The 144,179-nt window shown below is 45.2% G+C and overlaps 2 protein-coding genes across 4 annotated transcripts in view; both read left to right on the top strand.

Moving 5' to 3' along the window:
• The window catches only part of ALPK3 (alpha kinase 3), a 105,019-nt gene extending 82,345 nt beyond the window's left edge, over nt 1-22,674 (top strand). For both annotated transcript variants that reach the window (XM_078773039.1, XM_078773038.1), the window contains exons 12-16: nt 2,007-2,095; nt 3,633-3,883; nt 10,588-10,636; nt 14,980-15,564; nt 21,109-22,674. In XM_078773039.1, the coding sequence (XP_078629165.1) occupies nt 2,007-2,095; nt 3,633-3,883; nt 10,588-10,636; nt 14,980-15,564; nt 21,109-21,196 (1,062 nt within the window). In that variant the 3' untranslated portion in view covers nt 21,197-22,674. The remainder of the gene's footprint in view (nt 1-2,006; nt 2,096-3,632; nt 3,884-10,587; nt 10,637-14,979; nt 15,565-21,108) is intronic.
• A 20,302-nt stretch (nt 22,675-42,976) lies between these two features.
• Nucleotides 42,977-142,722, top strand: LOC137421949 (FSD1-like protein). Of its 2 annotated transcripts, none has more exons than XM_078773050.1 (14): nt 42,977-43,195; nt 73,586-73,681; nt 73,915-74,046; nt 79,134-79,235; nt 88,451-88,473; nt 88,941-89,062; nt 89,220-89,429; nt 107,041-107,139; nt 128,506-128,677; nt 129,029-129,058; nt 132,570-132,673; nt 133,131-133,382; nt 140,815-140,903; nt 141,122-142,722. In XM_078773050.1, exons 2-14 carry the CDS (start codon nt 73,607-73,609, stop codon nt 141,230-141,232), a joined length of 1,521 nt encoding a protein of 506 aa, XP_078629176.1. In that variant the 5' UTR covers nt 42,977-43,195; nt 73,586-73,606; the 3' UTR covers nt 141,233-142,722. The 2 variants fall into 2 exon arrangements, with proteins under 2 accessions (XP_078629176.1, XP_078629175.1); XM_078773049.1 differs by lacking the exon at nt 42,977-43,195 and adding an exon at nt 62,469-62,719.
• Nucleotides 142,723-144,179: the final 1,457 nt, after the last annotated feature.

Below are 144,179 nucleotides of genomic sequence, written 5' to 3'. Positions count from 1 at the left end.
AGACATGTTTGGCGAAAACCAAAGACATAATTTGACCACAAGAACCTGATACCAACTGTAAAGCATGGTGGTGGAAATATTATGGTTTGGGGCAGCTCTGCTGCATCAGGGCCTGGGTAGCTCACCATCATAGAATCCACTATGAATTCTTCATTGTACCAGAGGGTGCTTGAGGATAATGTGAGGCCATCTGTCGGAAAGTTGAAGCTCAACCGCAGGTAGACCTTGCAACATGACAATGACCCTAAACATACCAGTAAATCCACCAAGGTATGGCTGAAAAGAAAGAAATGGAGGGTTCGGGAATGGCCAAGTCAAAGCCCGGATCTAAATCCCATCGAGATGTTGTGGGGGGATTTGAAACGAGCTGTGCATGCAAGAAACCCCTCAAACATCGCACAGCTGAAAGAATTCTGCATCGAGGAGTGGGCAAAAATTTCTCCCAGTCGATGTCAGAGACTGGTAGACAGTTATAAGAAACGCCTACTTGAGGTTGTTTCTGCCAAAGGGGGCAATACCACCTATTAGAGCCAAGGGTGTACTTACTTTTTCCACATGTGAAATTTGCATTTATGTTTATTTAAATTATACAATGGACTACAAAATGTAAATGTTTCATGATATTTGTTATATTATATCACCTTTATCTATCAATGTTGTTGAAATGAAGATCAAATAGCTGTCTGTTGAAATATGTTGAAAAAGTCAATACTTTACATGGGGTGTACTTACTTTTTCACGTGACTGTACCTCTGCCAGGCTGAACAGTTTACATTTTTTATCCCACCAATAGGCCACATCTGGATTCGGACCTTAACCAAAATCTAATCGCCTTGTTCTTGTCACCGAACCAACTAATCCACCTAGTTTTCTCATAATCCGTCCACATCTTTTTGAAATAGCATGCTATATATTGTTTTTGGAGCTATCTCTCAATGGTGAAGAATCCATTTTTTTTTTAAATCAAAAAATATCTCATATCCGAATCCATATTCAGATCTTCAACAAAATCGAATCTATTTGTCCTTGTCAGACACCCAACTGGTCCACCAAGTGTCGTCCAAATCCATCCATAATTTTTTTTTATATCATGCTGTATATCGTTTTTTGCCCTATATCTCAATGGTGTTGGCTTGGCGGTTAGGGTGCCGGCTTGGGATACCTAGGATCCTGGGTTCGAATCCCGGTCGATCGCTGAATTAACGCCAGGGTAGACGCAGCCTGTCATCCTTCCGAGGTCGGCAAATTTGAGTACCAGCTTGCTGGGATGAATGATCACGATGTGTACCCCGATTTAGAATAGGCACACCGTATCCCTGCGCATCGTAAGAGCGTGACCAAGGGTTGGCGTCAGGAAGGGCATCCGGCCATAAAAACATTGCCATCAACCAGGGAACCATGATTATCATGGGGCCCGCAAGGCTAACCCCCGCTCTAGCGGGGAAAATGGCCTTAAAACGATCATTCATTCATTCATTCAATTCTCAATGGTGAAGAATCAGTTTTAAAATGCTCAGATCCCAGATCCTCACCAAAGATCTAATCATTTCGTTTTTCTCACACACCCAACTTGTTCACCAAATTTCGTCAGAATCTGTCCACAACCTTTTGAGATATCCTGTTCACAGACAGATAGGCAAACGGGCAGACAAGGATGAAAACATAACCTCCGTCCATCTTCGCTGACGGGGGTAATTATATACAAGCTTGGATAAAGAAAGATCCATGGCAAATTTGAACCACATACTCATTTTGAGAAAAAAAAATTTGGACAATTTTGGTGTTAATGTAATCCGAGATATGAAAAAATTATATATATATATATATATATACAATTACCTTTAGAGTAAACGTCATACACACAGAATGAATTACTCTCCCCAGAATGCATTTCACCATTTAAATGCACACACGCCCACCATGTACAAATCTTGCACCATTGAAACACACACACAATGTCATTGGCTAATTCATCTGTTTTTCCTCCATTTTGTTTCTTACTCTAGGACTGTAAAGTTCAAAACACCGTGAGAGAGTACTGCAAACAGTTTTCAGTAGAAGCACGTGCAGCTGAAGGTTTTGGAGAGATCCCTGAGTGAGCACAAACATTTTGCAATGATCCTGTTTAAAATGGTGAGAGTTGGAATGTAACAGATTTCAAGCCACTCTAGATAGTTCGGAGGCAAGTGGAGTGAATCCATCTTGGCTATCCTGCCAGGCCTCATTTACCGTACATATAAAGGTTATTCGTTTGTGTTCCATTAACCAAACTAGTGGCTGTAACATGATGTAAACAAACAAAAGGGTTGGCCTTTTGGCATTCTTATCTGACGACTTAGAGCACGATGCTGGAATCTCCGCATCTTATCCTTTGTTGTTTTGCCTATTGTGATATTGTCATTGTAATTCGTGCAAATTTACATTGATTTTCTTATGTCCTTGTAATAAATTATAAAAGCATTACACACACCTACAGCTACAGACATGCGGATGCATAAACTCCTCCATGAGCCTTATATCACGACCAGTAGGGAAGAAGAAGAATCCCCATTAACCCCCATTACCGGTGCTGTCCTAATCCTGTTGGAATTTTGAAGAAATATTTTTGTGGGGGCCTGAAACACTTCCCTATAGCCACTAAAGAATTGGGTCTGGGATCATTTAATTTAATATTACCTTTTACATAGCTACAAAGGCTCAGACACCATAAAGCGATTTTTAAAAAATCCCCCAAAAATCTAACTTTTTTTTATTTATTTATTGTTTTTGCCCAAAACACTCCCCAGCACTCAATGATAAACCTCTGAAAGTTTGAGGAAGATCCGTTCAGCCATCTCTGAGAAAAATGGCAAGACAGACAGACACAAATGGCTCTCTTATATAGTAGATAAATAAATATACAAATATGATAACTTTAAAATCCACTCTAGAGAAAGGAGGAGGGTAAAGGAGGAATTAGGAAAAAGGGAAAGGATAGAGAGAAACCTTTTGGCCATTTTGCTTATGTAATATGTCGATGGCCACTTTTTAGACACATTTACTCTTGAAAATGAGGCTGTTACTTTCCTAAAGGCATTTTGCCATTAAAGTTAATCAAGTAAATTACAAGATGCAATGGCTAGAGCGACACACAAGGCTTCAAAGGAAACATTACTAGGATATTGGGCTGACTGGGTGACTTCTCGGTACACACACTCACCTCTAAGCTGTCCAGCCTGGGTTTGAATCCTGACCCAGCTATAAACTGTCATCCCGATGTTTCACAGGCAGGGTGATTCATCAATGTGTGGGCCCCGTCCCTCGGATGGATGTTAAACTGGGTGACACAACCTCCGGCATTAGTTGGTGGACTTTGAAGATCCCTACGCATCCTTTGCGAAGAGTAGTCGAACTATCGGGGTCACCTTGAATAAATCACTGCCCTAACCAGGAGAGGGCATTACATCATCGACATAGCCGCGCCCTCAGCCAATAATGCTACCCCGCATCATTGTGCTGTATACAAAAGAGGAAGATCACTCGGACATCGCTAATCAAAATCAAGAACTGTGCTTAGGCTGAAAAGTAAAGATGAATTGCCTTCATTGTAAAACATTTCATTCAAACACTAATGTTATTTTATTCCTCCACAGGGTGCAGCCGCTGTTTCTAATATTTCGACCAGCCAGCCATATCCCCTATGCTACGTTGGAAGCCGAAATGACTGGTCATGTGACATTCTACCCTGTCGAGAGTGGGCCACCTGCTAAAAATGTGAATGCTGAGAAAACATCTGTGGTGACGTCACAAGAGTCAGATGCTATTTTGCATGAGAAGTGCAATGCGTTTCGCCATTGGCTTTTGTTGCGAAGCAATGGAAATCTACTGTTGAGCAATGCTGAGGGTAAGTCCTCCTGTGGCTGTCATAAGTCAATGTTTCTGAAATGTTTTAGACCACATCCCCTTCCTTGATTTGATTTCCATTTAAAAAATGTCTGGAAAATTTGCCATTTGATGTCCGTCGTACTTGATGTCAAGAAAGAACACCCACCTCACCACCGCCCCCATATATATTGTTACGTTTATGGGGGGTAGGCAATGGAATATAGTAGTTCAGGTAGAATTATTGTATAGGTAGTGGGCTCTGACTGTCATGAAGAAGAAGAAGAACCCCCATGTACCATAGGTAGGGAATCCGTTCGACCAGATGTTGTGTAAGAGTGTCTTTGTCCCCATGACGAGGGGTGGGGTTATGTTAATTAGTTAGGGATTAAGGGTAATTAATTCCCTGTATGTAAAGTGCCTCTGTAATCTTTTCCTGTGTTCCTTATGACACACACCACAACAGCCATGCACGCTACACCTAAAATAAACATTAAATAAAACCAACCGGAACAGGACATTGAACAATAACACTGGCACCGCCACCTGCCACATCACAACATCAAGCAGGCAGGTTCGTGAGGCCATGCCCCGAAGAGCAGTGATTGGTCCAGTATTGTAGAGTGATGAGATGGGACTCGCTGATAGGGGCACGCACGGGGATCATTAGATGACGTCAGAGCCTTGAGAACAAAAGAATCGAGTCCCGACATTTTTGTTCTCTTGCGTGGGTACAGTCATTATGAGCAGATGCAGTTTATATGCTCTTGCACGAGGGACATTGAAAAGGAACAGTCGCATATTACTCTCTTGCGTTGGGACATTGGTGCCGTGCAGTCACAGTTATCCTCTTGGATCCTGGCTTTGGTGATGAGCGGCCGCGTGTGCATCTCTCTCGGCATCTGGATTTCATCGCTGGTGGTCATGTCCCGGCATTTTGTCTTCATGGTCCCTGGCTTTCATCGGTTCGAGTGACCGCTTTGTCCTTTCCTTGGCTTCTGGGTGCCGACTGGGCGTCATCTGGGTGCTGTGTGGAGCAGACGGCGAGTGGACGGGCACGGCCTGCTCACTTCGCGCTCGGCGGCTAGAGGAACGAACTGCGCGCCAAGGCCTGTCCCCGCGAACGGACTTCGCGCCAGGGCGTGCGTTTCCCGCGTAGGGACACGGGACCTTGGATGGCCCCGGACGGTCACGGACGCCAGGCGGAGTGCAGGCAAACGCACCTCACAAACACTACGCACTATTTTCACCTTCTCCACCCCTCCCCCCCCCCCCCCTGTATTGTATACGAGTCTGTGGGGAAGGTCCCTCGATTATGAATTTTAGCTTACCGTGCATTATTTTGTTACCGGAATTTTTCAATAAAGCCGGTATTTGTACATTTTAATTCCGTGTGGGTTTGCATTGATTAACAGGGTCGAAGATGTTCAGTGGGGTCCATGAAGGTAAGAGCTTTGCTACCCCCCGCTGCCCTCCCCAGCGCGTATAAAGAGGATCCGCAATCATTGACTGAGCGCCTCGGAGTGTTAAGCTCGCTCGGCTAATCCGACCCCAGGGGTGTTCACCCCGGGAACGCGACTATATATATATATATATATATATATATATATATATATATATATATATATATATATATATATATATATATATATATATATATATAACGTTTGGGCGTTTGGACATTCCGTTTCCGGTCCGGTCGTGAGAGGACGCTGGCGTCACTTGCTCGCCGCTTCTCTGACTGGACCATTGTCAGTATCTTGCTTTCCTGGTGGTCGTGGCGGATTTTTGGCCATTGAGTCTGCCCTCTGCACGGTCCCGGCTCTGCTCTGCTGCTCCTGGCTTCACCTGCTCGGCTCCTTCGCTGTTTCCTCGGGCTCACTCTCGTGGGTTGTGCCCATTGTTTGCAGCGGCGGTGGTGGCGGTTTGCCGCCGTGATCTTGATTAGCGGCGGCGGTCGTTTGCCGCTGCATTTGCCACTTTGCCTCCTCAACCTTGGCCTCGTGCTCGTCTCTTCGCTCCTGTCTGCCCTCTGCATGGTCCCGGCTCTGCTCCTGGCTTCACCTGCTCGGCTCCTTCGCTGTTTCCTCGGGCCCACTCCCGTGGGTTGTGACGATTGTTTCGCCTCCTCACCCTTGGCCTCGTGCTCGTCCCTTCGCTCCTGCTGGCATGGCTCTGCGGTACTCCGCCGCAAGGCTTCTCCTGCTTAAAACCCGCTCCACCCCATCATGCATCTCTGCAATCAAATCGAATGGACTCCTGCGTCGACCCAGGTACATTCACCGTGGCTCCGGTCGTAAGTTTGTTTATTTACAATCAGGTCACTCCATCCCCATCCTCTGGTCGGCTCAGCGCACTCCCACTCATCGTCCCAACACACCTGGTCACAACAACGCACAAAATCGCACCTCCTGTCTGCGAACCCTGGCCAAATCACCTGGATTCATACCCGCCGTACAAAACAACATCAAGCTCACCCTGTTCAATACCCGGTCCCTCAACAACAAATGCCTCATCCTGAACGACTACATCCTGGAAAATAAACTGGACTTTCTCTGTCTCACTGAGACCTGGCAACAACCACTGGACTACTACACGCTCAACCTCACCACACCCAATGGATATTCTTACATCAATAAACCACGCTCGGAGGGCCGAGGTGGTGGAATTGCCGTTATTCACCGACAAGACATCAAGACAAACCTCATCTCCATCTCATCTGCTCCATCATTTGAACACCTGGCTTTTAAACTCTCTGGTCACACACAGTCAGTCATGGCTGTTGTCTACCGCCCTCCCAAACCACACCCATCATTCCTGTCTGACTTCTCCTACTTTCTGACCCAGCTATGTTCCCTCTCCCCCTCAATCCTCCTCCTTGGTGATTTCAATATCCACATGGACTCCACTGACTCCACGCTAACCACTGACTTCACTGATTTACTCACCTGCTTTAACCTCACTCAACATGTCAACTTTCCTACCCATAACCGTGGTCACATTTTGGACCTTGTCTGCTCTACTGGACTAATTTTGCACCATCTCTCTGGCTCCGACCTCACTCTCTCTGACCACCTAGCCATCACTCTGACCATCAACATCCCCACCCCAGCACCAAGGCATTATCGCACTATCAACTTCCGTAAGCTAAACGCTCTTTCACCTACCTCATTCTCATCGACCCTCTCTGAAAAAATGTCCACTTCTCCCTTCGTTGACCTCCACACCCCTTCTGACCTCACTGACTACTACAACCACACTCTCTCCTCCTGCCTTGACCAACTTGCACCTATAAAAACCAAAACAGTTTCTTTCACCCATTCTGCTCCCTGGTTTACCCCTGAACTCCGCCTGATGAAAACTCGTGCTCGCCAACTTGAAAGACTCCGCAATAAAACAGGTCTCACAGTTCACTCCCAGGCCTACAAGGACCACATACAACACTATAAAGATGCCCTCTCCCACGCCCGCTCCGCCTACTACTCTCAAATTATCCACTCTGGCTCCGGAAACCCAAAAGCACTCTTCTCTACAATAAACAAACTCCTCAGCCCCCTGAACACCACCACCCAGTCATTCACAATAGACAACTGCATCTCCTTCCTTTCATTCTTCCAACGCAAAATTGAAAACATCTACAACAGCTTGACCACCGCCGCACCCGCTCCCCCTCAAACCACCTGCCCCCCCTTATCCTGCCATCCCCTGTCTCAATTCTCCCCAGTCTCCCCTACTGACCTCTCTGAACTCCTCATCGGAATGAAAACTGCCACCTGCACTCTTGATCCCATCCCCTCCAGCTTTGTCAAGGCCTCCCTTCCTGCTCTCTCTCCACTTATCATTGCAACAATAAACTCCTCCCTGTCTACGGGCATCGTCCCACCATCCCTCAAAATTGCTGCTGTTACCCCCATTCTGAAAAAACCTGGACTAAACCCTGAAACCCTAAATAACTTCAGACCCATCTCCAACCTACCCTTTCTGTCAAAGGTTTTGGAACGCGCTGTAGCCACTCAACTCAAACATCACCTCTCTGCCAATAACCTGTATGAAACATTCCAATCCGGATTCCGCTCCAACCACAGTACTGAAACTGCTCTCCTCAAAATCACCAACGACCTTCTCCTCTCCTCTGACGCTGGCAACCTCAACATTCTCATCCTCCTCGACCTCAGCGCCACCTTTGACACCATCGATCACACCATCCTCCTCACCCGACTTGAAACCACCTTTAACATTACCGGCACTGCCCTCTCTTGGATTAAATCATACCTCTCTGACAGACGTCAGTTCATCTCCATCAATAACTGCAAATCCCCCACTGCTCCCCTCCCCCAAGGTGTCCCCCAAGGTTCAGTTCTTGGCCCCCTCCTCTTCATCCTTTACCTGTCCCCCCTCGGTCACTTAATCCGCCGTCATGGTCTCCAATTCCACTGCTTCGCCGATGACATCCAGCTTTTCATCTCCACCAAGTCCATCTCCACCGCCACCCACTCTATCCTGACAAACTGCATCACTGAAATAAAATCCTGGCTTCAAATCAACTTCCTCAAACTTAACTGTGATAAATCTGAAATAATCATCATTGGCCCAAAAACGCTCACCAAGTCCACCCATAACTTTGCCCTCAACATCGACGGTTTCCCAGTATCCACCTCCCCTCACATCCAGAATCTTGGCATCATCTTTGACCAAACCCTCTCCTTCGACAAATAAACTAAACAGATCACAAAGACAGCCTTCTTTCACCTGAAAAACATCGCCCGTCTCCGTCCATCCCGCTCCTCCGTGGCTGCAGAAACCCTCATCCACGCCTTCATCACTTCCCGTCTGGACTACTGCAATAGCCTCCTTTATGGTTCACCCTCAACAATCACCAATAAACTCCAATACATTCAGAACTCCGCTGCCCGTCTACTCACCCATTCCCGGACCCGTGACCACATCACCCCCGTCCTTTACAAGCTTCACTGGCTCCCCATCTCCCAGAGAATCCAGTACAAAATCCTCCTCTTGACCTACAAAGCCCTCCATAACCTGGCCCCATCCTACCTGGCTGACCTCCTCTCCAGACACACTCCCACCCGCAACCTCCGCTCTGCTGGTACCAACCTCCTGACCCCCCCCCCCCCCCATCCGGACCAAATTTAGATCCTGGGGGGACAGGGCCTTCTCCATCGCTGCTCCCACCCTCTGGAACTCGCTACCTCACACCATCAGAGACTCCTCCTCACTCACCACATTCAAAACATCACTCAAGACCCACCTGTTCAACACTGCATTCAACATTTAACCCACAGCATCTAACCCCTGACTATCTCCTCTCCTTCTCCCTCCTTTGTGCTTTGAATATTTCCCTATTGATTCTGCTTTTTTTGCAATTGTTTTTATGTTTTGCTATGCATTATGTTTTGCACTCTGTCAAAGCGTCTTTGGGCTTCCTGAAAAGCGCTATATAAAATAAATGCATTATTATTATTATTATTATTATATATATATGTTTATATATGGCATCTAATATATAAAGCTCTTTTTAACCACTGACCGACTTGAGTGATATTAATGTTCGGTCCGGGAAAAATAACCGGGAACAATAACAGAACCATTGGACCGCCGTAAAGCGTCCGTAAATAAAAATTTACGTAAAACCCCATAAACGCATACCTATGTAAAAAAAACCAAAAAAAAAAACCCTCAAACAATATGCAGCATTTGGATAACAACACTAATGCAATAACAACACTAATGGTAATAGCATAATATTGATGTTATTACACAACAATATCTCCTCCCAAAGGTGTTTTGTGACTTGCGATATTGCCCCCTCCATGCCTCCACCCGACACCCTCACGGAAGTAAATTTTATTATCGGGAATTTAGAATGGTGAGGCACGTCCGATATTTTCAATGACCTGGTCTAACATAAGTAATAGTAATGCTGATTGACAATAATAAGGATAAATAACCTGACTCCCTCTGTTGCTCCCATAGTGAGCGAGTGTACTAATGAGTTGAAATTTGGTGGTTGTATTTGGGGTGGTGCCCGGGAAGGTTTTAAGCATTAAAAAAGTTTGATATGTACTGTGTAGCGCTACCTGGTGGTAGTGGGAGAGGCTCTTTCAAGGTTGCTGCAGAGAGAACTTTCAATTTTGCACAGTCAAGTTGCATAATACAAGTGCTTTACTGAGCCTGCAACAGGGAGGGGTATTACCCCCTCATAGGGAGTGGATGTTTCTCGTAACATTTAATTTTCAAATTATGAACTCGGTCTGTTTATGTTTTGCAACACTGACACATGTTAATTACTGTAAAGCCTGGTATTGGCTTAACGGTTAAGGTGGCTGGCTTAAGATCGATCTTAGGGTCTTTAGATTAAGCCCCTGTAATGACGTTGAATTAACACCAGGTGGGTTGACTCAGGTTGTCATCCTTCTGAGGTCGGCAAAATGAGTACCAGATGACTGGGAATAGGGGGCACTGCATCAGCGGCACAACCCAACCGTGCTTCCAGAAAATGATGCAACCAACAGCCACAGGCTGCATATGAAATAACAACATGACTGTAAAATATTTCACAACGCCATAAATGTTTATTATATCATCAGATATTCAGTGAGATTTGAAGTGCCTCAAATATAAACTGATTCTTGTACTTAACTCCTTCCTTCCTTTCTTTCTTTCTTTCTTTCTTCACCCTTTGTCTTTTTTACTCATTCATCACAACAGGAGTCGGATTGAAACTAACCAATCTGGAAGTTTCTGTGCAGTGTGCTGAGTAAGTTTTTGTTTCTTCTTTATTATCATTCTTGCTAAGTGATCATAGATTGAGGCTTCCATGTGTGGGAACTCCTCAAAGTTGAGCATAATGTGTTTCCATGGTGAAACAAGACTTAGTCACGTAAAAAAGTAAGTACACCCCATGTAAAGTTTTGACTTTTTCAACATATTTCAACATACAGCTATTTGATCTTTATTTCAACAATATTGATAGATAAAGGTGATATAATATAACAAATATCATGAAACATTTACATTTTGGAGTCCATTGTATAATTTAAATAAACATAAATGCAAATTTCGCATGTGGAAAAAGTAAGTACACCCTTGGCTCCAATAGGTGGTATTGCCCCCTTTGGCAGAAACAACCTCAAGGAGGCGTTTCTTATAACTGTCTACCAGTCTCCGACATCGACTGGGAGAAATTTCTGCACACTCCTCCATGCAGAATTCTTTCAGCTGAGCGATGTTTGAGGGGTTTCTTGCATGCACAGCTCGTTTCAAATCCCCCCACAACATCTCGATGGGATTTAGATCCGGGCTTTGACTTGGCCATTCCAGAACCCTCCATTTCTTTCTTTTCAGCCATTCCTTGGTGGATTTACTGGTATGTTTAGGGTCATTGTCATGTTGCAAGGTCCACCTTCGGTTGAGCTTCAACTTTCCGACAGATGGCCTCACATTATCCTCAAGCACCCTCTGGTACAATGAAGAATTCATAGTGGATTCTATGATGGTGAGCTGTCCAGGCCCTGATGCAGCAAAGCTGCCCCAAACCATAATATTTCAACCACCATGCTTTACAGTTGGTATGAGGTTCTTGTGGTCAAATGCTGTCTTTGGTTTTCGCCAAACATGTCTTCTGGTACTGTGGCCAAATAGCTCTACCTTTGACTCATCTGTCCAGAGAACATTGTTCCAGAAGTGCTGGTCTTTGCCTTTGGCAAACTTTGGCAAACTTTGGCAAACTTTGGCAAACTTTAGTCTTGCCCTGATGTTCTTTCTGGACATCAAAGGTTTCCTCCTGGCACACCTCCCATGTAGATCAAATTTGTGCAGCCTCTTTCTAATGGTAGACTCGTGCACTTTGACATCAACAGTGGCAAGAGCTACCTGTAGGTCCCGTGATGACATTCTGGGGTTCTTAGAGACTTCTTTCAGCATCTTGCGGTCTGCTCTCGGGCTGAACTTGCTGGGGCGGCCTGGCCTGAACAAGTTGGCAGTTGTTTGGAATCTTCTCCACTTGTAGATGATCTTCCGGACAGTCGAATGATTGATTTTAAATTGTTTGGAGATCTTTTTAAATCCCTTCCCAGACTCGTAGGCATCTATAACCTTCTTTCTAAAGGCCTCAGAGAGCTCTTTTGATCTAGGCATGGTGACGCCGCACACTTCAACAACAAAGAGCAAACCAAACTAAATGCCTGAGGTTTAAATAAGACAGGTTCCTCCAAGATCCTCTCTAACGATGTTCTAATCATTTGCACCTGAGCTGGTGCACCTCATTCTAATTTTAGGTATTTGAAGTAGTGATAAATGTCGGGGTGTACTTACTTTTTCCACATGCGAAATTTGCATTTATGTTTATTTAAATTATACAATGGACTACAAAATGTAAATGTTTCATGATATTTGTTATATTCTATCACCTTTATCTATCAATATTGTTGAAATGAAGATCAAATAGCTGTATGTTGAAATATGTTGAAAAAGTCAAAACTTTACATGGGGTGTACTTACTTTTTCGCATGACTGTATAATTGTTTTGCATTGTCGTTTTGCATCCATTATTTACATTTGTTCTCGTAGTTCTCCTGTCCCTTTTCAATTGAATTATTTAAGTTGCCCTGTATAAGATTGACCGTTGCGTAAGGTAAATTTAATTGTCGGGATTCAAAAGGCCTAACCACTTGGCCGATCTTATGATTGGCATCGCAGCAACTGGAGCATTTTGGATCATCGGAGCCATTACAACATATACTTCTTTTGTATGCAATGCAGCACATGCCCACAGATGGCATCGTTTCCTGTGGGTGCAGCTGTGCCGCTGATGCAGTGCCCGGCTGTAGGTTCGGGCAGGAATTTGGAATTTGCTCAGGGTGCTGGTAATAGCCGAGCTACTCATCACACAGCACACCATGGGATCTTTAACATCCACCAACTGATGCCAATAGAAGGGACACCAAGTTTAATGGCGCACACATTGATGCTTCTCCCTGCTTGCGAAAGAGCAGGATGATAGCTTCTCGCTGGGCCACAATTTGAATCAGGGTAAACAGCTCATAGGCCAGTGGGTACCCCTAGGGCCGAGGCTATCCTGCCAGCCCAGAGCCATTGCATACCCTTCCCTGAGCTAGTCAATTGCATCTCTTGGACTATGCCATCCACAACTAGCCAATGACAAAACCTTTCAATAATTACAACATTTCTAAAAGTGTTTGAGGTACATTATGCAGCCTAAACGAAACCTGAGGAGACTTGACTTGGGAAATCTCACAGGGTAGCTGGCACATAACCATCCACTGATCGATGATGTAAATCCATAGAGAGTGTCCTGGTAAAGTGCAAATGGCATCACCATCACATGACCCAATCTGTGGAAATTCTAGCTTCCATAACGCAACTAGTGAAACCCAATATACAGAGTATTTTCATTAAATCAACCTTTCTTCCTTGAACCACCTTTAGAGGCCATTTTTTTTCCTGCAGAGCAGGGGTTGGCCTTTTTGGGCACCGTAGTCCCCTTTTTGAAGCAATGTTTTATGGCTGGATGCCCTTCCTGCCGCCAACCCTGTTAGTCACCTCTTGCAACACACAGGGAATTACCAGTGAACTGGTACTCAATTTGCCGACCTCGGAAGGATGACAGGCTGACTCAACCCCCCTGGCGTTAATTCAGCGATCGACCGGGATTCGAACCCAGGATCCTAGGATCCCAAGCCGGCACCCTAGCCGCTAAGCCAACACCAGGCTTTCTTGGTCAACAGTAAATCCATTATTCATCATCTAAATCATACATACCTGATGATGGAATGTAAACTTGTATGAATTTTAACAATCAATGATAACTCAATATATTTTATTGCTGTATAACAAATATTTTGTTCCACTATGAGTAAATATATACAAGATAAAAGTGAAATTGTATACATTTTGGTTTGTTTGCATGTATATGCTTCAAAAAAAAAAAAACTACTGAACCAAATCCAACCAAATTTTGCATGTTGCCTATGGGTACCCCAAGTATAGTTTTTGTCTGGGTGGTATATATGGGGGAGGTGGTTCAGGTTGGGGGGGCGGGGGGGGAAGACCCCAATTCTCTCCATGTAATTGTGTACGTAGAGCGCCACCCTGTGGTAGCCAGTATTACAAATAATCTTATATAAAGCAAGCTTAAACAACTTTACAATATGCATTACGGTGATGTTGAAATCTTAGCGAGAATTATTCAAAATTTTCAAAATGTTTCATTTCAGTCATTTTAAGTAGAGGTTCAAACCATACATTTATACATTTTGGTTTGTTTGCATCTATATGCTTCAAATCTAAAAAAAAAAAAACTACTGAACCAAATCCAACCAAATTTTGCATATTGCCTATGGGTACCCCAAGTATAGTTTTTGTCTGGGTGGCATATATAGGGGAGGTGGTTCAGGTTGGGGGGGGGGGGGAAGACCCCAATTCTCTCCATGTAATTGTGTACGTATAGCGCCACCCTGTGGTAGCCAGTATTACAAATAATCTTATATAAAGAAAGCTTAAACAACTTTACAATATGCATTACGGTGATGTTGAAATCTTAGCGAGAATTATTCAAAATTTTCAAAATGTTTCATTTCAGTCATTTTAAGCAGAGGTTCAAACCAAAGGTTTTTTAAGCAGAGGTTCAAATCCCAAACTTTCACAGGAAGGGTGTGTGCCATCATTAAATGGGTATCCAATCTGCTGGCTTTAGTTGGTGCACTTTAAAGATCCTTCGCGAAGGGTAGGAGAGCTATCGCTGGCACCATGCCCAAATTCAAAATTCCTGCCATAACCTCAGTTGAACATCAGACCTGGGCTCGTGAAAGACTTGAACGAAGCTTCCCCCAGCCAACCCCACAAGAAGGTGGGAATAATTGTGGCTGCTAAAAAAGAAGTTGGCTGACAAATGTGATGTTAGCTGACTTCCAAGCAGATGGAAGATGACCTCAGGCAAATGATAGGGTGAATAGAACAGAATGTTTGTGAAGTAGAATATGCTGTCTCTTGATTAAAATCGTCAGCAAAGCGACGGGTAAAAATGCCTAGTAATTACATATTGGTATTTTTCCTATCCCTCCCTTTTTCCCACTTTTCAAGCTCTGGAACCGAATTAGGTTGTAAAGCGAACCCGCAAGCCATCTCTTCATTCCGAGCTAAACATGTCTGCAACCAATATTGCAAACTTCTACGACTGCCGTCCTTGGCACAGCAGATGTCTTCCAGCCCTCGGCTTGGTCACCGTACATTCTCTCTTGGTGCTCGTAGCCCTGGAACTGCTCGTAAGATTGCAAAGACCAGCCCACAACCACAAAGGAAGATGCAGAGTGTACATACGAGCCCACAACTACCACGCAAGGCCCAGGAATCAGGTAACAGTCTGCAACCACCATGCAAGACCCTGGAACCGAGTACAAGCCCACAAGCATCTCGCAAGGTTCATAGCCCAAGCATCAGCCCACAAGCATCTCGCAAGGTTCATAGCCCAAGCATCAGCCCACAAGCACCACGCAAATCTCAGAGTTTGAGTACCAGTCTGCAAGCACCACACAAGGCCCAGGGCTCAAGTATCAGTCCACAAGCACCACGCAAGACCCAGGGCTCAAGTATCAGCCCAAAAGTCCCACGCAAGATGATGAGCCCAAGTTCCAGCCCAAAACAGCCAAGACATACGTCTGCCAGCAGGTCAGTGTTGTGTCAATGAACTTCAATGTGTCAGCACTTCCAAAAATGTCCTATATATTTCTCATGGGATTTGTTGACATTTTCATCACATTCTCATTGGATTTCCTTTTACATGTATACAGCATAAGGTTTTGATGCAAGGGAGAAATTGCACTATATGCAGATTACAACATGAAACTCCATGCACAAAATACACTATATACTTTTACAAAGTAAAACTGACCAACTGAGATTCCATTTTAAAAGTTCAAAGCAATTGCATGCTCAATGTTGTACTTGTTACAAAAGAGCTTGAAGTACAGATCATAATCAGGATAATATAATAAGTATCACAGTAATTTGGGTTATCATGATCCACTGTAATTTTCCATAGTCATGACTGTATTTATCAATGTATGGGTTCTCGATATAGTTTATATATGGTAGTGCCCAAAAGAGATGGTGAAGTTTTGTTTTGAGTAGTTGTTTTGGAAGAAGAGTTATATAGCCCTTTATATTTACCTCCACCACCAAAGGTGGATGGAGGTTATGTTTTCACTCCTGTCTATCTGTCTGTCTGTCTGTCTGTGAAAAAGATACCTCAAAAAGTTGTGGCCTGATTCAAACGAAATTTTGCAGAGAGGTAGCGTATATGACAAGGACTAATCGATTAGATTTTGGTGAAGATCTGAAAATGGATTCGGATACGAAAATTATTTAAGTTTTAAGTGATTCTTCACCATTGAGTGATATGGCTAAAACCTATATCTAGCACGATATCTCAAAAATATATGGACGGATGTGGACGAAACTTGGTGGACAGGTTGGGTGTGTGATGAGGACAAATAGATTCGATTTTGGTGAAGATCCGGATCCGGATCAGGCTAGTAGAATCTTTTAAGTGATTCTTCACCATTGAGAGATCGGGCGAAAAGCGATAAATAATATGATATTTTTAAAAGGTTATGGACGTGTTATGACTAAACTTGGTGGACAAGTTGGTTAGGTGACAATAACAAGCCGATTAGATTTTGTTTCAGGTCCGAATCCAGATCCGGCCCATCAGTGGGATACATCGCGAAAGACACCAACAACAACAACAACAACAACAACATGCATTTTAAGGCCATTTTCCCTGCCAGAGCGGGGGTTAGCCTTGCGGTTCCCATGACAATCTTCTCCATTTTGCCCTATTTTCTGCATCTCTCCTTGTTAACCCCCTTGCCCGCATTTCTTCTTCCACCACCTTTAGCCAAGTCTTTCTCGGTCTTCCCTGTCCTCTACTTCCTTCTACATTCATTCCCATCACTCTTCTCAACCAGTCACTTTCATCCTTCTTCAACACATGACCAAACCATCTCAACCTGTTCCTCTTCACAGCATCAATCACAGGCTCTATTCCCATCATCTTTCGCAATTCATCATTTGTCTTCCTCTCTCTCAACGATACTCCGCACATCCATCGAACCATTCGCATTTCCACCCTTTCCAGCCTTCGTTGCTGCTCTACATTCATTACCCATGTACGTTCTACGTACCTGTTCATGGTACATGTACGCTCTGCGTTCATTACTCCCATAAATCATAACACGTCTCACACATGCAGTATACACCTTTCCCTTCAGCTTCAATGACACTCCCCTACTCGTCAGCACACCACTCAGTTCCCGAAAGTTCTTCCATGCACATCTCACTCGAGAAACCATTTCCGAGTCTGATCCACCTTCTCCATTCAGCATGTCTCCTAGGTAGCATGTCTCCTAGGCGACACAGCTGACTCCGCATGTGAAAAAGCTGAATGTCTCAACTCTGTGTATGCCTCAAAATTTTGTGTCCCAAATCCGTCTCTCTCTATACCCACCGTACCCAGTCGTACCCAGCTACTCCTGGACTCTGTGTCCTTCTCTCCTAACAAGGTGGAGAAGTTTCTGCCAATCGTCGACTCTGATTCTGCAACTGGACCAGACGGCATCAGCCCACGGGTCCTAAAATCCTGCTCTACTGCTCTTTCACACCCTCTCTCTGTTCTCTTCACTCTCTCTTTTGCTCAAGGTCATCTGCCATCAGTTTGGAAATCAGTAAACATTAGCGTTTTACACAAAAAGGTGCAAAAACAGATCCTTGCAACTACAGACCAATCAGCTTGCTCCCAATTATCAGCAAAGTCATGGAATCCATCATTGCTTCGGATGTGAAATATTTCCTCTTCTCCAATGGCTTGATCTCTGATCATCAATTTGATTCAGACCAGGTCACTCTACTCTGGACATGCTGCTTCTGCTGTCTCAACAATGGATGGAGGTCCTCAATGTCAAACAGGAAATTAGAGCTGTCTCCCTTGACATATCATGAGCCTTCGATACGGTCTGTTACCCCGCTCTGCTCACCAAACTCTCCTCCTATGGTATCCATGGAAATCTCCATGCATGGCTTGTGGACTTCCTCTCTGGTCGTAGTCAACGTGTGGACCTGAATGGATTTCTCTCATCTCCCCCTTCCTGTTCAGGCTGGAGTTCCCCAAGGTAGTGTTCTGGGCCCTGTGCTTTTTCTGGTCTTCATCAATGATCTCTCCGAATCTCTGGAAAATCCTCTCTATCTCTTTGCTGATGACTCCAGTCTCTGCCGGTCCATATCTCAAACCTCAGATCGGCAGGCCGCAGCCTTTTCACTCTCTGCAGACCTGGACAAAATCACCGACTGGTCAAACAAGTGGAATATGTCTTTCAATCCTGACAAATCTCACACTCTCACTACGTCTCTCTGAAAAGACCAACTGGACAACCCTCCCATCTACTTTCTCAACAATGCTCTCCAAGACGTTCTGTCACTCAAGCTATTGGGTCTCACAATCTGCCATGATCTTTCCTGGGAAAACCACATTTCCAAGCTGGCCTCCAAAGCCAGTCGCCGACTGGGCATCCTCCATCGTGCGAAGCCCTTCCTTGGCACACCTGAGCTCCTCACCATATAGAAGGCTTTCATTCCCAGCTCAATGGAATACTGCTCTCCCCTCTCGGCTGGTGCTCCTGCCTCACACCTAGCTCGTCTTCATGCTGTTGAAACCAAAGCTTGCAGAATCATTGGAATCTCCCGCGATGACGCTAACTCTGAGGGCCTTTCACTCACTCACTGCAGGCAGGTTAGTGGTCTTTCTGTCTTCTACCGACTCCTCTCTGGCCTAGCCCCCCCCCCCCCCCCAGCCCTCTGTGCTCCCGCAATGAAGCTAACTCTGAGGCCCTTTCTCTGGCCTTGTTCCCCCAGCCCTGTCTGTGCTCTGTTCCCCAAATACTCCGACAGGTCGCACAAGATCTGCCAGCAACCCTCTTCTGGTGAAACTGCCAAAATCAAGACTCTGCTCACCATCACTCTTTCATGCCTCTTTTCTCCCGGCTCTGGAACAAACTCCATCACTCTCTTCAATCCCACTCCTCCCTTCAGGTCTTTAAAACAGCTGTTCACCACCATCTCTTATCTTCCCCCATCCAAAATCTTGATCTTTTCTACCCCTGTTAATTCACCGCAGATCCACTATTCTGAAATACTGACTTCTTTTCTGGAAGTCCTAGCTGTGTCCATGTGGTTTTTACCTCCCCCACCTCCCCCCCCTCCTCATCCCCCCAATCCCTCTCCCTCCCACAGATCACCCGATGTTGCTGCTCTCAAATGTTGTACTTGTGTGCTTCCCCCTCTCTCCCCATCTTGTCTCCCACTCCCTTTATTATGTCTTATGTGTCTGTTTTTTTTTTTTGTCATTAATGTTAGCTCTTACACGAGCCTCGATCATGTATGCAAAATAAAAAAAATCTATGGGGGGGGTCAAAGTGGGTCCAGCTTTGGCAACCCAAAATTGGTATTTGCTTTGTTCTCTGAAACTACACACACAGTTTTGATGAAACTTGACCACAACCTTAATCACCCATGATGTACCAATGTTTGTTCAAGGCATTCGAAAAATTGGGGTCTTTTGGAGGTATAGAGGTTTGGGGGAGAGGTGGGAGTTGCCCCCCAAAATAGGTATTTTTTTGTTTGTTTAATCTTATTATTATGTTGGTATGATTCTACATGGTGCCCTATCTTCTAGCAACCATTGAAATTGGTTTAAAATACCTTTAGTCGATGCAGTATGCTGTTTTTTCTACCAGGTGAGCACCAGGGGTATTGCCCCTATGTTTTTACTTCCGATAGGTGCGCAAACCAACGACTCTGAGATGATAGGCATTGACAGCAGGTTAGTGAAAGACGTGCACAAAAACGTACCATGTCTGAATGTTGCGATATCCAGTCAATGGCGAATCCGCATATGGCAAATCCGCGAATGTCACAGTTAGAAAGTAGAAACCCTCACGTGATTTCCTCATTCCTTTAAACTCAATATCTCCATTTTCATTCCGAACATCATCACTCCAATCATACATTAATACTATAACAAAATAATGTGTTAAATCACGATTGTATTGAGATATTATCAAACCAGCTCATTGTTATCATCTGTTCACTTCCGCATTCGGGGGCAGGTTCATATCGAGGCCAATTTCAAAATTGTAATTTTATTGAGGAACTTATGAAACCTCCTACATTCCTTACAACATCCGCTGAGACCCCAAAACGTTCCACAGAAGGTTTGGCGGGGCTAGCCCCAAAACTGCGGAAGTAGTTTGGGAATGGACAGGCAGACAAACTGCGGAAGTAGTTTGGGAATGGACAGGGAGACACTCCTGTTTTATAATCTATCTATAATTCCAGTAATCTCTGTGTGTATGTATGTATGTATGTATGTATGTATGTATGTATGTATGTATGTATGTCTGTGACCGCTGTTTCTCGACAACCACGGGTCCGATATACTTTAAACTTGCCAGGTATATTGCTGGGGACCCGAGGATGTGCCTTTTCAAGGTTTCATATTAATCGGACAAGTAGTTACCGAGCTATGGCGATTTAGCCGTTCGCCGTTCGCTTTGGCGTTGCGAATGGACCAAACCATTTCATGTAAATAGAGGGGGGGGGTTCTGTGGTCGTTGCGAATGGACCAAACCATTTCATGTAAATAGAGGGGGGGGGGGATTGTCACTGTACTCGCAAGCCGTTCGCCGTTCGCTTTGGCGTTGCGAATGGACCAAAACATTTCATGAACCAAACCATTTCATGTAAATAGAGGGGGGGGATTGTCACCGTACTCGCACCCACGTACCCACGTACCCACGTACGGGCATTGCACCCACGTACGGGCATGCCCTAGTATAGATAACGCTGGCAATATAGCGCTGCAGAATTGCAGGCACTCCCAAACTGATAGATCTCTCTCTCGAAGGCTCAGTTGATATAATGAATCATAGATTGATGTTAGGTGAATGAATAAAGTAAATGGAGTGGTTATTTTTATAGCTGAACTATCAGCAACTAAGTAGTACTATTTAATAAATTTTAATGGTAAAAAAGGATGTATGAATATGTTGGGGGCATGCATGATTACGTCATGGTATGTTTTCATCACAATCTGACTTCCTGGTAGAAAACAGTTAGTCATGTAATACTTTTTCATTGTTTCTTTCTTGCTACCCCAAGTCCTTCCACAGGAAACAGGCTGTCTGCCCCATCAACCATGAGTGCTACAGGAATCACAGCTTTTGCTCAGAAGAAACCCAGCCCATAGCCACATCAACGCCTTGAAAATTACATCATGATCTACTGGATTCTACTGACTCAGTTTACGTCGGACTGACATACAATCTCGTAATGCGAGCTAGAAACCATGGAACTGTACGGGTTCTGACTTGCTGGTGATTTGCAGCCTTTTTGGGGATTCTGATGCACTTAATTTACTTGGTAATAATCGAAATCAAAACGCGATCGAAGCACCACGTCCTGGTTCAACGCAAACATAAACAGGCCGGAAATTGCCTCAATGTTAGTACTACAGAGTAGAATATGGGAGTGACAGCAAGCTCTCATAAGGAAATTTTGCTTTGTTCTCTGAAAGATTTAAACTGACCATGCATAATTGTTAAGTTAGTGAGCTGAGCTGTCCACTCTGAATCAACCTTTGAAGACACAATAGTAGAGTAGCTCTTTCGGAAGTCAACCTTTTGCTTGTCAAGTCATGTTGCAGTTATAATTCATTGCCTATGATTCCTTTCAACTGGATTAAAGTAATTACAAAATATCTAACTTATCCAAGGTCAACCACCTGATTTACTTTACCAACAAGATTGCATGTCCATCTCAGTTTGATGTACATGGACCAGTCAAGTCGATGGAATTGCTGGTCCTTTCCTGTTTGCAAAACTTGCATGGGTTTGTGTTTCATCATATTCTGAAGTTCGGTGCAATGAAATGCCAGAGCAAGATGCATCAAAACGGTGGAAGCGTGATCTTTGGAGATGCCATTCTTCCACCGTCCTGCAGTGCAATTATGTATCAGAATGCCATTAGTTCGGCCAAGTTTTATAAACATCCCCATCTATTGAGGCAAAATGGCCGCCGAGTTCCAATGCACAGAGTTGTGTGTTACTTTTCTGGCAATGCACATTTATTTCGACAGACTTTCCTCGAATCCTAGTTTTGAATCTGTTGAACATTTAAAATAAAAACCGTCAGAAGTCTGTGCAGTTTAAATGGAGAATTTAGATAAATTTACTGTTGAGGAGGTACATGGATTAACAGCAGGTTCTACCGCTAGAAGTGCCAATTAAGCCTTTTGAAAGTGAACCGGGCTATCCCACATCCAGGGCCAAATTGAGTTAAATGCACTAAAGTAAACTTTCAGGGTAAATACATCTTTGTTGTAAATGGCAAGCAATGCAGCCAGTACATGCTGCCCTTTATTCACACGGTTAAATTCACACGATTCTACGTCACATCTAGAATTTGTTGAGACGTAAAGTGGTTTTTGAAGGATCAAATATGGCCGGCCCATGTTCACTGATGATCAGGATGAAATGTTTCATTCACAAGCATATTTTTTTGGAGGACGATGCGGTATATTACAAAAATGTTTTCAGCTTTTGATCCCTTTTTCTTGTATCATGTGTGATAATCTTGTTTAGTTCTCAAGGGCTCGACCAAAGGTCACGTACACTTTGTTTCGATTCAAACAAACATTACATGAAAATAAAAAAAATGATGACTGTTTCACATGGTATTCTTTGTATACAAATGACTGTGATTTGTTGTTGGACTTAGTTGCATCAAAACGTGCTTTATAATTGTTCAAGTACATTGTAGATGTTGAAATGATTTGTTGTTCTTTAATGATATCAAAATACATAATAAATTTATTATAAACACTTGAGGAGCTCTTGACCTCAAGCACCTAATACATAGAGGACGGGTATTTCAGATATATCCAGAGATGGGACAGCACTTGGTAAATCTGACAAAGTAACTACATTCTAATGAAACAATAGCATTGTCCAACTCTTAACGACTAAAGGACAGACTGTATATTTTCCAGTCAGCCAAAAAGTTACTAAATAAGTTTAGGGTCCAAAAACCTGCCATTCATCCTCTCTCGGCATCATATTTCTACCTGGCAACGATGTTCTGCTGTTATTTAATAAACGAATACGTACCCATACGACAAGTTCTCAACCTCGGCAGGTTCACCAGAAAGGTGGACGAGAAAGTATATAATGACTGAACTTTTAAATAAATAAAAAATCGCTCCAAGTGAGCTGATGGTCATGTCTTGAGGACATATACCTGATTTTGGGGGCACACTCCTGGGAACACCCCTAATCCCCTGGGAGGCCCTGAACTACAAATCGAAGAATCTAAGACTGAGCAATCCTGCAGACTATCGAGTATAAGGGTTGTATCAGGTTTGAGAGCAATCGGTTGGTAAATAAGGGATGAGTAGGGATCCAAATTTCTAGGGGGTTACCCCCTCCCCCCTCTGGGAGCCCCCTTGATCCAAAATGGGAAAAATACGAAATTGAAACATCTAAGACCGAGTGATCCTGCGGACCATCGAGTAGAAGGGCTGTATCGAGTTTCAGAGCAATTGGTTGGTAAACAAGCATTCTGAGTATTGCGCTGCAATACATGTCCCCTACCAAAGTTCAAAGTGCCATAACTTTGTCAAAAATGATCGAATATGCAAATTTATGCACGGTTGATGCTGGTTTTCAAACTTTTTTTTTTTTTTTTTTTTTTGTATACAAGATCGAGGCTCGTGAAAGAGCTAACATTAATCACACAAAAAGACAAACCGACACACAAAACACAAAAAACAAGGGGAGCGGCAGACAAGATGGGGAGAGAGGGGGAAGGACACAAACACAACATTTGAGAGCAGGGACATCGGGAGGACTTGGGGGGAGGTGGGAGAGGAATAAAACATATGAACACTGCAAGGACTCTGGGGTGAATTACCGGGGGTAGAAAAGATCAAGGTTTTCGATGGGGGAAGATAAGAGATGGTGGTGAACAGCTGTTTTAAAGACCTGGAGGGAGGAGTGGGATTGAAGGGAGTGGGGGAGTTTGTTCCAGAGGCGGGAGAAAAGGGGTATGAAAGAGTGAAGGTGAGCAGAGAGCCTAGACTTTGGCAGTTTAACCATAAGAGGGTTGCAGGCAGATCTTGTGCGACCTGAAGGAATATTGGGGGGACAGAGCACAGAGAGAGCTGGGGGAGCAAGGCCGGATAGGAGTCGGTAGAAGACAGAAAGACCACCAACCTGCCTGCGGTGAGTGAGTGAAAGGCCCTCGGAGTTGACTACATCGCAGGAGATTCCAATGATTCTGAAAGCTTTGGCCTCAACAGCGTGAAGCCGAGCAAGGTGTGAGGCAGGAGCACCAGCCCAGAGGGGGGAACAGTATTCCATTGAGCTGCGGATGAAAGCCTTGTATGTGGTGAGGAGCTCAGGTGTGCCAAGGAAGGACTTCGCACGACGGAGGATGCCCAGTCGGCGACTGGCTTTGGAGGCCAGCTTGGAAATGTGGTTTTCCCAAGAAAGATCATGGCAGATAGTGAGACCCAAAAGCTTGAGCGACAGAACTTCTTGGAGAGGATTGTTGAGAAAGTAGATGGGAGGGTTGTCCAGTCGGTCCTTTCGGAGAGACATTGTAAGAGTGTGAGATTTGTCAGGATTGAAAGACATGTTCCACTTGTTTGACCAGTCTGTGATTTTGTCCAGGTCTGCAGAGAGTGAGGACGCTGCAGACTGCCGATCTGAGGGATGAGGAATGGAGCGGCAGATAGTGGAGTCATCAGCAAAGAGATAGAGAGGATTTTCCAGGGAGTCGGAGAGATCATTGATGAAGACCAGAAATAGCACAGGGCCCAGAACACTACCTTGGGGAACTCCAGCCAGAACAGGAAGGGAAGATGAGAGAAATCCATTCAGGGCCACACGTTGCCTACGACCAGAGAGGAAATCCGCAAGCCATGAGTGGAGATTTCCCTGAATACCATAGGAGGTGAGTTTGGTGAGCAGAGCTGGGTGCCAGACCGTATCGAAGGCACGTGATATGTCAAGTGAGACAGCTCTGATTTCCTGTTTGGCATTCAGGACCTCCATCCATTGTTGAGACAGCAGAAGCAACATGTCCAGAGTAGAATGACCTGGTCTGAATCCAAATTGATGATCAGAGATCAAGCCATTGGAGAAGAGGAAGGATTTGATATCTGAAGCAATGATGGATTCCATGACTTTGCTGATAATTGGGAGCAGGCTGATTGGTCTGTAGTTGCAAGGATCTGTTTTTGCACCTTTTTTGTGTAAAGCGGTAATGTTTGCTGATTTCCAAGATGCTGGCAGATGACCTTGAGCAAAAGAGAGGGTGAAAAGAACAGAGAGAGGGTGAGATAGAGCGGCAGAGCAGGATTTTAGGACCCGAGGGCTGATGCCATCTGGTCCAGTTGCAGAATCAGCGTCGAGGTTTGATAAAAACTTCTCCACCTTGTCAGGAGAGAAGGATACAGAGTCCAGGAGCAGTTGGGTTCGACTGGGAAAGGTGGGAACAGAGAGAGATGGGTTTGGGACACAAGATTTTGAGGCAAACACAGAGTTGAGGCATTCGGCTTTGTCACGTGCGGTGTCAACTGTGTAGCCATTTGAGGTAAGGGAGGGGATGGAGGGGGAACAAACACCAGAAACGGATTTGACCAGACGCCACCAGGATTTGGAGGAAGGAGACAGGTTTGAGAGTTCAATCTTGAGTGTGGAGAGATAGTGCTTCCTGGCACTCCTGAGGGTAGAAACACACTTGTTTCGAGCTTGGTGGAAGGAACTGAGATTGCCTTCAGTTGGATTTGCCTTCCAAGATGCAAAGGCAAGTTGTTTCAGGGCAACTGCCTCACCACAAGATTCAGTGTACCATGGACGGGAGGAAGGGTAAGACAACTGAAGACGAGATGGGATAAATCTGTGCATGAGAGAAAGCAGTTTGCTTTGGAAGAATTCCCAGGAAGAATTGATGTCAGAGGCATTAGAGATGGGAGACCAGTCCAGTTGATTGATGGCTGCTTGCAGACCGTGCCAGTCGGCCTGAGTGAAATGCCAGACTCGTCGACGCTGAGGAGGCTCTCTGAGAATGGCCAGAGAGATGTCCACTTTAACAAGCACATGATCAGAAGAACCGATTGGAGCAGAAGAAGAGCAGCAGACATTTGCAGGGAAGTTAGTCATAACCAAGTCCAGAAGAGAAGATACTCCATTGACTGAGATCCGGGTCGGGAAATTGACAGATTGTGTCAGTCCCAATGAATCGCAGAAGTCCTTTGCTGAGGTGCCATGGCTGGTGAGAGATGAACCCACACCCAGCCAGCTGGCATGATGACAGTTGAAGTCGCCACATATGAGGAAGAGAGAGTTTGGATGAGTTGATAGAAGTTGGTCCATGTTGTCCGACAGAGAAATGTAAATGGAGTCATCACTGTTTGGAGGACGGTACAGAACACATATGAACAAAAGGTGGGAGCGGAGAGGAAGCCGTAGCCAGAGGTACTCCTGTGGGTGGGGTGGAGAGAGGGCAGTGCAGGGAGAGTGAGGAAGAGAGTTTTTGATAAAGATAGCCACCCCACCACCAGGACGAGGCTCAGGTCTATCGTACCGGAGGAGGGAGTAACCAGGAAGAGATATTAAGGAATCAGAGACATCTTGAAGGAGGAAAGTTTCTGTTAAGCAGATCAAGTCTGGATTTTCAGAAGCAACCTGAATGGAGAGATCAATCAGGTTTGAGCGAAGGCCCCAGATGTTTGAGGTCCATACCATTAGTGAGGAGAGAGGGGGAGCATCGGGTGCAGGACAGGGGAGGGGAGGGGTAGGGTCAGATGAAGGGTGAGAGGGGGATGTAGGAAGAGCAGTTGATAGTGTGTCAGAGATTACAGAAGAGTTACAAGAAAGGGAAGGATGAGGAGGATGAAAGGTTTGATGGTGATGGAATGAGGCACAGTGAGAGTTTGTTTGAGGGGGGGCAGAGGAAAGTCGAAGGTTGGGGGAGGTGGAGGTATGACATAGAAGGGAGACGAAGTGGGGAGGAGGCAGCTTTGAGAAGGAGGTGGGAGGAGGGAGAATTTGGGATGGATGGTTGGGGGGGAGATTTGAAGGGGAGGGGCAAGGGGGGAGTTTAGAAAATGGATGATTAATGAAAGATGAACATATATAACAAATTGGGTTTGTTGTGATTTTCAAGTTAGCGATTCGTTTAAGAACGATGGAGGAGGGATGGAATAAATGAGAATTTAGAGCATGGAGTGATTTGGAATCAAAAGAGATTGAATATTTTTTTGAAATGGAATGAGTTGAAGAGGAAATTGAAAGGAGCCTTTTAAATAAGAAGAAAAACAGCGTGTTGTAATAAACCACTGAATAAAACACTGAAGGGGATAGTTGAAACATATTTAAACAGAACTGTGAAGAACAATCTTATATTGACAAAAATACCAATGGGGAGAGGAAGCCTAGAGCGACGACCACGAGTCACTTGAACAGGGCAAAAGGTGGAAGGCAAGGGGAAAATGGGGGCGGGGCGAGACAGCGCACGTGGGCAGAGGCAAAAGCACACGAGGAGAAAGGGAAATAAAAGTTTTTTTTTTGTTTGTTTTTTTTGTTTGTTTTTGGGGGGGGGTGTGGGGGTTACAACGTTAGACAAATAGTAGATGTTTGGTGAAGCTTGGTGGAGAGGGGGAAATCAAAAAAGCTAGCAAAACAGCGAAGGAAGGAACAACCTTCGACGGGGGAAGCCTTCGGCTGCAAGGCCTTGCTCGTGACGCGGCAAACAAACGATTAATATATGAAAGATAAACACCGAGAAACTTCCAAGGGGGACACTATAAGTTCACACACCGAACGATAAATACAGTTTCGACAAAATACAATTGTGAACAGACTTAACTTTGAAAAACGTGGAGACCGTGTGGACCGTCGAAAACCCCTGCCACCGTCTCCAAGATCTCGCGAGATCTCCAACTTGATCTGAGGTATGCTGAGACACATGTGTGTCACGCCTCGCCTCATTGATAAGCCCGCAAGATCGCTCCGTGGAGCAGCCTGCACGTATTGCACTGTGTGAATTATATAATTACCAACTCACGGTCTGAGGTACTAGCGATTCAAGAGATATCCATTTTAAAAAATATTTTCGTTTAATTAACGATATCTGCCAAACCACGTGCCCTATCGCATATTCCAAAAGGACATTTTAGTAGATTGACATGCTGAACAGATCTGTGAAGTTTCCCCTCGATTGGATCAAAAATGAGGGAGGGGCTCGGTTCTAAAGGTTCATGCTTTAAAACGTCATAACTCTGAAACCATGTGACGCATGACGGTATGCGATTCTGCCTGCAAAGTTTGGCCTCAATCTGTTCAGCCGTTGCAGAGAAAAAGGGGTTTTCGTGTTTTCATGAAAAACAATATGGCGGCCGAACCACGTGACCTGTGACGTCATAATTACCATTAAAATATTGTACAGACCGAGTCCGCCCTACGGTGAAAATTTGATCTCAATCGGTCCTATTATTGCAGAGAAAATGTTTTTTAAAGGAAATTAAAACTTAAAATGGCACTGAGTTAAGGACAATCAGAATTATCAGAATTCCCAAAGTTCAAAGTGCCATAACTTTGTCAAAAATGATCGAAACGTCTGTTTGTTTAGAAAACGTTTAGAAAAACGTTAAGAAAAACGTTTAGAAAAAACGTCCGGGAAACTGTTCTTTGCGTGATGGACTGACAGACTGACAGACTGACAGACTGAGACTGACGGCGTGCAAACCTATAGTCCCCTCCGGTGTATACCGGTAGGGGACTAATAAGGGACGAGTAGGGATCCAAAGTTTCAGAAACTAAGATAATGGCATTTGGTACCAAGGCCATGGGCATGGCAGAAACCTTTGGTATAGAAGACCAGATTTCTTGTTGAATTCAAAGTGATGCATGAAATCCACAATTGTTTTTGCAATTCTTCCTTCCCCACACTTGAGAACTGCTGAGCGATGGATATCGTCCTTTCTGGGAGCAAAAAAAGCTGTGCACAATGGAGTGTACTGAGGCGGCAACTGGAGGATGTGAAAACAGCATCACTGTGACGAACGAACTTTTGCATCAAGATCGAGTATTGCGATTTAATAATTTGCAACACCAAAAAAAACAACAGTGCAACACATTGTCACTGAGGATCTGATGGAAAGAAAAGTGAAAACACAATGTGTGCCACATGCCCACATGGAGGAGCTGGAACTGAACGGACCTTTCCATGTTAACAGTGTATTTGGTTTTTTTGTGGTTGGTAAAGATGCACTTTCTTGGGTAAAGATACACTTTCTTGGGTAAAGATGCACTTTCTTGGGGAAAGATGCACTTTCTTGGGTAAAGATGCACTTTCTTGGGTAAAGATGCACTTTCTTGGGGAAAGATGCACTTTCTTCGACAAAGATGCACTTTCTTGGATAAAGATGCACTTTCTTGGGTAAAGATGCACTTTCTTCGACAAAGATGCACTTTCTTGGATAAAGATGCACTTTCTTGGGTAAAGATGCACTTTCTTGGGGAAAGATGCATTTTCTTGGGTAAAGATGCACTTTCTTGGGGAAAGATGCACTTTCTTGGGTAAAGATGCACTTTCTTGGGTAAAGATGCACTTCATGGTAAAGATGCATTTTCTTGGGGAAATATGCACTTTCTTCGACAAAGATGCACTTTCTTGGGTAAAGATGCACTTTCTTGGGGAAAGATGCACTTTCTTCGACAAAGATGCACTTTCTTGGATAAAGATGCACTTTCTTGGGTAAAGATGCACTTTCTTCGACAAAGATGCACTTTCTTGGATAAAGATGCACTTTCTTGGGTAAAGATGCACTTTCTTGGGGAAAGATGCATTTTCTTGGGTAAAGATGCACTTTCTTGGGGAAAGATGCACTTTCTTCGACAAAGATGCACTTTCTTGGGTAAAGATGCACTTTCTTGGGTAAAGATGCATTTTCTTGGATAAAGATGCACTTTCTTGGGTAAAGATGCACTTTCTTGGGGAAAGATGCATTTTCTTGGGTAAAGATGCACTTTCTTGGGTAAAGATGCACTTTCTTGGGTAAAGATGCACTTTCTTGGGTAAAGATGCACTTTCTTCGACAAAGATGCACTTTCTTGGATAAAGATGCACTTTCTTGGGTAAAGATGCACTTTCTTGGGGAAAGATGCATTTTCTTGGGTAAAGATGCACTTTCTTGGGTAAAGATGCACTTTCTTGGGTAAAGATGCACTTTCTTGGGTAAAGATGCATTTTCTTGGGGAAAGATGCACTTTTTTTTTTCTTTTTTTTTTTGTATACAAGATCGAGGCTCGTGAAAGAGCGAACATTAATCACACAGAAAGACAAACAGACACACAAAACAAATAACATCGGGAGCGGTAGACAAGATGGGGAGAGAGGGGGAAGGACACAAACACAACATTTGAGAGCAGGGACCGAGAGACATGGAGACATCGAGAGAACTGTGGGAGGGAGAGGGCTTTGGGGGCATGGGAAGGGGGGGGGGGGGGTGAGAGAGGTATAAAACATATGGACACTGCCAAGACTTCCAGGAAAGAAGTTGGAATTTCAAACAAGGTGGATCTGGGGTGAATTAGTGGGGGTAGAAAAGATCAAGGTTTTGGATGGGGGAAGATAAGAGATGGTGGTGAACAGCTGTTTTGAAGACCTGGAGGGAGGAGTGTGATTGAAGTGAGTGTGGGAGTTTGTTCCAGAGGCGGGAGAAAAGAGGAATGAAAGAGTGAAGGTGAGCAGAGAGCCGAGATTTCGGCAGTTTAACCATCAGAGGGTGGCTGGCAGATCTTGTGCGACCTGTAGGAATATTTGGGGGACAGAGCACAGAGAGAGCTGGGGGAGCAAGGCCGGAGAGGAGTCGGTAGAAGACAGAAAGACCACCTACCTGCCTGCGGTGAGTGAGTGAAAGGCCCTCAGAGATAGCTTCATCGCGGGAGATTCCAATGATTCTGAAAGCTTTGGATTCAACAGCGTGAAGCCGAGCCAGGTGTGAGGCAGGAGCACCAGCCCATAGGGGAGAACAGAATTCCATTGAGCTGCGGATGAAAGCCTTGTATGTGGTGAGGAGCTCAGGTGTGCCTAGGAAGGACTTCGCACGACGGAGGATGCCCAGTCGGCGACTGGCTTTGGAGGCCAGCTTGGAAATGTTTCTTGGGTAAAGATGCACTTTCTTGGGTAAAGATTCACTTTATTGGGTAAAGATTCACTTTCTTGGGTAAAGATTCACTTTCTTGGGTAAAGATGCACTTTCTTGGGTAAAGATGCACTTTCTTTCCATTTCTTGGGTAAAGACGCACTTTCTTGGGTAAAGATACACTTTCTTAGGCAAAAATGCACTTTCTTGGAAAAAGATGCACTTTCTTGGGTAAAGATGCAATTTCTTGGGTAAAGATGCACTTTCTTGGGTAAAGATGCGCTTTCTTGGGTAAAGATGCACTTTCTTGGGTAAAGATGCGCTTTCTTGGGTAAAGATGCGCTTTCTTGGGTAAAGATGCGCTTTCTTGTGTAAAGATTCACTTTCTTGGGTAAAGATTCACTTTATTGGGTAAAGATTCACTTTCTTGGGTAAAGATTCACTTTCTTGGGTAAAGATGCACTTTCTTGGGTAAAGATGCACTTTCTTGGGTAAAGATTCACTTTCTTGGGTAAAGATGCACTTTCTTGGATAAAGATGCACTTTCTTGGGTAAAGATGCACTTTCTTCGACAAAGATGCACTTTCTTGGATAAAGATGCACTTTCTTGGGTAAAGATGCACTTTCTTGGGGAAAGATGCATTTTCTTGGGTAAAGATGCACTTTCTTGGGGAAAGATGCACTTTCTTGGGTAAAGATGCACTTTCTTGGGTAAAGATGCACTTTCTTGGGTAAAGATGCATTTTCTTGGGGAAAGATGCACTTTCTTGGGGAAAGATGCATTTTCTTGGGTAAAGATGCACTTTCTTGGGTAAAGATGCACTTTCTTGGGTAAAGATGCACTTTCTTAGACAAAGATGCACTTTCTTGGATAAAGATGCACTTTCTTGAGTAAAGATGCACTTTCTTGGGTAAAGATGCACTTTCTTGGGTAAAGATGCGCTTTCTTGGGTAAAGATTCACTTTCTTGGGTAAAGATTCACTTTCTTGGGTAAAGATTCACTTTATTGGGTAAAGATTCACTTTCTTGGGTAAAGATTCACTTTCTTGGGTAAAGATGCACTTTCTTGGGTAAAGATGCACTTTCTTGGGTAAAGATGCACTTTCTTGGGTAAAGATACACTTTCTTGGGTAAAGATGCACTTTCTTGGATAAAGATGCACTTTCTTGGGTAAAGATTCACTTTCTTGGGTAAAGATGCACTTTCTTGGGTAAAGATTCACTTTCTTGGGTAAAGATTCACTTTCTTGGGTAAAGATGCACTTTCTTGGGTAAAGATACACTTTCTTGGGTAAAGATGCACTTTCTTGGACAAATATGCACTTTCTTGGACAAAGATGCACTTTATTGGGTAAAGATGCACTTTCTTGGGTAAAGATGCACTTTCTTGGGTAAAGATGCACTTTCTTGGACAAAGATGCACTTTCTTGGACAAAGATGCACTTTCTTGGGTGGATGCACTTTCTTGGGTAAAGATGCACTTTCTTGGGTAAAGATGCACTTTCTTGGGTAAAGATGCACTTTCTTGGGTAAAGATGCACTTTCTTGGGTAAAGATGCACTTTCTTGGGTAAAGATGCACTTTCTTGGGTAAAGATGCACTTTCTTGGGTAAAGATGCACTTTCTTGGGTAAAGATGCACTTGCTTGGGTAAAGATGCACTTTCTTGGGTAAAGATGCACTTTCTTGGGTAAATATGCACTTTCTTGGGTGAAGATGCACTTTCTTGGGTAAAGATGCGCTTTCTTGGGTAAAGATTCACTTTCTTGGGTAAAGATTCACTTTCTTGGGTAAAGATGCACTTTCTTGGGTAAAGATGCACTTTCTTGGGTAAAGATGCACTTTCTTGGGTAAAGATGCACTTTCTTGGGTAAAGATGCACTTTCTTGGGTAAAGATGCATTTTCTTGGGTAAAGATGCACTTTCTTGGGTAAAGATGCACTTTCTTGGGTAAAGATGCACTTTCTTCGGTAAAGATGCACTTTCTTGGGTAAAGATGCACTTTCTTGGGTAAAGATGCACTTTCTTGGGTAAAGATGCACTTTCTTGGGTAAAGATGCACTTTCTTGGGTAAAGATGCACTTTCTTGGGTAAAGATGCACTTTCTTGGGTAAAGATGCACTTTCATGGGTAAAGATGCACTTTCTTGGGTAAAGACACACTTTCTTGGATAAAGATGCACTTTCTTCGGTAAAGATACACTTTCTTGTGTAACGATGCACTTTCTTGTGTAAAGATGCACTTTCTTGTGTGAAGATGCACTTTCTTGTGTAAAGATGCACTTTCTTGGGTAAAGATGCACTTTCTTGTGTAAAGATGCACTTTCTTGGGTAAAGATGCACTTTCTTGTGTAAGGATGCACTTTCTTGTGTAAAGATACACTTTCTTGTGTAAAGATGCACTTTCTTGTGTAAAGATGCACTTTCTTGTGTAAAGATGCACTTTCTTGGGTAAAGATGCACTTTCTTGGGTAAAGATGCACTTTCTTGGGTAAAGATGCATTTTCTTGGGTAAAGATGCACTTTCTTGTGTAAAGATGCACTTTCTTGGGTAAAGATGCACTTTCTTGTGTAAGGATGCACTTTCTTGGGTAAAGACGCACTTTCTTGGGTAAAGATGCACTTTCTTGGGTAAAGATGCACTTTCTTGGGTAAAGATGCACTTTATTGGGTAAAGATGCATTTTCTTGGGTAAAGATGCACTTTCTTGGGTAAAGATGCACTTTCTTGGGTAAAGATGCACTTTCTTGGGTAAAGATGCACTTTATTGGGTAAAGATGCATTTTCTTGGGTAAAGATGCACTTTCTTGGGTAAAGACGCACTTTCTGGGGTAAAGATGCACTTTCTTGGGTAAAGATGCACTTTCTTGGGTAAAGATGCACTTTATTGGGTAAAGATGCATTTTCTTGGGTAAAGATGCACTTTCTTGGGTAAAGATGCACTTTCTTGGGTAAAGATGCACTTTCTTGGGTAAAGATGCACTTTCTTGGGTAAAGATGCACTTTCTTGGGTAAAGATGCACTTTCTTGGGTAAAGATGCATTTCCTTGGGTAAAGATGCACTTTCTTGGGTAAAGATGCACTTTCTTGGGTAAAGATGCACTTTCTTGGGTAAAGATGCACTTTATTGGGTAAAGATGCATTTTCTTGGGTAAAGATGCACTTTCTTGGGTAAAGACGCACTTTCTTGGGTAAAGATGCACTTTCTTGGGTAAAGATGCACTTTCTTGGGTAAAGATGCACTTTATTGGGTAAAGATGCATTTTCTTGGGTAAAGATGCACTTTCTTGGGTAAAGATGCACTTTCTTGGGTAAAGATGCACTTTCTTGGGTAAAGATGCACTTTCTTGGGTAAAGATGCACTTTCTTGGGTAAAGATGCACTTTCTTGGGTAAAGATGCATTTCCTTGGGTAAAGATGCACTTTTTTGTGTGAAGATGCATTTTCTTGGGTAAATATGCACTTTCTTCGGTAAAGATGCATTTTCTTGGGTAAAGATTCACTTTCTTCGACAAAGATGCACTTTATTGGATAAAGATGCACTTTCTTGGGTAAAGATGCACTTTCTTCGACAAAGATGCACTTTCTTGGATAAAGATGCACTTTCTTGGGTAAAGATGCACTTTCTTGGGGAAAGATGCATTTTCTTGGGTAAAGATGCACTTTCTTGGGGAAAGATGCACTTTCTTGGGTAAAGATGCACTTTCTTGGGTAAAGATGCACTTTCTTGGGTAAAGATGCATTTTCTTGGGGAAAGATGCACTTTCTTGGGGAAAGATGCATTTTCTTGGGTAAAGATGCACTTTCTTGGGTAAAGACGCACTTTCTTGGGTAAAGATGCACTTTCTTAGACAAAGATGCACTTTCTTGGATAAAGATGCACTTTCTTGGGTAAAGATGCACTTTCTTGGGTAAAGATGCACTTTCTTGGGTAAAGATGCACTTTCTTGGGTAAAGATGCGCTTTCTTGGGTAAAGATTCACTTTCTTGGGTAAAGATTCACTTTATTGGGTAAAGATTCACTTTATTGGGTAAAGATTCACTTTCTTGGGTAAAGATTCACTTTCTTGGGTAAAGATGCACTTTCTTGGGTAAAGATGCACTTTCTTGGGTAAAGATACACTTTCTTGGGTAAAGATGCACTTTCTTGGATAAAGATGCACTTTCTTGGGTAAAGATTCACTTTCTTGGGTAAAGATGCACTTTCTTGGGTAAAGATTCACTTTCTTGGGTAAAGATTCACTTTCTTGGGTAAAGATGCACTTTCTTGGGTAAAGATACACTTTCTTGGGTAAAGATGCACTTTCTTGGACAAATATGCACTTTCTTGGACAAAGATGCACTTTATTGGGTAAAGATGCACTTTCTTGGGTAAAGATGCACTTTCTTGGGTAAAGATGCACTTTCTTGGACAAAGATGCACTTTCTTGGACAAAGATGCACTTTCTTGGGTGGATGCACTTTCTTGGGTAAAGATGCACTTTCTTGGGTAAAGATGCACTTTCTTGGGTAAAGATGCACTTTCTTGGGTAAAGATGCACTTTCTTGGGTAAAGATGCACTTTCTTGGGTAAAGATGCACTTTCTTGGGTAAAGATGCACTTTCTTGGGTAAAGATGCACTTGCTTGGGTAAAGATGCACTTTCTTGGGTAAAGATGCACTTTCTTGGGTAAATATGCACTTTCTTGGGTAAAGATGCACTTTCTTGGGTAAAGATGCGCTTTCTTGGGTAAAGATTCACTTTCTTGGGTAAAGATTCACTTTCTTGGGTAAAGATGCACTTTCTTGGGTAAAGATTCACTTTCTTGGGTAAAGATGCACTTTCTTGGGTAAAGATGCACTTTCTTGGGTAAAGATGCACTTTCTTGGGTAAAGATGCATTTTCTTGGGTAAAGATGCACTTTCTTGGGTAAAGATGCACTTTCTTGGGTAAAGATGCACTTTCTTGGGTAAAGATGCACTTTCTTCGGTAAAGATGCACTTTCTTGGGTAAAGATGCACTTTCTTGGGTAAAGATGCACTTTCTTCGGTAAAGATGCACTTTCTTGGGTAAAGATGCACTTTCTTGGGTAAAGATGCACTTTCTTGGGTAAAGATGCACTTTCATGGGTAAAGATGCACTTTCTTGGGTAAAGACACACTTTCTTGGATAAAGATGCACTTTCTTCGGTAAAGATACACTTTCTTGTGTAACGATGCACTTTCTTGTGTAAAGATGCACTTTCTTGTGTAAAGATGCACTTTCTTGTGTAAAGATGCACTTTCTTGGGTAAAGATGCACTTTCTTGTGTAAAGATGCACTTTCTTGGGTAAAGATGCACTTTCTTGGGTAAAGATGCACTTTCTTGTGTAAAGATGCACTTTCTTGTGTAAAGATACACTTTCTTGTGTAAAGATGCACTTTCTTGTGTAAAGATGCACTTTCTTGTGTAAAGATGCACTTTCTTGGGTAAAGATGCACTTTCTTGGGTAAAGATGCATTTTCTTGGTTAAGGATGCACTTTCTTGGGTAAAGACGCACTTTCTTGGGTAAAGATGCACTTTCTTGGGTAAAGACGCACTTTCTTGGGTAAAGATGCACTTTCTTGGGTAAAGATGCACTTTCTTGGGTAAAGATGCACTTTATTGGGTAAAGATGCATTTTCTTGGGTAAAGATGCACTTTCTTGGGTAAAGATGCATTTTCTTGGGTAAAGATGCACTTTCTTGGGTAAAGATGCACTTTCTTGGGTAAAGATGCACTTTCTTGGGTAAAGATGCACTTTCTTGGGTAAAGATGCATTTCCTTGGGTAAAGATGCACTTTCTTGGGTAAAGATGCATTTCCTTGGGTAAAGATGCACTTTCTTGGGTAAAGATGCACTTTTTTGTGTGAAGATGCATTTTCTTGGGTAAATATGCACTTTCTTCGGTAAAGATGCATTTTCTTGGGTAAAGATGCACTTTCTTAGTTAAAGATGCACTTTCTTGTGTAAAGATGCACTTTCTTGGGTAAAGATGCACTTTCTTTGGTCAAGAAGCACTTTCTTGTATTGCATCATTGCAGTGGAAGAACCCTGGTGCCACAACTACGTGCTTGAACTGAAATCTCAACCCATGAAATGGGTTCCTTCTCCTCCACATCTGATAAAGGCCAAATGCCAACAACAGAACAGCAAGATGTTTCATGACATTTTTCTTCCAACCACACTGGAACTTTGTTGAACTGGGATGTTCTATCAACATGGTGTACTCGTGAATGGAGCTGGACAGTATCTATCTTGTAAATAAAAGTCATTTTCTGTGTGCGTGTCTGTTTGTCTGTCTCTCTGTGTGTGTGAAGCACCACTCACACCCAAACTACTGAGTCAATTGCCACCAAACTTGACACAAATACCAAATTTTACCTCCTGTTGAGCATGGGCCACTTGTTTTTTATGACCATGGCTAATGATATCGCTAAATTAAATTCTACATTATATTGTGCTGGTTTGTAGGTGTGGCCTCGTCCTCACCCGTTACCGCCCCCCCCCCCCCCCCTCACCATATTTTACCATTTTGTGTTCCCTCTGTCAAGACCTTTTCATCCATTCAACAAAGCCTCCTGTCTGCAGACAATGGCTTCAATGCACCACCAATGTGTCCCAGCTGGCCCGCAAAAGTAGGGTTACCATATTTGAACTTTCAAAAAACAAACAAACAAGGAGTACACTCTGGAGTGTTCATGTATTCTTGGTGTGTATTCGTGAGGGACTTGGTCTGGCCCGTTTGTGCGAGACTTGGGCCGGGCACTTTCCTCTGGCCAAACCGACAGCTTCAATGGGTCTTGTGGGGATTATAAAAGTGTGGACAATGTGCGCACTCCCCCTTCTTCGGTTGATGTCTGCGGGTGTATGCCTTTATCTATAGATTGCTGCTGTGTGTGCTGCTGCTGGTTGTGAGGTATTTTGCTTCTGGTCTTGAGCAGTTCTGTGGTTGCTATGGGCTGCTGGTGCGGTTTCTGGCTCAGTTCCAGTGAGCCATGTAGAGAGGCCAATGAGGAGAGACCCACAACGAATCGCTGCGCACCCAAGGTACACTGTGAAGCAGCATCGCCGATCGTTGTGTTAAGGTGTAAATGCTAAGGCTGTCATGGTTTCAGGATGCATTGTTGTAATTTATTGATTTCATCGTGATCGTTGCTGATTGATGAATCGTCCTGCCTGTGAAACATCATATCAGTTTATGATGGTGTGAGTCGTCGCTTTGACAATTCTCTTCCCTTCTTTGGCATGCTCACTAAGCATTGTGCATCGTGTGATGGCTGTGTAGGTACAAATGGGTGGTGAGCAGGTGAGCTGGTGCCAATGAAGGGGAAAACCTGCACAGAGAAGGGATTAAGGTAATAGAGGTGTGTGCTGTCCCTCTCCCACTCTCTATTCCTATGACCATCGTTGTCTGCAAGTGCAGCAAAAGCAACGTGAAGTCTGTAGCACATAGGTGCAGCAGACTGGCTAGGTTGTCGGTATGATGACGGCTGCCCTTGATGTCCAAAGTGGACACCGTTGTCTGCAGATGCTGCGCAGTGATGCCTAAATTGGTGCCACCACTGACTTTCATGGGCACATTTATCCATGGTGCTACATGAGCTACAGGTGTGGTTTGATATCTGATTGTTCCTCTCTTGTCCTTGGCCTAAAGAGGCTTCCCCCACAAGGCAGTGGGTAACCGTTACCTTGGACAAGGGGCCCATACCAGGTACTGTCAGCTGGGGCCAGCCGAGCCCCGGAATCTCATAGGGCAGGGGGCATCACTTCCTGAGGTAGTGAAAAACAGCTTTATAGAAAAAATAGTTTTGTGGCGTTTGACTGATTTATTCATGACAGGACATTTTGGTAGACAACGTTGCAGGTATTGATGCCATGGTACATTATTTGTTCGTTTTTGTTCCCCCACTCACCTCACTTTGTTCATTATTTGTTCCCTCACTCTCTTCAATCCCACTCCACTCTCCAGGTCTTTAAAACAGCTGTTCACCACCATCTCTTATCTTCCCCCATCCAAAACCTTGATCTTTTCTACCCCCACTAATTTCACCCCAAATCCACTTTTTTTGAAATACCAACTTCTGTCCTGGAAGTCCTTGGTGTCCTTGTGATTTATACTTCTCCCCCCCCCCCCCCCTCTTCCCACGCCTCCTCCCCCCAAGCCCTCTCCCTCCCACACATCTCCCTGCTCTCAAATGTTGTGTTTGTGTGCTTCCCCTTCTCTCCCCATCTTGTCTTCCGCTCCCTCTTTTTATATATTTTGCTTGTCTGGTTGATTTGTTTGTGAAATAAATGTTAGCTCTTTCCACGAGCCTCGTTTCAGTATACAAAAAAAAAAAAATCTGGCTTCAACTTTTTGAGATATTGTGCTATATACTGTATTGTTTTTTGGCCCAATCACTCAATGGTGAAGAATCACATAAAACTTTTTTTGATCCAGATGCTGATTCGTATCTTCACCAAAAATCTAATCATTTCGTTTTTTCTCACACACCCACCTTGTCCACCAAATTTCGTCCGAATCCGTTCACAACTTTTTTGAGATATCCTGTTCACAAACAGACAGGTAGTAAGGGAAACATATGAAAATCTGTTAACTAAATTGTTACCAAAAAATTTCTTCACCAATATGTTTGTAAAGGTGTGTAATAACATGTGTTAAAATGTTGAAGGTCAACTCCCGTGGGAAACCCAGAAAAAAAGCTGTTGAATTCGGGTACCGAAAAATTATTTTCGAGAATTTTTATTTTTTAAAATCGGCCCTTAAGTAACTTATGAGGGGTCAAATAAGGGTTTTTCATGATTCTGAGTTGATTGTTAACATTTATATTTCACCACAGACACTCCTTTGTGGAAAAATAATTTCTAAATATATCTCATTTTCTACTTTGCAGGACATGGAGTCTAGCAATATGGATGAAGACGTTACTCCACCTGTGCTCAATTGCTTCATCTGTGCATGCTCGGATACACCAGCTGAAAGGCTCATACAGGCAACTCCAAAGGGATACTCAACTTTATTGAAACAAGCAGAAACTGTCGAAAATGTTACTGTTGTGGAACGTATGAAGGAGGCTCAAAAGGAAGGAAAACTGAGGTACCACCAGAAGTGTAAAAATGATCTGTACAACAACTTTGTTGCAACCACCAAGAAGTCAGCTCAAGCATCAAAGGCAGAGAAAGAGTCATCAAAGTTGAAGAGAAGACACACTACTTGAGTTCAGTTCATCAACTGGCTGCAGTTCTAGAAGATCACAGTCAGTTGACCTCCTGTATAAGGATGTATGCATTCTTTGCAACCAACCAGCCCAGCTCTACAAAAATAATCCAGCACAAGCTAGAAAGAAATACAGAGTGCCAGATAATTTGTCTGCAGATACACTGAAGGCAAGCTTGCTGAAGACAGCACGGAGTCGTGGGGATGACTGGGGCACTGAAGTCACTGGACACCTGGAAGGGATCAACGACTTGGTAGCAGAAGAAACACTGTACCGTTTGCGATGCAAACTTATGTTTGCGAGAGGTGACAGTTTGTCCAAGACTGATGAGGAAGGAAAAAGGAAGAGAGGACAGAGGAGTATTGATGAGGAGCGAGAGGCAGTTTTTATTGAATTCTGCGAATGGTTAGACTCAGAATTAGAGCATGGGGTAATGAACATGGACCAAGTCCATGAAAAGCTGCAGGAGTTTGATCAGTCACCAGAGAAGAGCCTTTCTTATTCAAAGCATTGGCTAAAGATAAAACTTCTAGAGAAATACGAAGACACCTTGTATTTCACAACACAGGAAAGAAGGGCAGATGTACTCTGTCTCAAAGATGGCACCGACAATATTCTGCGAGCGCATCATGCTAATCTTGACCATGGAGATGAGAAGACTCAGATCATAAAGACGGCACTCAAGTTCATATCCAATGATATTGCCTTGATTGATTTAGGTCCAAAGTCATACCCCACCACACACAGTATGACTGACATCGATAGTCAGCTGACACTTGTTCCTGCAAGCCTTCAGATGTTCTTGAGACCGATTGTCAAGACAGACGAAAGAGTTGCCGTTTGGGGGCAGAATTTTATTAAGGCCTGTCGACCTCGGTCTGGAGTATTGCCACACCAAATGGGGCTTGCCATACAACTTGATCATAGATTTGGGTCAAAATGGATGCTCAACAAGTTCCACCGGCTGGGATACACCGAGTCTTACACGGAGACACAAAACTACAAATACTGCTTCCTTAATAGTAGGAGTGGAGATGATGTTCCAGATACTTCTGGCACTCTTGACACCATTGTGGAGGAAACCGATGAACAGATCAATGATGAGGTTGCGGTTGATGCTGCGCTTGAGGATCAATCAGTGATGACAGCCAAAGTGCCAGCCAGTGAAAGTGAATTGTCAAGTAATGATCAGGTGGTCTTTATGGAGGTTGGGGAAACAAACAATGCAGTCACTCAGTTTGTTGGAGACAATATAGATTTAAACATTGTCTCTATTCACGGAAACACTCCCTTTCACTCAATGGGTTGGATCGAAGTCACCTCTCCGGCACCACCTTTGCCAGATCCACAGACAACAGCAGCTTTCCCCCGGGTGAAGTTGAAGGCACTCGACAAAGCTAAGATCCTGAGAGGAACTGAAGTAAAGATTATTCCATTTACGAACAGGAAACAGATAGGAACGAACGCGATCATGTTTCTCCCCCTCGCTGAGCTTTCCTCCTCCCTGGCTCATGAGCAGCCACTCCTCACTCCAGGTGACACACTCTGGGCAGTGGGGTGGGTGATCAAAGCCAACGATCCTGAGTTCCCACACTCCAACTGGAATGGCTGGATGAAGAGAATCCATGCTAATGATGCAAAGCAGAGCACACAGATCGAGTTCCTCCCAGTTATTGAAGGAGACTCTAATGACCTCAACACCATCTTCACCACTCTGAAAGAGTGCATACGGCGCGCTGGGGTCGCTATAGTGACCTTTGATCTTCCGATTTGGCTGAAGGCTGTGAATATAATAAAGCAGGCAAATCTGTTGTTGAGTCTGAAGAAGACATAGACAATGACTGTTGAAACTTCTGACATTGTGAATGAGAAATAACTCTTGAGTATTATATATGTATGTGAAATAAAAGCTACTTTGTGTGTAAATGTAAAAGTGAAAATATAAATGTTAACAATCAACTCAGAATCATGAAAAACCCTTATTTGACCCCTCATAAGTTACTTAAGGGCCGATTTAAAAAAATAAAAATTCTCGAAAATAATTTTTCGGTACCCGAATTCAACAGCTTTTTTTCTGGGTTTCCCACGGGAGTTGAACTTCAACATTTTAACACATGTTATTACACACCTTTACAAACATATTGGTGAAGAAATTTTTTGGTAACAATTTAGTTAACAGATTTGTGAAATATCTCATAAAATTCCCTTACTAAGGGGTGAAAACAACCTCCGTCCATCTTCGATGGCGGAGGTAATCACACATACATGTCTGATTATGTATGATGTATCATGTATGTAAAATAGTTTTGTAGCACTTACTTAACTGATGCATTACGCCAGGCCTTCTTGGCGGCCACTGTTGCGGGAATTGCTGTCTTGTGTACACATTACGGTTCGGGTTAGTGTTTTATTTGAAACATCATCCGATATGGATTTGGGCACGTTTGAAGCCTGATTGGCCAAGCTGTGCAGTTTAAGCTCCGCCCTTCCCCATTACCTGCGCTTGAGGGAGTGACGCGCCACTGCCCGAGCCAATGGGAGACAAGAGGCGGCTCCACCTCCTTACTTGATATAATATGAGTTCCACTTCCGTAATACAAGAAACTTCGACGCAGAAGGAGACCATCAAGTCCATTAAAGAATCTGCTATTATTACCAACGTTTCTATATTTTTTTTAAATGCTCAGCATCAAGCAACGAGGGAGCACGTGCTATTTTATTTTAAATTATTTGGTACGACTTGGCTGAGATTCGAACCTCCGCCGTCCCAGTCCCAGACTCAGAGCGGACGCTCGAACCGTTACATCACCGAAGCTGGTAATGTACACCGTGCGATTGCTGAAGACGTCGCTATTTCACGTTGTTAATTAAGGATTAAAAGTTTTTATTTTGGCGTTGATCTCCATGTGTGAAAATAATGTAGTGCAGCAAGTTACGGGGAAATTGCCCCAGGGGGTTAGGTAGGTGTGTGTGTGTGTGTGTGTGTGTGTGTGTGTGTGTGTGTGTGTGTGTGTGTGTGTGTGTGTGTGTGTGTGTGTGTGTGTGTGTGTGTGTGTGTGTGTGTGTGTGTGTGTGTGTGTGTGTGTGTGTGTGTGTGTGTGTGTGTGTGTGTGTGTGTGTACACGTGTGTACACAAACCGAGAAATTTGTTGCATGCAACTGGATCACTAAGATGTGCACGTGTGTGCGACTGCTTACAGTGGAGACGAGCTGCACCTTCAATGGATCTGTACTGATTGATTTGTAGAGACATTTAATAACGTGCATTCTATTGGCTTACAGAGGATTGTTTTTGTAATCAAGGGGTGTGTTCCGTTAGCAATCAGCTTGTTATCGCTCGCCAAGCCAGCCGTTCCTTACCAACCGTTTGGTTGGAGTGCTTGCTTGAGTACTTGAGCCACTTGGCGAGCGATAAGCTGATTGGTAATGGAACACACACCTGATTTCTTACCGTGTGCCACAATGCCTAGGCCCTAGAGGTATTGGAGATAGAGGGGTACATGGATATTGATGTGGGATTTGTAGGTAGCTTGAGTATGGATGGGTGATTGTGTACATCTGTGCTCAGTGTGATGTCTGAGAAGTGTGTGTGTGTGTCTGTGTGTTGTTTCTTCTATATTCCTTTGATTTTAGTTCACCTGGAACGAAGTTCAGGGGAGCTTATGCGATGGCGCGTTGTCCGTCTGGCCGTAAACGCTGGAAACGTCTTCCCCGAAACCGCTAATGGGATTGCGACCAAATTTGGTACAAATCATATTTGTTGTGTTGTGACTAAAGTTTGTTCACGGCATTAAAAAAAATCGGGGTCAAAGTGGGTCCAAAGTGGGTCCCTCAATGGAACCAGCAAATGAAACGGTCAAATCAATAATGCAACCACACCAGGTTATAACAAACAATAATATATTATAAATCACACAAAAAGAGCCATACAACAATGGGGGCAATCACCCCTACTTTCAAATCTTATGATGATATCCTTGTCAAGCCACTTAACCCCACACTCACGGCACCTCCCCCAATGTCTCTGCACGCTCCCGCAATCGGAGTCAAGGCCCGATGGTCAATTGAGGCGTAGGCGAGCGAGACGACCCAGTGGTCACGTTGTTCAGCACCCAGCAACACAGCGGTGGAAGGGAACCTCACAAAGACGCGCTCCGACGTACACATTGCGGTTCAATCCGCGAGCCTCCGTATAATTCTCACGTGCCCCTTTCTGGCACAGCCGTCCCCGGCAAACCACCGGGGAATAATGCCCAGCCGACACGACAAAAACCTGTTCACTGCAGGTTGCTCGCGTGGTGAAGATGGCGGACGGCTTTCACTCCAACCCGGGCTTTGAGGCCCGGATCCTCCGGAACCTCGATGAGAGTACCCGACGACACAGGCTCCACGCACTCCGGCGATATTTCTTATCACCCAAACTTCCCTTCAAGGACGCAAAGTTCACTCGCACTGTACGTCGAACACTCGGGCCGGAGCTTTAACAACCACATCTCTTTTCGATGTCCTCCCGCCTTTCTTCCTCGCTCCACCTCTTCCCGTCACGATCCGGATTTCCGGCCACATTTTACCAGGAGCGCTTTTAAATCTTTTAACCACAACAACCCTTTCCCTTAAGTCACAATAAGCATAATATCTAGAACCAACAAAGATAACAACAACCATAACGAGGGCCGAATCCGTAACACAATGTTCAAGGCATTATAAAAATAGGGTCTTGGGAGGTATATGGGGTTGAGGGAGGGAGGGTTCCTCCCCAAAATAGGTATGCTTTTCTTTGTTTAAAGTCTTATGATTATGTTAGTATGATTCGATATGCTGCCCTGTCTTCTAGCAAGCATTGAAATTGGTTTAAAATACCTTTAGTCAGTGCAGTAGACTGTTTATTCTACCAGGTGAGCGCCAGGGGTATTGCCCCTATGTTTGTGTTTGTTAAACTACATTTCAAAGTATGAAATTGAACAAAATTGAAGGTAAAGCAGGGCAGCCCCCAGCTGAACTAGCCTCCCAGGGGACTAACCATCCTCAGGATTTGTGTTCCTCGACAAGGTAATGCTGTAGTTTACTCAGATATCCAGGCTGTAGGAGGTGGCCATTCTGGGTTAGCCAATGGGGAACACTTGTCTGAATGCAAAGCGTAAATGTGGGATTTGCAATTGCAAAACTTGTCTTGTATTTGCCACAAACAATATAATTAATTGTACAGTAATGGCTAGATCTTACAAGTTAAAAGAAACAAAATAATTACATGTAAAACCTCAAATATAGTTTACTTATTGACCTGTAGCAAATGTGCGATGCAATATGTTGGTGAAACAATGCAGAGATGTAATGTAAGAATGAATGCACACAGGAGCGGCATGAAAAACCCAGATAAAACTACTGGTTGTCCACTACTTATTCGTCCCTTTACTTATGGATTTTGTAAAAATGTGAGTTTCAGTGTTCAGGTTATGGAAAAGAAAAGCGGACATGGCCGAAAAAAGAATGGGATGGAAGATAAAATGATCACACAATTGCGTGAGTGTAGAGAACTTTTCTGGATTAAAGAATTAAGAACTGCTTACCCTTATGGATTAAATGAAAGAATTAATGACACGTATACACAACATAATGGACAAAACAAAATTGCCTCTATTTTTAACACCCTATCATGAGACTCTCAGAGACAGAGTACATAACTATGGACGTAAATGTCCAATTACAGACACACCACAACAAATTGTAAATGAATGGTTAGATCTTAACAAATCAAATATCTGTACATTACTTAACAGCAGCAGAATAAAGATCAATACCTTAAAAAAAAGAAAACAACTGAAAGAAGTTAGGCAAATCGTGAACAGATTAATGGAAGAGGACGATCTAGACTCTAGAGGAACTCCCAATCCAACACATGGAAGCAATTCTGGACATGATTGACCATAAAATGTACAAAGAGAAACCTAAAGAAGTGAATCGTAGAAAAGACAATGATATTGTTATGGTTTTTAGAACCTTCACGAGTAAATTTTAGTAAATGTTTCCCTTATAAATGTTCCCCTGTAAATATCCCCATCAATTGGCTTGTTAAAGATCGCACCCTAGTTAGTCCATGTACAACACGTAGCGAACTATAGGACCTCTCCGTAGTTATTTCATTATGTGTTTCAGTAAAGGATCTGTTCCCAATAGTTGAATCTGCGTTGCATTAATCAAATAAGATAGGCCCCATTCCGTCCGTTTTGCTCTCCCTCTTCAAATTGTTGTGCCTCGCTTGCCAACAGCGTTCGCCGCCGTTGCACTGGGCTGTTTACTGGCACCACGCCGCCATAAGCCATGCGGTCAAGCCGAGGAAGAAGGGGGCGGAGCCGCCAGAACAAGGTGTGGCACGTCGACTCGTCATTGGAGGTGGAGTCAGCAAGCCCTTACCGACCAACCAGCGCCGCGGTGAGCCAACCGGTAGGCATGTCATCAGAGCCGGTGGCTTGATTCCAACACGAGCAATAAAAGTGGCTATGAGGGACTGCTTGGAGAGTCGGGTGAGAAGGTACCAGAGAAGGCATGAGAGAGACGTGATCCGGCAGATGAGGGAGGTACCAGGCGAGCATACCGCTGGATCGTGAGGCAGAAGAGTGGGTCCGCAACGGCGACAACAATACAGTAGTCAATTGACATTGTCCGACCGTGTGTGAAACCGAATACGTGAAGCTGCCGCTGGCTGTTCGCTTCCAGCCCGAAGCGTGGACCTGGAGCGGACCTCCTTGCTGTGCCTTCCTCCGAACCTTCCAGCCCTGCTGTCCCACTTGGACCCTTCTCCTTCTTCCAGTCATTCCTGCCTGCCATTCCCTGTCGTGTGAGTCTGTTTGTTGTCCTGGGGAATAATATAAGACTGCTTAAGGCTGCCCTGTGTATCTTCTTCTTCTTCGTCCTGTATATTACTTTCGTTTCCTCTTCTTTGGTTTTGTAAATAATGAATAAATTACACCTGTTCCTTCTTATTCTTTGGGTTTTCCTCTCATCCGGTCGCTTTAGTGTTTTCCCTCATTGAATACCTGTGGCGCGATTTTGGCCAACACTCGGAGTCGGGTTAGTTCGTTGTTAATGGTTCGAGCTGCGGATTGCTAAACCGCTCGGCAAATACCATCTTGTCCGTGGTTCGAGCGGTACTTGTCTCCCTGTTTTGCAGAGGGATTGGTAAAGGTATTCGGGAGAACACCTTGACCAATAAACCTGACCAATTTCACCCCACAAAAGAGCATTATAAGTACCAGGACCAGAGACGGCCAGCTTAACAGGCCAAGGGGATTAACCCCCCTTGCTAAGGGGAGTGCCGTCTCTGAGATCCGTAACAATATCGTCAAAATTATGTTTGATAACAAAGGGGTGGAAATGATCAATCCCGATAAAATACTTCAACATAAGGAAGTGTGGAATCCCTGGTGTTGGCTTAGCGGTTAGGGTGCCGGCTTAGGATCCCAGGATCCTGGGTTCGAATCCCGGTCGATCGCTGAATTAACGCCAGGGGGGTTGACTCAGCCTGTCATCCTTCCGAGGTCGGCAAATTGAGTACCAGCTTGCTGGGATGAATGATCCCGGTGTGTCCCCCGGTTTAGAATAGGTACACCGTATCCCTGCACATCGTAAGAGCGTGACCAAGGGTTGGCGTCAGGAAGGGCATCCGGCCATAAAAACATTGCCTCAAACAGGGAACCATGATTGTGATGGGGCCCGCAAGGCTAACCCCCGCTCTGGCGGGGAAAAATGGCCTTAAAAACGATCATTCGTTCATAAGGAAGTGTGGAGTAAACTTCCAGAAACAATACAACGGACAGATCGACCAAGAGTTGTGTTCATTTTGGGAAATTCAATTCGGGGAAAGATCTTCAACTACAAGGAAACTGTACAATCTATAGACACAGAGGAATTGTTAAATAGCACACATCATTGTAATTGTGAACATTCCGTATTCAAAGATCCACATCATAAACACGTTATCACAGGTGATCTTAGAATAGTAAAAGGTTACATGCATTACTTACATAAGGACCAAATTATAGAGAAAATAGGATTAACTGGAATAAAGCAATGGAACTTAGAATGATGGGACTGGGCGAATGAATGAGGGAACAAATTGATAAACATAAAGTACCAAACACACAAATGGCTTCATGGTTGGAGGAGGTAGAGAAACGTGTGAAAAGGAAAGTTGTTGATTTGAAAAGAAAAGTTTGAATCAATAATCCGAAGGCAATTTTAAACAATCCAGAGACACGTGATTGCTTAAGGCAGCTTCAAACACAATATGTTATTGTTCCAATTGACAAAGCAAATAATAATATTGCATTTGTATGTAAAACATTCGACATTCAAACACTTTTGGAAGAATTGGGCCTAGGCACGTGAATTTCAAAGACCTACAAAATAAGTAGCGATAACAAAATAAACTTGCTACAACGTCATATAAATCACTCAAAGGTGAGAAAACCGTTCGTTCCGGATAAACACCATAAAACACCATTCATTTACTGGATCCCAAAAATGCACAAACACCCTTGCAAGATGAGGTTCATCATCGCAAGTAGAGAATGTAGTTTGAAACATTTGTCAGGTAGTATAACAGCGGCGATGAAACTAATCTATAAATGCTTTAAAAAACTACCATGAAAAAGTGAAGTTTTATTCTGACATTAAAACATTCTGGTTCATTGACAATTCCAAACCGGTAATTGACAGTATCCACAACATTAATAACAAGGGTAAGGCTAAGTTCTTTAAACTTTTGATTTTTAAATCTTAAAAATTTAAACTTAACTTTAAAAAAGCCTTTCAACTTTTGATTTTTCCACATTGTACACAAACATTCCACATGACAAGCTCGTAACCGCATTGGACAGAGTAGTAGATAAAGCATTTGCAGGAGGTAATAAAGCATACATTAATGTATATCAAAACGGAGCACACTGGTCTGTAAAGGATAATCGATATTCGTGTAGCTTTTTCAAAAAGTAAACTCAAAGTATTAGATTTCTTCTAAACAACAGTTTCATTACATTTGGCAACAATATACTCCAGCAGACAGTGGGCATGTCCATGGGTTCAGATCCCAAGATACTCCAGCAGACAGTGGGGATACCCATGGGTTCAGATCCCAAGATACTCCAGCAGACAGTGGGGATACCCATGGGTTCAGATCCCACGATACTCCAGCAAATAGTGGGGATACCCATGGGTTCAGATCCGGCCCTTGACATATCTTGTGCCTTCGATAGTCTGGCATCCCGCCCTGCTCTCCAAACTACTCACAATAAGTTAAGGATTTTTTTTTTTTTTTTTGTATACAGAGTCGAGGCTCATGAAAGAGCTAACATTTATCAAACAAACAAAACAAATAAACAAGCAAACAAAGTATATAAAAAGGGGAGCGGTCGACAAGATTGGGAGAGAATGGGAGGAAGCACACAAACACAACATTTGAGAGCAGGGACATCGAGAGATGTTTTTGGAGGGAGAGGGCCTGGGGGGAGGCAGGATAGGTATAAAACGCAAGGACACCAAGGACTTCCAGGAAAGAAGTCAAAAGTCACCTCAAAAAAGTGGATTTGGGGTGAAATTAGCGGGGGTAGAAAAGATCAAGGTTTTGGATTGGGGAAGATAAGAGATGGTGGTGAACAGCCGTTTTAAAGACGTGGAGGGAGGAGTGGGATTGAAGAGAGTGAGGGAGTTTGTTCCAGAGGCCGGAGAAAAGAGGAATGAAGGAGTGATGGTGAGCAGAGAGTCTTGATTTTGGCAGTTTAACCATAAGAGGGTTGCAGGCAGATCTTGTGCGACCTGCAGGAATATTTGGGGGACAGAGCCCAGAGAGAGCTGGGGGAGCAAGACCGAAGAGGAGTCGGTAGAAGGCGGAAAGACCAACAACCTGCCTGGGGTGATGAAGTGAAAGGCTCTCGGAGATAGCGTCATCGCGGGAGATTCCAATGATTCTGAACGCGTTGGTTTCAACAGCGTGAAGACGAGCTAGATGTGAGGCAGGAGCACCAGCCCAGAGGGGAGAGCAGTACTCCATTGAGCTGCGGATGAAAGCCTTGTATGTGGTCAGGAGCTTAGGTGTGCCAAGGAAGGACTTCGCACGACGGAGGATGCCCAGTCGGCGACTGGCTTTGGAGGCCAGCTGAGAAATGTTGTTTTCCCAGGAAAGATCATGGCAGATAGTGAGACCCAAAAGCTTGAGTGACAGAACTTCTTGGAGAGGATTATTCAGAAAGTAGATGGAAGGGTTGTCCAGTCGGTCTTTTCAGAGAGACATCGTAAGAGTGTGAGATTTGTCAGGATTGAAAGACGTGGTCCACTTGTTTGCCCAGTCTGTGATTTTGTCCAGGTCTGCAGAGAGTGAGGAGGCTGCAGACTGCCGATCTGAGGGATGAGGAATGGAGCGGCAGAGAGTGGAGTCATCAGCAAAGAGATAGAGAGGATTTTCAAGAGAGTCAGAGAGATCATTGATGAAGACCAGAAAAAGCATAGGGCCCAGAACACTGCCTTGGGGAACTCCAGCCTGAACAGGAAGAGGAGATGAGAGAAACCCATTCAGGGCCACACGTTGACTACGACTAGAGAGGAAGTCCGCCAGCCATGCGTGGAGATTTCCATGGATACCAAAGGAGGAGAGTTTGGTGAGCAGAGCGGGGTGCCAGACCGTATCGAAGGCACGTGATATGTCGAGGGAGACAGCTCTAATTTCCTGTTTGGTATTGAGGACCTCCATCCATTGTTGAGACAGCAGAAGCAGCATGTCCAGAGTAGAGTGACCTGGTCTGAAACCAAATTGATGATCAGAGATCAAGCCATTGGAGAAGAGGAAAGATTTCATATCCGAAGCAATGATGGATTCCATGACTTTTCTGATAATTGGGAGAAGGCTGATTGGTCTGTAGTTGCTAGGATCTGTTTTTGCACCTTTTTGTGCAAAGCGGTGATGTTGGCTGATTTCCAAGCAGATGGCAGTTGACCTTGAGCAAAAGAGAGGGTGAAGAGAACAGAGAGAGGGAGTGAAAGAGTGGAGGAACAGGATTTTAGGACCCGTGGGCTGATGCCGTCAGGTCCAGTTGCAGAATCAGTCGAGGGTTGACAGAAACTTTTCCACCTTGTCAGGAGGAAAGGACACGGAGTCCAGGAGCAGCTGGGTACGACTGGGTATGGTGGGTACAGAGAGGGATGGGTTTGGGACACAAGATTTAGAGGCAAACACAGAGTTGAGGCATTCAGCTTTTTCACGTGCGGAGTCAGCTGTGTAGCCATTTGAGGTAAGGGAGGGGATGGAGGGGGAACAAACACCAGAAACAGATTTGACCAGACGCCACCAGGATTTGGAAGAGGGAGACAGATAAGAGAGTTCGGTCTTGAGAACGGAGAGATATTGTTTCCTGGCTCTCCTGAGGGTGGACACACTTGTTTCGGGCTTTGTGAAAGGAAATGAGATTTCCTTCCGTTGGATTTGCTTTCCAGGAGACAAAGGCAAGTTGTTTCTGGGCAACAGCCTCACCACAAGATTCCGTGTACCATGGACTGGAGGAAGGGTATGACAACTGAAGACGAGATGGGATAAATCTGTGCATGAGAGAGAGCAATTTACTTTGGAAGAATTCCCAGGATGAGTTCATGTCAGAGGTGGTAGAGATGGGAGACCAGTCCAGATGATTGATGGCTGCTTGAAGGCCGTGCCAGTTGGCCTGAGTGAAATGCCAGACTCGTCGACGCTGAGCAGGCTCCCTGAGAATGGTCAGAGAGATGTCCACTTTAACAAGCACATGATCAAATGATCCGATTGGAGCAGAAGAAGAGCAGCAGACATTTTCAGGGAAGTTAGTCATAACCAAGTCCAGAAGAGAAGATGCTCCGTTGACTGAGATCCGGGTCGGGAAATTGACATTGTGTCAGTCCCAGTGAGTCGCAGAAGTCCTTTGCTGAGGAGCCATGGCTGGTGAGAGAGGTACCCACACCCAGCCAACTAGCATGGTGACAATGGAAATCACCACATATGAGGAAGAGAGAGTTGGGATGAGTAGATAGAAGTTGGTCCATATTATCAGACAGCGAGATGTAGATGGAGTCATCACTGTTTGGTGGACGGTACAACACACATATGAACAAGAGGTGGGAGCGAAGGGGAAGCCGCAGCCAGAGGTATTCCTGGGGGTGAGGTGGAGAGAGTGCAGTGCAGGGCGAGTGAGGAAGAGTTTTTGATAAAGTTAGCAACCCCACCTCCAGGACGAGGCTCAGGTCTATCATACCGGAGGAGGGAGTAACCCGGGAGAGATACGAAGGAATCAGAGACATCATGAAGGAGGAAAGTTTCTGTTAAGCAGATCACGTCTGGTTTGACAGAAGCAACCTGTATGGAGAGATCAGTTAAGTTTGAACGAAGGCCCCGGATGTTTGAGGTCCATACCGTTAATGACGAGGAAGGGGGAGCATCGGATATAGAACAGGGGGGAGGAGGGGTAGGGTAAGAGGTGGAAGAGGTAGGGAGAGCTGTTGAAGGTGTGTCAGAGATTTCAGAATAGCTCGGAGAAAGGGAAGGATGTGGCGGACAAAAGGTGTGATGGTGATTGGGTGAGGCACAATGAGGTGTTATTTGAGGAGGGGGAAGAGCGAGGCAGAAGGTTGGGGAAGATGGAGGTGAGAGTTGGAAGGGGGAAGAAGTGGGGAGGACGCTTTGAGGAGGGGGAGTGAGAGGGGGGAAATTGAGAAGAAATGAGGGTGGGGAGATTTGAAGGGGAGGGGCGAGGGGGGAGTTTAGGAGGGAAGGGACAAGGGGAGGGATTTGAAAGGGATGGGATATGGGGGAGATTTGGAGGGGAGGGGTGAGGGAGGAGTCTAGGAGGGGAGGGGCGAAGGGGAGTCTTGGAGGGGAGGGGTGAGGGGTAGTTTAGGATGGAGGGGGCAAGGGGGGAGATTTGAAAGGGATGGGTGATGGGGAGGATTAGGAGGGGAGGGGGGAGATTTGAAAGGGATGGGTGATGGAGAATATTTGGAGGGGAGGGGTGATGGGGAAGATTTGGAGGGCAGGGGTTATGGGGAAGATTTGGAGGGGAGGGGTGAGATTGGATTTTAGAAAGTGTACGATTAATGGGAAACGAACATTTATTGAAAAATATTGGCAATATTTTGGCAGGTTCTTCGGTGTGGTTGATTTTGTGTATTAATTATGTTGAAAAAAGTTGTTGGTCCTAATTCTATGGTTATTAATGAGTGTGAAAAAACACAGCATTCTTGATTTCAATACCATTACCCTAACCCCTATAAAAAATAAAATAAACTCACTCCCACAATATCCCTAACTTATTGTGAGTAGTGTATGTTATCCATGGAAATCTCCACGCATGGCTCGGGACTTCCTCTCCCATCTTAGTCAACGTGTGGCTCTAAATGGAATTCCCTCATCTCCTCTTCCTGTCCAGGCTGGAGTTCCTCAATGCAGTGTTCTGGGCCCTGTGCTTTTTCTGATCTTCATTAATGATCTCTGACTCTGGAAAATTCTATCTTTTTTATGATGACTCCACCCTCTGCCGCTCCATATCTCAACCCTCAGATCGGCAGGCAGCAGCCTCCTCGCTCTCTAGAGATCTGGATAAATCACAATCTGGTCAAACACGTGGAATATGGTCTTTCATTCCTGACAAATCTCACACTCTCACTACCTCTCTCCGAAAAGACCGTCTGGAAAACCCTCCCATCTACTTTCTGAACAATCCTCTTGAAGTTCTGTCACTCAAGCTTTTGGGTCTCACTCTCTGCCATGATCTTTCCTGGGAAAACCACATTTCCAAGCTAGCCTCCAAAGCCAGTCGCCGACTGGGCATCCTCTGTCGTGCGAAGTCCGTTCTTGGCATGTCCGAGCTCCTCACCACATACAAGGCTTTCTTCTGCAGCTTGATGGAGTACTGCTCTCCCCCCTCTGGGCTGGTGCTCCTGCCTCACACGTAGCTTGGCTTCACGCTGTTGAAACCAAGGATTTTAGAATCATTGGAATCTCCCACGATGAAGCTGATTCTGAGGGCCTTTCACTCGCTCACCGCAGGCAGGTTGCCGATCTTTGTCTTCTACCGGCTCCTCTCTGGCCTTGCTCCCCCAGCTCTGTCTGTGCTCTGTCCCCCAAATATTCCTACAGGTCGCACAAGATCTGCCAGAAACCCTCTTCTGGTGAAACTGCCAAAATCAAGACTCTCTGCTCACCTTCACTCCTTCATTCCTCATTTTTCCCACCTCTGGACCAAACTCCCTCACTCTCTTCCATCCCACTCCTCCCTCCAAGTCTCTAAAACAGCTGTTCACCACCATCTCCACGTTGTAGTCAACGCTGATTATGCGTATCTTACCACTTACTGATTATATATCGTAGTCATATGCGTGTCTTACCCCATCCAAAACTTTGATCTTTTCTACCCCCGTTAATACACCCCAAATCCACCTTTTTCAAATTGCGTTTTCCATCTTGTTTATCCTGTGAATCCTACCCCAGCCCTCTCCCTTCCACAGATCTCCTCATGTCCCTGTTCTCTACTGTTGTTGTGCTTCCCTCTCTCCTCCCCTCCCCCCCTGCCCCTCCTGTCTCCTGCTCCCTTTATTATATGTTCCATGTGTTAGCTCTTACACGAGCCTCGACTTTGTTTACAAAACTAAAATATATCGGAGTGTCGACACATTGATGATTTATCCTGTCTGGGAAGCACCGGGATGATAGTTTATAGCTGGGTCGGGATTAAAACCCAGGCTAGACAGCTTAGAAGATAATGGAGTGTGGGTACTTCGAGGTCATCCTAACAGCCGAGGTCGTACCTGAACGCAGTTAATAAAGAAACCCTGAAACTCACTTCTTGACTTTTGTTAATAATTTAATTTTAAAAATCGCTTTTTCCTAATTTTGTTCCGATTTCATTCTATATTTCGACATAATTATTTAGGCCATTGCATTAGTTCCGATCATGAAATATGAAATCTGATTTCGCGTATCAGATTCTATATATACTAGGGCATGCCCGTACGTGGGTGCAATGCCCGTACGTGGGTACGTGGGTACGTGGGTGCGAGTACGGTGACAATCCCCCCCCCCTCTATTTACATGAAATGGTTTGGTCCATGAAATGTTTTGGTCCATTCGCAACGACCACAGAACCCCCCCCCCCCCCTCTATTTACATGAAATGGTTTGGTCCATTCGCAACGCCAAAGCGAACGGCGAACGGCTAAATCGCCATAGCTCGGTAACTACTTGTCCGATTAATTTCAAACCTTGAAAAGGCACATCCTCGGGTCCCCAGCAATATACCTGGCAAGTTTAAAGTATATCGGACCCGTGGTTGTCGAGAAACAGCGGTCACAGACATACAAACATACAAACATACAAACATACAAACATACACACAGAGATTACTGGAATTATAGATAGATAAAGCAGTAAAGTATGTTTGTTTGTTTGTCCTCTTATAACTCGAGAACTACTCATCGCAGAGAAAAACCAAAGGCATATTCGGAATCAGTACGTCTCAGAGCAACTACAGCACACCTTAAATTTTAAAAAAACTTCGGGTTTTAAAATTAGCGTATTAGCGCAGAAGCGCTAGCAGAAGAGGGAGGGAATCGAAGGGAGGGAGCGCAGCGCTCCCTCTAGCGCTTCGCAGCGCCAGCGCTTCTGTTAGCGTAATTAGCGTATTTCGGATCGTTCATTTTTCAACTTCATTATTCGGAATCAGTACGTCCCAGAGAAACTTCGTAATGTTAATTTTTCAACTTCATCCGATTGACACGGGACCAACGGCATGTGACAGAGAGTGAAACATACATGCTACATTTATTTGACGACAATGAGTTCCGACTTCCGGGTTCGTGCCGCTAACCCTGTTAGGCGCCTTTTGTGGCACACAGGGAATTACCAGTGAACTGGTACTCAATTTGCCGACCTCGGTAGGATGACAGGCTGAGTCAACCCCCCTGGTGTTAAGGGGGAGGAGGAGGGGAGGGGGAGGGGGAGGAGGATGGGAGGGGGAGGAGGAGGGGAGGGGGAAAGAAGGGGAGGGGGAGGGGGAAGAGGGAGGAGGAGGGGGGGGGAGGAGGGAGGAGGGGGGGAAGGGGGAGGGGGAGGGGAATGGGGAGGGGGGAGGGGGGAGGGGCCCTTCTTCCCCCGGGCACCCCCACATCCTCCCCTCCTCCCTTCCCCTCCCCCCTCCCCCCCATTCCCCTCGCCTCCTCTTCCCCCTGCCCTCCTCCTCCCCCGCCCGGCAATGCCGGGTACTTCTGCTAGTTTAATATAATAAGAATATACGATACTGTAGTGGTTACCTTATTCACATGTCGCGGTTACCTTATTCACATGTCGCGGTTACCTTATTCACTTGTCGCGGTTACCTTATTCACTTGTCACGGTTACCTTATCTGCATGTGACGGTTACCATTACGATGGGTTTGGTCTAACCCACGCACACGGGCGTTTGGTTGTGTCGTCGTGACGCACGCGCGGCTGTTGGAGCCACGCCCTCCGAAGAAGGTTCTTGGTTTTATATAAGCCGTTACGACTTCTGTTCGCGAGGAGTTGCTGGAGATTTCTGTACAATAAACAACCTTTTGTACCCAACGAAATGGCCTCTTCTTGTCGTCTTCGGCAACCGCTAAACTGGTGACCCCGTTGCCCCCGAACGTATTCGGGGGCCACATGAACACGGCAGGATTGCGACTGCAATTTCTTCCACAAGACCTATACTCGAACTGCCGGAGTTTTAGCAACGACGAGCGACCATGTGGTTTGCGCATCGCGCTCGGTTCCTCCTCTACGACTGGAGGGGCGAACCAGCTCCGGGATCCTCCGAAGGAACGCCGTTACGGGGCGTTGGCGGCACGGCTACTTCGTCGCCTTCGCGCACACAGGCCGAGTACTGCTGCTCATCGCCTTTGCGCACACAGGCCGGGCACGGCTACTTCGTCGCCTTCGCGCACACAGGCCGAGTACTGCTACTTCATCGCCTCCGCGCACACAGGCCGAGTACTGCTGCTCGCCACTCCTACTACTGCTCCTACGGCAGATCCCGAGGCTGATGCTCCTGCAATTACAGCTACTACCGCTGCTCATCTCTTGCGCATGCACGGCTGCTTTGTTACCTTCGCGCGCAGTGCTGCTCGCCACTCCTGCAATTCCTACTGCTGCAACTACAACGGCTACCGCTGCTCAGCACCCGCGGCCCGGCTCTGTTCCACCCGGGAACTACGTACACGCCCGTGGCGTGCCTTCTGGGGGGGCGCATGTAGTGGTTACCTTATTCACTTGTCGCGGTTAACTTATCCGCATGTGACGGTTACCATTACGATGGGTTTGGTCTAACCCACGCACACGGGCGTTTGGTTGTGTCGTCGTGACGCACGCGCGGCTGTTGGAGCCACGCCCTCCGAAGAGGGTTCTTGGTTTTATATAAGCCATTACGACTTCCCTTCGCGAGGAGTTGCTGGAGATTTCTGTACAATAAACCACCTTTTGTACCCAACGAAATGGCCTCTTCTTGTCGTCTTCGGCAACCGCTAAAATACATTATTTTGTGGCGGACACGAAAGCCCACTGGCGTGGTGACATCATTCCGCGCACCAAGTGGGCGGCGGCCACGCCCGAGGGGTAGGCGTGGCCTCAGGATATACACCGGGCGCGCAGCCCGGAGCAGGCCAGTGCTACAGTGACCTCTTTGAATAAAGAACATGAAACTTACTGTGTTGTCCGCTTCCTCCTTGGTAGCAAGTCGCGCGCGTAGCACCGCGTGCTTCATTGGTGACCCCGACGTGATAAGTCAGCTGTCGATGACCACCCGAAACCGCCGCAACAATGGCTACCAACACGGTCTCCATCAAGCTCCCCGAATTCTGGGAGTCAAGCCGAAGTTTGGTTCCTGCAGGCGGAAGCCCAGTTCCGACTTCGAGGTATCACGGTGGACGAGACCATGTACTGCCACGTGGTCGCCGCCCTCGGGCCCGGCACGGCCACCCACGTCATATCGGTCCTCAGGGATCCACCTGCCGACGGCAAGTACGAGGCGGTCAAGCGTCTCCTCCTCGCCACATTCGGCCTTACGGTGGACGCACGGGCCGATCGCCTCTTGGACTTCCCCGAGATCGGGGACACGCGACCGCGGCCCAGAGCGTTCACGGCCTTCGTCGACCACAAGGCGCTGGTTTTCGTGATGGGCAAGGTCGCCGAGCCGTGGTCGGCCCGGCAACAGCGTCACCTCACGGCCGTGTCCGAGTACACGACGGACATCCGACACGTCGCGGGAAAGGACAACCCGGTGGCCGACTGCCTTTCCCGGGCCGTCGCCCACGCAGTCCACCTTGGCATCGACTATGCCCGGATGGCGGCGGACCAGGCCGCCGACCCCGGGGTCCAGGCCTTGCGGACCGCCATCACGGGCCTCCGCATCACCGAGGTGCCCTTCGACGGCGTGGGCACGGCCCTTGTTTGCGACGTCTCCCTCGGGCGGCCTCGCCCCATCGTGCCCGCAGGCTGGCAGCGCCAGGTTTTTGACGCCATCCACGGCCTGTCCCACCCGGGCACGAAGGCTTCCTAGATGTTGGTCGCCGACAAGTTTGTTTGGCATGGCCTCCGGAAGGCCGTCCGCGGCTGGACCAGGAAGTGCCTCGCGTGCCAGCGCGTGAAGGTGCACCGGCATACCCAGGCCCCATTTACGGTGCCGGCACGTAGGTTCGACCAGGTGCACGTGGACCTGGTGGGGCCTCTGCCCCCCTCGCGGGGTTTCACCCATGTCCTTACCATGGTGGACTGCACCACCCGGTGGCCGGAGGCCGTGCCTTTGGCGGCGACGACGGCGGCAGACGTCGCGCAGGCGATCATCGCCACCTGGGTCGCCCGGTTCGGCGCCCCCTCGGACATCTCGTCCGACCGCGGCCCCCAGTTCACCTCGGAGCTCTGGGCCGCGGTCGCGCGGGGGCTCGGGGTCCAGCTGCACTGAACCACGGCCTACCACCCCCAGGCCAACGGCCTGTGCGAGCGGTTCCACTGCCCGTTGAAGGCCGCGCTCCCGGCCACCCTCCACGACGGCGGCTGGGTCGACAGGCTCCCCTGGGTCCTGCTGGGCCTCCGGACGGCGCCCAAGGAGGACCTGCGCGCATCCGCGGCGGAGTTGGTCTTTGGACAACCGCTGCGGGTGCCGGGCGAGTTCCTCCCTGACCCCACGGCACCTTGGTCCACGGCGCAGGAGCGTTCTGCGCTGCAGGAGACCGCCCGGAGGTTCGCCCCGGTGCCGACGGCGCACCATGGGCACCCTCCTATACACATTGCCCCAGAGCTTCGCACCGCGGAGTACGTCTTCGTCCGACACGACGCCCACCGGACACCACTGCGGCCCCCGTACGACGGGCCTTTCCGGGTGCTAGAGACCGGGGTGAAACATTTCACCCTGGACATCGGCGGCACTCCTGACCGGGTCTCCATAGACCGCCTCAAGCCGGCCCACCTCGACGTGGACCACCCACCGCCGGTGGCTCGGCCCCCGCGTCGGGGCCGCCCCCCTGCGGGCGGACCCCCGGCACCACCCAGCACCACAGGCATGCCGCCCCCCGGTCCGGCACCCATCCCTGGTACAGCCGGGGGCATCCCACCTGGCATCCCTGCACCCCGGACGCTGCCGGTCACCAGAGGGCGCTTCGGCCGGGTCATCCGTTTGCCCCGCAAACTGGCCCTCCAGGTGCGTGGGAATTCTGGGGGGGCGCGTGTGGCGGACACGAAAGCCCACTGGCGTGGTGACATCATTCCGCGCACCAAGTGGGCGGCGGCCACGCCCGAGGGGTAGGCGTGGCCTCAGGATATACACCGGGCGTGCAGCCCGGAGCAGGCCAGTGCTACAGTGACCTCTTTGAATAAAGAACATTAAACTTACCGTGTTGTCCGCTTCCTCCTTGGTAGCAAGTCGCGCGCGTAGCACCGTGTGCTTCAATTTAATCTTTTGCCAGGAGCCATTCACATTGCGCCTAGCTTCACACAACCAATCAGCGTAACCGCAAACGGAAGAACGGACAACCATCTGTTTTATATATGTATAGATCGACAATCGTGATTCGTACGTAGACAACGTCCATACCTCCTCCCCCTTTTGCTCTTGTACGCATGACGCAGCACGTACACAGTTCTGACGCACCTGACACGCATATGCGTTAGAGTCCCTGTATATATAGAGAGTTGTGTCAACTCAAATTTGGACGCCATTTTGTGTCTAAGTGTGTCGGATTAGATATACATGTACATTCGCGATATGGGGTGATATATTCTAAACCTGCTAAAAAAAAATTTTACTACACATATTTAGTCTTATTATTACATACAGGTGATATTTGTTTTGTCAAAAACTCAGCTATTGCCGTGAAAAAGAGCTGTGTGGTGATATTAAAAGTGGTATGGCAATGCATATTACAAGCCAACACTGCATATAAGAGCTAACATTATAAGTAACTAACTATAAGACTATAACTATAACTATACTATAACTATAACTATAAGAGCTAACATTATAAGAATTTTTATTCTAACACAACACAGTTTAATTTTAATGAGCTGTCATGTACTAGTACTTCCACAACAGAAAATCACATGGACAATCTTCCGGAAGATGGCCAGACAAATCGCTAGCTCTATCGACCACATGTATATTGATATCAAACAGGGATAACAGCTTTTGAAAGTTGAGCCAGTTTTAAATGTGGGTACACAAATACACCTGTTTTACTGCATTAATCACCTAGAAATATTGTATGTTTTGGGAACGATAGCTGTCACCAGGTTAAATATATAGGGATTGTCCAATGTGCAAAATCTTCCATCACTACAATTTGGCCATAAATCCCGGGGTGGGAAATATTTGAGCAAATATGCCACAAGACGCATGAGCACTGTACAAAGCAAACAATAACTCGTCAAATTTTGGACGTATGGATGGCTGCACAACCCACAAAAAAATTGAGCAGGTCCCCCCCTAAAATTGCTTTTATGATTGCCGATTAGGCTAAAGATTTTAAACCAAAAAAATAACTTGCCTCGGAATAAGTTTTGAATGGACGGACAGACAACTGAAAACAAAACGGACCATGGGTTTCCCACCCCTATAAAATCAAAATTAATTCCCTCTGAAAAAGTACAGTGACATTGCCCGCAGACTACCCAACCGCAGACCAGGCAATGCCACTGTACCGGGACATTTCATCAATCAATGACAATATGCGGGCCGCTAGGACTACCCGAAAAAAATTGAGCAGGGTTCTTCCCACGGAAATGCATTTTTGGTCAGCTCCTTGAAGATTATAAACAAACACAAATCACTTCCCTTTAAAAGGGTTTTCAACGGACAGACAACCAAAAAAAACCGAGCAGATAGAATTGCTTTTGAACATCGATCATCAAGCGGCGTGGGCCTACCTGGCAGAGTCTCGAGGAGTCGATCGCTTTCCAGCTCTTTCGTCTGACTTTCGCTTCCCAAATTGTCTTCTGACTTTATCACTTGGAAATCTATACATCTTATATTTCCCAGATTTGTTTGAACAACCAAAAACAGAACAACCAGTCATTTTGTTTGGCAATAAACAACATTCCCGTACCAAGCTGACGTTCACGCACGGTGAAGTTAGACACAAAATGGCGCCACGAAATCACGTGACCAGAAATCTCGGGTCAGCGCATGGCGCAACTCTCTTTATACAGGGACTCTAATATGCGTATGTAATAAATAAATGTCCCTAAACTGTAACTCTGCACAGCGTTCAAATTGTTATATGAATGAGATGCTGTACTTGTCCAAGACCGGCCAAAGATGTACATACAAGTATATAATGATCAACGGGTATATTTACTTCAAAAACATATGCAGTTTTTCTTATTAGTTTTATATATTTCCTGTACAGCACTCGTATTTTTAATATTTAAAATATTGGTGTGTATTGGTTGGTTGTATCTCGTTCGTATAGCTTATTGACCGTCAATCGGTTTACTTTAAGTGCGATTTAATTCTAAAATTGGGTTCTCAGCCTGCAGGAGACGTATGCAAAATCTATATAGAGTCTTGTAGATCTGAAACGATACCAACAACGGTTATAAACAGCAAAACAAGAAAAATAAACATAAAATTTAATCTCCGGCTTAAGCAACGATTCGAACGAAGGAAAATAATCCAAGGCGCGATCGAACGACTTCTGAGAATGAATTAAGAACGACGAAGCGCACTCTAAGACGGGTTCTTATTTTTTCCCGTCATGTTCTGAATAATCAGTTCCTGCTATTGAGCCTCTTCTGGTGAAACTGCCAAAGCTGAAGAAGATGGACCCTCAAAAGGTATGAACTCGTTATTAAACGATTCCATCTGTTCATTCAGACCATCCTCCGCGTTTTTCTCGTAATTTCCATTCACTCGGCGCTTTACCGCAGCCAGTCCGCACTTGTCTCTTGTTGAGCAGTGCGTTTGGCGGGCGTTGTCTGTCTGGAACCAATTCATTCATTTCCTCTCATAAGTATCATCATATTATTGAATATAATAACAACATTCGGTTATCAAGGATCGCATGCGGATGGACATGACAGCCTTTGTCTCTTTTGTTATTCCCTTTTTTGTTTGCTTTACTGAGGGGAATTGGCACCCCGTGTGTAGGTACGTGACTATCGGCTGTGGTATTTGTGATATTTGTAGTATTGTGTAGGTATTGTAGGTGTGTATTTATTGTGTAGTATTGTGTGGTATTGTGTGGTATTGTGTAGGTACGGCGTGTGGTATTTGCATTACGTTTAGGGCTCGGTCATCACAACAATTGTTTTTCCTATCCCCCTGCCCCCCCCCCCCTCCCCCAAACCCCACTCTACCCCTGGCATCATTGTGCTTCACTGCTAGTTACTAGTTAGCCAGTTGCAGTTTTAGTCCCTTGCAATCTTGCATCATTTGACTTCCTTCGGATAGACGTTAAGCCGGGCGTCCAGTCTGCTAGCATTAGTTGGTGGACCTTAATGAAGCTACCCTGCCTATAATGAAGAGTCGGTGACTTATCGCCAGCACCCTGGCTAAGTTGCAAATTCCTGCCTTGACTAGCTGATACACATACACACACACATACACACACACACACATACACACACATACACACACGCACATACATACACACACATATACACACACACGTGGATGTGTTGAGACCTGGGAGGACTCCGTTCCACCTTCTGTGAAGCCCGCAAATCGAGATAACAAGTAAGAGGGTTGGATTAGGAAGGGTTAAGGGGGTGTTAAAGATCAAGGGTCATGATGGGGGATGACGTGAGGTGGTGGTGCACCACCTGCTAAACGACTTCAACAGTGAAAGGTTTCCAATGTTTTCACATTCTGCAGCATTTGCTGCATTGAGATGTTCCCTTTGGAATACATTGGTGCAAAGACATGGAGTACTACGCACAGCTTGCAACGCTGATGGAAGACCTTGAATGGCATATGGTGGTTTGACCTTGGAGCCGAAGGATCATTCTCAGTCCGCACTTGGTTCCTTCTCAGTCCGCACTTGGTTCCTTCTCAGTCCGCACTTGGTTCCTTCTCAGTCCGCACTTGGTTCCTTCTCAGTCCGCGCTTGGTTCCTTCTCAGTCCGCGCTTGGTTCCTTCTCAGTCCGCACTTGGTTCCTTCTTAGTCCGCACTTGGTTCCTCCTCAGTCCGCACTTGGTTCCTCCTCAGTCCGCACTTGGTTCCTCCTCAGTCCGCACTTGGTTCCTCCTCAGTCCGCACTTGGTTCCTTCTCAGTCCACTTGGTTCCTTCTCAGTCCGCACTTTCACCAACTCCCCTACTCGAGTTTGTCTTTCTACGAAAGGGATACATCATCTGATGGGGGAGGATGAGACAGGATTCAAATTTAGGCCACAGCTGTACTATAGATAGACGATGGTGATTGCACTAATTTATCTGATAAACATCATAAGCATGTGTGGGAAATCTTATCGGGGGTATTTCGAATCCTGAAGATATATATATATATATATATATATATATATATATATATATATATATATATATATATATATATATATATATATTTATTTATTTCTGCATGATCTGGAGAAGATTGAGCTCGAGCAGAATGGAAGGAAACAAAATGGAAAGGGGGAAACACCAAGAACAGAGTCAGTGACAGTGAGAAGAAGGGTTGCGGGAGGATACATGTGGGTGAAGAAGCCTGAAGACCTGTGGTGGTGGTGAACAGCTGTCTTGAATTCCTGGAGGGAAGAAAGGGACTGAACAAACTGAGGAGGTTGGATCCACAGATGAGGGAAGTGAGGAACAATTGGGTGGTGGTGAGAAGTGAGCCTGGATCCAGTGAGCCTGGATTTTGAGAGTTTAAGAAGAGGGTATAACTAGTGGACCTCAGGTGCCCTGCAGAAACCTTGAAGAGGGGGAGGAGAACATGGAAAGAGCGGTGGGTGTAAGACCCAAAGGGAGGTGGGAGAATAGAGTCCACCAACCTGTCTGCGATGCGAAAGTAACAGGTCTGGACACTCAGCGGTGTAGTGGGAAATCCCAATAATTTTGAGGGCCTTTCTTTCCATGTAGAGTAAGGTGTGAGGCAGGGGTGCCAGCCCAAAGAGGAGAGCAGTAATCCATGAAGGCTTTGTAGGTTGTTAGAAGTTCAGATTGGCCAAAGAGAGTCCTTGTAGGATAAAGGATGCCTTGTATGTGGCTATCTTTGGAGGCCATTTTGGAAATATGGTCTGCTGATGAAACATCATGGTTGATTGTGAGGCCCAAACGTTTGAGTGACTGAACCTCTTCAAGTGGTTTGTTTAGGAGGCTGCTGCCTGCCAGTCTTGAGGATGAGAAATGATATGGCAGAGGTTGGAATCATCAGCAAAGAGATGGGCAGGATTTTCCAGGGAATCAGAAGATCAGGCAGTGTTTTATATAATATGTTCCCAAACCTTCATCACCAAGTGTTGCTTCACTATCCTGGCCTGTTTCCTCTGGTCATCTTTGTGCTTGTGAGTTTGTCCTGTATACATATCTACTTTAATCCCAGAATACGAGGACTGTTGTCTGCTCTTGCAGGATGTAAAAACGTTATCTTTTTAGTCGGAAGATCGTGAAGTCGCTCGCTCCGAAGCTTTGTCCAATATGCATCATCTCTTCCATCTTTTTTTTCTGATTATAACAGGTCTTTCTGCATTTAAGTCTCTGATTAACTGTTTGGACTCAGAACAGCTGCCCATGGCACTGGCCTATATACTAATCCCATTTACACCTGACCACAGTCGAAAATTAAGTGTGCGCAGATGGTGGTGTTTCCCTCGCAGATAGAAATTCAATAAATGCTACAGATAAAAGCTATTTAGTTCCTTAAGTATTTCTGTTTGGGTAATCTTTTGTAAGTTATTTTTGACATTGAGACATCCCATTTTGATGTATATACTATCTTGCATTTTGATGGTAATCAACCATTTGAGACAGTATTTTGGTTCGCTCGGTAAACCTCGCTGGTTTATCAGTTGTTCAGTAGTCGTACTTTTTCATCTTCTTACTACTCCAAAACTATAGTTTGCTTTTCAGTTACCTTTTTATATGCCATATATATATATATAATTTATGTGTGTGTGTGTGTGTGTGTGTGTGTGTGTGTGTGTGTGTGTGTGTGTGTGTGTGTGTGTGTGTGTGTGTGTGTGTGTGTGTGTGTGATGTTACCGATAGACTCCTAAACGGAGAGGCTTACGTGCTTGATATTTGGCATAGACATGGCCATTGAGCCTGGGACGAACATGGCCGAACTCAAAATATTTGACGATCCATATTTTTTATTCATATTTACCTCAGCGCATTTCAGCGCACGGAATCAGAGCAGGTGGGCGCTGATTCGCTCAGAGCGATCACGTGATGACGCTATGAAACGCTATGACGCTATGAACGATATGACGATATGACGCTATGAAAAAAAAAATCGCAATGACGCTATGAAACGCTATTGACGCTATGAACGATATGAACGCTATGACGCTATGAACGCTATGACGCTATGAAAAAAAAAATCGCTATGAAACGCTATGACGCTATGAAAAAAAAAAATCGCTCGCTTTACCAAGGGGCTCGCTCTCCCCACGTTCCCCTCCCCTCCCCTCCCCTCCCCTGCCCCCTCCCCCTCCCCTAGAGTCCCTGTATAAAGAGAGTTGCGCCATGCGCTGACCCGAGATTTCTGGTCACGTGATTTCGTGGCGCCATTTTGTGTCTAACTTCACCGTGCGTGAACGTCAGCTTGGTACGGGAATGTTGTTTATTGCCAAACAAAATGACTGGTTGTTCAAACCAATCTGGGAAATATAAGATGTATAGATTTCCAAGTGATAAAGTCAGAAGACAAATTTGGGAAGCGAAAGTCAGACGAAAGAGCTGGAAAGCGATCGACTCCTCGAGACTCTGCCAGGTAGGCCCACGCCGCTTGATGATCGATGTTCAAAAGCAATTCTATCTGCTCGGTTTTTTTTGGTTGTCTGTCCGTTGAAAACCCTTTTAAAGGGAAGTGATTTGTGTTTGTTTATAATCTTCAAGGAGCTGACCAAAAATGCATTTCCGTGGGAAGAACCCTGCTCAATTTTTTTCGGGTAGTCCTAGCGGACCGCATATCGTCATTGATTGATGAAATGTCCCGGTACAGTGGCATTGCCTGGTCTGCGGTTGGGTAGTCTGCGGGCAATGTCACTGTACTTTTTCAGAGGGATTTAATTTTGATTTTATAGGGGTGGGAAACCCATGGTCCGTTTTGTTTTCAGTTGTCTGTCCGTCCATTCAAAACTTATTCTGAGGCAAGTTATTTTTTTGGTTTAAAATCTTTAGCCTAATCGGCAATCATAAAAGCAATTTTAGGGGGGGACCTGCTCAATTTTTTTGCGGGTTGTGCAGCCATCCATACGTCCAAAATTTGACGAGTTATTGTTTGCTTTGTACAGTGCTCATGCGTCTTGTGGCATATTTGCTCAAATATTTCCCACCCCGGGATTTATGGCCAAATTGTAGTGATGGAAGATTTTGCACATTGGACAATCCCTATATATTTAACCTGGTGACAGCTATCGTTCCCAAAACATACAATATTTCTAGGTGATTAATGCAGTAAAACAGGTGTATTTGTGTACCCACATTTAAAACTGGCTCAACTTTCAAAAGCTGTTATCCCTGTTTGATATCAATATACATGTGGTCGATAGAGCTAGCGATTTGTCTGGCCATCTTCCGGAAGATTGTCCATGTGATTTTCTGTTGTGGAAGTACTAGTACATGACAGCTCATTAAAATTAAACTGTGTTGTGTTAGAATAAAAATTCTTATAATGTTAGCTCTTATAGTTATAGTTATAGTATAGTTATAGTTAGTCTTATAGTTAGTTACTTATAATGTTAGCTCTTATATGCAGTGTTGGCTTGTAATATACATTGCCATACCACTTTTAATATCACCACACAGCTCTTTTTCACGGCAATAGCTGAGTTTTTGACAAAACAAATATCACCTGTATGTAATAATAAGACTAAATATGTGTAGAAAAAATTTTTTTTAGCAGGTTTAGAATATATCACCCCATATCGCGAATGTACATGTATATCTAATCCGACACACTTAGACACAAAATGGCGTCCAAATTTGAGTTGACACAACTCTCTATATACAGGGACTCTACCCTCCCCTCCCCCGCCCGGCAATGCCGGGTACTTCTGCTAGTATATATATATATATATATATATATATATATATATATATATATATATGTGTGCTCACACACATGCACCCGGTGTGTGCCTTGGTTTAGAATAGGTACACCGTATCCCTGCATGTCGTAAGAGGCGACTAAAAAGGGTTGGCATCAGGAAGGGCATCCGGCCATAAAACATTGCCTCAAAAAGGGAACCATTACAATTACATATGGGCAGGGTACAGCCCGAAGTACCCCGTGTGGGGGTCCTCACCCCTTCCCGTCAAAAATCAAGGTGGGGAACCTGATCGAAGCAAGGGTGGAAATCGCTCAATTTATGACGACGAAACGTCTGATGCCCTACGTGGAGATCGGTTTCTGAGGTTTGGGACATGGAATGTAGGGACAATGACATGGAGATCAGAAGTGGTGGAAGTATTGGTCAGAAGAAGAGTGGACATATGTTGTGTGCAGGAGGGGAGATGGAAGGGAAGTGGTGTGAGAATGATGATTGGCAAGCCTTTGGTGAACGTCATCTCGGGATATGCTCCGCAGGTCGGTCTGAGCGATGAAGAGAACGACAAGTTCTGGTGTGCAATAGAGAAGCTTATGGAAAACGTGAAAGATGAGGACGTTGTTGTGGTAGGAGGAAACCTAAATGGACATGTGGGAAGGAGTACAGATGGTTTTGAGGGAGTTCATGGGGGTTACGGATATGGTGTGAGGAATGAAGAAGGTGAAAGGATTTTGGAGTTTGCTGATGGAGCTGGTTTGTTGATTTGTTGATACTCAGTTCCAGAAAGAGGATAATAAGCTTGTTACATACACGTCAGGTCAGGTGGGTCGACGACAACCGTTGTTGACCCAGATGGAATTAAAGATATATGGGATGGCAACATAGAGAGTAACCCAGTTTTAGGACCGGCAGAGAAGATAACTGAGAAGGAAGTTGAAGCGATAAAAGCAATGAAGAGTAGAAAAGTGGGAGGGCCGACGGGAGTTGTGGGGGATATGTTGAAGTCAGCGATAAGTTGGGTTGTGAAGAGTATGACGGAGATCTGTAATCTGCTGGTGAAAGAAGGCCGCATTCCAGTGGATTGGGAACTGAGTACCCTCATCCCTCTGGACTATGGCTCGTATTGAGCGATAATGTTATTGGAGCATGGAATGAAGGTATTGGAAAGGGTGTTGGAGAGGAGGATAAGGAAGAAAGTGAAGATTGACAAAATGCATTTTGGATTTATGCCAGTAAGCGGTATGACAGATGCGCTTTTTATTGTAAGGCATTTGCAGGAGAAGTACATGGAGAAGAGGAAGAAGTTGTTTCTTTGGTTTGTTGATCTGGAGAAAGCATTCGATAGGGTTCCACGCGAAGTAGTGACATGGGCATTGAGGAAGTTAGGAGTGAAGGAATGGTTGATCAGAGTAGTGATGGCTATGTACGAGAGAGCGCGCACAGCTGTAAGGACGAAGGACGGGAACAGCGGCAAGTTTGAGGTGAAGGTGGGAATGCATCAGGGGTCGGTCGGTACCAAGTCAACTACTATTTGTAGCTGTGATGCAGGTGCTGGCTCAGAACATAAAGGAGGGTTTACCGTGGGAGTTGTATGCAGATGAGCTGGTGTTGATTGCGGAAAGTATGGATGGACTGAAGGAGAAGATGAACAAGTGGAAGGAATGTATGGAGACAAAAGGTCTGAAGGTGAATATCGGAAAGCCAAATGTGATGGCAAGTGGTAAAGCATGTAGTGATGTGGAAAGAACTGGGAAGTGGCTGTGTGCTGTGTGCAGGAAGGGTGTCGGAGTGAACTCCATTCATTGTACAATGTGCGCTGAGTGGGTTCATCAAAAATGTAGTGGTCTGAGAGGGTCATTAACCAGTGTGGCAGCTACATTCAAGTGTAAGGTGTGCACAGAGGGAGCTGCAGATGGAGGAAATGTTGAGTCGGAACTTGGAGACGGCGTGAAGCTGGAAGGTGTGAAAACATTTTGCTACCTCGGAGACATGCCGAATGGAGAAGGTGGATCAGACTCGGCAACGGTTGCTGGAGTGATATGTGCATGGAAGAAGTTTCGGGAACTGAGTGGCATGCTGACGAGGAGGGGAGTGTGGTTGAAGCTGAAGGGAAAGGTGTATGCTGCATGTGTGAGAAGTGTTATGATTTATGGGAGCGAGACGGGTAATGAACGTAGAGCAGCAACAAAGCCTGGAAAGGGTGGAAATGCGAATGGTTCGGTGGATGTGCGGAGTATCGATGAGAGAGAGGAAGACAAATGATGAATTGTGAAAGATGATGGGAATAGAGTCCGTGATGGTTGCTGTGAAGAGAAACGGGTTGAGATGGTTTGGTCATGCGAAGGAAGGATGAAAGTGACTGGGTGAGAAGAGTGATGTAAATGAATGTAGAAGGAAGTAAAGAACAGGGAAGACCGAGAAAAACATGGCTAAAGGTGGGGGAAGAAATGCGGGCAAGGGGGTCACCAAGGGGAGATGTAGAAAATAGGGCAAAATGGAGAAGATTGTCAAGGCCCCCAAGGCTAACCCCCGCTCTATCAAGGAAAATGGCTTCAAAATGCCTGTTGTATAATATACAGTGCATTCAGAAAGTATTCAGACCCCTTCACTTTCATCACATTTTGTTATGTTGCAGCCTTATGCTGAAATCGTTTAAATTCATTTTTTCCCTCATCAATCTACACTCAATACCCCATAATGACAAAGAGAAAACAGGATTTTAGAAAGTTTTTCAAATTTATTAAAAAGAAAAACTGAAATATCACATTTACATAAGTATTCAGACCCTTTGCTATGACACTTGAAATTTAGCTCAGGTGCCTCCCATTTCTCTTGATCATCTTTGAGATGTTTTCACACCTTGATTGGAGTCTACCTGTGGTAAATTCAATTGATTGGACATGATTTGGAAAGGCACACACCTGTCTATATCAGGTCTCACAGCTGACAATGCATATCAGAGCAAAAACCAAGCCATGAGGTCGAAGGAACTGCCTGCAGAGCTCAGAGACAGGATTGTGTCGAGGCACAAATCTGGGGAAGCCTACAAAACAATTTCAGCTGCATTGAAGGTTCCCAAGAGCACAGTGGCCTCCATAATTCTTAAATGGAAGAAGTTTGGAACAACCTGGACTCTTCCTAGAGCTGGCTGCCCGGCCAAACTGAGCAATCGGGGGAGAAGGGCCTTGGTAACAGAGGTGACCAAGAACCTGATGTTCACTCTGGCTGAGCTCCAGAGATCCTGTGTGGAGATGGGAGAAACTTCCAGAAAGACAACCATCACTGCAACACTCCACCAATCTGGGCTTTATGGTAGAGTGGCCAGACGGAAGCCTCTCCTCAGTGAAAGACACATGAAAGCCCACAGAATGTTGTTTTTCACAGTCTGAGAGTCCTTTTGGTGCGTTGTTGCAAACTCCAAGCGGGCTTTCATGTGTCTTTCACTGAGGAGAGGCTTCTGTCTGGCCACTCTACCATAAAGCCCAGATCGTTGGAGTGTTGCAGTGATGGTTGTCCTTCTGGAAGTTTCTCCCATCTCCACACATGATCTCTGGAGCTCAGCCAGAGTGACCATCGAGTTCTTGGTCACCTCTTACCAAGGCCCTTCTCCCCCGATTGCTCAGTTTGGCTGGGCGGCCAGCTCTAGGGAGAGTCCTGGTTGTCCCAAACTTCTTCAATTTAAGAGTTATGGAGGCCACTGTGTTCTTGGGAACCTTCAATGCAGCAGAATTGTTTTTTTGTAGGCTTCCCCAGATTTGTGCCTCGACACAATCCTGTCTGAGCTCTGCAGGAAGTTCCTTCGACCTCATGGCTTGGTTTTTGCTCTGATATGCATTGTCAGCTGTGAGACCTTATATAGACAGGTGTGTGCCTTTCCAAATCATGTCCAATCAATTGAATTTACCACAGGTGGATTCCAATCAAGGTGTAGAAACATTTCAAAGATGATCAAGAGAAATAGGAGGCACCTGAGCTAAATTTAAAATGTCATGGCAAAGGGTCTGAATACTTATGTAAATGTCATATTTCAGTTTTTTTTTTAAATAAATTTGCAAAACTTTCTAAAATCCTGTTTTCTCCTTGTCATTATAGGGTATTGAGTGTTGATTGATGAGGGAAAAAATGAATTTAAACGATTTCAGCATAAGGCTGCAACATAACAAAATGTGAAAAAAGTGAATCGTGAAAAAAGTGAAGGGGTCTGAATACTTTCTGAATGCAATGCACTGTCTGTAGGTACAGATGAAATCCTGTTCGATTGGTGTCATCAAGGGAATTAATGACCATGAAAGAAGAGAGGGAGTCGGGGGACGAAACTGAAAGTAGCAAGTGAAATGGCTGTGTTAGTATGCCTATCAAATGTCATTCTATCCCATCACCCCTCCTTGACGGATACATTTGCTAGGTAAGAATATATGAAAGAGGAAGAAATTCGCAGTACTTTGTTTCTGTTGATCCCATCCATTGTTGCACCTGTCCACCTGTGCGGATGCACACTTGTCTTCACAATTAAGACTAGTTTTCCATTTTACTGTACGTTTAATTTGTATATATTTTTTAAGAGAAACATACCGTACCTACAATAACTTCAACCTTTGTGCACCTTTATCATGTTTTCAAGTGCTTGATCTGTACAATCAAATGCCATGCAGTGCAGGTCTGCAGGAAATTTATCAGAAGTTGCAAAAGTATTGCTCAACCAGAGGGGTGGTGGGGGTGTCAGCACAATACTGTCTGACATGACATAATACCTTGCCCTATCCTTGTTTCTATAGTAACCATCCGGCTCTTCGTTATTTATATTAGGTTTTTTATATTTTTATGGGGATCACTATATGGCTTATCTATGCACAGTGTCAGCTCCAAAGCACACATCCATTGCTTTCTTCAGTACACGGATCACAAAAAGGATACGGCTACCGTTGATGGAAGATTACCCACCACTCTGTGCCATGTTGGTGGAATTTGCAACAATCGTAATTAAGCCACAGAGTTAAGTAGGTAGAGTCAAACTCGTGTAAAGCTGATCTAAAGCTCTCAACACTATTGGCATTTGAACCTGATTGATGTGAACAGGTTCAAATCCCATATCCTTCAGTGTTTGTTTGTCCACAATTTTTCTTCTAATTAGTGTTAAGGTACACTGATGGTTGCGCTTGACATAGAGGAATTTCGCTTCAAACCATCATGTGCAGGGAAATGTGGAAATGGTTTTGCATTTTCTTTGTGGAGATAACCTCTTTGTTGGAGGGAAGGGGAGGGGGGGGGGGGAACTGGGTGATGGGTAGACTAGGTCAGCAGAAGAGCCCCGATTATAATGAATTTCATTACCATGACCAGTCCACGGAATGTTTGATTAGAACACTATGCTACTCTGTCATTTGAGTGTCCTTATTAGCAGAGGTTATCAGAAAGAAAAAAAACTCCTGCTGATGGTCTCCATCACTTGCTGCTGACCAATGGTAACTAGTGTCTCATGGCCATTAGGAAGCCTTGCAGCGGATAATCATGACATTGGCTTCCAAGAACGAGGAGCTGAACTGCTTCCTGGACTCTCTACGCTGCTCACTTCATTCTGTTGAGGTAAAGCATAAAACTTGTGCACATGTTTACCCGCTATGTCATATCTGATTGGACTTGGCAACCTTAAAACTGCCACGTGTGATTTACACAATCAAACGTATCAGAATATGCTGATGGCTGTCCTTCAAGTGGGCTGCACTGCACACTTGGGCGGTTGGTGACAAAAAAAGGCGCCAAACGTTTTAGAATGTGCTATGGCTCCATCAGCTAAGAATGTTTGTTCCTCATGTTAGACAAACGGGGATCGACTGCTGTCGGAGCTTGAAGAGGAGTTTGATTCTTTGGAGGCAACCCTGGGGGAAACTCGGGTAAACATGAAGACCAAGATCCGATTGGAGCAGACAAGCAAGACCAACGACTTGGATGTAAGTGATCCAGTGCAGAGCATGTCATCTAGTGCAGAAACATTCTAATATCTCGTCTTGTGCCATTATCCACTTTCAATATAATTGCAGTCGCCGCTTGCCAATTTGAATGGGGTCCACCGCAGAACTTTTGTGCTGTTTTATATAAATGTTTTTTTCCCCCTTTTTAGTTTAAGCCATCAATCACTTCTACTGTACGGCATTTCTTTGTATACAGTTTTGAGGAGTTAGAACACAGGGGATATCAGAACAAAAATAACTACAAAGGGGGGAGGGGAGGGGGAAAGGATGCTAACAGCAGAAATGAGGGACAAAAGAGATGAAGACGTGGAGAAATAAGATAAGAATTATGGCAAGGAGAGGGACACGGGGTGAACAAGATTGATGCAGCCACAAACTCTCAATCACAGAAGTGGAGGTAAAACCGAAAATGTGGAATGAGGTGGGCTTGGGGATGGTTAATGGGGGTGGCAAAGATCATGGTTTTGGATGGGGGATGATCTGAGATGGTGGTGTGTCGCTGTCGTGAAGCCCAGGAGGAAAGAACGAGATTGGAGAGAATGTGGAAGTTGGTTCCACAGTTGGGGAAAAAGAGGAACGAATAAGTGGAGGTGAGCATTGATTCTGGGTTTCACCAGAAGGGAGACACTGGTAGACCATGTTAACCCTGCAGAAACATGAGGTGGGTGGGGGAGGAAAGGGGAGAACACAGAAAAGACAGAGTGAAAGACCAGATAGAAGGTGCTAGAAGACTGAGACCACCGAACTGTCTGCAATGTGAAAGTGATAGGCCCAGAGACTCTGGAAGATTCCAATGAACCTGAAGGCCTTGGTTTCCATGACATCAAGCAAAGCAAGATGTGAAGCAGGGGTGCCAGCCCTGAGGGGAGAGCAGTACTCCATAAAACTGCAGATGAAGGCCTTGGAGGTAGATAATTATTGAAATGTACCAAGGAAAGGCATTGCATGATTGAGGAAGCCCAGTCCATGACTGGCTTTTGAGGCCAACTTTGAAATGTGGTTTGCCCAAGAAAGATCATGACCAAAAGTGAGGCCCAAAAGTTTGAGTGACTGAACTTATTCAAGTATTCAAGAGGATTGTGAAATGAGTAGATGGGTGGGTTCACCAGACAGCCCTTTGGGAGAGAGATAGATATTTGTCAGGATTGAATGACATATTCCAAGTTTAGGACCAGCTCATGATTCTATCAAGGTCTGAAAAGAGGGAAGAGGTTGCTGCAGTCCTATCTGAAGGATGAGGGATGTTGTGGCAGAGGATGGAGTCATCAACAACTACATATAGAGGATTTTCCAGGGAGTCTAAAAGAGCATTGAAGATTAGGACTAATTTAATTGCAACAATAAACGAGTTTTGTTTCGGAGTAAATTACAAAAGGATTGCAAGTGGTGTCACTTAAATCAAAACTGGTGTCAGCCGAACCACTCTCTTTCATGGCTTCACACTTGCAGCATCTAGGTGCAGAATATGCACCTGTTCACTTCATTCTAGACCCCTTTCTCACCCCCCCCTGTCCCCCATTCAAAAAATCCTGGATCGCTCCCTGGAGTACATGATACATACAGTGCATTCAGAAAGTATTCAGACCCCTTCACTTTTTTCACATTTTGTTATGTTGCAGCCTTATGCTGAAATCGTTTAAATTCATTTTTTCCCTCATCAATCTACACTCAATACCCCATAATGACAGAGAAAACAGGATTTTAGAAAGTTTTGCAAATTTATTAAAAAGAAAAAACTGAAATATCACATTTACATAAGTATTCAGACCCTTTGCTATGACACTTGAAATTTAGCTCAGGTGCCTCCCATTTCTCTTGATCATCTTTGAGATGTTTATACACTTTGATTGGAGTCCACCTGTGGTAAATTCAATTGATTGGACATGATTTGGAAAGGCACACACCTGTCTATATCAGGTCTCACAGCTGACAATGCATATCAGAGCAAAAACCAAGCCATGAGGTCGAAGGAACTGCCTGCAGAGCTCAGAGACAGGATTGTGTCGAGGCACAGATTTGGGGAAGCCTACAAAAAAAAATTCTGCTGCATTGAAGGTTCCCAAGAGCACAGTGGCCTCCATAATTCTTAAATGGAAGAGGTTTGGAACAACCACGACTCTTCCTAGAGCTGGCCGCCCGGCCAACCTGAGCAATCGGGTGAGAAGGGCCTTGGTAAGAGGTGACCAAGAACCCGATGGTCACTCTGGCTGAGCTACAGAGATCCTGTGTGGAGATGGGAGAAACTTCCAGAAGGACAACCACCACTGCAACACTCCACCGATCTGGGCTTTATGGCAGAGTGTCCAGACAGAAGTTTCTCCTCAGTGAAAGACACATGAAAGCCCGCTTGGAGTTTGCAAAAAAGCACCTAAAGGACTCTCAGACTCTGAGAAACAAGATTATGTGGGCTTTCACGTGTCTTTCACTGAGGAGAGGCATCCGTCTGGCCACTCTGCCATAAAGCCCAGATCGGTGGAGTGTTGCAGTGATGGTTGTCCTTCTGGAAGTTTCTCCCATCTCCACACAGGATCTCTGGAGCTCAGCCAGAGTGACCATCGGGTTCTTGGTCACCTCTTACCAAGGCCCTTCTCCCCCGATTGCTCAGTTTGGCCGGGCGGCCAGCTCTCGAAAGAGTCCTGGTTGTTCCAAACTTCTTCCATTTAAGAATTATGGAGGCCACTGTGCTCTTGGGAACCTTTAATGCAGCAGAATTTTTTTTGTAGGCTTCCCCAAATCTGTGCCTCGACACAATCCTGTCTCTGAGCTCTGCATGCAGTTCCTTCGACCTCATGGCTTGGTTTTTGCTCTGATATGCATTGTCAGCTGTGAGACCTGATATAGACAGGTGTGTGCCTTTCCAAATCATGTCCAATCAATTGAATTTACCACAGGTGGACTCCAATCAAGGTGTAGAAACGTCTCAAAGATGATCAAGAGAAATGGGAGGCACCTGAGCTAAATTTCAAGTGTCATAGCAAAGGGTCTGAATACTTATGTAAATGTGATATTTCAGTTTTTAGTCCCCTACCGGTGTGCACCGGAGGGGACTATAGGTTTGCACGCCGTCCCACCTTCCGTCAGTCCGTCGCGCAAAGAACAGTTTTCCGGACTTTTTTTCTAAACTCTTAATGCAAATTATTTCAAACTTGGCACATGGTTTCCACATGATAAGTTGCAGATCAAGTTCGAACTTCACGACGTTTCAATCATTTTTGACAAAGTTATGGCACTTTGAACTTTGGGAATTCTGATAATTCTGATGATCCTTAACTCAGTGCCATTTTAAGTTTTAATTTCCTTTAAAAAACATTTTCTCTGCAATAATAGGATCGATTGAGATGAAATTTTCACCATAGGAGGAACTCGGTATGTAGAATATTTCAATGGTAATTATGACGTCACAGGCCACGTGGTTCGGCCGCCATATTGTTTTTCGTGAAAACATGAAAACCCCTTTTTCTCTGCAACGGCTGAACAGATCGAGGCCAATCTTTGCTGGCAGAATCGCATCACCATGACGAACAAAAAAAAGTCAGCGGACATGACGTCATGCGTCACATGGTTTCAGAGTTATGACGTTTTTAAGCATGAACCTTTAAAACCGAGCTCCTCCCTCATTTTTGATCCAATCGAGGGGAAACTTCACAGATCTGTTCAGCATGTCAGTCTACTAAAATGTCCTTTTGGAATTTGCGATAGGTCACGTGGTTTGGCAGATATAAATAATTAAACGAAAATAAAATATTTTAAAAATTGATATCTCTTGAATCGCTAGTACCTCAGACCGTGAGTTGGTAATTATATAATTCACACAGTGCAATACGTCCAGGCCGCTCTACGGAGCGACCTTGCGGGCTTATCGGCGAGGCGAGGCGTGACACACGTGGCTCAGCATACCTCAGATCAAGTTTGAAAACCAGCATCAACCGTGCATAAATTTGCATATTCGATCATTTTTGACAAAGTTATGGCACTTTGAACTTTGGTAGGGGACGTGTATTGCAGCGCAATACTCAGAATGCTTGTTTGTTTTTAATACATTTGCAAAACTTTCTAGAATCCTGTTTTCTCTTTGTCATTATGGGGTATTGAGTGTAGATTGATGAGGGAAAAAATGAATTTAAACGATTTCAGCATAAGGCTGCAACATAACAAAACGTGAAAAAAGTTAAGGGGTCTGAATACTTTCTGAATGCACTGTATATACACTTGCTACATCGAAATATAGGTTTGTCTGGCGTCGCTAGCATGTGAGGGGCAGGAAAAATATATATATATATATATATATATTTTTTGGCACTACTTCACTGACTGGAAACTCTCCTTCCACGGACTGGTGATTACGAATCTCTAGCCTAGAGGTATGCTCACTAGCATCTGAGCCGTCTCCTCTGGTTTAAAATCTCAGCCCAGCCAAAAACTCACATCACAGCCTTTCACGGGCAGGGTGATTCATAAATGTGTGTGTGCCGTCCCTCGGATGGACGTAAAACTAGGTGTCCCTTCTGCCGGGATTTGTTGGTGGATGTTAAATATCCTACAGTGTCCTTTGCAAAGAGTAGGCGAGCTTTTGCCGGCATTCTGACCAAATCCCAAATTCCTGCCCTAAGCTACACAGAGGACATTGCATCAGCTGCACAGCCCCACCCTCAGCCAATGAAGCTGCACCACAGCCTTTTGCTGCATTAGAACGAAGATCCACTTGTCAGAGTATTTTTAGCGTGATTATTTATATTTTTGCATCTTTTCTATATCTGCATAGTATGTAGTTTGCATAATATGGGACCAAACAAAAAAAATAAAAACCTCATTTACTATAATTTCGGGAATGTATCCAAATACAATACCGTATTCAAATTGGTGAGAGTTGCCTCCACGGTTGTTCAGGAGTGTACCTTTTAACGAGCAGCCGAGTTGTACTCTGGTTGGATGAAAACAGTTGATCCATATTTTGCAACCTTTTCGGTAACCCAAATTAATTTTATGTACCTCAAATTTTAGGTTTCTCTTGCTCTTTCTTCATCTCTGCTCAGTGATTCCTTCCTTGTCTCACCGTTTGCTTTCAGAACCAGATAACATCCTGCGTGAAGGCACTGGAGAGCTCAGAGGAATTGCTGGATTTTGCTCAGCAGACGATGCGGACATCTGACGAGAAAACATTTACAGAGGTGGGGTCAGCGTTTTCACAACACTTTTTGTTTTTATTATTATTATTATTATTATTATTTATTTTTTTTCAACTATTAACTACTGCTCATGTTGACTGGCATAAATAAATCTAACTGATAAAATATGGCTTAAATAAATGTAAAACCGATTAGTTAAGTTACAATTCACTACATTATTAACTTTTATTATGACTCTCGATTTCTGTCGATCCATTGCCCAGAAAGATGAATGGATTGTTGGTGCGTTTTGTTTGGTTTTTTTGCCTTTTCCAAAAGGGAGAGGCTATTGGTGCGTGTGCGCGTGCCTTAGGCAACGTTCAACAAAGTTATCTAATGTAACCATAACATTCCTATGCCTCCACTGATGAAGTCACCAGAAGAATGTTTTCAAGTTGTCTGTCCGCACATCCATCCGTCGGCGATAACTTTAGAACGGCCGAAGGGATCCAAGTCAAACTTGGTACAAGCACGTATAATTATGCAAAGATGACCTGATTATATTATGGGGTCGAGAGGTCAAAGGTTAGAAGTCCCGTTAGGTAAAAATTATGTTACTGTGCTAACTAGTGTTCAACCAGTGATGGGATATTGACCAAACTTAGTACAAGTATATATTTTGCTGCAAAGATTAACTGATTAAATTTTGTCATCAAAAGTCAGAGGTCATGTCAGGAAAAAAAATGTGATACTTGAGAACAGCTGAAGGGATTTAAATCAAACCTGATACAAGTTGAGTACCAGCTTGCTGGGATGAATGATCCCGGTGTGTACACCGGTTTAGAATAGGTACACCGTATCCCTGCGCATCGTAAGAGGCGACTAAGGGTTGGCGCCAGGAAGGGCATCCAGCCATAAAAACATTGCCTCAAACGGAACCATGATTGTCATGGGGCTCGCAAGGCTAACCTCCACTCCAGCAGGGAAAATGGCCTTAAAACGATCATTCATTCATTCATTCATTCATTCTGGTACAAGTATGGATATGCCGGTGTCTTTTGATACCTCAGGGAGATTGATGCCCCTGCCTTGCATAATCCCAGGTCACCTGTGGGCAAGGTGTAGTAACTGTCAGCCCCCTACCAGGGTAACGGTCCGCAGCCATGCGGTTTAAATGGCAGATGGCTCTTCACATCTTGTGGATTCCAGTCGAGAGTCCAGTCGACTCCAACAGCATGGGTGAAAGAGGGTGAATTCCTCAACGGCCAGCAGAGAAACGGAGAGGATTGGCGACCCACCCGTCTATACCACACACTTACCCGTGTGTACGAGCCATAGAAAGGCAATATGATGGCAACGCCATTATTGCCTGAGGAGACTCGACATCATCATGTATAATGTAGTAATGTGGGTGGAGTCATATTGGTCAACGTCGCAACGTCAGAATGCCATTCTAGTTTTGTGTAATTTAAGCACAGGTTGATTTTTCTACCTTGACATTTATGGATTATGACCAAGTTAATCTCAGCCATTCTTGAGTATATGCACCTAGTTCAACTGTAATCTACAGTCTGTCGTTCATTCTTTTAAATGTTTTTATTTTTTTAAGGAAAGGGGGGGGGGGGGAGGGGGAGGGAGGTGTCATACTTGGTGGATTGCTGTGTAAAAGGATCACCGAGACAAACACCCTGGTGAGGCTGTGCATTGTTACATGCTGTCTTCTGTTTGTTCATTCTTATTATGGCTAAGTGGTATTCTAAAATTACTATAGAGACCGATTACATATTGTCTCATTTTCTAACCCCTAAGTGAATTCATATTGAAAAACAAATGAAACGTCATTGGTTTAGTCATTCATTTTTAATACTTATCCTTTTTCTATAAAAGAGGCAACACCGAAAGTGAATGGAATACACTGCAAAGTCTTGTATAGGATACAATGTTGCACGGTCATCACAAAAACGTTTGCCAGGATGTGAAAAGGGGCAAACAACTTGATTCGTCGCTGAAATGAAAGTACCAGGTTATGTGGCTGGGCAGTCGATACATCTTGAGAACAAGTGAAGAGAGAAGTAAAGGTTTCACTTCTGATTTTAAAGATGACATTCAAGGTGTTATTAAGATGCAAAGAGTTCGACATTTGTGGGTCATAATAGTGAAAATGCTACTCACCCAATCGTCTTCAACTTGGTTTTGACCAGCTGAGACGTTAGACGTGTTGCGAGGATACAACAACACACAACATGCATTTTAAAGGCCATTTTCCCTGCTAGAGCGGGGGTTAGCCTTGCAGTCCCCATGACAATCTTCTCCATTTTGCCCTATTTTCTGCATCTCTCCTTGTTAACCCCCTTGCCCGCATTTCTTCTTCCACCATCTTTAGCCAAGTCTTTCTCGGTCTTCTCCGTCCTCTACTTCCTTCTACATTCATTTCCATCACTCTTCTCAACCAGTCACTTTCATCCTTCCTCAACACATGACCAAACCATCTCAACCTGTTTCTCTTCACAGCATCCATCACAGGCTCTATTCCCATCATCTTTCGCAATTCATCATTTGTCTTCCTCTCTCTCAACGATACTCCGTACATCCACCGAACCATTCGCATTTCCACCCTTTCCAGCCTTCGTTGCTGCTCTACGATCATTACCCATGTCTCGCTCCCATAAATCATAACACTTCTCACACATGCAGCATACACCTTTCCCTTCAGCTTCAACGACACTCCCCTCCTCATCAGCATGCCACTCAGTTCCCGAAACTTCTTCCATGCACATCTCACTCTTGCGACCGTTGCCGAGTCTGATCCACCTTCTCCATTCAGCATGTCTCCGAGGTAGCAAAATGTTTTCACACCTTCCAGCTTCACGCTGTCTCCAAGATCCAACTCAACATTTCCTCCATCTGCAGCTCCCTCGATGCACACCTTACATTTGAATGTAGCTGCCACACTGGTTAATGACCCTCTCAGACCACTACAATTTTGATGAACCCACTCGGCGCACATTGTACATTGAATGGAGTTCACTCCGACACCCTTCCTGCACACAGCATCATCCTGTTGCGAGGATGAGTTCCAATAAATAAAGTTGTTAAAATATCTAGGACTCAATCCGTACACAATGCTAAAAGTGATGATGGAGGACTTTTAAATCTATATGGAACGATAGTGGAATGCCGTAAATCGAGCTGAAATTGGTGGAATGTTAATAATTGTGTTTAATTGCAGGTGTAACCAGTCTCACAGCTGTGTTTTGTGCAAGTTCAAGAGTGAAATAATGTTTGAGGCAATACACCAATAACAGTTGCAGTAATCGATACGAGTGGTCACCGCAGAATGGACAAGCGTTTAACACGTTGTTTATTATCCAAGCAATGGTAAATCCGAACTTGTGAAAATGCCAAAAGACCAATTTGGTAACTGGGTGAGTCTGCCTCGAATGAATGTTTGACATCCTTAGAGCATTTAGGTTTCAAGTAGAAGTGGCTGAAGTATTGTGTTGATGTTGTTTATTTCTGATTAACTCAGGAAGAGGTTCATCAGAACTGAGCAAGAACTAGACGACCATTTTGGTTTAAAACAGGATGAGTTTTTGAAAATTTGTATTTAGCCTAGATTAAAGTGGTTAAGAAATGTAACATAGCCATTTAGATTGTGGTGAAAAGGAGATTAATATCTGGTTTTCATTCGCTTAACAATGGAGCATTTATGGACACCAATAGATTTTTTAAAAAACAAAAAAAAACACCTTTAGAGGCCATTTTTCCCCGCAAGCGGGGGTTGGCCTTTTTCGGGGACCGTGGTTGTTGTTGTTTTTTTTTTGGTCCCCTTTTTGAAGCAATGTTTTACGGCCGGATGCCCTTCCTGCCGCCAACCCTGTTTGTCGCCTTTTTACGACAAACAGGGAATTACCAGTGAACTGGTACTCAATTAGCCGACCTCGGAAGGATGACAGGCTGAGTCAACCCCCCTGGCGTTAATTCAGCGATCGACTGGGATTCGAACCCAGGATCCTAGGATCCTAAGCCGGCACCCTAGCCGCTAGCCCAACCAATAGATAGACATGTGGATTTTTAGGGGAAGGAAATTGGTTGAAGATGTGTTATCAAAACATGAATACCAGTTACAATGACTGACCTGTTACTGAGTAATGGCTTTGTATGAGTCACTTGACGAGCCTATTTCACTGTACTGCAGCTGAGGAAAATCTCTTTCAACATGGTCTATTCTTTTAGATTCTTTGCAATGTGGGGACATTGTATTTGGGTCGATTTTAGGCTGGCAGGATGGCCTAGATGTACGGATACTCTCACCTCAAGCTGTCCCACCTAGGTTTGAATCCTGACCCAGCTATAAACTGGCGTTCCGGTGTTTTACACGCCAGGTGATTCATCAATGTGGGTGCCGTCCCTCAGATGGACGTCAAACGGGCTTTCTGTCTGCCGGCATTGGTTGGTGGACATTAAAGATCCCACGGTGTCCTTCGCGAAGAGTAAGCGAGTTATCGCCGGGAACCTGAACAAATTACAAATTCCTACCATAACTACTTAGTCGAGCGTCAGGCCTGGCCAGCCGGTTGGTGAAAGACTTTGGTCAAAAACTTCCCCGGCCAACCCCACAAGAACGTGGAAATAATTGTGGCTGTTAAAGAAGTACTTGGGTGAATTATTTTTTAATTTTAATCTCTCCATTCAATCTTTGTTCTTCCTCTGCATCTTTCAGGTCCTCTTCAGGTTGCCAATTGGTAATGCTTGTTCATCACTGCACGAAACGAGTGACAAAGCCCTTTTCAAATTTAATATGGCATTCAGCGTTTTTGAGCATTTGATCCAAACCCTTTTCAATTCATCAATAGTTATTTTGTGGTGGTGATGGTGGAGGCCCATACTGTGTACAGTGCATCAAAGTATTCTTGACATGGCATGAACATTTTTGTGGCTAAAAACAAATATGGTCAGGTCGCCACAACGTTGTCGTAGTGTGCGGATATATCTGCTGAACAGCCATGAAAATGGATTCGACACTTTTGAGAGTCGTACACCAAAGCTCTACCCACTCGATCTGAAAGCGGTTCATTGGTTGTGAATTTTCTGATTAGAAAGGTGATACATTACACGTCGGCATCACAACAATGACGACTTGCTTGCCTTAAACAGCCGAAGAACATCGCACAGCATTGGTGAGGCAAACATTTTTAGATTACCTAACACTGCTTGATGCATTCTCATCAAACGCCATTGATGAATAATGTTATTTGGCTTCCCTGAAACATTACAAAGCTTGTTAAAATGCAACGTCCACTCTGGTACAAAGGGATTGTGTTTATTGATGAATATGGATGACTGTGCCACAATGTGACGTGGTCATTATAACCAGTGCTTTGCTTTTAAATTTACTACTTCTACAAAAACTTTACTCATCACACACCAAGGAAGGTTCATTAGAGAAGGGAGTAACAATACTTTTTGGTGTTTTTATGCCTCCGCCGATGAAGTTGCCGGAGGCATTGTTTTCGGGTTGTCCGTCCGTCCGTCCATCCGTCCGTCCGTCTGCCTGTCCGTGATAGGTTTTCGTTACCGCTATAACTTGAGATCGGCTGAAGGGATCTTGGTCAAACCTGGTGCAGGTATCTATCTATAATGAGGTCAAGATTGATTAACTGATTAGATTTTGGGGTCAAAAGGTCAAATGTCCCATTAGGTAAAAATTCTGTTACCGGGCTAACTTGTGAATCAGTCATGGGATTTTCACCAAACTTGTTATAATTATATATTATGATGCAAAGATAAACTGATTCGATTTTGGGGTCAAGAGGTCAAACAGAGGTTAAGTTGCAGTTATTTCGTTACCACAATAACTTAAGAATGGTTGAAGGGATCCAAGTCAAACTTGGTACAGGCATTGTATAATGATGACTATGTAATAATGTGGGCAGGCGGAGCATATCTGTCGACCTGACGTGATGAGATATGGAGCGACAGAGTGGAGTCATCAGCAAAAAGATAGAGGATTTTCTAGAGAGTCAGAGATTATTAATGAAGATCAGAAAAAGAACAGTGCCCAGAACACTGCCTTGAACTTCAGCCTGAACAGGCCAGGGAGTTGAGAGAATTCCATTCACGGTCACACGTTGACTGCGACCGGAGAGGAAGTCCCGAGCCATGCGTGGAGATTTCCATGGATACCATAGGAGGAGAGTTTGGTGAGCAGAGTGGGGTGCCAGACCGTATCAAAGGAAGGATTTGATATCAGAAGTGATGATGGATTCCCTGACATTGCTGATAATTGGGAGCAGGCTGATTCATCTATAGTTGCAAGGAACTGTTTTGCACCTTTTTGTGTGAAGCGGTAATGTTGGCTGATTTCCAAGCAGATGGCAGATGACCTTGAGCAAAAGAAAGGGTGAAGAGAACAGAGAGAGGGTGAGATAGAGCGGCACTTCAGGATTTTAGGACCCGTGGGCTGATGCCGTCTGGTCCAGTTGCAGAATCGGAGTAATTAGAAGAACACCCCATTCATTTACGCTCCATTGTTTGAATAATTAGAGCTACACTCTGATATCGAGGCCTTTGTTCCTCGTTCAATGGCGTACAGATCTCTATGGGCCGGGTTTCTAAAATCACACCTGTCTCTCCTGGGATCGGTGGAACCTAAAAATCTCAACATTATTGCCCTCTCCCACATTGAGGCTGAAGCACAGTCTGCTGCTCTCACATCCCTGACAGGAAAACAAGAAACTAGTCCTCGACTTGGAATGTCTTTTAATGAGCAGATGCCATCAGGAAACGTGTGTTGCATACTAAAGGTTTAGCCCCTTCTGCCACCTGACTATAAACTAGCTCTTCTACGTGCCTTAACTGTATACAAGAGAAAATACAGGAAATTTATATTCTCCCACATTGGCTCTACAAGGACTGGTTGGCAAATTCCCAATCTATTTCTGTGGTCAGCCTCTGAGCAAAAGGTAGTCATAGCAGCTACTGAGATTCACTAACTATTTCCTGTCTTGAGCAGATCATATCTCCAAGCTGGCTTCTAAACTCTGCTGGTGGCTTAGCAATCTTCACTAGTCATGCTTCTCTTGTCTCGCCGCCAAACCCACTACCCTCCGGATCACACGCTTTCCATCAGAAGGCGTTACCTTCCTGCTCTCCCCAAGTCTAAACCTTATGCTCACCTCCATTCATTCATCCCCCTTATGTCTCACATGGAACTATGTTCCCAACTCCAAGTCTGGCATTGCTCTTCCCAAGCCTTTAAGTCTTCTGCCCACCACTACCTCCTGGTCTCACTTATTTGACCCTCTGAGCTGTTCTACAACTGTTGACTCCCTGTCACCTCACCTGCAGCCCCTTTCCTTTTGCCCTGCAATGCATCAACATGTTATCGTACATACATTTCCCCTTCGGTCCACTTTGTCTGTAGACCTTCTGCCTCCTGTTGTTCTGCCCTTATATGAGCCTCGACATGTATGTTAAAAAAAAAAGTTCTTTTTTTTCTCTGGACTTGTAAATCTTGTAATGAGGAACAAAAGCTCGTCTTTTTCAAAAGTTATACACGAGAAGACCAACATTAAGCGGACACCCCTTCTAATTAGTGGATTCGGCTGTTTCAGCCACACCTATTGCTGACAGGTATATATAATCGAGCACACAGCCATGCAATCTCCATAGACAAACATTGGCAGGAGACTGGGCTGTACTGAAGAGCTCAGTGACATTCAACATGGCACCGCCATAGGATGCCACCTTTCCAACAAGTCAGTCCATCAAATTTCTGCCCTGCTAGAGCTGCCCTGGTCAACTAAGTGCTGTTATTGTGAAGTGGAAACGTCTAAGAGCAACAACAGCTCAGTCGCAAAGTGGTTGGCCACACAAGCTCACAGAATGGGACCGCTGAAGCGTGTAGCGCATAAAAATCTTCTGTCCTCTGTTGCAACACTCACTACTGAGTTCCAAACTGCCTCTGGAAGCAACGTCGGCACAACAACTTTTCATCGCGAGCTTCATGAAATGGTTTTCCATGGCCGAGTAGCTGCACACAAGCCCAAGATCACCATTCGCAATGCCAAGCGTTGGCTGGAGTGGTGTAAAGCTTGCCACCATTGGACTCTGGAGCAGTAGAAACGTGTTCTCTGGAGTGATGAATTACCTTTCACCATCTGGCAGTCCGACGGACGAATCTGGATTTGGTGGATGCCAGGAGAACGCTACCTGCCCGAATGCATAGTGCCAACTGCAAAGTTTGGTGGAGGAGGAATAATGGTCTGGGGCTGTTTTTCATGGTTCGGGCTAGGCCCCTTAGTTCCAGTGAAGGGAAATCTTAACGCTACAGCATACAATGACATTCTTGACAATTGTGTGCTTCCAACTTTGTGGCAACAGTTTGGGGAAGGCCCTTTCCTGTTTCAGCATGACAATGCCCCGTGCACAAAGCGAGGTCCATACATAAATGGTTTGTCGAGATCGGTGGAGAAGGACTTGACTGGCCTGCACAGAGTCCTGACCTCAACTCCATTGAACACCTTTGGGAATTGGAACGCCGACTGCGAGCCAGGCCTACCTGCCCAGCTCAGCCAGGCCTACCAGCTCAGCCAGGGCTAATCGCCCAACATCAGTGCCTGACCTCACTAATGCTCTTGTGGCTGATTGGAAGCAAATCCCCACAGAAATGTTCCAACATCTAGTGGAAAGCCTTCCCAGAAGAGTGGAGGCTGTTGTAGTGGCAAAAAGGGGCACAGCCTTCCCAGAAGAGTGGAGGCTGTGTAGTGGCAAAGAGGGGCACCAACTCCATATGAATGCCCATGATTTTGGAATGATATGTGTGATGTCTGGGTGTCCACATACTTTTGGTCATGTAGTGTATGTTATAAAGCAAATTGATTGAAAATTAGCAGCATTTATGTTAATATAGTAAGTTATATGAAAAACAGAATGCAACATTTAAATATAATTGTGTTGAAATGAACCACTCCTTGTTGGTCATGGTGTGTTTTAATGGTGTGTTTGGTGTATTTTAATGGAATGTATATCATCCAATGCTTGCTTATTGGTGTGTTCTAACGGAATGCTGACATAATCAGCATGCTCCGGCAATTAAATTCGTATTTTTCCAGTGTGAGTGGAGTCCTTCCCACTTCAAATTGGATCCATGTGCTGTGCATTTCTCTTTGATACTAACATCTCTACCTGTCTTCCTCCCCTTCATCCCTCACCCTTCCTTTGTTTTTTATTTATTTATTTTACTTTTTTTCTTGCATGCTTCTTGGGATCAAAAGGCGGCCAAGCAGATCAAAGATAGGTACTGTGCTTTGCCCCGGTCCTATCTTCCTGCTGGTGTGATGTCATCATGTTTTAACTCTGCTTCATGCTCTTGTGTTCTCTTTGATTACATGCCAGTTAACTGCTAACACTATTTCTTTCTCTGCTATGTACTTTGGCATGCTATTTTTTTTCTTTTCTTTGCAGCAACAATAACTTGGTGTGTAAACTATGTTAAACTTTTGTCACCTGTTTATCAAATACAAGTAAAGGTTTTCTTGCATACCTTGGTGGATGAGAAGGCCTCAGCCCATTGTGAAAGATCAGTACTTTCCTCAATCGTTCAAGGAACCCAAAACAAGCTCTATTTATCTTCTTCCTTTAATTATCTTCGCTTGTACACTAGATCTCTGTCCTACTACCCTGCATTGTTGTTTTTTTTTGATGTGAAGTATGTTGTTTTCTGAAAACTTTGCTGAATTATTTCTTACTTCTCCAATTTGCCAGAGTGACCATGGCACCGGCATTTCGTCTGTCTTTGCTGCCTAAAGTTTCTGACAATATGAACCATCTCATGGTGGACTTTGCACCAGAGAGGGAGTTGCTGAGATCTCTGTCCTTCCTTCCAGGTATGGATTTAAAGCGCCATTCCCTTTTAGGGTCATATACCTATTATCTACATTTTATTGGTTGTTTTTTGATCCTCATCCTCCTCCCTCCCCCCCCCCCCCCCCCCCCACATGATATGGTCCTTCTATTCCCTTTCCTCTACTTCCTCTGGCACAGTGCCTCATCCCCCTGCACTCTGTGTCGAAAACTGCACGGTCTCTGACAACAGGGTGTGTGTGCGCTGGGATCTGGTGCAAGACTCCAGCAAAGCCGATCACTTCACACTGGCCTATCGCCCTGTCGATCACCCTGGTCTAGCCCTCTCTTGTGACCCCTCTGAGTGGGTGTCCATTGATAACATTCATGCCAATGAGTATACCATCACCGGTATGTATCCAGGCTGGTCTGTAAATGCCACCATAGAAATATCATGTGGTAGATGGGATGAATCTGTGCATAAGTAGTTATAGTAGTAGTTCATTTTAATCGGAACGAGAACAATGCGACTTTGTCCCCAATATGCCTCTGCATAGTCCCACAATGGGTAGATGCCATCATTCTGCATATGTATGGGTAGGGGATCGCGTTTGTGAAGTTTCGTGTTGATCGGATAAGGTTCGTTTTTCTATTGAAGTTGGCTGCCAAACCACATGACCTATGACATCATCATTTTCAAACTTTATGTAACAGTGCTGTTCGATGATGTGTAAAATTTTGCATCGACAGCGTGAGCGGTTTCCGTATATTATTATTTAATATTTTCCTTCGCTCCAATATGGCTGCCAAACCATGTGACCTATGATGTCATAAATTTAATATTTCTATACAAGTGGGTCATAGATCATGTGCATGCAATTTCAGATTTTTAGGATAAGGAATTCGATTAAAACTTTTTTGTCTATTATACCACTTCATCTATGATGTCATCATTATCATGCTTTTGTTCCCCATTGGGAGTACTTGACAATGTGCCAAGTTTCAAATTTTTCCATTCGGTGGTTTCTGAGAAATAATTTCTGAATTATTTGCTTTTAATCAAAGATGGCTACCATACCACGTGACCTATGACGTCAATTATAAAACATTCCACATGGGTGTCACTCCTACCCTGAAAGTTTCATCTCAATCGGACATATGGTTGCTGAGATAAATGAGGTTTAGCACATACAGAGGACGGACGTACGTACCACCTATAACTGTCTCAAAATACTGTCCTGTTTGCCCCCCAAAACTGATACGTACGTATGGACGGGCAACCCGAAAACATAATGCCATCCGGCGACATGGGCATAAAAATATAATTTGTCAAATAACCACAGTTGTCAGATGTGAGTAAAAGGCTGCCTCCTACCACATTCACACTCCAAGCCATACTGTGCTGTGAGCAGCATTACTGCTTGGTTTAGTCAGGTTCATTATGTTCAGATTTATAATTTCGTTCTTTTTTTGTGGAGATTAGCAAACCTATACATTTTTGGAAAGCTTATAGCACCAGGAATCCGAAAAACCATGTTTCCATTTGCGCAAATTTTTCTTTGGCGGCCATATTGGATTTTCAAAATGGCCACCATCGGAAACCTATTTTTCGCGATATCTCAACATCCGAGCCACCTAGAGTGCTGATTCCAACACCTATACCCACATTTTTGGGGATGAGGAATCACATGAAGCCATCTAAAATAATCTACACCTACCCTGGGATACCAGGTGGCAGCCTACAGCGGATTTTCAAGATGGCCACTTTCAGGAAACATGTTTTTTTCTGAATATGTATACCACATTGAGTGATGTTTCGCCTCAGTACAGTCATAGTCATAAATGGGATCATTTCAACATGTTCAGTTCATGTACATGGAAAGTCATTATATCAGACCTAATAGTTCATTTAAAATAAACCTCATGAAGCTCACAATTACTTACCTGTTGTCGTTTTATATATTTGCAGGTCTTGAGAGAAGATGAGTGAAGTTACGACTCAGCCCACACAGTGGCAGCACTGCATAATTTGTCAAACCGCTTCAGCAAAATATGGAACGCTTGTCCAGCAGCCCAAACCGGACTCGTTTGAACACTTGCTACAAACCCTTAATGATAGAGCAGCCTACCATGATGGAAAATATGTTAAAATTCACAGTCGCTTAAAGGATGAAACAAGTGAAAGTCTGCAATTCAATAATGCAGTTTGGCATTGTATCTGTTATTCAAATGCAACCAACAAAGAGAAGGTACAACGTGCCAAAGACCGCCATCAATATCACATTTCAGCCGGCTCCTACACAGAGAAAAAACGTGGACAAAAGCGAAAAAGCACAGAACTGGACGAACCATCAACTTCCACCACCAGTCCGTTTACACGTTCTGCAACAGCTCCATTCATTAAGGAACATTGCTTTTTCTGCCAGGAAGATAACGAGCAAAAATTGTACACATTGAGAACAGAAAACGGTGGGAAAGCATTACACGATGCTGTGGAGCTGTCTGGAAATCTCACCCTGCAAACTAGGTTAAACACATCCATCTCACCCACTGATGCACATGCAATCGATGTTCAATACCACAAGTCATGTTGGACAACAAATGTATTCCATGTGTTACGTACCAAGGATAACAAGGGAACAACAGAGAGAGGTCATCCGTTTCAAACATCATGTTTGATAGAGTTGATTAGCCTTGTCGACTGTCAAACTCAGAATAAACAATACTTATCCATGGCACATATTGAAACAACATACATCAACTTGCTTGGTGGCACAGATGCATTGGCGCACCACTTCCCTGCATATAGTAGACACTGGCTCAAGGAGAGAATTCTTCTAGAACTACCACACGTAACGTCTGTTAGGCAAAAGGACAGGAGAAAACCTTCTGTTCTTTACTCCCCAGATGCATGCGAATCCGATATGGTTCAGTCTGCCATGATAGAAAGTGAAGTAGACGATCTGAATATTATCGATAAAGCAGCAAAGGCATTGCGCAGAATTATCAAGAACTTCCACCAACAGGAAAACTCATCCGATGCTATACAGGTCACTAGCAGCACAGATGATGTTCCAGCAGCACTCCACGCAATGATCAGATGGGTTATGGTGGGGCCAACAGAAACACTAGAAACTGAAAAACGAACCACTCACGTTAACAGAGAAGTACTCACTGTTAGTCAGATGCTATTGGGTGGATTCAAATCTGACAAGCAAGTGAACTATAGGCCCAAAACTGATTCTGCGACCTTCCGATCAACCAAATCACAAGAAACTCCACAGTCTCTAGGATTAGCCTTGGCAGTTCACCATGACACAAGAAACAAGAAACTCCTGGAAAGTCTCTGCTCTCAAGGTTACTGTGTCTCGTACAGTCGTGTTATGCACCTCGAAACAGCCCTAGCAAATGCCATTGTGGAAAACACCCTGAAGTTCCAAGGACTTTATGTTCCTCCATTTTTGAAGAAGGGAACTTTTGTGTTTTTTGCAGCTGATAACACAGACTTTGCTGAAGACAGCGTGGATGGCAAAGGGACAACCCATGGAACAATCATTGCTGTTTATCAAAAACGTGACACTCAAGGAGAAACATTGGCGCCACAACTGAGCATAGCTGACACTACCAGTTTGTCAGTGACCCCGTACCAGGTTCCTATGCTTCATTGTGACAAGCCGGTGCCGAAAACCATAAAGAGAACAGACACATTCCACATCAGCAAGGATGGTATATCACCAGCGTATCACCTTACACATCTAGGATGGTTGGTTGCTTCTATGATCACCAGAATGCAGAAATCAAACAGCACATATATACCTGGTTGGGCAGGATACCACTCATTGCTGTCGGGTAGTCACAGTTTGACACAAGTCGGAGTCTTACCCCTTCTACCTGAAGTAGCACACGAGTGGTCGACTCTTCTGACCGTCATCTCTCAGACAACTCAGCTAAAGAACTTAGTTGTTGGTACAAGCCACCCTACAGTCATTTCCTGGGATATGGCCCTCTATGAAAAGGTGATAAGGCTGCTGGATGCAAGGCCAGACCTGAAAGGTACCGTTGTACCTCGGCTTGGCGAGCTGCATGTGGTCATGGCTGCTTTGAGAGCCCTGGGTACTTCCATTGAGAACTCAGGTATTGATGACACGTGGATAGAGGCCGACCTCTACGGACCTTCAACAACAAGGCAGATCCTGAGATGTTCGCATTACAAACGCACTCTCCGTGCTCATATTTATTCATATATAGCACTTTATGAAATGGCGCTGGACCTGTTCTTCAAAGATTATCCACAGTTGAAAGCCGTTTGCTCAGATATGTCAGAAGGAATAGACGAGGCATGTTCAGAAAAGGACAAGTTCACCAAAGCCACAAGTGTGAAACAAGCCAACACAAAACTGTTGAATGTCATCACTACAGCTGATGTTGTGAACATATTCAAGACTTGGGAAACAGAACAATCCAAAAAAGCCATGTTCAAGTCCTTGATGAATTACCTGCATCGAGTGGAGACAATTCTGTTCTTTGTGGAAGCTTCTCGGGACGCAGATCTCAAACTCCACCTCGAATCTGGTGAGGCACTCAGCAAGCTATTTTTCTCCATGGATCGTATCAAATACAAACGTCTTTGGCCGCGATACATAGCAGATATGTATGACCTGAGGAAGACGCATCTGGCCACATACAGGGAACTCGAGAATGGAAATATCTCAGTAACGAAATCTAGCATCCCCTTTGTATCAATCGGTGCAGACCACGCTTGTGAACAGGAAAACAGAGCAATGAAGGTTCATTCTGGACTTCCAGGCATCTCCAATAATGCCAATGCAAGGCAGAGATTCTTTATGGCCTCTCCAGAATTGTCACGGCTGACCAGAGAATTCAAAGATCAGTTCGACACCAAAACAGACAAAGTGACAGAACACCACGAACTTAGTCCGAGGGCAGTGAATCTGAACAATACAGCGGTTGAAAAGATCAAGGCTGCTATCATGAGTCATGGCAATCCATTTACCACAGAAGGAAATAGCATATACAACTTGATCACACATGCCTATGTCCCAGAGGAGCACACGTCACAAATCCTGAATATCGACAACATTGGTCAACACTTGTACGAAGAGTATGTTGACGAAAGAATCAACGGAACAGTCAGCTTATTTGCACCCGTGAAAAAAGAAAACAACACGATGTACTTGTCTGGTGTGAAGAAGACCAAGATCATGCTCAGGGACAAGTCAGTCGACTTGAAGGAAACAAAAGACTTGTATGGAAGGCTGATGATATTGACAAAATCAAGCCGTGATGTTGACCAGAAAGACGCAATAGGCAACTACGAATTCACCCTTACACCTCGCGCCTTGTTCGCACCAAACGGTGACCTGCTTCCTTGCCTTGACAAGTCAAAGTTAATCCATCTCCTTGTGAAACATGGAGACTTAGCTCCGGGTGACTTAGCTCCGACCTCAAGTCCTCAAGCTCAAGTCCATAACTCTGCAGCTATGAAAATAGCAGTAGTCGACGCCATAGTTCTTGTACAGAAATTGTCGACAAAACCAGCTGCAACAGTAACCGTTGAAGATCTCAGTGTCAGCTTTAATACCAGATTGATGTCACTGACAAGACATTTTGACGAAGTTATCCTCGTGTTTGATACTTACAAGGCCGATTCGTTGAAGCAAACTACAAGACAAAAAAGACGAGGGGGGCACAATCCAGTCCAGTACCAAGTGAAGGACAATACCAAGATCCAACACATCACCATGAAGCGGTTCTTGTCACACGATCAGACAAAGTCAGATTTGGCAGAATATCTGGCTGAGAAAACGTTGGAGTACAACAGAGATGCCTCCAAGCTGATAATTATATGTGCAGCAGGAAAGGCCAAGAGTAACAAAGGCGTGCATTTTGAAGACAATAATCATGAGGAGGCAGACACTCTGATGATTCACCAAGCAGTGCTGGCAACTCGCCGCAATCCCAACGCAGAACAGCTTACCTTCTTCTCTCCTGATACGGATGTCCTGGTCTTGGTCATAGCTAACTATGATGTTCTGCTCAAAAACACTGCTGTCTCCCTTGTGTCGGGCCTTGTGCAAGTGCAACCAATCTGGAACAATCTTGGCGTCGAAAAGGCCAAGGCATTGCCAGCATTCCACACATTCACAGGAGCAGACAATACTGGACGGTTTTCGCGAATAGGCAAAACAACATGGTTTGAAGCTTTCGTCAGAGCCGATAGTGACGTGATACAGGCCATGAGAATGCTCGGTGATGCTGCAGATGTGACCGCAGATCAGATGTCCAACTTGGCAAGATTTGTATGTGCAGTGTACGTACCAAAGGGAATATGTATCAACAGCATTCCGGAGTTGCGCTGGTACCTCTTCTGTAAACACATGACTGAAAGTCACAAGTTACCTCCAACGCTAGGGGCTCTAAATCAGCATGTTGATCGTGTACATCTTCAGGCAAGGGTATGGGCTCAGGCTACTATCGCACATCAAGTGTTCCTGGATCCACAGCAACATGGCTACTTCAAGGACAACGATGGGGAATTGAAACCACTAATGACAGATGTACCACCAGCACCGAAAGCAATACTTGAGATGGTCAGATGTCAGTGCAAAGGAGACTGCTCATCGAGACGGTGTTCATGCCGTGCCAATGACTTGGCATGCACAGACTTGTGTTTGTGCAGCTCCGAATGTGAAAACGGCAATGACTGTCAACCTGTTCTCTGCTCTGACGACAGTGATGAGGACATTTGAAAACCTATGAGGACAAAATGTTGATGAATGTTGACAAAGATAAAATTTCATCTATGGGAAATATTCTATGTTCAAATAAAAGTAATTATTACATGTATAATTATGGATTGTATAGCCTCATCTCTATATACTTACCTCTTGAATACATAAATCACCTGTTTAGGATATATGAGGGATGTGGTTTCATAATTATGATCCGTGTGCCACAATGTAGCGAAACATCACTCAATGTGGTATACATATTCAGAAAAAAACATGTTTCCTGAAAGTGGCCATCTTGAAAATCCGCTGTAGGCTGCCACCTGGTATCCCAGGGTAGGTGTAGATTATTTTAGATGGCTTCATGTGATTCCTCATCCCCAAAAATGTGGGTATAGGTGTTGGAATCAGCACTCTAGGTGGTTCGGATGTTGAGATATCGCGAAAAATAGGTTTCCGATGGTGGCCATTTTGAAAATCCAATATGGCCGCCAAAGAAAAATTTGCGCAAATGGAAACATGGTTTTTCGGATTCCTGGTGCTATCAGCTTTCCAAAAATGTATAGTTTTGCTAATCTCCACAAAAAAAGAACGAAATTACATAACAAACCTGACTAGTTGGTGTACTTGACCGTTCCTGAAGTTGAGTAATGTCCACGCCACAATGTAATAGTGACTTAGATGAGACTATGCAATCGCACAGACATTTGATGCACAAATAAACAAATCTACCATCAAACCATACAGTTTTGTTTCAAACGCAAGTTCTGCAAAGCAGGAGGAGAATTCCATGCTATCATTGTAATATAAACTAGAACGGGCACTCGGTAGAGCGCATACCTTCGCCGCAGCTACTGTTCTGTACTTGGCATGGGAGTGTAGGGAACAGAACAGTGAACAGTTTGGTGCTGATTTCATGCAAATCGGATAAGAATTGACCGAGTTATGACAAAAAACGCACATTTTGCAAGGTCGTGACCCCCCTGACCTTTGACCCCCAACCGCTAACAAGGGTAATGTCTTCACTGGGTCATGTCGTATATCACAAGATCGGGCATTGAATTCTGAACATTTTGGCATTAGTTGCATGCCAATTGGATAAAAATTGACCGCGCTATGGTAAAAATACGATTTTGACCTTTTCGTGACCTTGACCTTGACCTTTGACCCGATTGCTCCCAAAATCTAATCAAATGTGTCCCGTATAATAACCAATCATCCCACCAAATTTCATGCAATTCGGTTGAATACTTTTTGAGTTATGCGAATAACATACACACACACACACACACACACACACACACACACACACACACACACAGACATACAAATAAATACACAGCGATCAAAACATAACCTTCCGCTTTTGCGAAGGTAACTACACAGCAGGTGCAGTTATTGCTGATGCTGTAATAATTATTTTATAATAAGTAAAATATTCAAGTCATGTACTGTTAAACTTGTAATATAAAGAATATAGACAGGTATTACTCAAACCGATATTACTGATTCTACTACTACTACTGATGCTATTACTACCACTACCACTATTACTACTGATACTATTACTACTGATACTATTACTACTGATACTATTACTACTGATACTATTACTACTGATAGTATTACTACTGATACTATTACTACTGATACTATTACTACTGATACTATTACTACTGATACTATTACTACTGATACTATTACTACCACTATTACTACTGATACTATTACTGCTGATACTATTACTACTGATACTATTACTACCGATACTATTAGTACCGATACTAGTACTACCGATACTATTACTACCGATACTATTACTACCGATACTATTACCACCGATACTATTGCCACCGATACTATTGCCACCGATACTATTGCCACCGATACTATTGCCACCGATACTATTGCCACCGATACTATTGCCACCGATACTATTGCCACCGATACTATTGCCACCGATACTATTGCCACCGATACTATTACCACCGATACTATTACCACCGATACTATTACCACCGATACTATTACCACCGATACTATTACCACCGATACTATTACCACCGATACTATTACCACCGATACTATTACCACCGATACTATTACCACCGATACTATTACCACCGATACTATTACCACCGATACTATTACCACCGATACTATTACCACCGATACTATTACCACCGATACTATTACCAAGTCTGAGGGTGTCTACGGGGGTCAAATTGGTTCCAGCTTTGACCCCCCCCCCCTCCCCCCCCTAAAATAGATATTTGCTTTCTTCTCTGAAACGGCACACATAATTTCGATGAAACTTCACCACAACCTTCACCACGAGTGATGTGCCAAAGTTCGTTGACGGAATTAAAAAAAAAAAGCTGCCCCGTTTGGGGTCTACAGAGTGGTTGCCCCTCAAAATATGTGCTTGCTTTCTTCTCAGAAAGTACACATGCAATTCTGATGAAACTTGACCACAACCTTAATGTGTTGGTTTGGCGAATGTGTTGGTTTGGCGAATGTGTTGGTTTGGCGCATGTGTTGGTTTGGCACATGTGTTGGTTTGGCACATGTGTTGGTTTGGCGAATGTGTTGGTTTGGCGAATGTGTTAGTTTGGCGAATGTGTTGGTTTGGCACATGTCTTTGTTTGGCGAATGTGTTAGTTTGACGAATGTGTTGGTTTGGCGAATGTGTTGGTTTGGCGCATGTGTTGGTTTGGCGAATGTGTTAGTTTGGCGAATATGTTGGTTTGGCACATGTGTTGGTTTGGCCAATGTGTTGGTTTGGCACATGTGTTGGTTTGGCGAATGTGTTAGTTTGGCCAATGTGTTGGTTTGGCACATGTGTTGGTTTGGCGCATGTGTTGGTTTGGCGAATGTGTTGGTTTGGCGCATGTGTTGGTTTGGCGAATGTGTTGGTTTGGCGAATGTGTTAGTTTGGCGAATGTTTGTTTGGCACATGTCTTTGTTTGGCGAATGTGTTAGTTTGGCGAATGTGTTAGTTTGGCGAATGTGTTAGTTTGGCGAATGTGTTAGTTTGGCGCATGTGTTGGTTTGGCGAATGTGTTTGTTTGGCACATGTCTTTGTTTGGCGAATGTGTTAGTTTGGCGAATGTGTTAGTTTGGCGAATGTGTTAGTTTGGCGAATGTGTTAGTTTGGCGAATGTGTTAGTTTGGCGAATGTGTTTGTTTGGCACATGTCTTTGTTTGGCGAATGTGTTAGTTTGGCGAATGTGTTAGTTTGGCGAATGTGTTAGTTTGGCGAATGTGTTAGTTTGGCGAATGTGTTGGTTTGGCGCATGTGTTGGTTTGGCGAATGTGTTGGTTTGGCGAATGTGTTGATTTGGCACATGTGTTGGTTTGGCGAATGTGTTGGTTTGGCGAATGTGTTGGTTTGGCGCATGTTAGTTTGGCGAATGTGTTGGTTTGGCGCATGTGTTGGTTTGGCGAATGTGTTGGTTTGGCGAATGTGTTGGTTTGGCGAATGTGTTGGTTTGGCGAATGTGTTGGTTTGGCGAATGTGTTGGTTTGGCGAATGTGTTGGTTTGGCGCATGTGTTAGTTTGGCCAATGTGTTGGTTTGGCGCATGTGTTGGTTTGGCGCATGTGTTGGTTTGGCGCATGTGTTGGTTTGGCGCATGTGTTGGTTTGGCGCATGTGTTGGTTTGGCGAATGTGTTGGTTTGGCGAATGTGTTGGTTTGGCGAATGTGTTGGTTTGGCGAATGTGTTGGTTTGGCGAATGTGTTGGTTTGGCGAATGTGTTGGTTTGGCGAATGTTTTGGTTTGGTGAATGTTTTGGTTTGGCGAATGTGTTGGTTTGGCGCATGTGTTGGTTTGGCGAATGTGTTGGTTTGGCGCATGTGTTGGTTTGGCGAATGTGTTGGTTTGGCGAATGTGTTGGTTTGGCGAATGTGTTAGTTTGGCGCATGTGTTGGTTTGGCGAATGTGTTGGTTTGGCGAATGTGTTAGTTTGGCGCATGTGTTGGTTTGGCCAATATGTTGGTTTGGCGAATGTGTTAGTTTGGCGCATGTGTTGGTTTGGCCAATATGTTGGTTTGGCGCATGTGTTGGTTTGGCGCATGTGTTGGTTTGGCGAATGTGTTGGTTTGGCGAATGTGTTGGTTTGGCGAATGTGTTGGTTTGGCGAATGTGTTGGTTTGGCGCATGTGTTGGTTTGGCGAATGTGTTGGTTTGGCGAATGTGTTGGTTTGGCGAATGTGTTGGTTTGGCGAATGTGTTGGTTTGGCACATGTGTTGGTTTGGCGAATGTGTTGGTTTGGCGCATGTGTTGGTTTGGCGAATGTGTTGGTTTGGCGAATGTGTTGGTTTGGCGAATGTGTTTGTTTGGCGCATGTGTTTGTTTGGCGCATGTGCTAGTTTACCCATGTTGTATCAAAGTTTGTTCCTGGCATTTAACAAATCGGGGTCTGAGGTGGTCTATGGGGGGGGGGGGGGGGACTTGCCCCCCAAAATAGGTACTGTATTTGCTTTTTTTCTCAGAACCTACACACCCAATTTCAAGGAAACTTCACCACAACCTTCATCATCCGTGATGTAACAATGTTTGTTCAAGGAATTGGAAAAATTTCCGTTTGAGGAGGTACACGGGGTGGAAGGGGGGGGGGGGGGTTTGCCCCCCAAACTAAGTATTTTGTTTGAAATCTTATGATAATGTTAGTATGATTCTACATGCTGCCCTGTCTCCTAGCAACCATTGACATTGGTTAAAAATACCTTTAGTTAGTGCAGTTTACTGTTTATTCTACCAGGTGAGCGCCAGGGGTATTGCCCCTATGTTTTCAATGATAAACTTTAACTGAATACTTTACTATATTCGTTGGGGAGTTTGTCTTTGTAGTCTGTATAAGCAATGCGCATCATTTTATTTCCTGCTGTCATGCACATGCTGAAAACGAGGATTGTGGAAAACGAAATGTCGGAGGGTGGATCAGTTAGCGATTGTGAAATTTGAAGGTCTAACCCTAATAACAACAATAACATCAAGGCTGTTCAAATTTACAAATGAGTGGCTGCACAGTGTGGTGGTGAATGCCTGTCAAGGACATTTGTTATATATTAAATAATACCTTGGAGATGACATATTCTCAGAATGAGGCTATTAATAATGATGTGCTACACTGGATACGTACATGTAAATACAGTTACATCCACAGGTGATATGGTACTGGAAAATTCCACAAATGTGGGGGCATGGTTTGAATGTGGGTTTAAGAAATTTTAACTACATTATCTAGGCTCATGGAATTGCTACGACGCAAACGAATCAGGAGAACCTAACAAAGGAAACAGTAGGTTTGGGATAATCGTTGACTTGTGTGAATAATTGCATTTTTTTAAATTACTTTTTTGTTTAGTTATTTTGGTGGGGGGGGGGGGGGGGGTTGGGGTGTTGAGTGGGAGTCACTGTGCTGGTAACTGACCCCCTGTGACTGTACATGTATGGCCTGGCCATTCCGACTGCTGATGCCTTACAAGTTATACAAAAAAAAAAAGAAAAAAAAAGGGCTATTCCTCAAATCTTCTTTGATTGTGGCCATTGCTATTTCGTATTTGTTAGTTGAAGTTTTTATTATTTATTCTTGCTTCATTCATTAACAACTTATTTTAGAAATAAATACAAACCTTACTATTGAGATACCAAATTGAATCATTCCCATTCCTCTTCGAACGATGTCCTTGGTATTCCGATTAATAATAACTTGTCCCAATTACTCTATCGGGGTACAAGCACTCCACTGAGTTGTCTAGCCTGGGTTTGAATCTTTACGCAGCTATAAACTGTCATCCATGTGTTTCTCAGGCAGGACGACTCATCAATGTGTGTGCTGTCCCTCGGCTATGTTAAACCAAGTGTTCCATCTGTCGCCATTGGTTGGTGGATGTTAAAGCTTCCACCATATCTTTCTCAGAGAGTAGGTGAGTTATTGCCGGCATCCTGAACAAATTGCAAATTCCACCACCCTCAGACGAGTATTCTGCCTCGAATTAGTGGCGAACCGTCCTGGATTGTAAACAAAGCCAAGAAACTGTTTCATTTCCGTTTCCGGTCCCTGGAGCAAGGAAGCGTCTTCGACCTCTGCACGGCAGCAAAAGTTAAAGTATTTTTTCCATTCGTGTCTTCGTCAATTTCTACTCGTTTTTTATTGTGCATGTGTTGCAGTGTGTTTTCCAGTTGGTGTTGATTTGCAATTCTTGCAAACTTTTGTATAATTTAATCGTTTTCTGTCTCACCGCGTGCGCGGCCTGGTTTCTCTCGGCTTCCATACCCCCATATGTGTTCTGTGAATTTAAGTTCTTTCCTTCGCTGTATTGCTTATTTCTTAGATTTTCTCTTCTCCCCCTAACTTCCCCGAACATCGACTACTTGTCTAACGTTTTAAATCTCTTCACGTCTCTTCTCGTCTCGTCATGTCTCGTCACGTCACGTCACGTCTCTTCAAAGCTGTCCATGCGTGCACGCTTTCGAAGTTAAGTAACTTTTCACAATTGTGTTTTTGTCGAAACTGTATCTTTCTTTCGGTGTATGTACCTATTGGTGTGTCTTTAATAGTATTCTTGGTGTTGGTTTTTCATACCTGTGTACAGAATCGTCGGTTAGTTCGTGTCGCGTATTCTGACGCCTAGTGTAGTACTAGTAGGCTACCGTGTCTGTAGTACTAGTACAGTGTGTCAGTGTTGTACTGACGTGAAGTACAGTGTGTCAGTGTAGTACTGATGCTATCGTGTCAGTGTAGTACTGACGCTTAGTGTAGTCCTAGTAGGCTACCGTGTCTGACCTTGGCTTGAGGCTTTGTTTCTGTCTCAGCGATTCTTCGATTGCGCTCTCAATTACTTTCGGTCTCTATTTTTCACGTTTCACGTTGTCTCTGTTTCTGTTTTCATCTCAACTCAAAAAATAATAATAATAATAATAATATTCCCTTCTCTGTTCTTATCCGTTGTTCGTTCTTATTTGTTCGTTGGTTCTTGGACCACGTTGTTCGTGATCACGTGTTCACGTTGTTAAAAAATGTTTCAACTGTCCCCTGAAGAACTGTATTCTGTCATATACTATAACACCTTTTTCTTCTTCTTCTATAAAAGGATGCTTTTGACTTGCTCACCAAATCTATTCATTCCAAAAAAAAATTCCATCTCTTACAGTTACAGTGCCTCTTTCATCCATTCCCTAAACTCTCCAGAACTCCACCCATCCTTCAGCGTCCTCAAACGTATTTTTGACTCGTAGGTCTCAAGAAACCCATTTTGCAATAAATGTTCGTTTCCCATTAATCGTTCACTTTCTAAAATCCAATCTCACCTCTCCCCTCCAAATCTTCCCCATCACCCCTTCCCTCCAAAACGTCCCCATCACCCCTTCCCTCAAAAACTTCCCCATCACCCCTCCCCTTCAAAACTTGCCCATCACCACTCCCCTCCAAATCCACCCCCTTGCCCCTCCCCTCCAAATCTTTCCCATCACCCATCCCTTTCAAATCTTGCCCATCACCACTCCCCTCCAAATCCACCCCCTTGCCCCTCCCCTCCTAAACTCCCCCCACACCCCTCCCCTCCGAGACCCTCCCTCACCCCTCCCCTCCTAGACTCCCCTCACCCCTCCTCCTCAAAGCACCCTCCCCGCTTCTTCCCCCTTCCAACTTTCACCTTCATCTCCCTCAACCTTCTTCCTCACTCGTCCCCCTCCTCAAATAACACCTCACTGCGCCTCACTCAATCACCATCAAACCTTTTGTCCGCCCCATTCTTCCCTTTCTCCAAGCTATTCTGAAATCTCTGACACACCTTCAACCGCTCTCCTTACCTCTTCCTCCTCTTCCACATCTTACCCTACCGCTCCCCCCCCCCCCCCCCCCTGTTCTGTATCCGATGCTCCCCCTTCTTCTTTAACAGTATGGACCTCAAACATCCAGGGCCTTCGCTCACACTTGACTGATCTCTCCATACAGGTTGCTTCTGATAAACCAGACGTGATCCTGCTTAACAGAAACTTTCCTCCTTCATGATGTCTCTGATTCCTTGGTATCTCTCCCAGGTTACTCCCTCCTCCGGTATGATAGACCTGAGCCTCGTCATGGAGGGGGGGTTGCTATCTTTATTAAAAAAACTCTCTTCCCCACTCGCCCTGCACTGCCCTCTCTCCACCTCACCCCCAGGAATACCTTTGGCTACGGCTTCCCCTTCGCTCCCACCTTTTGTTCATATGTGTGTTGTACCATCCACCAAACAGTGATGACTCCATCTACATCTCGCTGTCTGATAATATGGACCAACTTCTATCTACCCATCCCAACTCTCTCTTCCTCATATGTGGTGATTTCAATTGTCACCATGCCAGTTGGCTGGGTGTGGGTACCTCTCTCACCAGCCATGGCTCTTCAGCAAAGGACTTCTGCGACTCACTGGGACTGACACAATCTGTCAATTTCCCGACCCGGATCTCAGTCAACGGAGCATCTTCTCTTCTGGACTTGGTTATGACTAACTTCCCTGAAAATGTCTGCTGCTCTTCTTCTGCTCCAATCGGCTCATCTGATCATGTGCTTGTTAAAGTGGACATCTCTCTGACCATTCTCAGAAAGCCTCCTCAGCGTCTACGAGTCTGGCATTTCACTCAGGCCAACTGGCACGGTCACGGTCTTCAAGCAGCCATCAATCATCTGGACTGGTCTCACATCTCTACCGCCTCTGACATCAACTCATCCTGGGAATTCTTCCAAAGTAAATTGCTCTCTCTCATGCACAGATTTATCCCATCTCGTCTTCAGTTGTCATACCCTTTCTCCCGTCCATGGTACACGGAATCTTGTTGTGAGGCTGTTGCCCAGAAACAACTTGCTTTCGTCTCCTGGAAAGCTAATCCAACGGAAGGAAATCTCATTTCCTTTCACAAAGCCCGAAACAAGTGTGTGTCCACCCTCAGGAGAGCCAGGAAACAATATCTCTCCGTTCTCAGGACAGAACTCTCTTATCTGTCTCCCTCTTCCAAATCCTGGTGGCGTCTGGTCAAATCTGTTTCTGGTGTTTGTTCCCCCTCCATCCCCTCCCTCACCTTAAACGGCCACACGGCTGACTCCGCACGTGAAAATGCTGAATGCCTCAACTCTGTGTTTGCCTCTAAATCTTGTGTCCCAAACCCATCCCTCTCTGTACCCACCGTACCCAGTCGTACCCAGCTGCTCCTGGACTCTGTGTCCTTTCCTCCTGACAAGGTGGAAAAGTTTCTGTCAACCCTCGACTCTGATTCTGCAACTGGACCTGATGGCATCAGCCCACCGGTCCTAAAATCTTGTTCCTCCGCTCTTTCACTCCCTCTCTCTGTTCTCTTCACCCTCTCTTTTGCTCAAGGTCATCTGCCATCTGCTTGGAAATCTGCCAACATCACCGCTTTGCACAAAAAAGGTGCAAAAACAGATCCCAGCAACTACAGACCAATCAGCCTTCTCCCAATTATCAGCAAAGTCATGGAATCCATCATTGCTTCAGATATGAAATCTTTCCTCATCTCCAATGGCTTAATCTCTGATCATCAATTTGGTTTCAGACCTGGTCACTCTACTCTGGACTTGCTGCTTCTACTTTCTCAACAATGGATGGAGGTCTTCAATGCCAAACAGGAAATTAGAGCTGTCTCCCTTGACATATCACATGCTTTCGATACGGTCTGGCACCCCGCTCTGCTCACCAAACTCTCCTCTTTTGGTATCCATGGAAATCTCCACGCATGGCTGGCGGACTTCCTCTCTAGTCGTAGTCAACGTGTGGCCCTGAATGGGTTTCTCTCATCTCCTCTTCCTGTTCAGGCTGGAGTTCCCCAAGGCAGTGTTCTGGGCCCTGTGCTTTTTCTGGTGTTCATCAATGATCTCTCTGACTCTCTTGAAAATCCTCTCTATCTCTTTGCTGATGACTCTACTCTCTGTCGCTCCATTCTCCATTCTTCATCCCTCAGATCGGCAGTCTGCAGCCTCCTCACTCTCTGCAGACCTGGACAAAATCACAGACTGGTCAAACAAGTGGAACGTCTTTCAATCCTGACAAATCTCACACTCTTACGATGTCTCTCCGAAAAGACCGACTGGACAACCCTCCCATCCACTTTCTGAATAATCCTCTCCAAGAAGTTCTGTCACTCAAGCTTTTGGGTCTCACTATCTGCCATGATCTTTCCTGGGAAAACCACATTTCAAATCTGGCCTCCAAAGCCAGTCGCCGACTGGGCATCCTCCGTCGTGCGAAGTCCTTCCTTGGCACACCTGAGCTCCTCACCACATACAAGGCTTTCATCCGCAGCTCAATGGAATACTGCTCTCCCCTCTGGGCTGGTGCTCCTGCCTCGCACCTAGCTCGTCTTCACGCTGTTGAAACCAAAGCATTCAGAATCATTGGAATCTCCCGCGATGAAGCTAACTCTAAGGGCCTCTCACTCACTCACCGCAGGCAGGTTGGTGGTCTTTCCGTCTTCTACCGACTCCTCTCTGGCCTTGCCCCCCCAGCTCTCTCTGGGCTCTGTCCAGCAAATATTCCTACAGGTCGCACAAGATCTGCCTGCAACCCTCTTATGGTTAAACTGCCAAAATCAAGACTCTCTGCTCACCTTCACTCCTTCATTCCTCTTTTCTCCCACCTCTGGAACAAACTCCCTCACTCTCTTCAATCCCACTCCACCCTCCAGGTCTTTAAAACAGCTGTTCACCACCATCTCTTATCTTCCCCCATCCAAAACCTTGATCTTTTCTATCCCCGCTAATTTCACCCCAATTCCACTTTTTTGAAATACCAACTTCTGTCCTGGAAGTCCTTGGTGTCCTTGTGTTTTATACTTCTCCCACCCCCCCGCCCCCCCACCCCCCGTTCCCACGCCTCCTTCCCCCAAGCCCTCTCCCTCCCACACATCTCCCTGCTCTTAAATGTTGTGTGCTCTCAAGTGTTTGTGTGCTCCCCCTTCTCTTGTCTTCCGCTCCCTCTTTTTATATATTTTTGTTTGTCTGGTTGAATTGTTTGTGAAGTAAATGTCAGCTCTTTCACGAGCCTCGATTCAGTATAGAAAAAAAAAAAACTGCTTCAGCAGAGCATGGTACATGAGTACGAGTCCAATTGGTTTCAGACATATGAATTGGCCTCAAACCACGGTGCTTTGCTTGGAAAGCAGACCATGCTTGTCTGCTATCTTTGAGCCTATCACACGATAAATAAATGTTCTACCGTTTTATAAATAAAGTTTTGAAATGTTGGTTTCTTTTTTTTCTTTTTCTTTTCAGGGCTCGTATTTGAGTATAACTACATGTCTGTGCGTGTGCGTGCCTGTAACAAGGCAGTGGCTGGCGAGTACTCAGAAGCTGTCATCTTTGAGACTCCTGGTGAGCAAAAATGGCCAATGTGCCATTTATTTATTACATTCACAAGTATAGCAATTTTTGAACCTCTCTTCCTCCCATCCCTTGCTTCCCTTTCCCATCCCCTTTGCTCTATTCAGCTCCTCTTCCCATTTACTTTTCTATTCTAAAATGTTTGCTCGTGAAACGGGTCTTGGCTTTTTGGTTTTCTGTTATGGGGGGGGGGGGGGGGGGGGTGTGTGTGTGTGTGTGTGTGTGTGTGTGTGTGTGTGTGTGTGTGTGTGTATACACAGTACATACATATATATATATATATATTGTTGTGGATCTGCCGCCGGCCTTCTCCCCTTAACAAGGGGGGATTAATCCCCTTGTCTTTACTGACCTGGCGCTACCCGAGACCTATTACGTCCCTTCCGGACAGCGCCAAATAGGGTTTCGGGACCAAATTCGCTCGTACCTAAGTACTAGCGCTGCCCTGGAAGCGAGGAAATAAGCCTCGCACAAACCACGTGTGATGGTGATACGCCGAGCGGTTTGCGTACATGTGATCCGCGCCGTTAGAGATAGTGGAACCCGATTCAAGCGGTTTTACTCGTGCCACGCTTAGTCAATGGAGAAATCACGGGAACGATCGAATTCAGAAGAAAAGGAAGAACAAATAGGTTTAATTATTATGCACGTATTTACAGCTCAGGACGAAGAGACCCCGGCACGTCCTGCGAAGATGGAGGTAGGCGAAGGCAGGAACTCGTATCGTGTCGCACGAACAAAGCGGCAATAATCTCGGGGCGAACGGTAGAGGGCGGACTTTGCGCGGCTGGCGGTTATTCAGCCGCGTTCACTCGCTTTCGCTGAACCGCGCAAGTTATAACCGCCCTGGCTGCGCCCACGTATTCCTCGTAACCAAGTTCATACTTCGCGAATGATTCACTTCATGCAAGTCTCCTTTCTCCTCACTCAGAACTCCTCGACTCAAATTGACGAGCGCCTGCCTCTCCCTTCTCATAACTGAGGTGGGGGCTTGTCGCGATCGGTTTTATTGTCCCCCGTCACACCGCGGAGCGAAAGGGGGACTATGGCTTTCCCCTCCGTCCGTGTGTCCGTCCGTCCGTCCGTGCGTGTGTGCATAAGCGAAGGACGGCTTTCGAATTTGGTGTGTGGGTGCAACCCACGTCAAAATCCAAGATGGCCGCCGCCATGTATGTCTGACGCCATGTATGTCTGAACCTTGTGAGAGGAATATCCTGAAAAATAAGCGAAGTACCAACTTCTAATCTGGTGTGTCGGTGTATCTAGGCATAAGGAAGAAAGCTATTGAAAATTGGGTCGCCACGTCAAAATCCAAGATGGCCACCGCCATGTATGTCTGAACCTTGTGAGCTGAATATCTTGAAAAATAAGCGAAGTACCAACTTCTAATCGGGTGTGTGGGTGTATCTCGGCATAAGGAAGAACGCTATTGAAAATTGGGTCGCCACGTCAAAATCCAAGATGGCCGCCGCCATCTATGTCTGATCCTTGTGAGCTGAATATCTTGAAAAATAAGCGAAGTACCAACTTCTAATCTGGTGTGTGGGTGTATCGAGGCATAAGGAAGAACGCTATTGAAAATTGGGTCGCCACTTCAAAATCCAAGATGGCGGCCACCATATATATGTCAACCTTGTGAGCGAAATATCTTGAAAAATAAACGAACTACTAACGTCTAATCTGGTGTGTGGGTGTATCTACGCATCATGAAGAACGCTCTTGAAAATTGGGTCGCCACGTCAAAATCCAAGATGGCCACCGCCATGTATGTCTGAACCTTGTGAGCAGAATATCTTGAAAAATAAGCGAAGTACCAACTTCTAATCTGGTGTGTGGGTGTATCTAGGCATAAGGAAGAACGCTTTTGAAAATTGGGTCGCCACGTCAAAATCCAAGATGGCTGCCTTGCGTCTTCCACTTTGTCAACTCGCATCACTTCACCGACGGGGGGCCTAGGCGTAACGCTTGTTGCCACGCCCTTAGCCCGATCAAATGTCCCAACCACTCCCTGTGACGCTGTGCTGCAGCCACATGCTGTGAGTCCTGATTGGTGGCTCATTCTTACCGTTCCCACTGCTGCCGCGCCAATCTCAACCCTCCTCCACCTGCCGAGGCCTACCTCATGTTAACTCGACTCGTGAGCAACCAATACTTAACAAACTGGATCGAGCCTGCAGAGGTGGAATGGTTTGTAGAAGTAGGGCCTATCCTCCTGTCTTTTCAACAATGCAGGATTAACATTGGAAGGGGCCTACTCTCACATATACCAAGACATAACTATACTACAAATGAGGCTACGTGTTGTTCGTGTGACTATCTATGGGGGGGGCAAACTGTTAAACTTTATTAACCTTTACTGTACCAATCTCAAAACCGCAGCACTGACCCCCTCCCTCGTCAGACTCGTCCCCGAGTCGAACCCACACAGGTGTGAACGACCGGTTTTGAGCAAGACTTGGGACTACTTTTTAATTATGTGTGACACTTAGATGTGGTTCCCCTCTAACATTTAATCTAACCTGTGTATGTGACAGTTTTACAACACTAAATATGTCCCACCTACTGCGTTGTGTAACTAACTAACAGACTTGCACCCACAACTAACCGAATTGCGGAATTAATTCTCAAACTACACATAAAGCCGGTGGGTAGCATCTTATTTGCAATCACAGAACCCTAATTATTTACCTCTCTATAACCCAGGACCTGTTCTTTTTTTTGGAAAGAAGATTGGAGGGGAGAAAAAGAACAACAATACACCAAAACACATTCATCAATGCACAGTTCAAAAAGTTCACCATTTGCTGCTGGGCCGCTTCTTCTTCTTGCTTCAGCTTCTGTGTGCAATAAAAACTTAGTTCTTCTTTCCTGGCACACCAGAAGAAAATGTACAAGAACCCGTGTTCGTTTTCATTTGTCAGCAGGGCCAACCCTATGTGGTCCAACTGCGTGACATTGATGCCACTCAAAACCAGTGGTCCGAAGATGAAAGGTAAGTTTGCAGCAAATGACTGCTCAGCAAAGTGTAAAGCCACAAAACGTGTGGTCCATGTGTAATGTGGTGCAGCAAAGTGTGTACATGTGCAGCAAAGTTATAATAAGGACTACGGCAGCAAAGTACCGTGCCGTTCACCTGCACGGGTGTAGAAATGTGCAGCCGCACAGGGGTAGCAAGGTGCAGCTGCACAGGTGTAGCAAAGTGCAGTTGCACAGTTTGAGGTTGCTTCACAACTCCTCCTCCAAAATGGGTCCATGGGTGGGGAGGAGAGACAAAGCACAGTTAGCAAAGGAAAGGGAGCAAGGGTACACATCAATCAAGGCAATGCAACATGAGGGGCGTGGGAGAGCGAGCAGAGCAAGCTCGTCCCTAACCGTTCGTACCCCCCCGCCAACCCCCCCACAATGTCAGCTTACACTACCCTTGCCCTTCCCTGTATTTACAAATTACAAATCCGTCTCCACGTCCTGTCTCCCATATCCCCCTCTAAGCCGAATTTGTCGTCCAATCCCTCCCAAGAAGGAAGAGATGGAATACCCACCATGTCTCATCACTTCGAGATGCGTCTTACTCACTCAAATCATCCACTTGGTGCTGGTGCGGAGCTTTGTCACCTTGGTGAATGAATGTGGATGGTGCGAAGGGACTTCTCAATTCCTAACTAAACTAATGACATAAACTCAGTTACACTACCCGGGGTCATGCCCTGCCAATCGGCATCTTTAAACTATGCGGTTCTAAAAACCAATTCCCATTGACCCACCCTGTGGTGCTCTTCCAAATTTGGGTCTCACTCCCCAATTTTTCAATCTGTGCCTTTGCACAATTTCGGGGCTGAGTCGTGTGGCTCCACTAGCCAGGTCTACCTACCTGCGCACCTCCGCCACTGAAGTCGCCCCCCGAGCTTACCTTGCTCCTTGCGACTACCTAAATTGGGGAAGGCGCCTCCTGGCTCTCTCACCCCCTGATGCCTTCTCTGGCATTGGGCTACCTGGGTCCTTCTCCTGGATCCTCGGGCCCCATTGAACACTACTCATAACCCTAACTGGCTCCCAGAGCCTATCTGCGGCCTCACCTGGCCGACAAACTATCAGTGGCGGAGTGCTCCAATAACCATACGCACCAACAAAGCCCACACGCCCAGCCATTCCACAGACTCATGCGCCCATCCAAGCACTTCTTTGCCACTACCTGCACCACAGGTGTCAATATCCAATAATTTACCTAAGCCCTCTACCTGACTTTAAACTACCATCCCCGGGTATTCGTGAAGGGGTCCATCTTCCCCCATTCACTCCTTCGCACCATGCATTCCACACCTTCTATCTCCCACCAAGCATTCCACACCAAATATTCTTGCACAACTCTTGTGCTCACACACCTGTTCCCCACTTGCACACCACGCAAGTCAATTCACTTCAACACACAACACATAAAAACATTGCCTCAAACAGGGAACCATGATTGTCATGGGGCCCACAAGGCTAACCCCCGCTCTAGCGGGGAAAATGGCCTTAAAACGATCATTCATTCATTCATACACTCCATTCGTCCTCAATACACCACCTCTGGTTATCCCCAACCAATTCCTCATTTGCTCAAGCTCATCCACACACAGTGATTCTCATTCAATTCCTCATTTGCTCAAGCTCATCCACACACACACAGCATCATCTAACTAACTACTCCTCCCCCTAATACTCGTGCTCCCCTGTCTTCCCTTACACTAAGCACTCCCTCGTCATTATCATCCAACTAAACTCACTACGGCCCCTCTACCTGTACAAAAGTCACTACTTAAATCTCAGTCTCCTATTGTCATTTACTAAATCTCTAACAATTAACCTAGCCTGCCCTCGGCTAGTTTACACTGCCACCCCATAATCTAGTGCTCATGTGCCCCAATGTGAGGAATGGTAAAACGACCATCCCTCCACACCGGGCACCATTCCCCAACACTATCACCCCCGAGTCCTCTGCACTATGAGCCCCCGTCATTGGAGGTACTGGGTCCTGCCTCGGCCTCTAAAGCCGAGGCGATCCATGAGGGCGCCTGTTCGCCTGTGTAGGGTCTCACTCGGTCGGCATGGACGATCCGAGGGGGGGCTCGTGGCCCCATTTTTATCTTAATGACCACGTCACAAATTTGCGCCAGGGTGACCCCCGGGCCTTGCCAGGGCGAGGTGAGTTTGGGACACCTGCCCTTCCGCCTCTGGGGATTGAAGAACCAAATCTTCATCCCTGGAGAATACTGACACCCCTGGCTCCGGTGGTCGTACCTGCGCTTCATCTTGGCAGCTGGCGGCGTGCGAAGGCATGGACTCTCTCCATGCCTTCCTCCAGGTGACGTGCATAGCCCTCCCCCGGCAGTCTATCAGAGGTTTCTGGCACGGGACCGCATAGCAGGTCGGCGGGAGCCCGCAACTCCCGCCCGTACATAAGCAACGCCAGACTGCATGCGGTGGCCCCGTGCTGGCTGGTTCGGTACGCCATTAACAAATACGGGAGATGTTCGTCCCAGTCGTCCTGATGGGTGGTGGTGAATAACGCCAATTGTTGGATTAGGGTTCGATTGAATCTTTCCACCATCCCGTCAGATTGTGGTCTTAAGGGCATTGTTCGTGTCTTTCTAATTGACAGGAGCTTGCACACATCTTTTAGCAATTGACTCTCAAAATTTCGACCCTGGTCGGTGCGCAGCTCCTCCGGAATCCCATGCCTACATACAAATCCTTCCACGAAGGCCTGTGCGACCACCCCGACTTCTTGGTTGGGGAGGGCATAGGCCACTTGGTGAAATACTCCATTACAACGAGGATGTACTTATTACCTTGGCGGGTGCGGGGTAGTGGTCCTAGAATATCCATGGCCCCCCGCTCAAGGGGAGCCCCACCTGGTGTAATTGAAGGGGGGCCCTCATCCTCCGTGCTGGTCCCTTTTTAGCAGTACAGGCGTCGCATCTCCGACACCAGTCCTGTATATCGCGCCCCATATTTATTTACCAAATTGTTTCAGATGTTAACAAATTTGGTTCGGGTCCAATCCCACACCTGACACCAATTGTTGCGGATTCGGGGGTCGGCGCTCCCCTTATCAAGGGGGGGGTAATCCCCTTGTCTTTTAAGCTGGCTGTCCCCCAATCCTGGAAATTATAACGCTCCTTTCCGGTCGAGATTGGCCAGGGTGATTGGTCAATGGAGTCCCAAATACCTGAGTGCCAATCCGACCGCAAAGCAGGGAGATAACTCCCGCTCGGACCGCGGACAAGATGGAAATTGCCGAACGGTTTAGCAATCCGAAGGCCGAGCCATTAACAAAAGACTAACCCGATCCTGAGCGGTTCCCAAATCGTGCCACAGGTACTCAATGGAGAGAAAGGATGAAGACGATCGAATGGAGAGGAAACCAAAGTAAAGGAAGAACAAATATGATTTATTAATTATGTACAAAAAAAACCCAAAGAGGAAACGAAAGGGAAAGAATATACAAGAAGAAGAAGAAGCAGGACACAGGGCAATCTTACCTATACAGTTTTACTTAACCCCAGGATGAACAAACAGACTTACACGGGAGGGTAGTGGTAGGGGGAGAAGGTCCAAGCAGATGGTCCAGGCGATGGGATCCGGCTCCAGTCCACCCAAGTCCGGCTCCGGGTCCGCGGCGAAGAACGGCCGGCAGCTTCGCGTGTCTTTGGTGCACGACCGGACCTTTGCATATGCGAGGGCTGGACTGCCGCGTACGTAATATGTGCACCTGCTGCCTCTCTCTCTCTCTCTCTCTATGTTCATAAGCGCCTTTCGAACGAGATCAATTCAATCCAACGAGTTCATCAATCACCAGGTGCGCTCCGCGCAGTTCGTGCACAATGACCTCCCCTCGCGCAGTCCTCTTTACAGTCCTTTTCTGTGTAAAGGCGCTGCGCTTGCGCTTATATAGGGCGTTTTGAAATCGAGCCGCGTATTCTCGCACTCTGCCCACCGGTAAGCTCACCTCAGCCCTGGTTGGTTAGCGAGGGCTTACCGGCTCCGCCTGTTACCGGTCGATGACAGGGTTACACCTCGTTCTGGGCGCTCCGCCCCCTTCTTCTCCAAGCTTGACCGCGTGCGTAATGGCAGCGCTAAGGCAGCGAACGCTGCTGGCAAGGCACGTACCACAATTTGGAGAGTCAAGCCGCAAAATGAATGGAATTGAAAAGGACCGATCTTATTTAATTAATGCAACGCAGATTCAATTATTGGGAACACAGCCTTACCTAAACACAGACTAAGGAAATAACTAAAGTCCTATGGTGTCCTACGTGTTGCTTGTGGACTAACTATGGGTGCGACCTTATTAAATGATAGGATATTTACAAGAGTTATTATTTACAAGTGAGGGGTTCTAAAACCGCAACTATATATATATATGTATATATATATATATATATATGTATATATATATATATATATATGTATATATATATATATATATATATATATATATATATATATATATATATATATATACACACTACATGACCAAAAGTATGTGGACACCCCTTATAATTAGTGGATTCGGCTATTTCAGCCACACCCATTGCTAACAGGTGTATATATAATCAAGCACACAGCCATGCAATCAACATAGACAAACATTGGCAGTAGAATGGGCCATACTGAAGAGCTCAGTGACTTTCAACGTGGCACTGTCATAGGATGCCACCTTTCCAACAAGTTAGTTCGACAAATTTCTACCCTGCTGGAGCTGCCCTGGTCAACTGTGAGTGCTGTTATTGTGAAGTGGAAACGTCTAGGAGCAATAACAGCTCAGACACGAAATGGTAGGCCACACAAGCTCACAGAACGGGACCGCTAAGTGCTGAAGCGCGTCGTGCGTAAAAATCGTCTGTCCTCTGTTGCAACACTCACGACCGAGTTCCAAACTTCCTCTGGAAGCAACGTCAGCGCAACAACTTTTCGTCAGGAGCTTCATGAAATGGGTTTCCATGACTGAGCAGCCGCACACAAGCCTCAGATCACCATGTGCAATGCCATGAATTTGGAATGAGATGTGTGATGTTCGGGTGACGACATTCTTTTGGTGTGTGTGTGTGTGTGTGTGTGTGTGTGTGTGTGTGTGTGTGTGTGTGTGTGTGTGTGTGTGTGTGTGTGTGTGTGTGTGTGTGTGTGTGGCGTTGCTGCGGTTTTGAGTTTTGTACAATAAAGGTAAAATTTCGCCCTTATAGTTAGTTACATTGCAACATGTAGCCTCGCGATAGTGCAGTTATATCATAGTATGTGTAAGAATAGTCCTTTTCCTGTGTTAGTCTTGTGTTGATTAGAATAATGAGAATAGGTCCTTTCATTGCCTCCATTGCCTTATGCCTCCATTGCCTCCTTGTGCTGCCTTTGGCTTTTTGGTGCGAATTGACACGAGGTGGGCCTGGCAGGTCGGGTCGGGACCGAATGAGGGTGGCGAAGAAGCTGACGGTAAGGGCAAGCCGCCAATCAGGGCTCAAAGGGAGTGGCTGCGGAAATGTGTCACAGGGCGTGGTTGGAACATTCGAGAGGGCTCAGGGCGTGTCCATATAACCCTTTGCGCAAAGCCCCCATGAGAGAAGTTCGGTGAGTTAGAGGCAGTTCAGCGAGTTGAGTTACGAGCAGTTGAGTAAAGCGCTCGTATTAAAGTGACGCTTGGTTGAGCTTGAGGCTGAGCTTCCATTGCATTGGATTACGTGAGTGATAGCGCGCTGGTAACTCGACGCGCTGTGGAAACCCGCCGAGAGACGCGTACATTCCTTCCCGCCTTTCCTGCCTCATCTGCTGCCTTTTGTTCGAGAGACGTGCTGCGAGGATCCTTCCCACCACCTGCTTGCCGTCTTCGCGGGACGTGCTGGGACCGTGGAGAGCACGCCGGGCCGCCGTTCTTGGATGACCAAGGCAGCGCGTGGACACCAGCCTACCTGCAATTCCCCTGTGTGAGTTTGATCGGGCCCGCTTCTGGGAATAAGTATAAGACTGATTAAGTTCTGCTCTATGTCTGCTTTCTACCAAATTGTACATACTTGTGTAAATACTAATTAAATCCTGTTATTCCTTTATTCGACCGTCTTGTGTTTTCCATCATTGACTAAGCGTGGTACGAATAGAACCGCTCTAATCGGGGTCCAATATTAACGGTAATTGCACGGACCACGTGGTACGCAATCCGCTCGGTGTAGTCAATTTACACGTGGCTCGTGCGAGGCTTGGTTCCCCGCTTCCGTGGCGGTGCAGGTATTTAGGTACATGCGAGACTTGGTCCCGAAACCCTACCTTGCGTTTGCCCGGAAGAGGCGTTTCAAGTCTCGGTTATGCCGGCCCAGAAAGAACAAGGGGCTTAATCCCCCCTTGGTAAGGGTAGGAAGGGCGGCGGAAAACAGTAACTATATATATTTATATATATATATTTATATATTTATATTTATATATATATATATATAATATATATATTGTTACGGTCCGCGGATTAGATGTTATTTACCGAGCGGAAGTACCGCGGCCGAACAGTTTTTCCCCGATTCACCCAGACGTTGGCCGTATCGCGCCACAGCTATTCAATATGGAAAAGACTAAGACGACGAATGCAAAGAGGAAGAAGAAGACGTACAGAAGAGTAACGGGGTTTATTATTTACACACACATAAGCAAAAAGAGCAGTCACGGTTATTTACAGGGGACATGAAAAAGCAGGTAACACAGTGCAAATTACTAGCTTATACAGACTTAATTGACTACCCAGGACAGAACGAACAGAACAAACTCACGTACACGAATGGGGAAATTGCAGGCAGGATTGGCTGGAAGGAGAGGAAAGTCCAATGGGTCCGGCAGCACGAATCGGCGCGTTGGGCAGCCGCCGTTCCTTCGCGGCCCTGCTCCAAACTGCCGTCCAGGCCCCAAATGGCTGTCGAGTCTTGTTGCTGCTGTAGACGCTGCTGCTGGCGAGCAAGGTGACGAATAGCAGGCTTTTGCGCTTCCCTGGATGATCTCTGCTTTTGGACCTCACAACTCAGCTCTTGTCATAGCTCATCTCTCTTCTCAGCTCATCTCTGATCTCAGCTCATCTCTGATCTCCTCTTGGGAGCGTCCCGCGGCGGGTTATATAGGCCCCGCCCCTCAACCTTCGCGAACCTCCTTGATGTTTCTCTCCACACCCTCTCCAAGTCCAACCCCTTGTTCGTGGTTGGTTGAGTGGGGCTGACTCACTCCTCCCCTCTATGACGAGGTGGGGACCCACCTTTCTTCCCCAACCCTGCCTCGTGGCCAATGGCGGCTTTGGAGGGGATGTAATTGCCAAATTGAGGCTTGGCCATTACGAAAGGGGAAATGGAGGTTTTTGGGAATGGGAATGAAGGGAATCTATCTTTTTCACTTGGTACAATGGAGTGTCAGTTTAATGGAAGACAAGGCCTTACCCTAAAACACATAATAAGGATATAAACTACTGAACAAGGGTTTTATCGTGTCCTTCAATGTGGTGTTTCATGGAATTAACTACCGGGACGCCCTTTTTACCTTTACACAACTCTGGAGGCAGGAGGGGCCATAATCAACAATGTTACACAGCAATTTACCACAATACAACACAATTTAAAAAATACAATCCTCATATCCGCAACAATATATATATATATATATACAGTGGAACCTTGACTTACGAGTTTAATTCGTTCTGTGACCGAGTTCGTAACTCAAATTGCTCGTTTCTCAAATCAAATTTCCCCATTAAAATGCATTGAAATGCTATTAATCCGTTCCAGCCCGCCAAAAACCACACCAATTTTTTTTTAAATATACAGTATATATAAAAATATCTCGCGCTTTATATTTCACCTGTATGCAGCATACAAGTTGGCAGGATGGCCTGGACTGGAGGTACGCACACTTGACTCTAAAGTCTAAACTGTCCAGCCTGGGTTTGAATCCCGACCCAGCTATAACCTGTCATGGGTGAATCACAGGCAGGGTGATTCATCAATGTGTGTACCGCTAAACTGGGCGCCCCGTTTGCGTCCCATTAGTTGTTGGATGTTAAGGATCTCACCGTGTTTTCCACAAAGAGAAGGCGAGCTATCGCCGGCACTCTGAACAAGTTGTGGCCTGGCATGCTCTTCTCCTCTGCCGTTATATACGTCCTCCTCGGCACCTCGCTCATGTTTTTCGACGATTGCGTGTTTTATATCCAAGCACAAGTTTTATATAAAACACGACGATTGCGTGATTTATATCCACAAGTTGTGGCCTGGCATGCTCTTCTCCTCTGCCGTTATATACGTCCTCCTCAACACCTCGCTCATGTTTTTCGACGATTGCGTGTTTTATATCCAAGCACATCATCCTCTTCTTCTTCTCAGTACCGTATTTTCCACAAAGAGAAGGTGAGCTATCGCCGGCACTCTGAACAAGTTGACGGCAGAGATACTGTACTTGCACGGCAAGATAACCACGTGACCGGAACCCACCTGGTGGCGTAAACTCAAAATAACCAACATGCGAAAACAAAAATGCAGCGCTATACGGCAGAGATACTGTACTTGCACGGCAAGATAACCACGTGACCGGGTGGCGAAAGCTCGTAACTCAGATCTCGGCTCGCATCTCAAAGCAATAAACCGCCCGAGCGACGGCTCGTATCTCGAAAAACTCGTAAGTTGGGGCACTCGTAAGTCAAGGTTCCACTGTGTATATATATATATATATATATATATATATATATATATATATATATATATATATATATATATATATATATATATATATATATATATATATATATATATATATATATATATATATACAGTGGAACCTCGACTTACGAGTGCCCCAACTTACGAGTTTTTCGAGATACGAGCCGTCACTCTGGCAGTTTATTGCTTTGAGATGCGAGCCGAGATCCGAGTTACGAGCTTTCGCCACCCGGTCACGTGGTTATCTTGCCGTGCACGTACAGTATCTCTGTCGTAGTATAGCGCTGCATTTTAGTTTTCGCATTTCGGTTATTTTGAGTTTCCGCCGCCAGGTGGGCTCCGGTCACGTGGTTATCTTGCCGTGCACGTACAGTATCTCTGTCGTAGTATAGCGCTGCATTTTAGTTTTCGCATTTCGGTTATTTTGAGTTTCCGCCGCCAGGTGGGCTCCGGTCACGTGGTTATCTTGACGTGCACGTACAGTATCTCTGTCGTATAGCGCTAATGATATATAACGCCGCCGATAATGATATGATAATTTATGATAATCTATGCAGCACGACGTGGTCCTCACGTCACACAAGGCGCCTTTGCCGGCGCAAAACGGCTCTCTCAGGGTCAAACTCGGTATCGTTTTGAGCGCACGGTTCAGACCTTCAAGAAAAAGTTTATTTTGTAAAAATCGAGCCACGCGTTCAAAAGATATGACCGGTTTTGTTCGCCGGCACGTCGGCGCTCGAATCGAATCGAGTTAAAACGAACACTGCCGTTGTCGGGTCCGTCTGAGACAACCACCGGGCCTAGAACGCTGGGACCGGTCTCGTTGGATAGGCCTGGATCAGATCTCGAAACGCTGGAAGCTGCACCTCTCTGTGATAATCTTGTGGACCATGACAAGAGATCGTGCGACACGTGGTTATCATGCCGTGCAAGTACAGTATCTCTGCCGTCAACTTGTTCAGAGTGCCGGCGATAGCTCGCCTTCTCTTTGTGGAAAACACGGTGAGATCCTTAACATCCAACAACTAATGGGACGCAAACGGGGCGCCCAGTTTAGCGGTACACCCATTGATGAATCACCCTGCCTGTGATTCACCCATGACAGGTTATAGCTGGGTCGGGATTCAAACCCAGGCTGGACAGTTTAGACTTTAGAGTCAAGTGTGCGTACCTCCAGTCCAGGCCATCCTGCCAACTTGTATGCTGCATACAGGTGAAATATAAAGCGCGAGATATTTTTATATATACTGTATATTTAAAAAAAAATTGGTGTGGTTTTTGGCGGGCTGGAACGGATTAATAGCATTTCAATGCATTTCAATGGGGAAATTTGATTTGAGATACGAGCAATTTGAGTTACGAGCTCAGTCACGGAACGGATTAAACTCGTAAGTCAAGGTTCCACTGTATATATATATATACAGCAATACCTCGTTTTACGCCATTTCAACCTACGTCAAATCCGACTTTACGCCACTCTTCTAGAGTAAATTTCAGTTCAGCGAACGTCATTATGTGCGACTTTACGTCACTCCGACATCATAATAGGACGTGAAAAAAATATATTTAAAATAAATAAAATAGTACATAAAAATTAACAATAAAAGAAGCTAAAAAAACAATTAAAAATACAATAAAAAGCACATTAAAATATTTTAAAAATGTACGTATACGTACGCGTAGCTGCTGGTTCTCATTCAAAACAAAGGCGACGCCATATGCATTTTGTCCTGTGCTGTGGTCGCGTGCTTGCTTTGCCTTTCGCTGTTATTTTTGTGATTATTCCTTTACTGTATAAAACAACCAACGCAACGTGGAAACGGCGAAACATGATGACGATGCCGGCTCGGATGACCGTGACCGTGTCATGCCTCGAGCCGGAGTGCCTCTTCGGGCACCTCGCCGGCATCCGGCGTCGTCGAACCGATCGATGTGCACATGTGCATGGATTTGCAAATGCCTGCCTGTACGTCGTCGTTTCTGCGTATATCGCATCGTCCAAAAAAAAAAGAAGCAAGCAACTTCGGCCGCTCGAGGAAAGACGGGGCACGCCTACGACTCGGAGGCGAGCGTCGATCCCTGGGGCGGCCGGGTTCACGGAACCCTGAGCTCGTTCGTTCGTCACAGACACGACACGACCACCGGTGAAACTGCTCGGACACGTTGGGTAAAGCACGCCGTGGTGAAGCGGGCCGCGGAGCCACTCGGCACACAAGCCAGCTCACGGTCAACACGTCCATGCCGGTCACCCTGTTCGAGGAGAAGACCCGACTGATAGAAAACAACGGAGGGACTCCCGACGGGGAGCGGCAAAGATTCAGGGCGAAGCCACAGCCTCCTCCAGTTATTTACTCTCGTTTTACGGTGTTTGCCTTCATTTTAAGGCATTACGCCCGGTTTACGTCAAAAACCTAGTTGCGTCACGGCTTATGGAACCAATTAATGACGTAGGCCGGGGTATTGCTGTATATATATATATATATATACATATATATACATATATATATATATATACATATATACATATATATATATATGTATATATATACATATATATATATATATATATATATATATATATGTATATATATGTATATATGTATATATATGTATATATATGTATATATATGTATATATGTATATATATATATATATGTATATATATGTATGTGTGTATATATATATGTATGTGTGTATGTGTGTATATATATATGTATGTGTGTATATATATATATATATATATATATATATATATATTGTTACGTTTGTAGAGGGTAGGGATACCATAGGTTAGTGTGCTCCGACTGTCGTGAAGAAGAAGAACCACCTCCATGTACTATAAGTGGGGAATTTGTATTAGCCCGGATGTCATGTAAGGTGAATCTTCATCCCCATTACAAGGAGTGGGGTATGTTAATTAGCTCAGGGATTATTGGTAATGTATCCCTTGTATGTCACTACCTCTAATTTTTTTCCTATGTCCCTTTTGGCACCACACCATAGACATTAGCCAGAATCGTGCATTTAAACACCCTAATTAAAAACCTACCGGAAGCCAGGACATTGAGTGCTGCCGCTGATTACTGACTTTGGAAGCGCACAAGACGGGCGTGCCGAGGGCCACGCCCAGACGGGCAGTGAATGGGCGGGGTTTTGATTGGCACAAGGTCGGGGTAAGATGGGACTTGCTGATAGGAGCAGGGAAGGACTGGTAGGAAGCGACTCGCTGATTGGCGAGGCACCCCAGATGACGTCAGAGCCTAGGTGATAAAAGAACGTGCTGGCAGACATTTTGGTTGTCTTCTTTTGTTTTTCACTCTAGCGGACATTTTGTTCTCTTCTCCTTGGCTCCTTGCTCTGACCGAATTTCCTCTTGCGCTTTTTCTCGCCTGGACCGTGTACGAGCGGTGGCAATTTTTATCTCGGGCTCAAGAGAGCGATCGTGAACGGTCGTGTTTGAAGATCTTACTGGTGGTCATGAGGAGGAAGAGCCACGGCTTTCCAAGCAAGAGCGATGGGTGGACGAGCGCTGCTGGCTCGCTGCAGTGCGACACACAGTGAGGCCTGTGTTTCCACCAACGAACAAGCGGTTCCCGCCAACAAATGTGAAGTTCCCGCCAAGGTCCTGATACTATTTTGACGACCCCTGACGAGACACCCCAGCCGAGTTAAGTTAAGTGCACGCAGACGCCTATTTTATATAACGTTATTTTTACCTTTGTCTGTGTTTCGGTCTATTGTGGGAGCGCTCCATTTAGGAATTTAGTTTTCTTTTATCGTGCATTATTTGAGGATATAGTCACATACTCAAATACGGAGTATACAGTCACATATACTATATATATATAGTCACATGACTACCTTGTGTGGGGAACACTGTAGGGTAACACGGACCTCCAATATTGTTACCCCCTGTTGTTCCGCACAACTACCCTGGTGCTGCACAATTCCAAATTCCTCCCCCTGCTGATGAATTGTGACATCCACACCAGCCCGATAGCCTTCCAGGTGTTCCAGGTGTTCCAGGTCTTCCTCAGTTAACAAACATTCCACTTTTAAATTTAAGTTTTCTCCATTTACCTCTAGACACTCCGTATTTAAATTTCCCCCCTCCTGTACCCGAAGGGCATCAGCTTGGGTCTCACACTCTTTCATTCCCAATGTGAATTCCCCCCATTTTGGTTCAAACTCTGCCGCCCATCCCTTCTCCTGTGCCCCATAATTAAGCAGTGGGCTGTTGACGCGTAATCAACGGAGGTCCGTGGTTCGAGCCCCGCATTGAGTCAGAATTTTTTCACACTTAGCCCCTCGCAGGAATTTAATTCCTGTTTATAAAATTATATATATTGTTGCGGATATGGGATTTGCATCCATCCATATCCGCTTGTAAATATTCCCCTATTTCCTCAATACTTCCCAACTATCCCCAATCCCCCATTCCCTAGTCCCATTTTCTGTAAACAACACTCTGTAGACCCGACCTCCCCATATTTCCCCCATTAAATGTCGTGCCCAGGTTCACCGCATCTCATGTAAGACAACTATAGGACATCTTGCTAGTTATTCTTAGTCTATGTCAGTTAAGGACTCGTTTCCATTAATTCTGACCCTTCGTTGCACCAGAATGTGATTGTATGGCACCGTTAGGAAGTTTAGGACCTCCCAATACCTCCCCGCAGCTCTTCCTCACGGTTCAGCAACAACAACAACAACAACAGCAACGGCAGCGGCGTGCACAGGGAGTGCGCGTCCTCACTCCGGCTTGGTTGGTAGGGGGTGTTGGGAGGGCACGAGGCCTTCCCAACGAGCCGCCATCGAACATGTGCTCGACGGGGTTACCAAATAGGGGCTCCCTGTCAGCTCCTCGTCAAGGGCGGAGCCCGGTAACCCCCGCACCCAATGGAAGCGGCGGACCGGCCCCAGGGGGGCGGAGCCAACCAGCCGAGGGCGTGTCACTCCCCGCTGAGCATGCGCAGGAAGAGGGAGGTGACGTCAGATGCGCGCTGAGCTTGAAGCAAGAGAGACGTCCCTTCCGAGCGCTGTGACACCTCCCTGCATCTCTTGGACCGTGCTTGATCCTGTCCCCGAGCCAAGGTGCACCTTGTGCTATCAACCTACCTGTCTATTCCTGCCATCAATCCCTGTGTAAGTCTACCTTGTTCCGTTTGTCTGTGGTCTGTCTGGGATAAGATAAGACTGTAATTAAGTGCCCATCTCTTCTGTGTCTTTACCTCACTACCTTGTAATCTACCCCCTTTTCTCCACCACTGTAATTATACCCTCCTCCGGAGGTCTTGAGAACTGTACCCCTTGCGTCGTTTCATCTATCCCAGTCGTTGTGTCCTTTCCATCATTGATTTGGCATAGCGCGATTTGGTCAACGTCTGGGTGGAATCGGTTGAGTTGGGGAAGAATCGGGGGAACTGTTAGGTCGCGGCAATACCACCGCTCGGTAAATAACATCTAAACCGCGCCCGTAACAATATATATATATAATATGGAAAATGTGCTGTTATTTTTCCACATGGTTTCTCTCAACTGCAGCACACTTTAACGAGCGCAGAAATCTGACTTGTCACTTGTCGTCTATTGGTTTCCCCGCTCTTACAAATACGTGCACTATATACAACACTATAAAGATGCCCTCTCCCGCGCCTGCTCCGCCTACTACTCTCAAATTATCCACTCTGGCTCCGGAAACCCAAAAGCACTCTTCTCTACAATAAACAAACTCCTCAGCCCCCTGAACACCACCACCCAGTCATTCACAATAGACAACTGCATCTCCTTCCTTTCATTCTTCCAACGCAAAATTGAAAACATCTACAACAGCTTGACCACCGCCGCACCCGCTCCCCCTCAAACCACCTGCCCCCCCTTATCCTGCCATCCCCTGTCTCAATTCTCCCCAGTCTCCCCTACTGACCTCTCTGAACTCCTCATCGGAATGAAAACTGCCATCTGCACTCTTGACCCCATCCCCTCCAGCTTTGTCAAGGCCTCCCTTCCTGCTCTCTCTCCACTTATCATTGCAACAATAAACTCCTCCCTGTCTACAGGCATCGTCCCACCATCCCTCAAAATTGCTGCTGTTACCCCCATTCTGAAAAAACCTGGACTAAACCCTGACACCCTAAATAACTTCAGACACATCTCCAACCTACCCTTTCTGTCAAAGGTTTTGGAATGCGCTGTAGCCACTCAACTCAAACATCACCTCTCTGCCAATAACCTGTATGAAACATTCCAATCCGGATTCCGCTCCAACCACAGTACTGAAACTGCTCTCCTCAAAATCACCAACGACCTTCTCCTCTCCTCTGACGCTGGCAACCTCAACATTCTCATCCTCCTCGACCTCAGCGCCGCCTTTGACACCATCGATCACACCATCCTCCTCACCCGACTTGAAACCACCTTTAACATTACCGGCACTGCCCTCTCTTGGATTAAATCATACCTCTCTGACAGACGTCAGTTCATCTCCATCAATAACTGCAAATCCCCCACTGCTCCCCTCCCCCAAGGTGTCCCCCAAGGTTCAGTTCTTGGCCCCCTCCTCTTCATCCTTTACCTGTCCCCCCTCGGTCACTTAATCCGCCGTCATGGTCTCCAATTCCACTGCTTCGCCGATGACATCCAGCTTTTCATCTCCACCAAGTCCATCTCCACCAAGTCCATCTCCACCGCCACCCACTCTATCCTGACAAACTGCATCACTGAAATAAAATCCTGGCTTCAAATCAACTTCCTCAAACTTAACTGTGATAAATCTGAAATAATCATCATTGGCCCAAAAACGCTCACCAAGTCCACCCATAACTTTGCCCTCAACATCGACGGTTTCCCAGTATCCACCTCCCCTCACATCCGGAATCTTGGCATCATCTTTGACCAAACCCTCTCCTTCGACAAATACACTAAACAGATCACAAAGACAGCCTTCTTTCACCTGAAAAACATCGCCCGTCTCCGTCCATCCCTCTCCTCCGTGGCTGCAGAAACCCTCATCCACGCCTTCATCACTTCCCGTCTGGACTACTGCAATAGCCTCCTTTATGGTTCACCCTCAACAATCACCAATAAACTCCAATACATTCAGAACTCCGCTGCCCATCTACTCACCCATTCCCGGACCCGTGACCACATCACCCCCGTCCTTTACAAGCTTCACTGGCTCCCCATCTCCCAGAGAATCCAGTACAAAATCCTCCTCTTGACCTACAAAGCCCTCCATAACCTGGCCCCATCCTACCTGGCTGACCTCCTCTCCAGACACACTCCCACCCGCAACCTCCGCTCTGCTGGTACCAACCTCCTGACCCCCCCCCCCCCCCCCCCCCCATCCGGACCAAATTTAGATCCTGGGGGGACAGGGCCTTCTCCATCGCTGCTCCCACCCTCTGGAACTCGCTACCTCACACCATCAGAGACTCCTCCTCACTCACCACATTCAAAACATCACTCAAGACCCACCTGTTCAACACTGCATTCAACATTTAACCCACAGCATCTAACCCCTGACTATCTCCTCTCCTTCTCCCTCCTTTGTGCTTTGAATATTTCCCTATTGATTCTTCTTTTTTTGCAATTGTTTTTATGTTTTGCTATGCATTATGTTTTGCACTCTGTCAAAGCGTCTTTGGGCTTCCTGAAAAGCGCTATATAAAATAAATGCATTATTATTATTATTATTACAACGCTTTGCCCAACGTCTAACGGTGCTCGCATCAATGGTAGTCATGTACCCATTATTTGAACGCCGATGAATTTCCACTGGAGTAACCTCTACAGCAGTAAGAAATTAATTAACTGTTCTCTGCTTCATACACACATCCAGCGGGGCAACCATTTTGAAAGTGTGGCATGATATTGTCACATGACCATTCAACTTAAAAATGGGTGGGAGAAGAGCTTTCATATGACGCTATGGTTACAAACTGAAAAATATGAGACATTACATTTGTTTCGACCCTCATATGTGGTTTAATGTAGAGATTATGATGGAATGACTGCATGACCCATGCTCGTTGGATGTAGGAGAAATCCCCTCAGAATTGTGATCTTTATAGGTGCGCTTTGCAGGAACGGGCAGCAAGATAGATAATTTTGTAGCATGCCAATACATTCAGTTAATGGGATTATGCACAGGCATCAGGGACGCTTCATTAACATGTTTTATCCACAACTAGTAAAAAGTCAATCATAAATGACTGGTTGGGACAGTTTATTCGATGGTGCAGCCTAGTGAGGGTGTTAAATTGTGTAGCCCTGGTCTAGTGGTCTAGTGTCAGGTGTGCTTATATCATCTTTATTTGACATCCTGTGGACGTAAATGACCACTCGTTTTTACTCTGCACATGCTACACACCACGTGCAGCAAATTTCACCTCCCTGAGCCTTGTGTTTATTTTATTTTTAAACCGCTTCTGTACACCACCCTTGAGGCTCGGTTTGCAAGCCTCAGTCTACAATTCCAATAGAACAGACATAATTACTCTTTCATGGAAAATGTTTTTTGATCTTGTTTTATCCTTAAACATAGACAGTAGTGAACACACATTAATGTTAAAAGATTGGTCTTTAAAATCTAACCTTATGAAGGGGAACAGACATCATCATACTAAAATATGCCATTTGTGTCTGATGAATTTTTGACGCCAATACATTCTGTCGTTACGGTACTTATCCAATCTCAACCAAACTTGACAGGATGACGAAGGGTTACACAATGAAGGTTGTACCGCATTCATTCCCTCCCCCCCCCCCCTCCCCCCACCCGAGCGAGTTTGCCTGCCATTGCCGTCAATGGGGTTGCACGTTGAGGTGTATATAAATGTTAAATTAGCTTTATCGTGGCATATTTCCAAAGACTTTTAATAACAAAATTAATGATAATCGTATATTGTTAATGTTATTACAAAACAATATTAATACTAATAATGTCCCTCTTCCCTAAGGCGTTTTTCCTGCAGTGATAACGTGTACAAATAGCTTAGTTATGGCGTTTCTGTGGGAGCAACGGCTTCTCCAGGAAGTAAAAATATTATAAACCACAAACACGTATGCTTAGCTTTTTAAACAGTCGCTAATGCTCTTTATAAACCACAAACACGTATGCTTAGCTTTTTTAACAGTCGCTAATGCTCTTTATAACACTAAATGAAGAAATTTGGAGGAATCCCGACATCCGTGAAGTAAGGTTTACTTGCAGAACTGAGCGAAGATCTACTATACTCTATATAACCCACAAATGTTGGGTTAATAACATGGCTTTCTGCCGCTACCGTGGCATTTTTCATAGCGACCTGAAAGGGAGAAGCTTGGGTTGTGCTCCTTTGCCAAGCAGCTAGCTAGCGCTTGCCAAGCCAGCCGTTCCTTAATGGTTTTGAATTGAGTGCTTGCTCAAATGCTTAAACCACTTGTCGATCGCTTCACAAGAAACTTGGTAAATGAACACACACCCAATGTTCTTGAGACCCGCCCATAGATTGACTGTGATCTATATACCGCAAAGAGGAATGCCCCTTCCTGCTCCTCCCGGAGTCTGCGGGTGCACTAGTCTGGACAAACACAAACTGGCAGTGTGTTTTATATGGTAGATTGGTCTTGTGTAGTACTTCTCCTAATGTGGTTGTTTCTCCTTGTGTAGCCTTTAATTTCCTCCTCGACTGCTCAACATCCCATCCTAACCTTCGTGTGGATGGAAAGTTGGTGGAATGGGATCCAATGACAGGCAAAGGGCATGAAGTGAAGGGAAAAGGAAAAGAGAACAAAGGTCGACCAGGTTCAGCAACAGGCTCTCCAGCTGGGTCACCAATCAGGTGAGTGCTTGGGCATCCAGTGTAAAATTTACTGCATACTGGACATGACAGGTATTTTTGTTGAGGCCTTGCCTCACTTTCACGTAGTGAACATTTTAGTTAAACGTCTCAATGTGTACATCAAAATGCTTGAATGATTTTTCCACTTGTACGATGAAAACCATGGGGTTTTGCAGATATAAAAACCTGGCCTTTTTGTGATATCGCTTTCATTCTCTGCTTGCAAATGCATGTCTGTCCCTATGTGCCTACTCCACGATGTTTGAAACTTGTCCATCTCATCGCATCCATCTCATGACCACCTCCATCTTTGGTCCACCGTCGCCGATTCCACTTCACTGTTCCACCCAGTAATCCACCAGGCATCCGACCTAGTGACAGGTGAAAATCCCACAAAGATTCTTTTCTCAACTTGATATTTTTATGAGTCTCTATGGTTAAACTCTTAATATCTGAAATTATTTGATATTATTTAGTATGTAGCACTTTGGTCCTCATCAATCAAAATCACACTGGTCAAAATCACCATCAAGTCAAAGTAATCACACTGGACCAGACAAAATTCCAGACTGGCCACAAAAGTGTTATTAATGTTTGAACACCTGCTTATTTATGCCATTGTTTAAATAGGTTGTTGTTGTTTCATATGCAACCTGTGTCTGCTGGTTGCATCATTTTTCTGGAAGCGCGTTTGTGCTGCTGATGCAGTGCCCCAATTACCAGTTAGCTGGTGCTCAATTTGCCGACCTCGGAAGGATGACAGGCTGAGTCAACCCCACTGGGGTTAATTCGACGATTGACCGGGATTCAAACTCGGGATTCTAGGATCCCAAGCCAGCGCCCTAACCGCTAAGCCAACACCAGGCTGGAGTTTAAATAGGTGCATACAGCCAAAAAATGACACTCTGTGGGATGTGTGGCATGTTTATTGCAACTCTTTACAGCTACAGCTCATAAGCTGAGAATGACGGCCTTTACCTCATGCTGTGGGTGCACATCATCTGTGTCATGAGTAAATATAGTCCTGGACTCTATTTCATTTTCTATTTTTCTCTTGTGAGCTCAAAGTTGAACACATTCAACACATTCCCAATATGAAGCTCTGTGCCAAATTTGGTGATTCCAGCTGCCTTCATTGTCTAGTTAGTCTGCTGACAAATGGCAAACGCACAGATGGGATCATTGCAATACTCACACGTTCGGCCTACAGCTGTGGCGTGAATTAAAACGCTGCACATACTTTGCTCATGTCCCCAGCCTCTCGACGTGCTTCTCGGAAATTGGGGCGGATATAAAGTTGACATACAATCGTGGCCAAAAATATTGACACACTTACACTTTTTTCAAATAATGCACCATTTCTTCCAGAAAATTGTTGAAATAAAAAATATTTTGGTATCCACGTTTTTCTTTGGTTATTATTATTTATTTTATTTTTTTATTTTTATTTTTTTGTATACAAGATCGAGGCTCGCGTAAGAGCTAACTTTAATCACAAAAAAAACAAACAGGGAATTACCAGTGAACTGGTACTCAATTAGCCGACCTCGGAAGGATGACAGGCTGAGTCAACCCCCCTGGCGTTAATTCAGCGATCGACCGGGTTTCGAACCCAGGATCCTAGGATCCTAAGCTGACACCCTAGCCGCTAGCCCAACACCAGGGCTGCATTAAACCCCCCCCCCCCCCCAGGGCTGCATTAATCGATAATAATTAAGTAACTCGTCAATTAATTGATTCATCAAAAAACAAAAAATACCATTTTTGAAAAGCACTTCCTCACTATTGTGCCCAAATTTCAGCTTCCTAGCTCAAATGATGGCTGAGATATCACCCGGACAAACAAACAAGAAGGCAAACAAACAACCAGAGTGAAAACTGAGTACTCACTTTCAGCGTGCGTCATTGCCGAGCCCCCTTCGGTGCCCGGCAATGACGTTATGCAGCGCCTGGAGATTGCATAGGAAAGGAGCGGTGTACAATAAAGGGAGCGAGATACAAGATGGGGAGAGAGGGGGAAAGCACACAAGTACAACATTTGAGAACATGGACATCGGGAGATCTGTTGGAGGGAGAGGGCTTGGGGGGAGGAGGTGTGGGAAGGGGGGTGGGAAGTGGGGGGTGGGAGAGATATAAAACACATGGACACTGCTAGGACTTCCAGGAATGAAGTCGGTATTTCAAAAATGTGGATCTGGGGTGAATTAATGGGAGTAGAAAAGATCAAGGTTTTGGAAGGGGGAAGATAAGAGATGGTAGTGAACAGCTGTTTTAAAGACCTGGAGGGAGGAGTGGGATTGAAGAGAGTGAGGGAGTTTGTTCCAGAGGTGGGAGAAAAGGGGAATGAAAGATTGAAGGTGAGCAGAAAGTCTATTTTGGCAGTTTAACCATAAGAGGGTTGCTGGCAGATCTTGTGCGACCTGAAGTAACATTTGGGGGACAGAGCACAGACAGAGCTGGGGGAGCTAGGCCGGAGATTGATTCCAATGATTCTGAAATCTTTGGTTTCAACAGCGTGAAGCCGAGCTAGGTGTGAGGCCGGAGCACCGGCCCAGAGGGGAGAACAGTATTCCATTGAGCTGTGGATGGAAGCTTTGTATGTGGTGAGGAGCTAAGGTGTGCCAAGGAAGGACTTCGCACGATGGAGGATGCCCAGTCAGCGACTGGCTTTGGAGGCCAGCTTGGAAAATGTGTTTTCCCAGGAAAGGTCATGGCAGATAGTCAGACCCAAAAGCTTGAGTGACAGAACTTCTTGGAGAGAATTGTTGAGAAAGTAGATGGGAGGGTTGTTCAGTCGGTCTTTTCAGAGAGACATAGTGAGAGTGTGAGATTTGTCAGGATTGAAAGACATGTTCCACTTGTTTGCCCAGTCTGTGATTTTGTCAAGGTCTGCAGAGAGTGAGGAGGCTGCAGACTGCCGATCTGAGGGATGAGGAATGGAGCGGCAGAGAGTGGAGTCGTCAGCAAAGAGATAGAGAGGATTTTCAAGAGAGTCAGAGAGATCATTGATGAAGACCAGAAAAAGCACAGGGCCCAGAACACTGCCTTGGGGAAGCCCAGCCTGAACAGGGAGGGGAGATGAGCGAAATCCATTCAGGGCCACACGTTGACTATGACCAGAGAGGAAGTCGGCAAGCCATGCATGAGGTTTCCATGGATACCAAAGGAGGAGAGTTTGGTGAGCAGAGCACGGTGCCAGACCGTATTTGAAGGCACGTGATATGTCAAGGGAGACAGCTCTAATATCCTGTTTGACATTGAGGACCTCCATCCATTGTTGAGACAGCAGAAGCAGCATGTCCAGAGTCGAATGACCTGGTCTGAAACCAAGTTGGTGATCAGAGATCAAGCCATTGGAGAAGAGGAAGGATTTGATATCTGAAGCAATGATTAATTTAATCATTTCATTGATGAATTTGAATTTTTCAATTTGAAAAATTTGAAAAATTCATTTGAATGATGAATGAATGATTCAATGATGGTTTGCAGTGGAACAAAACAACAAAAGCTGAAAAAAATTATTAAATCTTAGCTTATTCCACATAGAAATCCTAAAATGGCCCGGACAATATTATTGGCACCTTTGAGAAGTTGTTAGAAATAATTAGATTTCAAGCAGGTGATTCTCCTTTACTTTGTAATTGAACTTTACTATGTAGATAGTCCATGCTCTTATCCTTTAAATACTGAATATCAAGCAAGGAAGCAACACATACCACCTTTTAAGTCTTTGGTATGACTCGGCCGGGGTTTGAACCACTGACCTCCCAGACGGTGAGAAGACGCTCAAACTATTCCACCACTGAGTACAACAACTTAACATTTTACGTTGTCAACTGTTTGCTATCAATAAACAGTACTGGATATTTGATTTGCTTTGCTTGTTTTGCAGGTCACTGGGGGCTTCTCCAAAACAGAGACCTGGGACACCTGTCAGGTTTGGCAGCACTCGAAGTGGGCGAGATCGATTTACAGGAGAGTCGTACTCCGTACTGGGTAAGAGAATTTGGGGTGGAGGGAGGGTTGGGGTTGAGGTGACTAAACCCCAAAATTCACGGGCACTGGAAGTTAAAAATCGAGGTCAAACCAAACAAACTGCAATTCTCGTGAAGTGCTAGAGGTCAGTGCTGCATCGTGGAACACATTATTCATTGGTATTAAATGTAGTCAGCTGTCCCATCTACATCCGTCAAAAAGAGTAGGATGTTGTGTGACGCCATGCCGGTGGAATGCCATGCTTTGGGTCGGCTGTACAATTAGCACTATCTGAAGTACGTTGGAATGCTAGATTGTGGATATGGCACAGGCACAAAGGGACAATGTCCTTTTAAATGTTACTTTCTAATTATTGCATATTGGATCACATAGTCAGTCAACAGATGCTTGATTTTTCACATTAAATGACATGGGAGTTGAGTGCAGGATTGTGACTGGTTTGGTTTCTGTTATTTAGGTGACACACAAGTGGAATGTGGTCAGCATTACTGGGAGATCCACGTGGTGCAAGATTCCAAGTCTTATGCGGTCGGTGTCGCGTACCGAGGCTTCGGTCGCTTTGACCAGCTGGGACGCACGGTGACATCCTGGGCCCTCCAAGGCACCACATGGCTGCAGAGCAACTTGGCTGCTAAGCACAATAACAAGTCAAAGACCCTGGACTGTGAAATCCCAAAACACCTTGGCATCTACTGTGATTACGATAATGGTCAGAAGGATCACGCACGTAATCCCTCTATACACCGAATAAATAACCGATTCTGATCCTCAGTTTGTCATCACAAAGTGAAACAATGATGGAAGTCTTGTTTGATGATATTATGAAAGCAAAAACAAAAGCTGAGACTTGTGACTTGTACAACAACAACAACAACAACAACAACAACAACATGCATTTTAAGGCCATTTTCCCTGCTAGAGCAGGGGTTAGCTTTGCGGTCCCCATGACAATGTGCTCCATTTTGCCCTATTTTCTGCATCTCCCCTTTTTAACCCCCTGGCCCGCATTTCTTCTTCGACCATCTTTAGCCAAGTCTTTCTCGGTCTTCCCCGTCCTCTACTTCCTTCTACATTCATTTCCATCACTCTTCTCAACCAGTCAATTTCATCATTCCTCAACACATGACCAAACCATCTCAACCTGTTCCTCTTCACAGCATCAATCACAGGCTCTATTCCAATCATCTTTCGCAATTCATCATTTGTCTTCTTCTCTCTCAACGATACTCCACACATCCACCGAACCATTCGCATTTCCACCCTTTCCAGCCTTCGTTGCTGCTCTACGTTCATTACCCATGTCTCGCTCCCATAAATCACAACACTTCTCACACATGCAGCATACACCTTTCCCTTCAGCTTCAACGACACTCGCCTCCTCATCAGCACGCCACTCAGTTCCCGAAACTTCTTCCATGCACATCTCACTCTTGCAACCGTTGCCGAGTCTGATCCACCTTCTCCATTCAGCATGTCTCCGAGGTAGCAAAATGTTTTCACACCTTCCAGCTTCACGCCATCTCCAAGATCCAACTCAACATTTCCTCCATCTGCAGCTCCCTCTGTGCACACCTTACATTTGAATGTAGCTGCCACACTGGTTAATGACCCTCAGACCACTACATTTTTGATAAACCCACTCAGCGCACATTGTACATTGAATGGAGTTCACTCCGACAGTCCGACACCCTTCCTGCACACAGCACATGGCCACTTCCCAGTTCTTTCCACCTCACCACATGCTTTACCACTTTCCATCACCTTCGTCTTTCCTATATTCACCTTCAGACCTTTTGTCTCCATACATTCCTTCCACTTGTTCATCTTTTCCTTCAGTCCATCCATACTTTCCGCAATCAACACCAGATCATCTGCATACAACAACTCCCACGGTAAACCCTCCTTTACGTGCTGAGCCAGCACCTCCATCACAGCTACAAATAGTAGTGGACTTAGTACCGACCCCTGATGCACTCTCACCTTCACCTCAAACTCACCACTGTTCCCGTCTATCATCCTTACAGCTGTGCGCGCTCTTTTGTACATTGCCATCACTACTCTGATCAACCATTCCTCCACTCCTAACTTCCTCAATGCCCATGTCAATACTTCACGTGGAACCCTATCGAATGCTTTCTCCAGATCAATAAACCCAAGAAACAACTTCTTCCTCTTCTCCATGTACTTCTCCTGCAACTGCTGCACAATAAAGAGCGCGTCTGTCATTCCTCTTCCTGGCATAAATCCAAACTGCATTTCGTCGATCTTCACCTTCTTCCTTATCCTCCTCTCCAACAGCCTTTCCAATACCTTCATTCCATGCTCCAATAACTTTATCGCTCAGTATGAGCCACACTCCAGAGGGTCACCTTTCCCCTTGTATAGAGGGACGAGGGTACTCAGTTCCCAATCCACTGGAATGCGGCCTTCTTTCACCCCCAGATTACAGATCTCTGTCATTCTCTTCACATCATTACATTACTTCACATCATTAAATCACTCCATTTATGACGAGGAAAAGTCTGATGCCCGACGTGGAGATCGGTTTCTGAGGTTTAGGACATGGAATGTAGGGACAATGACAGGGAGATTAGGAGAAGTGGTGGAAGTATTGGTCAGAAGAAGAGTGGACATATGTTGTGTGCAGGAGACAAGATGGAAGGGAAGTGGTGTGAGAATGGTGAAGGGTAGGCAGGGACAGAAATACAAGTTTGTGTGGCAAGGGTGCCCAGAAGGCGTGAATGGTGTTGGTGTCCTGTTTTCTGAGGAGTTTGTAGACAGTGTGGTTAGTGTGACGAGAGTGAGTGAAAGGTTGATGATGGTGAAAATGATGATTAGAAAGCTCTTGGTGAACGTCATCTCGGGATATGCTCCGCAGGTTGGTTGGAGCGATGAAGAGAAGGACAAGTTCTGGTGTGCAATAGAGAAGCTGATGGATAACGTGAAAGATAAGGAAGTTGTTGTGGTAGGAGGAGACCTAAATGGACATGTGGGAAGGAGTATGGATGGTTTTGAGGGAGTTCATGGGGATTACGGATATGGTGTGAGAAATGGAGAAGGTGAAAGGATTTTGGAGTTTGCTGATGGAGCTGATTTGTTGATTTGTAATACTCAGTTCCAGAAAGAGGATAATAAGCTTGTTACATACACGTCAGGTGGGTCGACGACAACCGTTGACTACCTGATGGTGCATAGGCGAGATAGGGGGCACCTCCGGGACACAAAGGTGATCCCGGGGGAGGAGGCTGTTTCACAGCACCACTTGGTTGTCTGCGACATAAGGTTGAAAGGTGCGAGGAGAGCTCGGTGGGTGAAGTACCAGCCGAGAATGAAGGTGTGGAGGTTGAAAGAGGTGACAGTGAGGGAGGCATTAAAAGAGAGGCTGAGTATGGTAGAGGATGATGTGGTTGAGCTTGAAAATGGTTGGATGTCAATGAAAGAAAGTCTGTTGGGAGCCGTTGGTGAGGTATGTGGATGGACAAAAGGACCACCGAGGCACTCGGAAACATGGTGGTGGGATGATGAAGTTGGAAAGAAGATTGACGAGAAGAGGAAGAAGTTCAACGAGTGGCAGAAGGCGAAGGGTACGGGGGCAGAAAAGGAAGAGCATGAAAGTTATAAGGCAGCCAAGAAGGCTGCAAAGAAAGAGGTATCAAAGGCGCAGGAGGCATGTCGGAAAATGTTCGGAGAACGCTTGGATTTGGAAGAGGGTCAGAGAGCGGTATTCAGGATGGCAAAGCAGATAGCAAAGGAGGTGTGATGTGATGGGGGTGAGTTGCTTGAAGGATGAAGTGGGACAAATCGTTGCGGACCCAGATGGAATTAAAGGAAGATGGAAGAGATATATGGAAATACTGTTGAATGCAGAGAATGAATGGGATGGCAACATAGAGAGTAACCCAGTTTTTGGACCTGCAGAGAAGATAACCGAGAAGGAAGTTGAGGAAGCGATTAAAGCAATGAAGAGTAGAAAAGCGGGAGGGCCGACGGGAGTTGTGGGAGATATGTTGAAGGCAGCGGGAAATTGGGGTGTGAAGAGAATGACAGAGATCTGCAATCTGGTGGTGAAAGAAGGCCGCATTCCAGTGGATTGGGAACTGAGTACCCTCGTGCCTCTATACAAGGGGAAAGGTGACCCTCTGGACTGTGGCTCGTATCGAGCGATAAAGTTATTGGAGCATGGAATGAAGGTATTGGAAAGGGTGTTGGAGAGGAGGATAAGGAAGAAAGTGAAGATTGACGAAATGCAGTTTGGATTTATGCCAGGAAGAGGAACGACAGACACGCTTTTTATTGTGAGGCAGTTGCAGGAGAAGTACATGGAGAAGAGGAAGAAGTTGTTTCTTGGGTTTATTGATCTGGAGAAAGCATTCGATAGGGTTCCACGTGAAGTAGTGACACGGGCATTGAGGAAGTTGGGAGTGGAGGAATGGTTGATCAGAGTAGGGATGGCAATGTACAAAAGAGCGCGCACAGCTGTAAGGACGAAGGATGGGAACAGTGGTGAGTTTGAGGTGAAGGTGGGAGTGCATCAGGGGTCGGTACTAAGTCCACTACTATTTGTAGCTGTGATGGAGGTGCTGGCTCGGAATGTGAAGGAGGGTTTACCGTGGGAGTTGTTGTATGCAGATGATCTGGTTTGATTGCTGAAAGTATGGATGGACTGAAGGAGAAGATGAACAAGTGGAAGGAATGTATGGAGACGAAAGGTCTAAAGGTGAATATCGGAAAAACAAAGGTGATGGCAAGTGGTAAAGCATGTGGTGAGGTGGAATGAACTGGGAAGTGGCCATGTGCTCTGTGCAGGAAGGGTCGGAGTGAACTCAATTCAATGTACAATGTGCGCTGAGTGGGTTCATCAAAAATGTAGTGGTTTGAGAGGGTCATTAACCAGTGTGGCAGCTACATTCAAGTGTAAGGTGTGCACAAAGGGAGCTGCAGATGGAGGAAACGTCGAGTTGGATCTTGGAGACGGCGTGAAGCTGGAAGGTGTGAAAACATTTTGTTACCTAGGAGACATGCTGAATGGAGAAGGTGGATCAGACTCGGCAACGGTTGCTAGAGTGAGATGTGCATGGAAGAAGCTTCGGGAACTGAGTGGCGTGCTGACGAGGAGGGGAGTGTCGTTTAAGCTGAAGGGAAAGGTGTATGCTGCATGTGTGAGAAGTGTTATGATTTATGGGAGCGAGACATGGGTAATGAACGTAGAGCAGCAACAAAGGCTGGAAAGAGTGGAAATGCGAATGGTTAGGTGGATGTGTGGAGTATCCTTGAGAGAGAGGAAGCCAAATGATGAATTGCAAAAGATGATGGGAATAGAGCCTGTGATGGATGCTCTGAAGAGAAACAGTTTGAGATGGTTTGGTCAAGTGTTGAAGGATGAAAGTGACTTGTTGAGAAGAGTGATGGAAATGAATGTGGAAGGAAGTAGAGGACGGGGAAGACCGAGAAAGACTTGGCTGAAGATGGTCGAAGAAGAAATTCGGGCCAGGGGGTTAACAAGGGGAGATGCAGAAAATAGGGCAAAATGGAGAACATTGTCATGGGCACCGCAAGGCTAACCCCTGCTCTTGCAGGGAAAATGGCTTTTTAAAATGCCTGTTGTTGTTTGTTTGTCATTCTCTTCACACCCCAACTTCCTGCTGCCTTCAACATATCTCCCACAACTCCCGTCGGTCCTCCTGCTTTTCTACTCTTCATTGCTTTTATCGCTTCCTCAACTTCCTTCTCAGTTATCTTCTCTGCCGGTCCTAAAACTGGGTTACTCTCGATGTTGCCATCCCATTCGTTCTCTGTATTCAACAGCATTTCCATATATCTTTTCCATCTTCCTTTAATTCCATCTGGGTCCACAACGATTTGTCCCACTTCATCCTTCAAGCAACTCACCCCCATCACATCACACCTCTCTTTCGCTATCTGCTTTGCAATCCTGAATACCGCTCTCTGACCCTCTTCCGAATCCAAGCTTTCTCCGAACATTTTCGTCCATGCCTCCTGCGCCTTTGCTACCTCTTTCTTTGCAGCCTTCTTGGCTGCCTTATAACTTTCATGCTCTGCTTTTTCTGCTCCCGTTCCCTTCGCCTTCTGCCACTCCTTGAACTTCTTCCTCTCCTCGTCAATCCTCTTTCCAACTTCCTCATCCCACCACCATGTTTCCGAGTGCCTCGGTGGTCCTTTTGTCCATCCACATACCTCACCAACGGCTCCCAACAGACTATCTTTCATTGACATCCAACCACGTTCAAGCTCAACCACATCATCCTCTACCCTACTCAGCCTCTCTTTTAATGCCTCCCTTACTGTCACCTCTTTCAACCTCCACACCTTCATTCTCGGTTGGTACTTCACCCGCCGAGCTCTCCTCGCACCTTTCACCCTTGTGTCGCAGACAACCAAGTGGTGCTGTGAACAGCCTCCTCCCCCGGGATCACCTTTGTGTCCCGGAGGTGCCCCCTATCTCGCCTACGCACCATCGGGTAGTCAACGGTTGTCGTCGACCCACCTGACGTGTATGTAACAAGCTTATTATCCTCTTTCTGGAACTGAGTATTACAAATCAACAAATCAGCTCCATCAGCAAACTCCAAAATCCTTTCACCTTCTCCATTTCTCACACCATATCCATAGCCCCCATGAACTCCCTCAAAACCGTCCATCCTCCTTCCTACATGTCCAGTTAGGTCTCCTCCTACCACAACAACTTCCTCATCTTTCGCGTTTTCCATCAGCTTCTCTATCGCACACCAGAACTTGTCCTTCTCTTCATCGCTCCGACCAACCTGCGGAGCATATCCCGAGATGACGTTGACCAAGAGCTTTCCGATCATCATTTTCACCATCATCAACCTCTCACTCACTCTAGTCACACTCACCACACTGTCTACAAACTCCTCAGAAAACAGGACACCAACACCATTCACGCCCTCCGGGCACCCTTGCCACACAAACTTGTATTTCTGTCCCTGCCTACCCTTCACCATTCTCACACCACTTCCCTTCCATCTTGTCTCCTGCACACAACATATGTCCACTCTTCTTCTGACCAATACTTCCACCACTTCTCCTGATCTCCCTGTCATTGTCCCTACATTCCATGTCCCAAACCTCAGAAACCGATCTCCACTTCAGGCTGTACCCTGCCCATATGTAGTTGTAATTGTCATGGTTCTCTTTTTGAGGCAATGTTGTTATGGTTGGATGCCCTTCCTGACGCCACCCCTCTTAGTCGCCTCTTACGACACGCAGGGATATGGTGTACCTATTCTAACCAGGGTACACACCGGGATAAAGCTTTGAATAAAACCAAACGGGTTTAATCCCGAACAAATAAACGGAGAATGAAATCAATAGTAACGATATACAATGAAGTAAAATATATCTGTGATATATGATTGCATATAATTGCATGTAATTATGTTGCATATAATTATGCAACTTGTGACTCGTACAGTCGAGTATTATTTTAAATCTTTACATCCTTAAAGGCAACAAGAATGTTCGCACTGTGGTCACAACCTGCGACAAAATCTGGTGACAGGCCGACTGGAAACGCACATTTAATGTGCTATTGAAAAATTAACTCGACACGAGTTATCCATGTCATCCTCTCCACGGCTATATCAGAACGAGCTGATTTGTCAGATTGCTTACCCTAACGTGGGGCAGTTCAAAAATTATACAACTGTTTTTAGTAATTTGTGTAACGTAACACTTGATTATTTAACATAACGCTTGAATACCGTGCGTTCTGATGGGCTTTACTAAACCTTATTATTCGACATATGATTGGATTTTTTTGGGATCCCTCATCGTGAATAACACTTGACCCAAACAAAGCCAATGGGTACCTGACACAACAAACCCGGGTAATGTATAATCAGCAGAAGCATACAGGCATAATGTTAGGCCCACCAGAAAACCAAGATGGGGGCCATATCATTTTGTCTGTGCTATGGTGGGTGGAGTCAAGCACCAGATGTGGGTGTGGTCTGGCAGCTGTTTGACCAATGGGTGCACATTTCAAGAATCCCAAAAGCAATGCTTGTAGCAGCAACTTGTAGACTTGTGACATGTCGAAAGTTTAAAAATAGTCAATGTGGAGTTTTTCACTTTATAAAGGGCATAACCGTTTTTTCCAGGTGTACTGAGTTTCTACAATGCAGAGAGTCAACAGCTGCTCTACTCATTCCGTGCACGCTTCACAAATCCTCTGCTACCTGGTTTCATGGTGAGCATCATCACCACGCAGTTGGAGTCCACATGCTCTCTGATTACTTTTGATCCGTCCTTTATGGTTTTAGAGTCGTATGTTCTAGAAGTTGTGAAGGTTTTTTTTCCAGATTAAAGATCTAATTGGAATGTCGGAGTGCTGCGTTAAGGGCTTTTCCTGATTAGCTAATTTGCAGTTGTCCCTCTTCCTCCTTCCTCCTCGTTTTCCTGACCCAGGTTTGGTGTGGCACACTAACAGTGGTCACAGGCCTACAGGTACCTTCCTATATCTCCACTCTTGGTCGTCCAGATAACGATAGCAGCTCCACATCGAGCCTAACGCAGTGACCTTCAACCTGTGACCTCTCAACACTGCTTTCTTACATATCAGGATCCTTTTTGTTTTTGTCTTCCCCTCCTTAATCCTGGTGCGAGGTTATAACCTGCATATGAACTGAGTTTGGGTGGACCATCTAAAGAAAACTACTTGGTTTGTATACAAATAGTTAATTATTCTCATTGTTCTTCCACTTTTTCACTACTTCTATTTGTAAGCTTGCAGGGGAGCAGGGGGGGGAGGGGTGTGTTCAAGTGGTGGGTGGAGGTTAGAATCAGGAACACTACACTAAAAGTCTGTTGATAGCTTGACAAATTGTGGTGCTTGAGGTGGAAAACGACGAATATCAATTTTTACAGAAATGCAAGGCTAAAGTTTCCACCGGAATTGATTTGTACCCGATTCTTTCAACTGAACCACCTGGGCCTATTCATCATCAAACTATCCTCATGGCCAGATGCATCTTGGTTTCAAAAGTATCATTGCCCTATAACGATGACTGGGCTGGTGGTTTCTGACGAGGTATTAGATATAAAGTACTTTGTTCACCATACCACACCGGTGGAACCATTTTGTCTGCTCTCGAATTCTGATGGCATTGAGCAGTTGTACTAGAATGGTGCTGCACTCGCACGTCTCGTTAAATGATCCGATTTGCAGGTTGTACATATTTATTTGCTTCTGTCCATATCCGGGCGCAGCAGTTGAACGAGCGGTTGATAATCCGTGCAGGTTTATTTAAATGCGTTAAAAAAAAACTTAGTAAATCTACGACTTGTGAAAATATTTAACACTGGGCTGCACCTAGCCAACTACAATGAAAACGCTTAGATATCAGGGTATCTTCGCTCAGCAGCAATGTATAAGGGTGAGAGAGCTACAAATTCCGAAGCAAAACGTACCGGCTCTTGTGGAACCACCGTGACGGCAATTATTTATTTTGTTATGGACCATGCTTGCTCCTTGACATTCAAAGCCTGAACACACTTTGCCTTCAACAGCCAGAGATGGTTAATTTAGTGTTTTATCAATACTGAACGGTTCACTTTCACGATTAGGAATTTGAATAGCATTGACTTTTGGGCCTGGATATTGAGTAGCTAGAGGGAGGTTCTTCGTACTATCAGGTCTTTGGCTGCATGCTTTCTCAAGAGTTATGATTGGCTTTATTTCCGATGCAGTTGAGCGAACATTGCCAGAGCAGGGCAGCGTGGTTGTGGAAAGGTACGTAACTACCTGTTAACCAAGGCGCTTGCTTCATGCTGCCGGTGCTTGGCCACTTTGCACATTTGGCCACACTTACCTACCTGGTGACCTAATGTCGTGGTGTTTTAAAATTTGAGATGAACGTTTGTTTTGGGCACTAGTTCATTTTGCACTGCATGGTCATTTTTATTGTTTTGCTGTTTCTATTTTTATTAATACCGATTGCCTTAATTCTCCCATGATCAAGGCAATCCCCTTGTGCTTTGACAAAATAAAGGAAAGTAATTTACTTGAACTGGTTGGTGTTTATTTGCCGGCCCGCACAGACACGGTTTTGCAATCGCTTTTGTGTAGCATTGGTTATCCACGTAACGTTTCAGAAAGTGGAACAGTCCTCCAACGTGTCGTATCCACCTCCGTCCATGTAAGGGATTTAATGTTGTGAAGTTTTCTTGTTCTCATTTTTCTTCCGAGAGCTCTTTTCAGGATCGTCACTGAGCCTCAGATAGCTTCCAACTGTAGCTCGTTTGTAGCAATGTTCCCAATTGATGGTTTTTAAGGTCTCCATGAGGTTCTTCTTTATCATTCCCGTTGCTACAACTATCACTGGTACAACTTCGGTTCCTCTTCAACTTCCAAGATCTTTTGACTTCATTTTAGCGGTCTTGGTATTTTTTTTTTTTTTTTTTTTTTTGACGAGAAACACCTCCTTAGTGGGAGGGAGGATAGTGGGGATCACATGTAAATGAATACTCAGGTATAAAATCATGGATTTTGTTATGGATACAACTTTAATGTTCAGTCTTGATCATTTGGTTTTTAATCTACTGTATTGCATTTGATTCTCCAATCAACAACAACAACATGCATTTTAAGGCCATTTTCCCTGCTAGAGCGGGGGCGTCAGGAAGGGTTGGCGTCAGGAAGGGTTGGCGTCAGGAAGGGCATCCGGCCGTAAAACATTGCTTCAAAAAGGGGACCAAAAAACAACAACCATGGTTCCCGAAAAAGGCCAACCCCCGCTTTGCGGGGAAAAATGGCCTCTAAAGGTGGTTTTTTTTTGGTTTTTTTTATACAGTGCCTACAAGTCTACACTCCTTCAAAATTTCCACCTTTTGTTGCCTTATGACCTGGAATTAAAATGCATTAAATCAGACTTTTCCACCTTCATTTACACATTGTAACCCACAACTTCCAAGTGAAAAACAATTTCTACAAATTTCAGAAAATTATTTGAAAATATAAAACAAGAATATCTTGGTTGGATAAGTGTCCACCCTCCTTATAATAACAATTGTAAATTAGTGCAGGTATAACCAATCACCTCAAAATCACGCACCAGGTGAATTGGCCTCCACCTGTGTTAAATTGTAGTGATTCTGATTATTTCAGAACAAAATCAGCTGTTCCTGTAGGTTTCCTCTGCTGGGTAATGCCTTTCACTGCAAAGACTCAATCATGAGCACCAAAGAGCTTTCAAAAGATCTCCGGGATAAAGTTGTGGAGAGGAACAGATCAGGGGATGAGTATGAAAATATTTCCGAGGCCTTGAATATCCTTTGGAGCACAGTCAAGACTATCATTAATAAGTGGAAGGCGTATGGTACCCTCCAAACTGGATGACCAAGCAAGGAGACTGATCAGAGAGGCCAATGGCAACTTTTAAAGAGTGATAGGCCTTTATGGCAAAGACTGCTCACTGCGTGTGACAAGAAGAACCCAAGCACACCAAGTCTAGCCTGTATTTTTCGG

This window comes from Myxine glutinosa, chromosome 2, assembly GCF_964187855.1.
Source record: "Myxine glutinosa chromosome 2, kmMyxGlut1.1, whole genome shotgun sequence".
Taxonomy (NCBI): domain Eukaryota; kingdom Metazoa; phylum Chordata; class Myxini; order Myxiniformes; family Myxinidae; genus Myxine; species Myxine glutinosa.
The sequence above is the reverse complement of the archived record's forward strand: the minus strand, read 5'-3'. Positions and strand labels throughout refer to the sequence as shown.

Excerpts from the sequence above, each read along its gene's own strand:
- LOC137421949 (XM_078773049.1), top strand. Across the intron at positions 74,047-79,133 it reads GCAAGACCAACGACTTGGAT|AACCAGATAACATCCTGCGT; the intron begins GTAAGTGATCCA and ends GTTTGCTTTCAG. Across the intron at positions 88,474-88,940 it reads GCCAAGCAGATCAAAGATAG|AGTGACCATGGCACCGGCAT; the intron begins GTACTGTGCTTT and ends CCAATTTGCCAG.